General features: G+C 42.0%; 1 protein-coding gene across 4 annotated transcripts; it reads right to left on the minus strand.

Annotated features, from left to right (window-relative positions):
• Positions 1–15,037: 15,037 nt before the first annotated feature.
• On the minus strand, positions 15,038–101,963 carry APLP2 (amyloid beta precursor like protein 2). Of its 4 annotated transcripts, XM_019421418.2 has the most exons (18): positions 101,760–101,963; positions 52,868–53,041; positions 51,873–51,996; positions 39,724–39,836; positions 38,084–38,280; positions 37,478–37,686; positions 35,937–36,104; positions 32,794–32,924; positions 31,354–31,428; positions 29,974–30,132; positions 28,774–28,902; positions 26,046–26,145; positions 24,362–24,514; positions 22,760–22,795; positions 19,619–19,704; positions 18,372–18,446; positions 17,841–17,996; positions 15,038–16,550 (listed from the first exon to the last, which is right to left on the minus strand). In XM_019421418.2, the coding sequence occupies exons 1-18, from the start codon at positions 101,862–101,864 to the stop codon at positions 16,449–16,451; spliced, it is 2,292 nt and encodes a 763-aa protein (XP_019276963.1). In that variant the 5' UTR covers positions 101,865–101,963; the 3' UTR covers positions 15,038–16,448. The 4 variants fall into 4 exon arrangements, with proteins under 4 accessions (XP_019276963.1, XP_019276965.1, XP_019276964.1 ...); XM_019421420.2 differs by lacking the exon at positions 35,937–36,104; XM_019421419.2 differs by lacking the exon at positions 22,760–22,795.
• Between the last annotated feature and the right edge of the window lie 29,498 nt (positions 101,964–131,461).

Here is a 131,461-nt window from a genome sequence, read left to right on the forward strand (position 1 = left end):
AAACACCGGAACCGCCCCTTGACCCAGCCTCCCCTCCAGCAACTGCTCTCCTGCCCCGTGGCTTGTTGCTACCTGTCCCCCACTGCTAGGAGGCCCTTGCTGTCGTTCGTGTCCACCTTTCCCTGGGTGGGTGACCAAAGACTCCAGCTGCTCCACCAAACGCCATCTTACCTGTCCCCAGCATCCTGCACCTGTTTGCAGCAGCCAGTGCTGATTGATTCCATCCTCAAATGTTCACCTTCCCTGGTTCTACTTTCTGACCTCTAAATGTCAAGGTTCCCAAAGTAATCTCTTCAGCCTCCCCCCTTTTTTCTCTACACTTTCTTGACGACTCATCTCATCTTATGGCTTCAAATAGGTAAATCTGCCTTCCTCTTACTGACATCAGAAAGAGTCCCAATTCTGCATTAATAATTGCTGGGCGGGGGGTGGGGGAGTGGGCGCCTGGGCGGCTCAGTCCGTTAAGCATCTGACTTCAGCTCAGGTCATGATCTCACAGTGAGTTCAGAGCCCTACATCCGCCTCTGTGCTGATAGCCCAGAACCTGGAGCCTGCTTTGGATTCTGTGTCTCCCCCGCCCCCTCTCTTTGCCCCTCCCCTGCTTGTTCTCTCTCTCTCTCTCTCTCTCTCTCTCTCTCTCTCTCTCTGGAATAATAAATACATAAACTTAAAAAAAAAGACTTTAAACAGTAATAATTGCTTGAGAACTTCTCCATTTGTGCTCTACTGGTATTACATAATCAACAAATATTATCGAGCACATATTATATGCTAAGTACTGTTATACGTGCTGGGAAACAAAAGTAAAATAAAAATTCCCACTTTGCAAACAACAAGCCCCAAACTTCCTTTCCAGACTTGACCATCTTCCACTCTTTCTCTAGCTGTAACAGTGGTCTCCTAGGCTCAAAATCTTGGACTTATCTTTCACTGTCCACCCTCTTATACCTTGTATCTAATTAGTTCCAAATCCGGTGAAGTCTTTCTCTCAAGTTGCTTATATGTATAGCTCTTTTCTTTCCTACCCCTTTAGAAGACCCCTTGGAAGCAAACCTTTATCACCCTTTTCCTGGATTTACATAAGAGCAAATGGATCTCCTGTCTCCAGTTTGCCATCCTCTGATCCCTCCTGTAAGTTACTCTTCCTTTTTTAAGTTTAATTTATTTATTTTAAGAGAGAGAAAGAGCTGGGGAGAGGCAGAGAGAGAGAGAGAGAGAGTCCCAAGCAAGCTCCACATTGCCAGCACAGAGCCCAGTGCAGCACTTGAACCCATGAACCGTGAGATCATGACCTGAGCCAAAATCTAGAGTTGGACGCTTAACTGACTGAGCCACCCAGGAGCCCCTCAAGTTACTCTTCCGAAGCCACAGCTTCTGTAGAACGTTCAGTGTCTCCTGGATCAAATCCAGCCTCCTTAGCATGGCTTTCACAGTGTGACCTGTCTTCCTTTGCAAGCTTGCTTCCCAGCATTCCTGTTTGGACCCTGTCCCTGAAACCAGACTTTCTGACATGTGCAGCTTTCCTAAAGGCCCTTGTGCACTGACAAGCCCTTCTCCTTCACACTCGTCTCTGCACATTGGGACAAAGTCTCCCACGGTAGTCATGAGTGTGTTGTCGTTATTCACTGAGGGCTTTTAGCGTTCTGCCTTCTGGGCACAGGCGAGGATTGCACTCCTTCCACTTTGAAGTTAGGTGTGGTCATATGGCTCGCTGTGGACGAGGAAATGTTAAACAATAAACACCACTTCCAGGTAGGGGCCTAAGGAAGTAATACGCACTCCCAAGCTCTCTTCCCCAGTGAGGTACTTGTACAGACAAAACCTCCATCTCCCTGTGATCCTAAGGGGCTGCAGTGGGCGGAGACTCTTGCAGATGCCGTGAGCACTGGCTATGGAGCATGAGTGAGAAGTCAGCTTCTGGGACGTGAAGCCACCGAGAGTTCACGGTCATTCAACATTGCGGCAAACCTAGCCCATCCTGATATATTACCTCCTCCATGAGATCTTCTTTCCCTCTAAACCAGAAGTACGTCTGCTTGTACCTTTATCATGGGATTTGTCACCTTTTTTTTTTTTTTTTTTTGCATTTCTGCCAGTGTCTCACTCAACTTTGAGTCCTCAGAGCATAGAACACTAGCAAAATAATTCGTGTCAATTTAATAAAGGAAAATAAGTCTGCCGTTGCCTATAGAAAGCATTCCAAAGCTAAAGAGAAGCTATCAAAAATAATTTTCTGCACAGTAGGACAAAGTCACCGACAGTACATTGTAGGCACTACCATTACCAATGACATGATACCCTTCAGTTAGTGTGGGTGATTGAAAGTAAGCCAGATCCAAGGTAACAACAACGAGATAGGGCTCGTGGCACTAAAACATGCTGTTCTGCTGAAAAAGGAGTGTCTCCTATCGTCTTCTAGGTTCCTAGAGCATCATCTCTTATCCCACAGAGCTAATAAATGCCTTGCACACAGAAGGCACTTAGTGCTATTGGACGCAATACGTATGCAGGGCATTTACTGTGATTCCAGATTAAGAGGAAAAGATTCAGACGGAGACCATTCTCTACGATCACTGTGTCAGGCCCATTTACATTAAACCGATTTGGTTTAATCCTCATAAAATTGTATTATGTGAGATAAGTACTTTTATTCCTAAATTGTAAGTGAAGAAAGCCATGGGCATGCAGCCTAAAGGATGTAGCCAGGTTCTCACACTCTTAAGGGGTAAACCCAGACTCAAACCCACATTTCAGTGTGAGGCCCATGTCATTTCTTTGTGGCAAAGACCGACTCATGCAGCCTCCATCGTCCCCTGCTTGCTCCAAACACCCCCACTCCAAAGCTGTCAGCCATCTGAGGATAAGCCTTTCTCACCCTGACCCCAGGACTCTGTCTGCTGGGGAAGGCAGGGCTGTGTCACTGGGACCCCCTCCAAAGACCTCCCCAGTTAGCCCAATGCCCTTGGGGCCAGAGCCATGCAGAGCTTGTACAAGTATGGACCTGACTACAGGCCAAAAAACAGGCTTCAGCTGATGATAACATGGGAGAGAGGGGGGCCACTTTGGGTAGACCCAGCCCCAGTTTAAAATCCCAGAGCTCTGTCACTGTCCAAGATGGCGAGAACAGGGGGGTGGGTGGCAAACCCAGCTGAAGCAGATTGTGCCAGGCCAGCAGGCTAGTCTCACTTCTGCCAGGAGAAGTCTGACAAGAGGCGTGGGGTGTGGGGGAGGATTGGAATGAAGGGGTGGAGCAGAGTGAACGACTTACGGATACAGATGGATACATCTGTGAATGTATCCACACCTTCTGGAACAAAGGGGTTTATGGTGCTGGCACTAGCCCCACTTTTGCTTTTGTGCTGCTGCTGCTCTACCACTTCCCTGTCAAAGTAAAAATGCAAGGTATAAATATGAGTTGTTTGGTAGCCCCAAGGTGATTCAGCCTTCTCCCTGCCTGATTACTTCACCCTGCCCCACCTTTTCCCCTTGTCCTGCAGAAATCCAAATTAAGCTAAAATATCACCCAGTGGAACTTTCTCCAGGCATATTAACCTCAGTGCTCCCAGAAATTGGTATGCTCCTCAATCAGAGCTTACGTTACAGGGCATTTGATTGTGCTGATCCACATAAGAGCTGTTTAATGTTGTTGCAAGAGGGGCGCCTGGGTGGCTCAGCTGGTTAAGCATCTGACTCTTGATCTCATGGTTCATGAGAGTGAGCCCCACGTCAGGCTCTGCACAGACAGCATGAAGTCTGCTTGGGATTCTCTCTTTCCCTCTCTCTGTCTCTCCCCTCCCCTGCTCGCTCACTCTCTCCCTCTCAAAACAAATAAATAAACTTTAAAAAAAAGAAAAAAAAGTTGCAAGAAACGAGTGAGGACAGCCCATGAAGCTGATGAGAATATCAGTATATCATCCCCTGCTCAGGCTTCTGCTCTTGTGTTTCTCCATTTATAGTGTAGGAATAAAAGTATTTAGTTTATATATCCTAATTTTATGAGAAGGAAACCAAATGGGTTTAATGTAATGATGTATAGTTAATTTGCTCCTCTGTCACATTCAGCACTCAGGAAGTTGACGTGACACAGTGATCGATTGTAGAGAAGGGTCTTGGCCCACGTTTCTTCCTCTTGATCTGGAATTACATTAAATGCACTTCAGGTGTATTGCATTCAGAGAATAGCACTGAGTGCCTTCTGTGTGCAAGGCATTTCTTAGCTCCATAAGACCAGCAGTGATGCTCTAGGAACCCTTCTTTCCTAGCGGGACAGCAGGTTTTATTTTATTTTTGTAGGTGAGCTGTAGGCCCAGCATGGGGCTTGAACTCATGACCCTGAGATCAGGAGTCACATGCTCTACTGACTGAGCCAGGCACCTCCACCAGGCTTGAATACCATGAGTCCCATCTCACTTAGGTTACTATGGATCCAGCCATCTTAGCAAGTGGCTTCATCATCCACTTGGTCAAAACAGTTCAAAAGACTTCACTGACTTCTTTTCCCTTATCCTACTCACAAACAACAAGGAACAAACAAATCCCGTCTGGTATAGTCCGCTCCAGCTGGGTTTGCGCCCTGTTCTCAAGGTCTTGGACAGTTCCACCTCCAAAGTATATTTGAAATCTATCTATTCCTCTTTTCCAGTGCTGTGTCCTTCTTCCAAGCCACCATCATCTCTCATCTCCTCCCTGGACCGCACCCCAACCACCTCCTGAAGCCCTGCCTTCTTCCCCTCGGCTCCTCTCTGATCCGATCTGCTGTGATTACAGTGCAAGATCCCGGGCACTACATCACTGCCCTCTCAGAACACAAACTCCTGAAGGCAAGGAGCAGTGTCTGTTGATTTCTCCACCTCACAAAAAGTGTTTGTTAAAATATTTAAAACCTAAATGAATAAGTGAAAATGTAAGTAAATGTTTCTGGTTTTCTGTTAGCACTTAAACAGCATAAAACAAGTACACAGTTTACTGGATTATTCTACAGCAACACCCTAGTCATCGCCACTCGTGAGAGGAACCGGAACCTGTCAACACCAGCCCGCCCCCGGGCCCTCTGTGCGCCTGTCCCAGAAATAACCCCTGTCCCCCAACCCCCCACTAGGAGCGGCCACAATGTTAACATCTGAGGTGACTATTTTCTGATTTTTCTTTCTATGGCTTTATCATCCAGGCCTGAAGCACTACACACTTCAGTTTAGCTTTGGCCTGTTCCTTGTCTCTTTTATTTATTTATTTTTTTAAGTGTATTTATTTATTTTGAGTGAGAGAGGGAGAGAGAGTGCGCATGTGCAGGAGTGGGGGGGGGGCAGAAGGAGAGGGAGACAGAGAATCCCAAGCAGGCTCTGCACCGTCAGCATAGAGCTCAACTCAGGGCTCAATCCCACAAACCTCGAGATCATGACCTGAGCCGAAATCAAGAGTCACGTAACCTACTAAGCCACCAGGCACCCCTCTCTTTTGTTTTAAATGTGTCTTTTAGGTCCCTTAATCTAGTGCTTCCCACTTGTTGTTTTCTCCCTTTACAATTTGTTTACTGAAGAAATCCTATCATTTGTTCTGCAGACTTCCCACACCCGGGATTTTGCTGATTGTCGTCTCAAACTGTTGTCTAGTTAGTGAGTTCCCTTGCCCTTTGTATATCCTGGGAATTGTAGTAGCTAGAGGCTTAATCAGATAAGGGTTTGATTTTTTTTTTTTTTTCTTTCGTTAAGTAGGCTCCACACCCACCTTAGGGCTTGAACTCACGACCTCAAAATCAAGAGTCAAGAGTCGAATGCTCTATTGAATGAGCCAGTCAGGCAACGCTAAACATTGTCTTCTTTTTCTTTAAGTGTGATTTTTTGTGGAGGGAAGGGAAGGTAACTTCACATGTGGTGGTGTCTTCTTCAATATGAGGCACTGTCTGGCCATCTCTTCTATTTCCAGCTTCATGCTTAGGTTCTAAATTCAGGAAATGTGAACAGTAACTTTTCAGTTTATCATTCCTTGTTTATTTACTGGCTGAAATATCTCTATAAAGCAAAATTTCCCATCTATATCGTCAACCACTGGTAATGTTTGTATCGGAAAAGAAGGGTAAAGGCCTGAGTCTTTCCCTTTTTTACCAGTTTCAAAATAGTTAAATCTCTAACATCTTCCAAAAGAACCAAATGGAGCGTGTTTGCTTGTTTTTGTATTATTATGAATTCTTGGATTTTTAAACATATTTGCTATGTTTTGGTTCCTTGTCATTTTTATGCTTAGTGATGCTGAAATTGTCCCCTCTTTGACAGGTGGGAGCCTCTTCTAATTGGCTCTTACTTTTGATCCAGTTCTAATCATCTTTGATCATTGATTTGCTTTCTGGTAAGATGTTCCAGGTTCTTCTTATACATTTATTCCCTGCCCAGACATGCAACCAGCCATTTCTTGAGGACATCCTGTGTCTTTTTTAGTGAGAAATGGTATTTCAAGATAATCTCCTGGGTACCAGGGATATTTATTACTACTTAGTTGATCATTGCTTCTGGGACATTTGGTGGACAAAGCTAGGAATTTTTTAAAGAAATAAAATACCCAAGAAATTTATATTGATGTTTCCAATTCAAATTAAGGACCACAGGGAATTGACAGAACTTTATCTTGTATCTGTATTTTTTCCCCACACTGAGAGTCCTTGCTCTCATGTCACTTTTTTTTTTTTTTTTTGTCATATCTCCTTTGTTAAATGAAGGTCACAGGTACAGTTTTCTCATTAGAGTTCAGTGACTTTGATTTTAATGGAGTTTTTATCAACATGCCAGTTTACAAATAACAGAATTCTCTAGTTAATTTGAAGGGGGAAAAAGTTAAAAAGAAATTATTCAAAGATTCTTAGGAAGTTCATAGAATCTTTGGGAGGGCCAGAGAGGCAAGAGGGGAGGAAACACAGCCAGGAACACGGCCAGCCACAGTACAGGGCTGCTCAGGAAGTCCCTGCTGCTCCTGTCCAGCTCATCCCTGTGAGACTGACCCTGTTCCTCAAAGCTGCCTGCCTCTACTGTTACTCCAGCCAGAGACTGACCTGTGTCCTTTCTTTGTTCCCTCCTGAATGAGTCTCCTGTGAGTTCATCTCATTGGCAATCCTGAGTTAGGTCTGTGCCCTACCTACAAGCCAGTTGAGAAGTCGAGTTCTGTTTCCTGCCTTGGGTAGGCAGGACCCTTAATATGGAAATCTTCCAGATATAGGAGCGCTGCTCAAAAGGTACCCTCGTGTCTGTGAACTAGGCAACTGCAGGTGCTGAGCTGGTAGTCCGGAGGTGCTCTCAGAGCCTTTCTAGAAAGAATTTAATTTTCTTAACGTTTATTTTTTAGAGAGAGAGAGAGAGAGAGAGCATGAGCAGGGGAGGGGCAGAGAGAGAGACAGAGACACAGAATCTGAAGCAGGCTCCAGGCTCTGAGCTGTCAGCCCAGAGCTCAACGCCAGGCTCAAACTCTTGAACCACGAGATCATGACCTGAGCTGACTGAGCCACCAGGCATCCCCAAAAGGCATTTTATTTACCCCAAGCTACTACTTGATACTCTGTCTAGACAGCAGCACTGAGCACTTCCTTTTGTGAGACTTCCCCTCCCCTAACCCTATCACCCACACATCCAAGTTCACCCCTTTTTCCATCTGATATGTGTATGCCTCAGCCTACTCCCAGTCCCACAGTGCTACATGGGGCCTACGTGGGCTTTCTAAATAATCAGAGTACCCTGGAGCGCCTGGTTGCCTCAGTAAGTTAAGCATCTGACTTCAGATCAAGCCATGATCTCGTGGTTTGTGAGCCTGAGTCCCACATGGGGCTCTGCACTATTAGTGGGATTTTCTGTCTCCCTCTCTGCCCCTCTTCCTCTCTCAATCTCTCTCTCTTTCCAAATAAGTAAATAAACTTAAAAAAAAAAAAGTCAAAGTACCCTAACTCATTTGCTTACATTCTAAGTTCAGTGCTCATGTGCCTAGTTAAAAGAACTTAAGTTTTAATCAAATAACGTAATATACGTCTGTGTGGTTTTACAAGATTGTTGCAAAATATTATCTTCACTGCAATTAAGTAGATAATACCAGTACTTCAAGCACAGAACAAGAAAATGTCCACAATGACATTTATTTACTTATTTATTTATTTGAGTATAGAGTTGGAATTCAAACTCAGGTTTGCTTCAAAGCTTTGTATTTTTTTTTAAATTTTTTAATGTTTATTCATTTTTTGAGAAAGAGACATAGCACAAGCAGGAGAGGGGCAGAGAGAGAGGGAGACACAGAACCCAAAGCAGGCTCCAGGCTCTGAGCTGTCAGCACAGAGCCTGATGAGGAACTCAAACCCACGAACCACAAGATCATGACCTGAGCCAAAGTTGGCTGCTCAACCAGCTGAGCCACCCAGGAAACCCCCCCTTTTTTTAAATGTTTATTTTTGAGAGAGAGAGAGAGGGAGAGAGAGTGTGTGTGTGTGTGTGTGTGTGTAAGCAGGGGAGGGGCAGGGAGAGAGGGAGACAGGGGATCCAAAGCAGGCTCTGCGCTGACAGCCCCAATGAGGAGCTCAAACTCCTGATCCGTGAGATCATGACTTGAGCCAAAGTGGATGTTTAACCACTGAGCCATCTAGGCGCCCCCATAATGACATTTCTACTCCTAATACAAGCCTTCAATGGCCACAATATCAGGTTACAATAATTATCATCTGATCAAGAAGTTGGTTAAAAAATTCTAAATCATTGGGGTGCCTGGGTGGCTCAGTTGATTAAGTGTCCAACTCTTGATCTCAGGGTCAGGAGTTTTGAGCCCTGCATTGGGCCCCACATTGGGCATACAGCCTATTTAAAAAAAAAAAAAAAACCCTTATAAATCATCAAGACCAAAGTACTGTTCCTTTAGCAAGCCCTGTGTACTGGAAAAGATATGTTTTCAACAGTTTAAAATAATAATACCTGGGGCACCTGGCTGGCTCAGTCAAAAGAGCATGTGACTCTTGATCTTGGGGTCATGAGTTTGAGCCCCTACCTAGTAGGTAGCCAAATTAGGAAGAGCCAGCCAAGTTGGCTTCAAATTCCCACTTGTAACATTATAGCTGCCTCTTACATTTTATCTTATTTTATGGAAAAGAACGTATTGTGAAAAATTTCAGAAAACGTAATGTCATCGGATTGGCTGCTTTGGTAGAATAAGGAAATATTTCCAGATAAAGTTCTGGTGCTAGCCCACGTGGAAAACTTAAATGTACAATATGTTATGAAATGTCTTCAGTGTGGTTATTTTGATAAAAATCAGGAACACTTAAAATATGGTAGAATCTTTGCAATATTTTAAAATAAGATTGGAAGTGACCAAGAAAACATTTTGTTTCATGCAGATTCATATTGCGACAAAGTATTTAAAAAGTTGTTGAACTTAAAAGATGTTGCACTGTTTGTTAAGTTTTTTTTAAGCTAAAAACACCTGTTATAATTTGCTTTTTCTTTTTTTTAAGTAAGCCCTTGGCCCAACGTGGAGCTTGAACCCACGACCCCGAGACCAAGCCCTTACAAGCTCTTCCGACTGAGCCAGTCAGGAGCCCCTGATTTGCTTTTTCTTCCTCCTTTCCTCCCTCCCTCCCTCTCTCTCTCTTTCAATTTTTTAAATGTTTATTTATTTTTGAGACAGAGAGACAAAGCGCAAGCACAGGATAGGCAGAGAGTGGGAGACACAAGATATTAAGCAGGCTCCAGGCTCCAAGCTCTCAGCACAGAGCCTGATGTGGGGCTTGAACCCACAAACTATGAGATCATGACCTGAGCCAAAGCTGGACGCCCAACTGAGACACCCAGGCACCCCCTGATTTGCTTTCTCCGAAGAAGCTTATGCAATGGAGAAATTGGAAAACAAATGTGTGGAATGGTGTCCATTACTAGGTTATTTTGCTGTTAAAAGTGATGTCTCCCCTAAAAGCCCTGTTTGTGTACTTAAACTCAGAAACAGAATTGACTGATAGGATTGTGCTAGAACAGGCAGAGCCAATAACCCACTTCTCTCATCCAGCCTGTTTGTGCAAGTTGTCCCTCCCAGCTCTTTTTTTAATTTTTATTTTTTTTACATTTATTTATTTTTGAGAGACAGAGAGAGACAGAGCATGAACGGGGGAGGGTCAGAGAGAGAGGGCAGCACAGAATCGGAAGCAGGCTCCAGGCTCTGAGCTGTCAGCACAGAGCCTGACGCGGGGCTCGAACCCACAGACCGAGAGATCATGACCTGAGCCGAAGTCGGACGCTTAACGGACTGAGCCACCCGGGCGCCCCCCTCCCAGCCTTTTGTTTGTTTAACAACTTTGAGGTGTAACTGATACACAGTCAACTACACATACTAACAGTGTACAAGTTTAAATATACCCATCAAACCATCACTATGATCAAAACCTCGGCTTTGCTAGCCATTAAGTAATGAAACAAATAGATCTTGGGCCAGACTTTTAATTGCTCTAAGCCTTCAAACACAATTTAAAAATAATAAAATATGGAAGAGCATAGCATAACTCTCCACTCCTTCAGTGTGGAGGAGGGAGGAGGACTTGGTGAGAGTATCTTCCCAGGACAGACACTGCCAGACCCCACCTCAGGCAGGTGAGCAATGCCAGCAACAGGGATTAAGTCACAGTGACTTGATATGGTGTGATGAGCATGACACTGTATTCTTCCTCCCGAGTAACACAAAACCTCAGGGTCTTAGGAGACAAACATCAGACACATCCCAATAGAGGGGCATCCTACAAAATACCTGACCAGCAGTCCCCAGAACTGCCAAAATCATCAAAAACAAGGGAAGTCAGAGAAACAGTCATGGTCAGGAGGAGCTTACAAAGACACAACCAAGCGGTGCCTGGGTGGCTCAGTCGGTTGAACATCCACCTTCAGCTCAGGTCATGGTCTCGCAGTTCGTGGGTTCGAGCCCCGCGTCAGGCTCTGTGCTAACAAACAGCTCAGAGCCTGGAGCCTGCTTCAGATTCTGTGTCTCCCTCTCTCCCCCTCCCCTGCTCATGCTCTGCCTCTGTCTCTCAAAAATACATAAACTAAAAAAAAAAAAAAGACACAACTAAATACAAGGTGATATCCTGAGACAGAAAATGACGTCCAATAAAAACTAAGGAAACCTGAATCAGCTCTGGAATTGGTTGCGACAGAATGAAAGCAATCACTTTGCTTGCACTAAAGCTAGTAATATTTTACTGGACCCAAAAAGGCTCTATTAGATAACATTCAAAAAAGTAATTTCATCTTTTTTATACTTTCCAAGTCTCTCTTTATTATATACATATATATGTGTGTGTGTGTGTGTGTGTATATATATATATATATAACTTTCAAATAATTATACATATAGGGCACATATTAAAGATGTTTCCTTTTTTTTTAATGTTTATTTATTTTTGAGACACAGAGCATGAGAGGGGGAGGGGCAGAGAGAGAGGGAGATACAGAATCCAAAGCCGGCTCCAGGCTCTGAGCTGTCAGCACAGAGCCTAACGTGGGGCTCAAACCCACAGACCGCAAGATCATGATGCCCAACCGACAGAACCACCCAGGCACCCCTAAAAATGTTTTATTGATGGAGGTTGCTACTCTAGTCAGAGCCACTGACTTCAGTATCCGAAGTTTGATCAGAGCTAGTTAGGCTAACTTGGCCATGGAACTATTGAAGACTCCCAAGTAATGCCCCATCCATTTCAAGAATACAGAAATAAGTATCTGAATTCTGTCTCTTGTCCCATCCTCTGGACACCTAGGCTTCTCTACAGCGGTTTCATACTAACAGCCTGCAGTTAAGGAGTGTTAAGACAGAAGTACCCCCTACCCCATTTCACAGTAGGTAACAAAGGCAAGATAGTCTTATTTTAGAAGAACCACTTTACCGTTTGTCCCAGAAAAAAAAAGAACCTGTTGCACATACCACAGACTTTGGCTCTGCACTGATTGGCATGTGACCTTGTGGGCATGTTTCAACTGTGAAATGAGAGAAGCCATGAGGGCCCTTCTACTTCCTTCTCTTCATTTTCTGCATGCCCATCACTTCTAATAAGGTAAGACTGTACGTTCCTTTAGAGCAAACCCTTGGGATTCCTGCAAATCTGAGGGACTCGTGTCTCCTAGGGTAAGAGTATCAGTGTGACAGCAAGTGAAACCAGAGGAGATTGCCAGGACACCTGGGCTGGCTCAGACCTCAGCTGCTGGGCTCTGATTTGTAACTGAGAGCAGACAGGGAGGTAGGAGGGCCTCGCACCAAAGTCAGCTCGGAACTGCTGGCCCCTGCTGCTGATGACAAGGTGGGCAGGGCCACATTCCCCAGGAGGCAAAGCTGAGTCACCAAGGCAGAAACCAGGAGATGAGTAAGTTTCTCTCAGTCCCCAAAGAGGGGACGGTGCCACCAGGGAGCAGAGTGGAGCTGGTCTAGGGTGAGGCCTGCTGGGAAGTCCTTGCTGGACACACACTCATCGCTGTGGGCGTTTCCTTTCAAAATGAAAAAACATACTCTTTATAGGTATCATATCTGCGTATCTAGATCAATCCAGGGTGAGGGAGGCCTGTGAGCCTAGTTGCCAGCACATTCGAGTCTAATCCCAGCTGCTTCCGTACTGACCATGTATGGGTAACGGATGTGTAAGTGAAAACACTGCAATTTCACCAGCCCCAAACTCCTCTGGGGCCCATCGACTGGAATGTTGGTAATGGATAAAAGTCCTAATAGCCAACCAGATGGATGGGTCCTAGTTGACAGGCACCAGCTGTGGGATGACCCCCAGGACCTACTGTCCTCCAGGACAGAGGTACAGCGAACAAGGCAATTACTGGAACAGCTCTGAGCCTGGATCTCTGCTCCATCCCTTACCAATCGAAAGGCCTCCGCTTTCTCTAAGATAAGAACACCCATGCTGTAAAGGTTAAGACAATTAAATGAGACACTGCATGTAAAGCAGCTAGCAGATGGCAAGCACTAAAATAAATGAAGCTGGGCTGTTAGATTTGGAACCAGATAAGGAATGCTCAAACTACACTTCCCAGCCGATATTGCAGAAGGTCAAGTGACAACGCTTTTGAGACCACTCTGGCAGAAACTGCCTTTAAAAATTAAGTTTTTTTGTTTTTTTTCCCCCCATGGCTTTCCTGATAGTCATGTAAGTGGCCAACGCAGGAGGAAGAGGCAGATGGGGAAGTGCTGATGGTTATAAAGAACCAGCCTGTTCAACTGGTTTGTTCCATGGTGCTTCCTGGCCACAGGTTCGTAACATGCACATTCATTATATTCTAGAACCGTAAGCAAGATACATGCATTGTATGTGTACACATGTACATTTACAGACGCATATGCAATGTGACCTTAACTGCACCACGTATGTAAACTGGCATTACACTCAGCTGGGGTAAGAATGCTAAGATTAGCCCCTGAATTTACTCTTCTACATGGAGCTGGACATTAAAAAACACTTAAATCACCAGTGAAAACCACCCCCAGGGACAAAGAGCCGTAAGCAGACGGCAGGTAAACAAACCTCCTTCAATGAGAAAATAGCACCTCCTAGTGGTACATCATTAAACAGAAATCAGGGCTGGAAATACTCTGAAAGTCCAGACACAGGCCCCACTCATTGTTTCCAGTTCCAAAAAGAAAAGACTTGTATTAATAAATATCAATAGCTCAAATTAAATTTTGCTGGACAAAACTCTCAACTAACTTTCCCTCTTGTTACTTTTTTTACTACTACAAAGAGAGTGTGTACACACGCAACCGGGGGGAGAGAAGCAAAGGGACAGAGAGAGAATCTCAAGCAGGCTTCACACACAGTGCAGAGCACAACACAGGGCTCGATCCCACGACACCAGGATCATGATCTGAACCAAAATCAAGAGTCAGACGCTCAACTGACTGAGCCACACAGGTGCCCCACCCTTTCTTTTAACTGACCATTGATCAAATAAATGATTGCTACACATTTATAGGAAATGAATAGCTCAAAAGGAAAGATGTAATTTAAAGAAAACTTAAAATTCTGATACATAAAAACTCAGATTTGTCATCATGAAAAGGGATGTCAAAAGAAATAGTAAAGCAGCTCCTACGAAATTTTAAACTTACAAATTCACAAGAAAAGGCTACAAGATAAAACAATCACCCAGATTATAGACTAAAACTACATAAATAGAATTTTTTTTTTTTTTTTTAAAGAGGAAACAATCGGGGCACCTGGGTGGCTCAGCTGGTTGAACATCAGACTCTTGATTTTGGCTCAGGTCACAATCCCAGGGTCTTGGGATAAAGCCCTGCATTGGCCACCATGCTGTGTGGAGCCTGCTTACGACTCTCTCTCCCTCTGCCCCTCCCCCATCCTGTTCTCTTAAAAAATATAAATAAACAAACAGGAAGTAATCAAGAAGTCCAAGGTTTAACCAAATTAGCATTTTAGAAAACATAAAATATGGTGGAGGAAATCAAAGATACCTGCCTTCAGATTGAAGGCATTTTCCCTTAGTTTTTTTAAAAGATTTTATTTTTTTTAAGTAATCTCTACACCCAATGTAGGGCTCAAAGTTAAAACCCCAAGATCAAGAGCCACATGCTCCACTGACTGAGCCAGCAGGGCTCCCTTAGTTTTTATTTTATTTTTTTCAATATATGAAATTTATTGTCAAATTGGTTTCCATACAACACTCAGTGCTCATCCCAAAAGGTGCCCTCCTCAATACCCATCACCCACCCTCCCCTCCCTCCCACCCCCCAACAACCCTCAATTTGTTCTCAGTTTTTAAGAGTCTCTTATGCTTTGGCTGTCTCCCACTCTAACCTTTTTTTTTTCCTTCCCCTCCCCCATGGGTTTCTGCTAAGTTCCCTTAGTTTTTAAATGAAAAGTGGAATTAAAGCCTAAGAGCCTAACTCGCTGGATCGAACGAACCCCTGCCCCTGCGGTGTGGCTCGGCAGTCCCCTAGGGAAGGACGACACCCAGAGTCTGGAGGGCAGAAGGGTTAAAACCGTCACCACGGATTAACAGCGGGCCAATGACACAAGGAGTCTTGGTGGAAGTTAAAGTATTTATTGATGTGTTTAAACTGTACATTCTCCACAGATCAGATTAAGGAGTTTGTGGGTGAACTTTATCTGTGCATAGTGGGAAGACACATGGATAAGGTGAAGGGGAGGAAGAAGAAGACAGACAAAAAAAAAAAAAAAAAAAGTCACAGGAAAATAGAAAAAAATACACCACAGGTTACCAGAACCTTCAGAATTAAAAAAAAAAAGAGGGGGAGAGGGGAGGAGAAAAAAAAGGAAAGAAACAAAAACAGAAGAAAAAGAAAAAGCTGTGAGCATCATCCACTATACAAGCATCACAAAGACTCAGGTGAAGGAAACAATCTCCAAAATTTTCCACGGTGTCTACAGAGCGTTTCGCATAAAACATGGAACATCCTCCTTGCACGTCAAAGCAAGCCCCCCCACCTTCCCTCCCAGGCGCATGGCCACCTACCACTGTGGTCTTTGAACAGCAGAGAGGCTGGTGCCAGGCGAGGGTGGGCAGAGAAGTCAAGGTACAGTGGAGAGGGTTGAGGGCCAGTGCCTTCCGGGGGAAAATGTCCAAAGGGGAAAAGACAGCACATATGGACGTTACTTGGAAGGGAAGTGAGCAGTAAAAAGCTACGGTCAGTAACGGCAGACAGTGGAAGAACGTCATATACAAACTACAGGCTAATTTCTGTGGAAGAACTGGATTCAGAAGGAAAGCAGTAGTGGATGCCCTAACCTGTATACGTGAGGCTCTCACTAAAAGATGCCGGGGCTCAAATGCTTTTAACCTCCTTGGGACACCAAGGTACCCAGCACTGGGAACACCTGACTTCCAAAGAACTGGTCCTTTAAAATAATTTTGCAAGAGTATCATGAAGTGTTTGAACGGTCAATCACGGTTCCCCTTAACATTTAGTTTCTGGGCAACTTTCTGAAAGCTAGCTCATTTAACAAGGGAATACTGCCTTAGGTTTTTTATTTTTTATTTTTCCTAATAAAAACCAGGACAGTGAATGAGCCTAAAGGAGTGACGCATACAATACAGCTGGAACGGCCTGCATATACAGTCTATCACCAAAAACCAACATTTCCCATTTACAGAGCGCGTATGTAAGACAATACAATGGAAGTGGGATTTCTGATTAATTTAAAAAAAGAAAACTACATCAAATATCTGCAATAGATCATTTTTTCATTTAAGGTTTATATATCATATATTGTTATATTAACATTTTTCACCCATTTAAAAGAATGGAGATTGTGATTCTACAGTAGTACTTTAGAGTCCTAACAATCCAGAAGGTCTGCACATCAGATGAATCCTCTGGAAGCACTGCTGGTCCAGTAGTTGATCCAAAATGCTGGACCCCTTCTAGCCCACCTGCAGCACCTCCCCCAGCAGGCACTGCCACTTGCTTTCTCCCACTTAAATCTGCATCTGCTCCAGGTATTTGTAGGTCGGGTTTTCATAACCATGGTTCTGCATCTTGTTCAGGTGACGCTCTTCTGGGGTGAGCATTGGGTCAACCTGGAGGAACAGAGACGGAATATCACTGCACTGTACCACAAGAGAATTGCACAGGACGTCAGAAGACCTAAGGTGTTTGCTGTGCACTCCCCTGGGAAGCGAGGTCAACCGGGTGTCCCATTTCCACTGGGGACACCACACAAGAGCTGGTGGGGAGGACACAGGAGGAGGAGAAAGAAAAGAAGAGGGTCAGAGAGGCTTCTGAAAGTGCAAGTCCTGAAAGCTTGGTCCGAGTTAGAGAACAGAGTGAATTGAATTTACTAGCACCACGGTGACGACCATGTCTCGGTACTGCTACTTACTGTTTAGGACAGCACAGGGGAGCGTTCCCTAGAAAATAAGGACTGGGACCCCAAGATCCCTGGGGTCTTTTCCAGCTCTGAAATTCCACAATGAAGTCGGTGTCCAGCAGGAGGTGGACATACATCTGAACCAATTTTCCAGAGGGTATCATATTTTTTTTTTTGTTTGTTTGTTTGTTTATTTATTTTTGAGAGAGAGGGAGAGAGGGAGTGAGCAGGGGAGGGGCAGAGAGAGAGGGAGACACAGAATCCGAAACAGGCTCCAGGCTCTGAGCTGTCAGCACAGAGCCCGACGCGGGGCTCAAACTCACAAACCGTGAGATCATGACCTGAGCCGAAGTTGGACACTCAGCCGCCTGAGCCACCCAGGTGCCCCGTACCGTATTCTTTACTGTATTTGTTTTCTGGAACCAAGACACCCCGGCCATTCCCATCCCCCACCACAAAATGAGTGGTAAGCAGTTCTAATTATGAACCAGCAGAAGACGGAACAGAAAACAGCCTGCTCTGGCTCTAAATTTCCTGTTGCTTTTCTCCGCTGTTAAAAAAAATATTACTTCTATTTCATATTTTTAAGATTCATGATTGCCAGGGTTGCCTGATTGGTCGTATACCTGGTTTGCTCCTTAAAAAAACAAGTCAGTAACAAGAACAAAAATAAAAAAGAGTATCAACGGTCCTCATTCTCAAATATCTAACATACCTGAAAGAAGAAAACACTCAGGAAGTTTTCACCCTCTGCAGCATAAAACGCTCTTATGGTTTCCTCACATTCACCGTCGGAGCTGGCAACAGCCCTTTGTGATAGGACCAACATAATTCGGTTGGGACTGACTTCCAAAACATGATCTAATAATCCAGTGAGTAATTTAATTGAAGTGCAGCACCCACGAAGTTAAGATGTCTGAATTCCATAAGCCTCCCTGACTGCACAGAGCAAACCATCACCACCTCAAGGCCAAGTCACAAGAGAGCCCCTGCTACTCACCTCCACAATCCCATGGCTGATGGTGCCATACTGTCTCTTCCTCAGCATCACCAGGCTGATGACTATGACCGTGGCGATGGCCACTGCAATGACCAACAGCCCGATGAGGGCGCTGCTGCTCAGACTGAAGTCCTCCCGCAGTGGCCCCACGGATTCCTACGATAACAAAGTAGATGTGCGACAAGGTCTCAGCGACTCTTCGCACAATGTGAAAGATGGCGAGCGGGAGACCAGCAGCTCAAGGAGGGCCAGGCCCCTGTAGAGTCATGACTCCGACACTGAGGGAACTCTGAGATGCTGCTTTCCAAGGGACTATCCCTATGAGGAGAACTCCCACTTTTTCCAATCTCCATCGAGATCCTAATTTTAGCTTTCTTACCCAAAAGTATGGAAATTGGGGATGGGGGTCTTTGAGAGTTTGAGACACCGAGCGTCTCTCCGTTTTCCACTTGAAATGAGAAGACAAGAGAGAAGCACCCGAGACCCATGGGAAACCTGGCATTTAGGTTCCGGAGCTGAACACGTACGTACCGGCTCTGTCTCCAGGCCGCCAACCCTCTCGGCATTGAAAATCATTTCCTTAACATCCAGGGTCTCGTCGATGACCTGAAATGGTACAAAAATGTCAGCAACTGGGTGGAAGGGGACATTAAGCATAAACGGAGCTTCTTTTCTACTCCACTTATGATTTGGTGGAGGGAGGTGGATACTGAGGATACCCACTAACCAAGCAGTTCTGTCACGTCCTTCTAAATCCACTCACCAAACCCCTAAAGAAGCAAGTGTGGACACAAGTTACTGTATTGCAGCTAGTTCCCTAAGTGCTTCCACTTGCCTTTTCCTTTAGGTAACCACTATGGAGTGACATTACAGGATAAATTACCAACAATTCACGTTTAAATATCAAACTCAGGGGGCACCTGGGTGGCTCATTCAGTTAGGCGGCTGACTTCGGCTCAGGTCATGATCTCGCGATTTGTGGGGTCAAGCCTCCTGTCGGGCTCTCTGCTGACAGCTCAGAGCCTGGAGCCTGCTTCAGGTTCTCTGTCCCCCTCCCTGTCTGCCCCTCCCCTGCCCACAATTTATCTCTCTCTCAAAAATAAACAAATATTAAAAACAATTAAAAATAAATATTGGGGCGCCTGGGTGTCTCAGTCAGATAAGTGTCCGATTTTGATTCAGGTCATGATCTCACAGTTCGTGAGTTTGAGCCCCGCGTCGCGCTCTGTGCTGACAGCTCAGAGGCTACAGCCTGCTTCAGTTTCTGTGTCTCCCTCTCTCTGCCCCTCCCTGCTCACGTGCATGCTTGTGCTCTCTCTCTCAAAATTAAAAAAACAAAATGAAACAAAAAAAAAAAACTCAGTTGACAATAATCCAGAAATATCAGTGATAGAAAATGATAGAATAACTAATAGTGTGTATAAACCAAAGGCAATATAAGAACCAAACCCGACTCTATTCCATTTACAAGTTATTAAATCTCTATACTCACTTGAAAATGGCCTTTCATATTTTATTCGTATCTTTAGTTACAAATATATTTCCCCCACTGTATCGCAAGAGGAGAGCTACGGCTGAAAAGTAATTCTTTATTCCTTCTCATACCCAGATGCTAAAGAATACAGCAGATTTGTGGGACCAGTTGGAGTCCACCCATCTTGTACCATATGGAAAGTGAACACAGGGAGGTTCATTTGGAAAGCCTCTAAAACAATGCCACTCATTCTAATTAGTCTCAAAATTAAAACAGGGCAGGGCGGAGGGGAGAAATGGCTCACCATATTTTCGTCCACTTTATTCTTACTGTTAATCACTTTCTCCTCAGCACCGATCAGTCCTCCTTCCTGCTCTCCTACTCCAGATCCTGTGTGGAGAGAGATCACAGCTGAGCGTTTCCCAGGATGGGCTGATCTCATGCCAACCTCACAGAAGCAGGGGCCCTCACTGATCACCTCCCCCGCTGCGACATGATAGGCTACTTTGTTCCCATTTTTGAGGATGCACTGTGCTCTATAAGGATGAATGGTACAGGCATTTTCAGAGGACCGATGAGTTTAATGGAGGAGGAGAGAGTGCTTACTTAATATCCAACCTGGAAAAACGGAATGACAGCCTTCAGAAGAGAATGTTTATTGTAAGATAAACAGAAGTGGAGTTCAGAGGCATTCTAGCACAGAAAAACATGTAATACCCGTATGTGATACTACCGAGTGCCTATAAGCCCACAACCTGCTCCTTCAACACTCTGCGCTCGCTCCCTTTGGATGGAAGAACCATCACACCAGCAATGAATGTGCACATTTGTCTCAAGCATCTTATTTTATCCCACAGGCAATTCTTTCTGCCTGAAATACCCTCCCTGACCTCCAAACCTTCCTAGTTGTCCTTCAAGCTGCAGCTCCTCTTGGGAGACATTTCCAGCTTACAGCACTCGAAATCACTGTTTATCCTCATTTTCTTCTGTGTCTCCCTCTAGCCTGCAACCCTCTGAGGGCCTGGATCACAGATGTCACATCTTCAGTGGTCATTCAAGAATGAGCAGGAAGGAAGCATTCCACAGACAGGGAGAATTCAAACACGAGGGTGGAAGGTTCCTTTCTGTAAAGGGAGCAAGACTAGCCACACTCCTCTTGTCAAGGTCAGACATCACCTGAGCCGACATCACTTGTGTGTGGCACGCCAAATGACAGCATCCAAAGATGCGGCTCGACTGAACCCAGCACGAACCCAGGCAGAGGAAAAGTGAGGAGTGATCCTCCTTATTTTAGCTTCAGAAAGCATGTGATTTCTACCTACTCTATGAGTTTTTCATTAATAAGATACACAGTTCAATATAAACGTCCGCAATTTGAACCTCTTATAAACAGATCAACTGGATGGCACACTCCTCATTCTAAGGTGATCACCTGCATGTGAGTAGGACTCAAACATGAGTAAATGCCAAGCACTGCTGTCCCCGGGCGGACACTAGGCCCGGCCACAGCAAGGCCTTCCGGCTCACAACCAGGCTCGTTGTTGACACGGAACCACCAGTAACAGCTGCTGCAGGTGTGGAATGTGCAGGCTAGCTAATGCGTTCACCCATCAGAAGGCAGCCCAAAATAACACTGGTTTTTCCTAAAGTTTTCACCTTAAAGAGCAATTTCCCAACTTGATTCTAGGGTAAGTTAAATCAGGCCTGGCTTTTATCGTCTCAAAATGCCACTGAAACAGCAATAGTGCACTTCGACTGAGAAGGAAGAATCTAGAAAGGTGCTGTCTCAGCAAGGCTGTGGATGAACAAGCCTAGTAAATTCTAACCCTTCCATCACTTTCTCTCTCCTCCTCCGGATTTTAAAGGTCAGAGGGCAGAATCCTACATGAGAAATAACACGGCACTGAACCAACTAATTTAAAGTCCTATGACCAGTCTAGACTGTTCCGATATTCCTTTGGTGGTGAAACTCACGTGTTCTCTTAAACACTGACCCAAACCACCTTGGTTTTATAAAAGGCATAATCAAGTGATGTTAAGAAAACAAAAGTTAATGTTTAAATTATTCCAACTAACAACAACTGAAGTATGTGGGCGAAAGCCAGGTAAGCTTCCAGGAAATTCATCTTTATCTGTAAATACCTAGGATGCATGGTTCAGAGTCACCTCCAAGAAGAGGCATATCCAGGTAGAATAAAACCAAGCATTTAACACAGAAGTGATCTTTACAGGATTGAAATTGCACTCTTCTGAGAAAAAGCCGTGGCACAAACCACAACATCAAATTCTTAGAGAACACCGTGTGGTGCATCCACAGCTGGTCGAAGTCAGCAGGCTCATAAAACACACACTGAGAACATGAAGCATATGCACTTATTCACAATGACCCTGGGACTGTGGACCACCCAACAAGCTGGGGAAATGCAGCGGCCTTTTATGTGACAGAAACTGCATAGGCTCTGAAGACAAAGCAGCTGGGTTTGAGTTCGGATTCCTCCATTTCTTACAGTCAGGACTCTGAGCGAATCATGCAGTCTGAGGCTTCTCCAACCGCCTAATCTGTCAGAGAGAGCTAAAGCCCCGGCCAGTAGGTGTGCTCAGTGCATGAAGTGAGGCCACGTACGCGAGGCACTCGGCGTGGCGCTTACACAGTCCCAGCCTGTTCTGAAGCTTGGACACTCACTACCACACAGCAAGAGTCCACTTGTCACAACCCGTTCCATCCATCAGCTTCTAAGTGTTTTGAGTAATGCTAAAGTCAAGACGGAGACTAGTGGCGACAGACAGGTGGGCACAGACACAGGGCTGGGTACAGCTGAAAGGAAAGGGCAAGATGTAGTGGAGCAGTGAGGGGGATGGGCAGGGGGGAAGAGGTAAAAGGAACCGACTCTCCACCTGCCCCTAAATTAAGCATATTTTCAAATATACTAGCAATTCCACCCAACCTGTTTAAGTTGAATATACATTTAAAAATCTATCCGGATGAGGGGCGCCTGGGTGGTTCAGTCAGTTAAGTGTCTGACTCGTGGTTTCAGCTCAGGTCACGATCCCTTGGTTTGGGAGATGGGCGCAAAGCCTGCTTCATTCAGATTCTCGCTCTCTGCCCCTCCCCCACTCACGCTCTCTTGCTCTCTCAAAATAAATGAACTTAAAAAAAAAAAAAATCTACCCAGAAGAAATGTCTCATAAAAATATGTTTTGATTACTCTGTATTCTCTGGATATCCAGAAGGAAAGTTTAGGATGGGCACCTTGTAACCAGTACCACTGACACCAGATTCTAAGTGCTGGACCCAAGGCCACTCTGGCTCCCCTCACAGCCACATCTGGAGAAATGAGGTGGAAAAATCTCAGGTGATGGTATGAAACAGAAAATGAGCCTCCCGACACATGGGGGAAGTGCAAAGGAATGGAGGTCTTAAAGGGAACATCTTTGACAGACCAACCTTTTTTCATTGGATGGTACAACTCCGGCTGAGTGTCTAGCAGAAAGGAAAACAATAAAAAAAAAAAAAAAAAAAATAGCACAAAAAAGGAGATTAAGAAAGAAAATGGCTTCTTTCAAAATTGCTATCTTAGAATTTCTCTATAACGTAAATAAAAAGTATTCTTCCTTAAAAACACACCTGACACATCCCATAAACAAACCAGCAGTTAAGAGCTACAACATATGACTGGAAGGTAGGAGAGAAAGAAGTAGGTCTGTCTTGGGGGGAAATTTGGGGAGATTCCCAAATTATTTAGCTTAGCCCACAAAGTTATTTTTCTTAGAAAATAACAAAAATACAGTCAGTATCGATTGTGGTTTTCTAACAAGGAGACAAGGTCCTAGTGCGGATCTGTCCGAGATGCCCTCACCCCAAATGGGATACGTAAGCACGGCCACCCTACAAGCCCATGCAGGTATGGGATTTGTAAGTGCAGGTTTTAGGAACAAAGTGAGATCTCTTTACTTCTCTGGCTCCTTTCTCACATTCCATTTTACTATCGCAGGGTCAACCGTACGAGTTGGTACCTTTGGGGTAACTTGTTCAGAAGGCATTCTGTTTAAGTCTGAAGGCTGAGTTGGATGTACCCCATCCTCCCCATTCAGTACCTTCTTCAGGCCTCTGTCCCAGCACTGCTACATCTGGTCTGAGGTAGGCGACAGTACCCAGGACTGCAGGACCACATCAGCTTGGGTTCAAATCCTTACTCTCCACCCACAGGCTACGTGAGCCTGGACAGACACTTAACCTCTTTAAATCTTGGAATCCCCAAATGAGGACACTCACAGTACCTACCTAAGAGGGCTATTTTGAGGATTAAATGAGAGCATCCGTGCACAGCGCTTAGCTAAAGCTGGCATATGATAAGGGCTCTATAGCTGTGGCCACTATTTTTATCACCACCACCATCAGCAATAGCAGCAGACAAATAAATAGAAACTGATTCCACAGCCTAGTCTCAGGGCACCGAGCTGAGCAGCTTGTTTATTTCTGGTGCAGACCCACAGCTTTTAAAGATCCTTTTAAACATCAAGACCCAGCAAAGGAATAGAAGAAAGTGTGCCAGACAGAGTCAGAGGGACATGGCTTCTTATCACCCCCAACACTAGAGGTATCACCTTGAAAAGTCACCTCTGTCGTCTCTCCACTGCCTGCTCCCCAGCTTGTTATGAAAAGCTAATGACCTAATATAACGTGAAAGTGCTCTTTAAGCAGCAGAGTGACTTCCACATGCAAGGTGTCATACACTCTGAAGGCAGCTGACAGGACCAGAAAAAAAAAAAAGAGGATTTCAGCAAACCATCTCTCTAAAGTGGGAGAAATGTTACTAACCTCATGGTGATACTGAAGCCAAGGATCTGAAGGCACCCAGCATGGTGCCTGCACACAGTAGGTGCTAAATGAATCCAGTCTCCATCTCCCTGCCCAACTGTCACCAAGAAAATAGCCCCCCTAACACAACCCAGGTTCAAAATTCTACCTTCAACTTTCCAACCACAGGCCACCGGCCCATCCCCGCCCCCAGCGCCGCTGAGAAGCTGCGCTGTCAATCATACACACCTTCGTTCTCAGGTAAGGACGGGAAGGGATGGAAGGGGTGGAATGGTGGGATCTCATCACTCTCCTCGGAGCTCACCCGGACGTCCACGGGGGTTTCTGAGATAGAGGCCGTGAACTGGTCCATGTCTGCACGCTGTTCTTGAAGCAGCTCATCTGACAAAGAGAGGCATGGCAGGGAAGCGGCATTCAGAGGGACCACCAGTGTGAACAAGGCTAACTCATGGCATTACAGAACTTGGGATCTACTGAGGGGAGCATCTCGCCAGCTCGCAGTGGACAACTCCCTCCTGCCTGCACCCCCGACCCTGTAGCACCGCGGAACCCCAGCGCCCCAGAACTCCTCTTCTTTACCAACTCACTCTGGTTCAGTGGTTTCATCCGACGGCACAGTTTTAAATGCCATCCATAGGCCACGATCTGAAAATCTGTACCTCATATCTACTGCCCGACCTCCAGCTCACTGAACATCCCCCTTTACACCCCCACTTAATGTCCAACTTCTATTTTATCATGTATAAAGAGAACGCTTTTCCTCAGTCAAGTGCGGCATCACCATCCACTCAGCTGCTGACAATGGAAGGCTGGGCATTACCCTCGATGTCTTCCTGTCCCTCACCTCTGGCATCCAACCCAGCAGCACACTGTTCGCCCTTCGTCTGCAACGTGCCCGAAAGCCCCCACATCTGTTTATTTCCTCCATTACCATCTTAGTGCCCACGATCAGCATTTGTCGCCTGGATTTTTACAATTGCTTCCTGGCAGGTTTCTAATTTTAATAGCACATAGCAGCCAAGTAATTTTTTCTTTAGTTCATGTTCTTTTTTAAAGCATAATTCAGATCTGGTCACTCCCTAGTTTAAAGCTCTCTAACAGCTTTCCATTTATCCTAGAATAAAACCCAGACTCCTTGATTTTGCTAAAATCTCTGAACAAATTGGTCTCTGCCAACTTCTTTGGCCCCATTTCTCCCTCACTATGTTCTAGTCACACTGATCTACTCAAATGTGTCCACACTTGACTTAATCTTCAGGTCTCTGCAGTAGTCATTTCCTCTGCTAACAATGTTTTTCCCCTTGTAGTCTTTGCGTGGATGGCTCCTTCTTGTCATGTGGGTCCCAGGTGACTGCGCCCAAGACAAACCCCTTGACCACCCAGCCACTCTCCACCATTCCACCCTATTTGATGCCCCCACATGGCACTCCTTTTCTTGTTTTCCTGTCTGTCTCATACTATAACATGACTCCAGGATATACGGTCTACACCATTTTCCCTCTGTGACACACAGTAGACACAATAAATATTTGCCAAACAAACAAAAAAAAAAAAAAAAAAGAAGACCAGAAGAGAGAGAGGAAGTGAGAATGTGTGTAAAATAGGTGCCTTGAAATGCATCAGCAATTAAGGGGGAAAGGGCAACAGGAAACTCCCCGGTCCCTTGCAATTTCACACCCTCAATTTTTCTTCCGGTAACAGAGTAAAGGTTAAGAAACTCAAGGCTCTGTGGCTCACCGCCAGTACATCTGTCCCCAGGTTACTCCTTGACCTTACTTGCCACGTAAGCCCCAGTGAATTCCAGACCTAAATCCTGGAGTGCTAATGCCTAGCTTCCTGGCCCTTGTACTGCTGCCACCCTTGAGTCTTGGCCAAAGTCCCTCACAGACCTCAGTACAAACGCAGCACCCACCGATTTCCTCTTGGATTTCTTGGGCTACATAAGGTACTTTGTAGAGCAGTGAGAGGCTTTGGTTCCTTCTTTCTTCAATCACATGGAGATGTGTCATCACCTGGAAGTATAGTATGGTGGAGAGACCTCGTTACCAACAGAGCCAGGCCAGGACAAAGCTTGCAGACAGGACACATGCACACACTTCCGCAAAGATCAGCGGAAAAAGTATATTCTCTGCAGAGTCCAGCAAAGCAGCCAGGCAGAGGAAATCCATTAATCCCCATCCTTATTTACTGACCACTGAAATCTAACAGTCCCCCCTTATCTGTGGGTGGTACATTCCAAGACCTCCAATGGACGCCTGAAACTGCAGACCATACTGAGTCCCCTGTATACTGGGGTTTTTTTCCCTGTATGACAAAGCTCAACTTATAAATTAGGCATAGGTAAGAGATTAACAATGACATAATAAAGTGGAACAATTATAATAAAGGTTACTAATGGGGTCTCTGTTTCTCAAAATACCTTCTTATACTGTATTCACCCTTCTTCTTGTGATAATGTGAGATGATAAAATGCCCACGTGAAGCAAGATGAGTGACGTAGCACTGTGACATAAAGGTAGGCTACTACTAACCTCCTGATGATACATCAGGAGGATCATTCACTTCCGGGCCACGGCGGACCGCAGAGAGCGAAGCCTCCGATCACGGGGGACTGCTGTATAGGAGTATGTGCAGACTGTGTGTAATACCCCTTGGCAATCTGAGAATTTATCCAGAGAGTGTTCTGAGTTAAAAACAAAATTTAAAACCTTTCACTAGGCAGTTATTCATTTGATTTTTATATGAGGCACTTAACTAACTGTACTAATTGAGCTTAAAAGAAACCTAATCTTTTGTTTTTTTTTAACGTTTATTCATTTTAGGGGTGCCTGGGTGGCTCAGCCGGTTGAGCGTCTGACTTCAGCTCAGGTCATGATCTCGAGGCTCGTGAGTTCAAGCCCCGCATTAGTCTGTGCTGACGGCTCAGAGCCTGGAGCCTGCTTCGGATTCTGTGTCCCCCCCCCCCCCCCCTCTCTAAAATGAATAAACGTTAAAATTTCTTTATAAAAAAAATTTTTTTTAATGTTTATTTATTATTGAGAAACAGATGCTCAACCGACTGAGCCACCCAGGTGCCCCAAAAGAACCCTAATTTGTACAATGCGAGATACTCGGTAAGGTTTTGCTGAGTGAAAGAGGGAAAGAGTCCATTTTTACCACCAGTCAGATTAGATGGGGTAAAAAAAGGAATGAAATCACTGGCTAAAAGCAGACTGGCATGGAGAGGGGGCCATTCACGGATTTTGCTTAGTGAAGTAATTGCTTGAAATGATTATCATGGTGAATAACAGAACTACTTCATTCATATTTAACTAGATTAGTTATTCCTTCAAAACTTTACATTGAGGTATAAATAAACCTGACTTTAAGGAGTGATCAAGACTTATCTACCATCCCTGTTCCACAGTTCACTACCTTTTCTGAATGCAACAATTCCAGATTGTTCATACTTTTTAAAAAGGAAAAAAAAAGCCATCAAAACTGGTCATTTACTTGTGAAGGTTTTGGGGTGGAAATAAAAGGTGATGTGGGCTAACGTCCACCCCAAGGCCACAGTGAGGCATGTCAGGGGAGGTATGCCTGTCTGGTTACACTGGCACTTACCATGCTCGTCCTAAAGAGGGTGCTCTAAGCCAATGGATTAATTATGTGGGCTTGAAGCCATATAACATGGCCAAACGAAAAAAAATTAAATGGAAAGATGCTTTTATTGTAGATTGAGGTCTCTCTGACCTTTAAAAGCAGGGATGAAAGTAATTTAATTTTATATTTGCCATTCTTTCAATCAAGTAAATTGACGGGAAAGCACCAGAGTAATAAGTGCCTGAGAGAAAAAATGCAAATGGAAACTGAAAATGCACCACCCACAGTCTTGGCGTGTGTGGACATTGTCATATTTCAGATGAATTAAGGAGCCATTTGACTGAGGACGGTTCCTATGCCCACAGGAGAACAAGAACCACAGGGCAGGGTACTGGACATCAGTGTCCTCACGGTGAGCTGTTGAGCTCACATGAGGGGTAAGAACACCACCACACTCACATCCCAGACCAAATGCGCACATTACAATAGGCTGAACATATTCACCACTTCCCAGAGTGTAGATAACACCACAGGGAACATGCAGAAGTTCATGTAATTCAGCAGCCAAGCTTCACTGGAACTAAGGGCTTAGAGCACAGAGCGAATATCACACGGGACAGCTGGGGTTTCCCCCCGAGGTCTGCAAGGGAGAGAGTTCCACTTCCTGGGCCATCTGGTGTGGCACTATGATCTTGCTGGCACACAACTCATTCCCTAGTTGTTAATTTAATACACTGATCAAGGTCTCTCCTTTCCTTCTAGTCTCACTATATAAAAATGGCTGTTTTTCTGTAAAATACTACACGATAGATAGTCTAGTTTTTCCACTAAACTTTCAGAAACTCTTTACGGAGAAAGGACTTAATAGAACAAAGTATGGAAAAGAGATCTTAGAAACTGTATTTTTGCAAAAACCACCTCTTGTAATCTAATAATGTCTTTGGAAGCCATTTATCACTTTCCAAGCACAGCTATCAGTGTTGCCCAACCAACGGTCGAAGCGGCTTCTCCCCGCTAGAGACACTCTCCTGCGGCAATTTCGACTGTGTCTAGTGTACCTGGGATTTCATCTGGGCTGCCTTCTCTGGGTCAACTGCCAACACATGCTGGTAGTGACGGATGGTATGCAGACGGTCTTTGTTCTCAGCACGGACGTAACGCCGCAAGGCCTGGAGGACGCGATGAGGCTGCAAGAGAGAACAGCAGTTTGAATATCCAGGCACTAGAGAACTGAAAACAGGCAGGAAAGCAAGGCTTAAAAAACTCACCTAAGAATGTAAAAGCCAGCCGGGCACCAAGAAGGAAAGCTGTGCTTTTTAAAGCTTTTAAGCTTCTCAAGTAAGAAGAAACTACCTTTCTACACAATGTACCAAAAACTAAGTTCCAAAGTTATGTTGGCTCCTTAAGGAACAGTATTTTCCAGAATCTCTAGCCCTCTCAATCTGTCCTCTTTCCTAAGCTCAGTGTCCGACACCTTAAATTGCAAGGTAGGCAGTCCCTGTGTCACCCAGAAAAGGCTCTGCTTGCTCACCTAAGAAGGATACCAATACCATTCTTCCCAGTATTTCCATCCCCCAAAAGCAAGGTAGGTTAGAGCAGAGGGATAAAGAAGCACGAGACCACCAGCACCAGGGGCTTCGATGTAAGTCCCTTTACCCTTTTCTTCATAATCTTATTACAACAGCATGTTCAAAAGGCAAGTTTTTATTCTTTGAAAGTAAAGCTACTATAAGGGGCGCCTGGGTGGTTCAGTCGGTTAAGCGTCCGACTTTGGCTCAGGTCATGATCTCGTGGTTCGGGTTTGAGCCCCACGTCGGGCTCTGTGCTGACAGCTCGGAGCCTGGAGCCTGCTTCGGATTCTGTGTCTCCCTCTCTCTCTGCCCCTCCCCCACTCACAATCTGTCTTTCTCTCTCTCTCTCAAAAATAAGCATTAAAAAAAGCTACTATAAAAATTCAATAATTGAGTAACTACCAACCCATATCCTCAGATTATGCTTTTCCAGGGTAAGACACTTCCATATCACTGGTGGCATATGCAAGCATAAAGTGTAATGCTAAGGTGACGTAAGAACATACTAGAACATGACACCTTTTTTCCCTTCTTCTCTCCTTACCTCTCTTCCCTTGCCAGAACTCGTCATAAAAATGTAATTTTTTTGCTGACCCGTGTCAGGTCATCATACATGTTCTACACATACGCTGCTTTAGAGGAGGTGACCTCGAGTATACTGTTCTCTGGGCTCTGCACACCACTCACCCGTGGTGGGTCAGACTGCAAGGCAGCCAGGTAATTCTCCAGAGCCATGCGGCGGCGGTCATTCAGCATAGCTTCCACCCGAGCCAGGTGGGTTTCCACCAGCTGCTGCTTCTCGCTGGCTGCTTCCTTCTCTAGGGCTTTAACCATAGCTTGGAAGTGCTAAACCAAGAAGGCAGGAACAACGTGAAATTCATGGTACCTGGAGGAAGTCTAAGCAAACAGCGATACCCCAGGACTATGCCTCCTCACCTAGAGCCTGTGTAAGCCGGTAACAGGTCCAGAAGAGTTAAGCAAGGGTAAGACAGACGTAAATATACTCTGATTGTTGTCAGGAAAATTACTTCCTAATCTAATGAGAGCATGTTAAATCTGAGGGGCAGTGGACTTCTTAGCACTTTTGCTCCTGAAATCACTAGTGTGGCAAGCCCCTATGCGGGCTTTCGCAACGTGCCCTGTGCAAGAAGGAATGCTGCCCTTTCCACATTGTGGCAAAGGCACCCCAGATCCGAATCCTGAGACACAGACCAACAGGAACTATATTTTGAAATATATCCCAGTAATGTGGTAGGTTATGCTGAGTCATTCACACTGATGTCCTGAAGGGCAAGTTGTCTGTGGAAAACCTGGCCAGGCTGAAAGGTAAAGTTTAAGGCTGTGGAACTAAATTTTAAATTTCCCTGCACAGGATGCACTGGCTGCATAGAAATTAACTCTTAGATTTTCTAGATGATTGCTAAGAAAGAAAAGGTGTTCCAACAGAGTGTTAACCTCCTGAGAAGATTTCAGTTCATCATAAACACAAACTGATTTAAATGCAATCAGCTTTATGAAACCCAAACCAGTCTTATAAATTGCAATCCCTGTTCCTAACAACACTCTGTTCTATTGGGGGGGTGGGGGGTGGGGTGGGTGCTGCTGCTGATTCTAATGTTACATTCTTGCAAAGCCCGAGATGAACTGGCATCACTGTTTTATTGTCTGACTTTGACTTTTCAAGAAGTCAATAAATAAATAAATAAATAAATAAATAAATAAATAAATAAATAAATAAAATTCAATGCTGCTGAAAAACAAGTCACAGCCTAAGAATGAAGATGAATTGAGGATTTTTGCCAGGAGAGCAGAATTAACAAACACAGCCAGCTAAGGTTTGCTTCCTGGCATGAATTAGGTACACTGGTTGGTCCCCTGCTTTCCTTCTACCATTGGTGATCAATTCTAGAGAATGCTAGTTGGGAGGTGGGGGTGGGGAGGGGGAAGGCAGTTAAAACTTGCTGTAAGATAAGCTCTCAACTAAGCGAAAGGTGTCAAACGGTAATTTCCTGGGAATGTGGCTCTGACTGGACTTCAGAGATTATGTCCCTGGAAAACACATCTTACCTGAATGAGAGTCTGCCTTTCTGCTTTCGGGAGGTTCTTGGCCTGAAGCTCAGCCTCTTCCCATTCTTTCTTTACCTAGAAAAAGGTCAAAGCCAGTATCACCAGAGAGTCATCTCTAAAACAATCCCCCCATTTTCTAACAATACTGCCAGGCCCTGAAATCTAATGTAGGAAACTGTGCAAAAGGAAATCGCCTCATGTGATCCCTCACAAGCTCACAGCAGTTTTAGCTCCTTCACAGAATTACTGTCTCAGAAGGTCCTGGACTCCAACCATCAGCAAACGGAGCCTCAATTCCATAACCTCCCCATTCTATAACCCCGGGCAAGTTATTTAAAAGTCTCTGTGCCTTGGGGCGCCTGGGTGGCTCAGTCAGCTGGGCTTCTGACTTTGGCCCAGGTCATGATCTTGCTGGTCCCAAGTTCTAGCCCCACGTCAGGCTCTGTGCTGCCAGCTCAGAGCCTGGACCCTGTTTCAGATTCTGTGTCTCCCTTTCTCTCTCTGCTCCTCTCACACTCTGTCTCTCTCTCTCAAAAATAAATAAACGTTAAAAAAAAATTTTTTTTAAAGTCTCTGTGCCTTAGTCTCCTCACACACATAAAAAAGGGGGTGGGGGGTGCATTTAATACCTACTTCTCAGAACTGTTTGGATAAAGTAGAGTCAACAAACATTTCCAAAAGTACAAGCCTGGCACATGGTAATGTATGAGATTTTAGGTGGTATTCAGACCTAAGAAATTCTTTTCAATTTTCTTTCAGTCTTTCTCAGTAACTAGGAGAAAGCTGCACTGTGGTGCTCATGTTGCTCTAACACTTGTAACTTTTTTAAGAAAGCATCCCGAGGGGCGCCTGGCTGGCTCTGTCAGTGGAGCGTGTGACTCTTGATCTCGAGGTTGTAAATTCAAGCCCCACACCGGGTGTAGAGGTTACTTAAAAATAAAATCTTAAAAAAAAAAGAAAGAAAAAAGAAAGCATCTCAAGACTCAGAGCCTTCAGCAGACAACAGTATCTAAGCTAGAATATACTAATACAGGTTTGCTTTCATCTAATATATTTTTACATTTACCTAGTTCTAAATGGCAAATGATACTAGCTTTCTGTTTACAACAATGATATAAATTTTCCCTCCATAGAAGAAAAAAATTTTTAAAGCCAGTTAATAGCAAAGAAAAATAACAAGAACATAATGGTTACAGGAAGTACTCCGTAGTCTGAACCCAATAAAGCATTCAGAGGCTAATTGTATTATCATGGAGATGGAGATGGGGCAGAGGGGAGGGGCTAGTCACACCCAGAAGGGAGACCTGCTTATACTCTCACACTTCACCTGTCCTAACACAGAGTGACAATCTAGGACGGCGGTGACCCTTTTCTTCCACTATGAAAACCCTACTACCCAGTGCCGAACACCTGTAACAGAAGGGGAGTGCCACGGTTTACCCTGTCCATTCGGTTGCGGTGCCGTATTTCCAGCTGCTCCTTAGCCTTCTGGAAGCGGGCATGTTCGTTATCGTCTGCAGAGGTCTCGAAATACACATCAACATCATTGGTTGGCAGAGGAGTTGGGGGAACTGGAACAAAACAAGAGGGGGTTCCCTTTGGGGGCCAGGCCCAACATTGAAAGTGCACTGTGCCCTAGGAAAGAAATCAAACCCAGGACCTGCAGAACAGACTAGTTTATCTCGCACCACGCTCACGGTACAAGGTGCTCCTGTCTGCCAAGACTCCACTTGGTTAGGGCGCACTGCTCCCCTTTCCTTCTGTGACATTCAGCCACCAGGCCAGTCTGTGCCCCCTTGGTGTCCTTGGCATCTACTTAAGGCTTCAGGGGGAGAAAAGGAAATCACTTCTACATCTTCCCTCAGTTCCTGAAACCTTAGAACCTAAAAACGAATTACTTATTGCTGTCACTGATCGCTTCTGGCCAGAGACAAGGGCAGACATCAGGCCTGCAAAGGCAACTTCCACAAAAGCTCCATTTTGAAAGAAACTTCAGTGCTGCATGCTCTTTGCATATAGACTGGGTAGGCAAAGTCCAAACTGCTCTAGCTATAGTTTTTTTTAGTTTTCAATATGACTGAACAAGTCTTAGCCTTTCACATCAAGGATGAGGGACAACATTAAGTTGCTGTATTTGACAAGGATTCACCACAGAGTGTGAAGACACGCTGGGCTTGCTGGCCTTCCCAGGCCTTCACCCACTAGAGGGGAAACCCATTAGAATACCCTTTCCTCACTGCTCCTCAAGTGGAAGGTCTTACTGACCCCAGGCAAGTGGATATCTGCACAGGGAGCTTAACCTCACAAAGGAAAGGTTTGAGAGGACAAGTTTACCTGCTCAATCCCTAAAGAAATCCCTATGAAAAACTCTTATTAGCCCAGTTCACTCCCAATTTCCCAAGCCAGGGAGGACGGATAGAAAACTTACTTGTACAATTTTCTGTATCATAATATTAGAGCTCAGTGGACAGCAAATACCAAACCCAACAAATTTCAGTTCAGAGACAAAGAAGTTCACCTAATTTCCAGAACTGCATAACTGTAATATGACACTAAAACAACTAAGACAACTGTAGACCTGACAAATGTGACTACAAATCAGCCAGCCACTCCAAAGTTCTTCCGTCAAGGCATTTTTACTTAGCTCTAAACCTAAAAGCTATAACTAAAATCTTGTCAAGAATATTTGGCTCCTACATAAGCTAAAGAGGATCATCACAGCCAATTTTCAGATTAACTAAATTAGAATATACAGCTTCACAAACCACATTCCCCGATACTCAAAAGTTCAGCTGAGAGAATTTCAAAGCACTGAAGTCCATCAGTGCCAATGAGCACGTTGCCATCAGCAACGCACATCTGCGGCTTAAAGGCTTGTGTGTTGGAGACAGTCTTTGGTTCGTATCACTGGGCTAGGCAAAGATTATACAAAACCCAAGCTGCCTCCACCTCCGGGAAGAAAAAGGTAAAGGCATTGCAGCCCAAGAGGTCCGGCTCTGAAGATGCAAGGGCACCCACCCTTCTGTCCCTATGAAAACTGGCTCACAAAACCAGCACATCCGCCCACCTCAGACCCCTTCAGAGGGGAGCACAAACTTGGCCGGTGGCACAGTGATACTTCTGGGCTCTCAGAACACTCAAGCCAGGAACCCCACAAGTACATGAACACAATTTCTCTGTGGCAAGTCCTCCCAACTACACGCATCAGGAAACTACAATTTTGCAGACTGGAAAACCACTAACGCTCTGGGGAAGTGCCACCCCACAGCACCTTACGGCACTATCTATCTGACCCTTTACGGGAACAACTACCTCCCATATTCAGTGAGATCTTTAATGACCCCTGATTCCTCAGGCTTCACCCCCAAATAATGTCTTGTTGCCCCTTATTTTAAGTAATTTTATAAAATAGGAAATACCACAATAATTTCTGTCTCCACATCTTTCCTGAATAAAAGTTTCTGCCATCAAAGTTCCCTCAGGACTCATTCTGTTTCCACATTTCCAATGATTTCTAATAAAAACAGTCTCTCCACAGAGCAGCAGCTGGAGTGGAGGTGCTAAAGCACACCATATAATATTAAGATTTAAAAATCTTTTGGGCGGGGGAGAAAAAAGGAACAGGTTGGTATTTGAATGAAAATCCACCAGAAGCGACAGCCAAAAATCGTAAGAGCAAATACCGGGAACGACCAGCAATTCATTATTCTAACGAGTTCCAGAATCAGAACCAAGAAATGAGTGTCCAGCCTGAGGATCTTCCAAACCCATGGGCTAGCACTGCAAGATAAGAGAAAGAGGGCCTTAGAAAGGAAGGGGGGTAACCACGGAGAAAAGCAAAGCTTCTCCTACCCATGTCTAAGTAAACCCAACTCAGCTGAACCACTGAATTTCCTCCGTGACCAAAGGACACACGAACTAAAATTCTTTCACTTCCTAAAGCTCTGCATGATCCAACATTGCCAAACTATCGGAAAAACAGTTACCACCACTCAGCTGCAGAACTCTCCCCACAGAACGCAGACAGCAAGAGATTTCAGGACTCCGGACTCCCAGGAGTATTCCTGGTGTCCCTAGTGTGAAGAGCAGTGTCCCCCTCAGCCAACATGCACCATGGGGGTGGGCGACAGGGTAACTCAAGGACGAGAATGGGAGGAAAGAATGGAAACAAGAATGTGCAGAACTCATGGCTGATCTGCTCACCCCTGTGCCTTTCAACTAGACACAGCCAAGGGTAAGGCTGCTGTCCCAAGCAACACAGAAGCCCTCCAGGGGCCCACAGACACAAGGAAGGAAAAGAAAGAACAGGCCCCTGGGCTCTCTGCTGTGCCAGGGAGAGGACACGCCGCCACCACCACCACCAGACCCACGGTGAGCACGGACGTACAAAACTGGGCTCACGACTGCCAACAGGAAAGGAGAGCCTAGGTCTACAAAGCACAGAGATGAGAGGAAAACGACTGACAGCCAACACCTGAGTCGGCAAGGGAGCACGACACAGACGCGGTCACAGGGACGGCCGGGAGAGACAGAACGCCGGACAGGACAGAGCCGCTGCACGAAGCCAGCGTGCCAGGACTTACTCATCGCTTTACACACAGCCATACAATAATCCTCAGACTCAAAATTGTTCCTGTTGCCTCCGCAGCCGCCATATATAAAGCGCACGCACTTTCCCTTGGAGAGGTCGAAGTACCAACGAGGCATCACGGCCCGGCAGGGCCCCGTCATCGCCTCCTGGGAGCAGACAGCTGTGTGAAAACGGTCAGAGCGTCAGCGGGACAGAGGCAGCAGCTTTGATCACACTGCTACGGGTGGGAGGAGGACAGGCCAGGCCACATGCTCAACGACCCGCTGAATGTCAGCGGAGGCCAAGACTGGGCGGACCCCAAGTGCCCTGGTGGACCATCTCACCGACTCAAGCCTGGGCTTCCTGAGGACATAGTCGTTTTTCTGTCCTGATTGTAGTAAAGACACTTAGGAACTGAAAACAGTGTTTTTCACACTGTCTTGAGTCTAGACTGACGGAGAGGAATTCTGTGTCTCACAGCTCTGTGAGCCTCCCACTTCTGAGATATTTGCCTGATTTGTTGATTGTCGTATCAAGGATCAAAGGAGACCAATGTGGGTGAAGAGGCTGTTTTACTGGTGATAACCATAGGAAATGCTACTTAAGTGCCTGGATTGCATACATGTACATTTTCACTTTCTTCAAGATGACTCAGAAACTTCTAGACTGTCGGGGTGCCTGGGTGGCTCAGTTGTTTAAGCATCCAACTTCAGCTTAGGTCATGATCTCGCGGTCCGTTGAGTTCGAGCCCCTCGTTGGGCTCTGTGTTGACAGCTCAGAGCCTGGAGCCTGCTTTGGATTGTGTGTCTCCCTCTCTCTCTGTCCCTCCCCCACTCATGCTTTGTCTCTCTCTCTCTCTCTCAAAAATAAATAAATGTTAAAAAAAAAAAAAAAAAAAAAACATCTAGACTGTTAAGTGTTTCCCCTACAGGGAGTCCCAAATAATTCTTCAGATCTTAAATGGCATCAGATAGACACTCTCCAGGAGGCTGCATGTAAATGGCTCTAGATGGTCTTTTTTTTTTTTTTCAGTGACAGGATGAAAAAACTGCTAGGCCTGATCCCTCACCAGTAGGTCATTAAAGGCCACCCTCCCAGTCACAGGCATCTTTCTGGTGGACCAACAGGGCAGCATACGGATGGGAACACACACTCAAGAAAAGAACCAAGGAAGTTAATTTCATTGTAGAAGGTCAGGGCTTTAGAAGTACTGAGGAGGGGGCTTCCCCTTGGGGAGAGAATGTTGCAGGCTCCATGTGGAAGAATCCTGCCCAAGTGTAAACCATGTATCTTCTCCCTTATCCTCTGGGTCCCTGTTCTCTAGTTCAGTCCTTATAATGCCAACAACAGTTTCTGATTCAATCCTGGGTCCCTCCCTGACCGTGTCAGCAGCCTGGCCACCGAGCGCTAAGATGGCACCACCAGCGGGCTGGAGAGCGGATTTCACGCCAGCGTCCAGGAGTGCCGCCTCTCCCTGTGTGACTTACCTGTGATGAATGCAGTCTAAAATTGTAAGCAAATAATTACCAGATGAATTTTAATACATCAGGTTACCTTTAACGTCGTGAGTAATCTCCTTTTCTGAAACCGTCCCGTCGCTGCTGGGTTCGGTAGGGTTCTCTTCGTTGTAGTCATCGCCTTTAAAGGTGTCGTAGTAGTAATCACGGTCTTCCACCACCTCCTCCCCTTCTTCCTCATCCCCGTCATCCTCATCCACAGCTGCTTCTGTGAAGTCCTCCAAATCTGCTTCGGTAGGAAATTCACTAAAGGTCACAACAGAAAAGGAAGGTTAAGACCAATTCCTGTGTGCAAAGCACAACAATGATTCTCTTCCCTATGCTGAAACACAAAAACAGAGACAGGAAATAAGCTCAACTCACGTTTAGCTGTGCCACTACAGCCCTCAGCCCAGCTACAGCTGGGGAGGAGGAAGGGAGGAGTAAGTGGGCAGGCACTGCACTAGCCTGTAGAAAATACCGTGGCCACAGAATAGGAAGCTGAGAGCCACCGGCAGTCCTTCAATCAGCTAGGGCGACAATGAAAGGCCAGCTGGCTCAATGCCAACACGAACAAGGGAATGACCACTTTATCCAGAAGGGAGGGACCGGCAGCCCACCGCCACCAGCAAAACAATCGCACAGGTGTAGAAGAAGAATTTACCTTTTGTAAATATCATAGTCTTCCTCTTCATCCTCTTCCTCTTCTTCCTCCTCATCCTCCTCCTCTTCTTTTGACACAGTCGATTCAATAGTCTTTGTCTGAGGGCAGCACACATATTCAGTGCCATGAAACTGGTCTACCCCACACGGCAGCAGCATGCCATAGCGATATAAGGTCATCCCCTCAGTCAGACAGGCCTAAAAGAAACCCACAGATCCAACATCAGAACATTAATAAATTTGGTCAAATAGTCCCCCATCACTAGCTTCATCCAAAAGAAACCTCTATCGGCGCCTGGGTGGCTCAGTTGGTTGAGTGTCCAGCTTCAGCTCAGGTCATGATCTTGCTGTCCGTGGGCTCAAGCCTCACGTCAGGCTCTGTGCTGACAGCTCGGAGCCTGGAGCCTGCTTCGGATTCTGTGTCTCCCTCTGTCTCTGACCCTCCCCTGTTCATGTTCTGTCTCTGTCTCAAAAATAAAAATATTATAAAAAATAATAATAAAAAAACAAAAGAAACCCCTATCAAATCACTATGTAAAGCATTCTCTCACAGACACACAAATTTTCTGTCAACAAGTTGTGATGCTATTATTTTAAGAAGATTTACCAATTTTGTTTAACTTGCAATGGAGAATCATCATCTGGGCCAGAAACAACAAAAGCCCACAGTTAGAAAAAAATTAAGGAAAAGGGAGCTCTTCTAGTACTTATCAATGCCGGCTAAAGGCGGTCAGTGATAATTTACATTCCTCACTGTGAGGGCACTGTGTCAGAATCTGACCAAAGAAACTGACTAGAGATCCAACTTAACCACAGAAGACAAGCATAAGAAAGGGTACTTTTCCTCACTGGAAAAATGAAATGGCATCCAATCCTATGAGGATACATGTCAAGACATAGATTTTCTAGAATTGGCTATTTTTACCCTAAGGCCCTAAGGCTTGGGATGGCCTCCTTGGAAATCCCACGGACAGCATCCTTGCTTAACAATCTTTTCAACATCCTTAACTTTAGGAGCTGGATTGTCAACACTGTATTTCTCAATAAAAATATCCTCCCAAATATTTTTATTTAAAAAAATTTTTTTTTAATTTTAATGCGTATTTATTTTTGAGAGACAGAGACAGAGTGTGAGTGGGGGAGGTGCAGAGACAGAGGGAGACACAGAATCCAAAGCAGGGTCCAGGCTCTGAGCTGTCAGCAGGGGCTTGAACTCATGAACCACGAGATCATGACCTGAGCCGCAGTCAGACGCTTAACCAACTGAGCCACCCAGGCACCCCTAAAAAAATTTTTTTTAAGTTTGAGAGAGAGAGAGAGACAGCATGTGTGAGTCGGGGAGGGGCAGAGAGAGGGGGGAGAGAGAATCCCAAGCTGGCTCCACACTGTCCACGCAGAGCCTGAAGCGGGGCTTGAACTCATGAACCATGAGATCATGATCTGAGCCAAAACCAAAAGTCAAAGGCTTAACCATCTGAGCCACCCAGGTGCCCCCAAATATTTTTAACTTAGAAGGTACAAGTAACTGCAAACTTTGAAGAGGGAAAATAAAAGCAATTTAAAATCATGAGGAGGTTTGGAAGAAAATGTTACTTTCTTTCTCTCTTAACAAGGAAAACAACACATGATCCATTCTTTTACCTCTTTAACTACAGTGTGCCAATGCTGGTGATTCTCGCACACCTCCATCCGCTCTTTGTGGAAAAACTGGCACTTTTCTGGAACGAGTAGAACATCACTTACGAATTCACCCACTGGAAAAGAGAAAGCATTGTTATAAGCAAACCTGATCATGATTTGAGGTAGAAAGGACCCTCGCTGCAGATCAGGGCAGCTACATAGTCAGGTGTGCACAGGAGCAGTCTCTAATTTATGTAAGTTGATGTGCCTCTCTCATCTTCAAAGGTCAGCTGGATGTTACAGCTCCAGGTAAAGCAGCTACAAGAGCTCAACATCCTGTTCAGGTCATGATGCCTGGGACTTTCCTCACTCTTCCTGGACTCCAATCCCTTACAGTCCAATTGCAGGGCTATCAGAATACAGGAGGGGTGGAACAGGAATGGGAATTCCCCCCCACCCCCCAATTCCATGATCTCAAAAGCACACAGATACTCCCCACGACCTTTGAGTTCACATTAATATTCCTAGCCTCCTACATCCTTATTTCTGCCCACATTATTTCTAACAACAATATCCCCAAGAAACTAAGACCAGGTGTTCCTTTGAAGTACAGACGAATCTTACTTTGGTCCTTTTGTGTACCTAAAAACATGTAGCTCTAAGACAAAGCACCACTGATTCAGGGAAGACTCATCGATAGAAGGGAATGGGTGCCTTTGCGATCCAAAACTCTGGCAGACGCTACTTTAAGCGGGTGACCAGCTTAACATCACCAACAGTGACAAGCTGATATATGTGATGTCCTAAGAAGAAAATCTCACTGGGGCACCTGGGTGGCTCAGTCGGTGGAGTGTCCAACTCTTGACTTTGGCTCAGGTCGTTGTCTCACGGTTCTTGTGTTTGAGCCCCACATCAGGTCTGCACTGACAGTGCATACCCTGCTTGGGATTCTCGGTCTCCCCCCCTTCTCTGTCCTTCCCTTGCTCACGTTCTCTCTCTCTCTCTCTCTCTCTCTCTCTCAAAAATAAACAAACATTGGGGCGCCTGGGTGGCGCAGTCGGTTAAGCGTCCGACTTCAGCCAGGTCACGATCTCGCGGTCCGTGAGTTCGAGCCCCGCGTCGGGCTCTGGGCTGATGGCTCGGAGCCTGGAGCCTGTTTCCGATTCTGTGTCTCCCTCTCTCTCTGCCCCTCCCCTGTTCATGCTCTGTCTCTCTCTGTCCCAAAAATAAATAAAAAACGTTGAAAAAAAAAAAATTTAAAATAAAAAAAAAAAAATAAACAAACATTAAAAAAAAAGAAAATATCACTACACAGTCTTTCTGCCAAAAATATGTTATTTGAATCTAATCATGATAAAACAGTAAGACAAATTCAAATTCAGGGATATATTTAAACAAATGGCCTAAACTAAAAAAATACCATTGTTGTGAAAGATTTAAAAAAAAAAGTTGATTGGGAAACTGTTGCAGACCAAATGTAATAGTTCAATCCTTTTTAAAGGAAAGCTATAAAGGACACTATTTGGATAGTTAGAGAGAAATTGCCCAAAGTGTGATTACTGTATCGTAGTTATGTTAGAGAATGTCCTTGCTCTTAGGAGAAACAAGCTGAATATTTAGAAGTAAATTTTCACAATGTCCCAACTTACTTTCAAAGGGTGTAATAACAACAATAAAAGATACGTAAGATGCACACACACACACAGAGTGAGAGAAGACAAAAGCAGAGAACCCAGGTAAAGAGTACAGAAGTATTCATGGTTACATTTTTTTTCTATAGGTCTAAAACTTTTCAAAAATAAAAAGCTGTGAGGAAAATATACATAGTTGTTTAAAAAACAGATGATCTTTTAGAAATACACACTGAAATATTTACAGGAAAAAAAAATATTATCTGTGATGTGTTTCCAAATAATCAAGAGTAGGTGGGTGGGATTGTCCACAGACAACGTAAAAGGGGCTCATGAACTAATGATTGCTGCATAGCTGGCCAATGGGTACATAAGGGTTAACAGTATTATTTTTCTCTTTTGGGCATGTTTGTACATTCCATAATAAAAAGTTAAAAATTCATGTATCTCTGGGGCGCCTGGCTGGCTTAGTCAGTAGAGCATGTGATGACTCTTGATTTCAAGGTCGTGAGTTCAAGCCCCACGTGGGGCATAGAGCTAAAATTAAAAAAAAAAAAAATTCATATATCACGGGAGCATCACCCAGAGATTCTGATTCAGTAGGTCTAAGGTAGGATTCAGTAATTTTCATTGAACAAGCATTCCAGGAGATTCTGATGCATCACCAATATGCTCCATACAGGGTCTAAGTGGAGGAAAACAAAGAGAGGGAGAGAGGTGTGTGCTTAGTTCAGGAAGAGATGTAGTAAGTGGAGGCAAGGGAAAGGAAGCAGGCAGGCTAACCTCTGAGATTCTCTTTTCTTTTTTCTTTTTTTAAAGAAGGAAGCATAGAATATGAAAGTAATCTGGCCTGAGAAAGGTCGTAGGCTTTGACCTTAATGCAAAGTCTGTGTAGACCCACCCCAAGCTCATCATCATGGCCTGGTTCTCCAGGACCCCTCAGCCTCGGGCCTCAGTCTATGGGCACTGTACAAGTCAATCCTTCCGTGACCCATGTGACAAGTGGAAGGAGTCCTTAATCTACTTTAAGGGGGAAGATGTGCTGTGACATTACGCTGGGGCAGTAAAAACAGCCTCCCCACTTCAGAACTTTACACAGGGTAGTGACGTTTCACACCACTATTAGTACAGGGAATTTGGAAGCCAATTTCCTCATGCAGGAACACAAAGTAAGTTAGACATAGTGTTGCCTTGAGGCCCTAAAGGCTCTAGGGAGCTAGAACATGTACACTTTTTCCATCAACTAGACACAATGCTTAAAAAATCCCAAATCCTCATGATAAATGAGGATGTGCCTCTACTAGAAGAAACAATCCTGATATTCAACCAAGTAGAAATTACTTAAACCCTGACACCCAACCACCAACTCATATTGTATTAATGTGATTATGCTGTATTGACTAGGCAATTTTATACTTAGTTTATGACAAAAAGCAACAAAAGAGTGTATTAATGAACAGTGTGTATAGGGTTAAATGCCAGGGTTCTATTTCAGCACCATCATTATCAGCAGAATGGTTTTAGGCATAAAGAAGGTTAACTTACTTATTAACCTTTCCGTGCCTCGATTTCCTTATCCTGTGTGATGATAAATGACATAATATAATACAACACCTGAAAAGCTTAGAGCTGATTCTGGTACACAGTAAGCACTAAGCAGTATGCAAGTGTGCTATTTCTAATTACTGATGGTAATGTTGGTGAGTCTTGAGCTGAGTAACTAGTTTTATATAAAGCAAACTATATATACAACCACAGTTATCATACAGAAATCTACAATTTGTTAAAACATCAATTTTATGTTTACAATTGCAACATCAGAAAAACATTTAAAACAGCAATTTTAGAGGCACCTAGGTGGCTCAGTCAATTAAGGGCCAAACTCTTGATTTGGCTCAGGGCATGATTCACAGTTCATGGGTTCAAGCCCCATGTCCGGCTCTGTGCTGAGAGCGTGCAGTCTGCCTGGGACTCTCTCTCGCTCTCTCTTCTCTCTTTCCCCCTGCCCCTTATCCTCAGCTCGTGCTCTTTCTCTCTCTCAAAATAAGTATTTTTTTTTAAACCCAGCAATTTTATTACTATATATCTAGTCTACAGAGGTAATAAACAAACCGGGTTTTTAAAAAATACAGTGGGGGGCACCTGGGTGGCTCAGTGGGTTGAGCATCAATCTTTGTCATGACCTCATGGTTCGTAGGCCTGAGTCCCACATCAGGCTCACTGCTGTCAGCCTGTCAGCACAAAGCCCACTTTGGATCCTCTGTCCCTCTCTCTCTGCCCCTCCCCCGCTGGCACTCCCCTAAAAATAAATAAATATTTTAAAAATCAATAAAAAACAGTGGAAAAAATACTAACAGAAATAAACATACAGTGGAATACTATATATTGAGTTAAAATGAATGAAATCTACTTGGATCACACATTAGATACACCCCAAAATGATGTAAAGTAAAAGCAAGTTGTAAAAGTGATGTCAGGTACAGAATGATACCATTTATGTAAGCTTAAAAACACAAAAACAAATGGTTTATAGAAACATCTGTATACAGCAAAAGTATAAAAACATGTGTGAGACAGAGGGAAGCCGGGGATGGGTGGGTGGGTGAAACAGGGGATGGGGATTAACAGCACACTTATCATGATGAGCACTGAGTCAGGTACAGAAGTGCTGAGTCACTACACTGTACACCTGAAACCAATATAACATTGCATGTTACCTACACTGGAATTAAAATTTAAAAATTAATGAGAAAGAAAAGTAGCTACTGAAACTTGGGTTCTTTCCCCCAAAAACAAAAGCATGCGTGAGAATAATACATGCCAACAAGTGGATAGTGGCCACCTTGAGAACAAGGGAGGGAGTGAGGGAGGGCAAGAGGGAGGAAAAGGGAAGAAAGGATGGGGCTTTGAAACATTTACTCCCTCTATGACAAAATAAGGTGCGGATGAAGCAGACCTGGCAAGCTGTTGAAGAACTTAAATCAGGATGATGAGTACTGAGTCACCATCATATTTTACCTTTTCAGTATCCTTCAAACGCTGTATTTCAGAAAGAAGTTTAAAATCAAAACTTTTAAAATGTCAGTAATTCAATAATTAACTCCATGCTACACAGTAAAATTAAATGCTACCAACCCTTAGCTATCCCATGACTGACTCGATCTGTCTGACCTCTGAAAACCAGAAGAGAATTAACACCACTGAAATTGGACCAGGAACTAAAACGTAAAAATAAAACAAAACAAAAGAATACTCTTTAACAACTGCAATTCCAACAACACACTCTAAGGAAATAATTAAGCAAGTAAAACAAAGATATTCATTGCTGTGTTGCTAATATCAAACACTGAAACTAACTTAGATGCCCATCAATCAGGAATTAAATGATGGTAGTTACATACAACGGAATACCATCAGGTCACAGGAAATATGGTTTACGTTTATATTTAACATGGAAAAACTTCCATAGTGGTTAAATAATTTTAAAAAGAAAGAAAGAAAGAAACATACTCCATATCCCTAACATTCCTCCTTCACCCTGGTTAACTCCTTAAGGGTAAGTCTATACAAATATAGGCAAAGAACCATACAGATATGTTGATATATCTCCATAAGAACAGCACATAATAGATGTTTAAATCTAAATATTAAAAAAAAAATTCAAAAAACAAGGCAGCATATGTAGTATGACCTCTTTTAGGAAGAAAAAATTGCATTTAAAAATACACATATTTCTGTATGTGTCCAAAGAAAAAAGTCTTGTCTATATACACCAAAATGTTAATCATGGTGTAGAAACTGGAAATTATTTTTGCTTCCCCCACGTTCTTTTATTGGAAAATAAACTTATTAAGCATGTAAACTAAAGAGGAACACATTTCGATCCCAACATTTGTTTTCTGGCATTTTCACTATTACTTTTTTTTTGCCTTTGCTACATTTATCAGAAGCTTCTAAGAAAAAAAAAAAAAAAAACTGACTTAGGCAGATCAATATTACTGTTTTATAGACAAACACTGAAAATGGTTTGGTCTCAGTTTAGAATTTTACTGAAGTTTGTTAACAATCTTCAATTTAGTCAGTTAGGTTGTAATAGATAATGGCCACAATTTCGCAAGTCACGGGACACAGAAGGTTATAGAGTTTTCGCTATTTAAAAAGCTGAGGAATGAATATGGCAATTTAACAAAACCTAAACCTACAGGATTTCACTTAAGCTGCATTTATGATCCATCTTCAACCCCCATCCATTCCCTAGGATTGTTTCTTTTCCATATCACGTCCATCCATCAAGGCCATGATAGCCATCAGGTTTTAGAGCTCTTCCAGAGTTACTGAAATTCCTTTCAAAAATAACAAAGGTTGTTATTCCCTACTTGGGGAAGCCCTCAGCAGCACCAACACTCACACACAGTTTTTAAAAACCTACTGCGAAAGTACTCTACAGCTGCGAACAGCTGGAAGACCGTTTCAGTTATGGGGCTCATGGAAGTGGTAACCAGGTGGGAGAAGATAGCCTTCTGTCATGAGAGGGAGCCCAGAGAATCAACCTGACCACCCACTGCAATTTCCCGTGAGGTATAGCAGCCATCCCTAGATGTCCCTGAGGTCAATAGGGCTCTGATATTAAAGACCCAAGATAATTCTCGCAAGCGAAAACACACAAGGGTCCATGCTGGGAACAGGGCAAACGTGAATTCAAAGGTAGAAGCTGCCTTGCAAGCAGACACCTGCAATGGGCAAGTGAGAGACCATGGTGCACCATTGCTGAAGATGGCCCCCAAAGCCTCTGAGAATGAGAACTGTCTTTGGCAGTGCTCACATCACAGTAACGCTCTGTCCAGATCTCCATCCAAAAATAACCCAAAACAAAAACAGTCACGGGCTTACAAAGCCCTCTTCTTTTGGTGTAGAAGCCAGCCTACAGATAAATGTCAGAGATGACTAACACCTTCCCCCAAAATACCAGCAGTTTCACTTCTTCACACATCACCAACTCTGTCCTACTTGGAACATCCTATCTACGTACCTACCTACCTACCCACCCACCTAAAATATTAGAGATAAACAGGAGTCGATTAGTAGTAACCTATGATATAAGGTCATTTTGAAGAGAGAGAAGACTGAACTGACACAGCAGGTTCAAAGTCACACTGATGGGTGGTTAAGTATCAGAAGAGGGCAGAGCTGAGTGACATGAACACAGACGCGGGTGGGCAGTGCGACACCAGGTGATGCAACCACTACTTAGCAACCTGAATTCATTCTCAAGCTGCTTTCCAAGCATGGTAATCAGGACACATCCCTCTTCCCTCAACCGAGCAAAAACAATGACAGACAAAACTGGTGCCTGAGGACACAGGTAAGGACGATAGAATATCCAAGCCAATTAACACAGGCAACCCAACCACTATAGACAAATCCTGTTCCCAGTTTCCATTTCCACACCTTCTGGTCTATCTACCTGCGATTTAGGTTTACTAGGCAGTACTATGTTGTTTTTCTTAAGTAAGCTCTGTGCCCAATGTGGGGCTTGAGCCCACAACTCTGAGGTCAACAGTTGCATGCTCCACTGATGGAGCCGACCAGGCGCCCCATTAGGCAATATTATCTTAAAGCGGGGGTCCTAGGGCTGAGGCTAACCATACTACTACATCACTTTACTCCAACATGTGGTATTCATCTTAACACATACAAAGGCAGCTACTGTAGTTACTTCTGGTGAATAAAATGCACAGAACTCTTACTTTTAACTGTATCCATTTTTAGTACAGTTTGTACGTTAAAAGAATTGTGTGTGGTTGTATAACTCACTGAATATACTATAAATCATTAAACTGTATACTTTTAAATGGGTGAATTACACAGAGTATGAATTATATCTCAACAAACTCGTTCAAAAAAAAAAAAAAAAAGTACGGGCACTTGGGTGGCTCAGTCAGTTAAACACCCAGCTCTTGGTTTCAACTCAGGTTATACTCTCCCAGTTTGTGTGATAAGCCCCAAGTTGGGCTTCATGCTGACAGTGCACAGCCTGCTTGGGATTCTCTGTCTCTCTCCCTCTCAAATAAACTTTAAAGGCTTAAAAAGTTAAACTTAAATTACAAAAGCAGAGGTTGGGGCACCTGAGTGACACAGTTGCTTGAGCGTCTGACTCTTGATTTTGGCTCAGGTCATGATCTTAGGGTCAAGGGATCAGGCCCCGTGTTGGGCTCTGCACTCAGCATGAAGCCTGCTTGAGATTTTCTCTCTTCCTCTTCCCATTTGCTCCTCTCTCCCACTCTCTCTTTCTCCCTCTCTAAAATAAAAAAAATTTAGGGGTGCCTGGGTGGCTCAGTCGGTTGAGCGTCTGACTTCGTTCAGCTCAGGTCATGATCTCGCGGTGAGTTCGAGCCCCACGTCGGGCTCTGTGCTGACAGCTCAGAGCCTGGAGCCTGCTTCAGATTCTGTGTCTCCCTCTCTCTCTCTGCCCCTCCCCCACTCATACTCTGCCTCTCTCTCTGTCAAAAATAAATGAACGTTACAAAAATTTAAATAAATTTAAAAAGTGGAGACTGATCATTTACAGAAGATACTAAGTAAATATAGTGAGGATAATGGAACTGAAGACATCAGTATGAGCTAATGTTTTTAATATACACATGTAGCTATAGAAATATATGTTTATGTGTGCATGTACTCATATATACATGCATGTATTTTTTTAAGTTTTATTTATTTGAGAGAGACACAGACAGTGCAAGTGGGAGAAGGACAGGGCGGGCGTGGGGGAGGGAGAAAGAGAATACCAAGAAGACTTTGAGCTCAAACTGTGACCTGAGCCAAAACCAAGAGTCGGATGCTTAACTGACTGAACCACCTAGGCACCCCAACGTGTGTTTCTTGGCTCTGTCCGAGTGGGCCTAGAAGCAACAACATCCCAGACCAGTAAGTACACATAATGCCCAGACTTGGTTTCTAAACACCATTCTCCACTGAAAGAAACCAGGGCTTCCTGGAGAAATGGCAGATTCCAGGGGTAGAGTCAGGAAAACACAGGATCAGCCTAGAGCATCTTTTTGTCAAATCTGGACAAGTGCTTAAGGAACTAAGTGAATGCCAACACCATCTTAGCCAGGGGATAAATGTTATCATGGGTAATGGAACTGACATCGTGCAACTCCTAATGTTATGCTGCAAGAAGAATACATGTACGGTAGTCCCCTCAAAAATGTGTAAATCAAAAGGTCATAAGACAAACCCGAATTGCAAGGCATTTCCACAAAGTAATTTGTACTCTTTAAAAAAGTCAAGGTCACGAAAGACGAGAAGAGACTAAATACAATGTGTGATCTTGAATCAGATCCCGGTATTATTGGAACAAAAGGTGAAATCTGAACAGGGTCTACAGATTAGATTTGGATCAATAATAGTTTCCCAATTTTGATGATGTGATCATATAGAAGAATGTCCTTGTTTCTAAAAAATCTATATTGAAGTACTAAGGGATAAAAAGACACCAACTTATGGGGCGCCTAGGTGGCTCAGTCGGTTAAGCGTCCGACTTCAGCTCAGGTCACGATCTCACACTCCGTGGGTTCGAGCCCCGCGTCGGGCTCTGCGCGGATGGCTCAGAGCCCGGAGCCTGCTTCCAATTCTGTGTCTCCCTCTCTCTCTGCCCGCCCCCCCCCCCCCCCATTCATGCTCTGTCTCTCTCTGTCTCAAAAATAAATAAACGTTAGAAAAAAAAAAAAAAAGACACCAACTTAAATGATTGAAAACACAAAAACTCAGTAATGGGGGGGGGTAAGGGTTGGGGGTACTGTGGGAGTGAATAAGGTTAATTTTACCATATTAGTCAAATGGTACAGGTGGAAAATCTGAAATCTGAGGAAAGAGTGTACAGGAACTCTTTGTACTATTTTTCTAACCATTTTGTAAACTTAAAACTATTTTAAAACTACCTTTTTTTTGTTTATTTTTTTGAGAGAAGGGGGGTGAGGCAGGGAGCATGGTCTCTGTGTGGACAGCAGACAGCCCGATGTGGGGCTTGAGCTGTGAGATCACGGCCTGAGCTGAAGTTAGACACTTAACCACTTGAGCGACCCAGGTGCCCCTAAATTATTTTTAATTTTAAAAGGCAAAAGCAACTCTAAAAGACTATCACCAAAATGCTTTCTAAGGAGTCTATGGAAGGGCGCATGGGTGGCTCAGTCGGTTAAGCATCTGATTCTTGATTTTGGCTCAGGTCATGATTTCACGGTTTTGTGGGTTTGAACCCCACATTGGGCTCTGTGCTGGCAGCAGGAAGCCTGCTTGGGATTCTCTGTGTCCCTTGCTCTCTACCCCTCCCCCACTCATGCTCTCTTCCTCTCCCTTTCTTTCTCAAAAACAAACTTTTTTTTTTTTTAAAGTGCATCCTATGTTCTAGACATTGTCACGGTACTGGAGGACAGAGAAGACTAAATAAAGCAGGGTCCGTGGTTTCACTGTGCTTACAGCGAAGTTGGAGAAAGATACAGAAACAGATCGTCACTGGACAGGGTGATGGATGCAACGGCAACACTGGGAGAATTTCAGAAATCTGCATGTCTGGAGAGAAAACATAACCATGAGGAAAAGATTTCTTTAAGGGAAGCAGCCTCTGAAATAAGTCTTGAAGGAAGAACTCCCCTAGCAGGGGAAGTAGAGGAAAGGCATTCCAACAATGAGACCCGGACGGTGGGTGGCCAGGAGCTGCAAGATGTCAATGTTGTTGGGTGGCTCACAGAGCAGACAAGAGGGAAGGCCAAAGCAAGAGCCACATTATGGAGTTTTTACGCTAAGCAGGGCAGCTTAATGAAACCTTAGTTTTTACGTGAGGAAGAGCTACTACGGGCTTTGATGTGCGGGAAAGACAACTCGATCTTCATTTTAGGTCAGAGGGCAGCAGACCAGACAACAGAACTGAGAAGCATACGAGGCTGTTGTCCCAGTCCAGGCGGCAAAGGATGAACGGCTGAACTAGCACAGCAGGAATCAGAAGGAAGAAAAGGATTATAAGCTAGATGTGTCCCGACCTTCAAGTAGCAGCACCCCGAGTGTCTCAGTAATATTTTCACAGCACTTCAAGGCCAAAAGAATACCCAAAGCTAGGTAGCTGGGTCCAACAACATAGTAAGTCCTCGTGTCCTAACCCCTTAGCGCATGCCGGACGCTGCACGACTCTTCCAATGTTACAATCGACTGGACACCATCACCCTCGTCTCTTCTTCCCAGGTTATTCTGCTGTGATGCTGGCTCTTTAACACAGGAACCCCTGAGACAACGCTCTATAAAGATAGGAGGTCACTGAAAGGAATGGACTGACAGGATGTTGATACTGTAAATACCTCCAGTTCATGGGATGTCTGAAAGAGGTCTCCTTTGAAAAACCAAAACTATCCCACAATGCTCCACACTGTGTGAGTCTGCTGCAACGCCCTGGGGTGCCTCAGTGCACAGTTTGGGAACCACAGACTGAAGTCATATTGAAGGGGTAAGAATGAGGCTTGGAAAACTGACTGGATGTAGGGAGATAAAGGTCTCCCAGGTCTCAACTCAGAGTTCTGGGTAAGGACTGGAGCCAGCAAGTCATAAAGACACGTAGCAAGGGGAAGACCAGGCTGCAAAGTCTTCAGGGGTAATGGTGCAAAAGGAAGAAACAAATGCAAGTACTGCCTACCTACTGACTACAAATATTCAAAACTACACTCTTGCTTCATTTAGTTCCAGGGTTTGACAGGCAGCGAATGAAACCTCATACCCAGAGATCTCGGGGCCAAATGGATTGGAAGAACATCTCTCAGCTACACCACGCACAAGGCTTCCAGGCCTCACCCCACTGCATGACGCTGCACTGTAAAGTAAATGGTGTCCAGCACCCGCAATGCCCCCCCTTTCTCCCTACTGGATACTTGACAACAGTAATTGCTGCATAAACACGGTCACGAAGGTGCCAACTCCTCCTTTGGTTGATTTGGATACATGTGAGAATGTATCAACACCAACACTAAGTCAGAAACACCTGTAGCAGTCATGGCCCTTCAGAAAGGCAGGGGTGCATAGACAGCTAGGGGTCGCGTCTCTCAGAGACTACCACAAGTCCGGCCTGCCTAGCAATACAGGATCTTAGGACCTTGCAAAATATGTACAGGATGAAGTGAGAGGAACAGAAGATTCCATCCCTTGGGCTGTTCAGTACCACTCACTGCTATGATTACACAGCAGGAGTTTCAAGCACTCACTGCAAGGCAAAGCTGGGAGGCCCTGAGGGCAGCACTCTCAGTGCCATGCAAAAGGCTCATCCTTAAAAGACTGAGGGTGCCCATGGTGAGGGAGGTAATAACCATCAAAGACAAGTCAACCATCAACACTAGAAGGCAATAAATATTCAAAAAAGAAGTCCCCCAATACATTCCTGTAGCCCTCAGCTTCTTAACAGGTGTAGCTATTTCACTGTGAGGCAAGAGAAAATCAAATTTAAAAATGAGCAACCTCTACTTCCCAAGAAGCAACCACGATCATCTAAAGGACACTCACCAAGACACTTGAAAGGTATCACGATGTGACTCTTGCACTGCTTTTTGTCCCTCCGGCACCAATTGTCAACACTGACCGGCTCATTTGCTTCCATCACATTTGTGATCTGTAGCTCTGGATACATCTGCAAGGGAAAAGAAAACACACACAATAAATTCACTTTATCCATAATAAATGGACATTCATTTGCAAGTAAGGGTGTCTGCTACTCAGCGTCATCATTATCCTGTATAAATCTAAGCCTCCACTCCTGCTGCCCCTGGTTCTAACTGAAGAACTCAGCAAGTCAAAAGATACTGTAACTATTAGTTTTCTTTTGATAGGTAGATTTCTGATCACTTCTAATGCATTCTCTTTAAAAAAAAAAAAAAAAAGTCATCTTTATTTAAGGACATACAAAAGCAGCAAGCTTTCAAGCCCAAAATAAATCGATGAGGTATCAAGCCCATTTGTAGGACGCATGTAAAGAGCTGAGAAGAAAAACATTTAAAGGGCAAGTCCATGGAAAGGTCTGTTGATGAGATTATAGAGTAATACTTCAATGCTGGCCCTCTGTGCTAGTCCTGGCAAGAAGTTAAAGCATCTCATAGCCCCTTCTAGGTCAAGTTCTGACTCAAGTCAGACCTGAGATTATCATTTACAATACTGGTGGCTTTCTATGAGCAAGTGGAGAGCACAAGATACACACATTTGACTTCACGTCCTCCCACACTGCAAGTGAGAAGCAAGAGAGCCGGGCTTTACTTGTACGGGACCTGCCCAGCTTCTGCACTGTTCCCTCCTCAAGGAACCAAGAGCTCACAGCGCACACAGGCAGAGCCTCTGACAAGCCTCAGTCGTGTCGTATATATTCAGAAAGAAAACGCCTGGTGTTCCATCATTGGCAATGTGATCTTAGGTCAAAAAGCAGAATGACAGAGTATCTATTTCTAAGGTAAGCAGTTTCAAGCATGACCCAGAAAAGAGCAGTTTTCACATTCTGGCACCACTCTTACCTCCTGACAGTACTGAAGAACTTCTTCTTTTGTTCCAAAGCAGCTCTTGGTGCCTGTTGGGTCAGGTTCCCATTTCCCAGTCTGAATGTTCACATGCATATTTAACTTCCCACAAAACATTGCAATCTGAGGCTCGGCGACAGCAAATCCTGTTCCGGCGTTGGCTGCAAGAGCCTGCCAAAAGGGAAAACATCCAGGTTTACTCCAAAACAGCTGACACAAAGGTAGAGTCATCCCATGGTTTGTGACAGTAGAACTGATCTTTTAAAACTTCATTATTTACTATTTTTATCTTCATAAACAAAGCCCTTCCCCAGGAGTTAGGCCAGAAAAAACAATCATTGTTGGACTTACATGATCAAAGCAAAATGTCAATGGAAAAAAATCTAACCCTCACTCCCCATCTGAGTACTTCGGAACTTGGGAACCTATAATCCAGCTGAAGACTGCTCTAATAGAAGCACACGTCTCACTTTTCATCCCTTAACAGATTAAACCACTATAGTAAAGGCTAAAGTTCCAGTAATTCACTCACACAACAAAATTTTGTTGAGCAGCTACTATCTTGCAAAGCAACGTGCTAAATGCCTAGGACACAAGAGTGAGCAAAAACTTATGGTCCCTGCTCTCATGGGACTTACAGTTTAGTGCAAGAGTCCATACTCACACATACAAAAGTGTGATCACACTCCTAGATGTTGCACCAAGGGAAAGAACACAGTGCCAAACAGCATACAGAAAGGGAATTTAACTGAGGCTTGGGTATGGAGGTGGTCAGGGAAGTCTCCTGAAGACGGCAGCACTTCAGAGCATCATGTGGTGGGAACATAGACTGGAGGCAGACAGCAGTGAGAGAAGGGAGGAGAGGCATAAGGAGGCAAGGCTAGACAGTGTACACACCAAGAAAGGACTTCCATCTTTATCCTGAGGTGCTGAGAGTTTTTGTTTTGGTTTTTTTTGCTTTCTTTCTTTTTCTTTTTCTTTTTTTTTTTAATTTTTTAGCATTTATTTACAGTTGAGAGACAGAGACAGAGCATGAGCATGGGAGAGACCGAGAGACAGAGAGACACAGAATCTGAAGCAGCTCCAGGCTCTGAGCTGTCAACACAGAGCCCGATGCGGGGCGCAAACTCACAAACCGAGAGATCATGACCTGAGCTGAAGTCGGACACTTAACCAACTGAGCCAACCAGGTGCCCCTGCTTTCTTTATTTTGAGAGAGAGAGAGCAGGAGTGACCATGAGCAGGGATTAGACACAGAGAGAGGGAGACAGAGAATCCCAAGCGGGCTCTGCGCTGTTAGCACAGAGCTTGATGTGAGGCTCTAAATCATAAACCATGAGATCGTGACCCGAGCCAAAACCCGAGAGTTGGATGCTTAACCGACTGAGCCATCCAGGTGCCCCGAGATGCTGAGATGTTTCAAGCACAAAGTTAATACCGTCAGAACGGAGCTGTGATACTTTTTCCGGCTGCAGGATGGCAAAGAAATTTGGAGAAAGAGAGGGAGGGAGATTGGTACCTTGGGCTAAGGCAGTGCAGTGGAGAAACAGATTCAAGGTATCAGACAGCCCGACTGGTAAGCCTTGGTGACAGATTAGCTAGGGAGTCGAGGAAGACGATGTTAGGCATGGCTTCATTACTCAACGAGGGAATGGCGTCATTCACAGAAACAGAACACTAAAAGGGATTTCATGAACAATTTTATCTTATATTAGATAAAACAATCAATGACTCTACAGTCTTCCTTTGTCTTGTATCCTCTTTGTGAAAACATCACAGCCATTAACAACAGCTCACAAATTACAGGTGAGAAATAACTTTAGGCATGATGACAGTTAAGGCTTCTACTAAGTCTCCTGGTGCAGGAAAACCCCAGGGATCCTGGCATCTAGAAATATGCTAATATTGATGGTTGTATCCACAATGGAGTTTTGTGGTCTCCCCTAATGTAAAAGTACTTCCAAAATTTAAAAGAAAAAAAAAATTTTTTTAAGTGTTAAAACTTGGCGGATAGGGTTAAGATTGTATGGTCTATCATGTTGCTCTTTTTAAAAAGAGCAATTAACATAAAATGGTTTTCCTATTAACAGAAAGGGTAGCTTTGCCTTTCATAATATATGGAAAATGTGTGCTTTCTAAGCAACTCTCATTTATTTGTGCTGATGGACTACAAAGACATTAATGGCCCTTCCAATCAGGAGACTACATTTGATTTTCAAATACATCATGACCTTTCTCCAGGAAAAGTTTACCATCCTCCATATATTTTGCTTACAAGCTTATTAAAATAAGCCCACTTTCTACCAGTACAGGAGAATGAAACACAAACACTTGTTGGATAGCTAGGAGAACACTAATTTGGGATGAAAATATTGCCAACATCAATCAGAGTTGAAAAAAACACCTCAAATCCAATGAAGAGAACAATTAGCAACTTTATTAAACAGAATTGATTATAGCCCTACTGTGACAAATAATCATTTATTAAAGTACAAGGCAGATCTATATATACCTGCCACATAACTGCATACGAAACTACAGGCTAAGAAGAAGAAAGAATATTTCAGGATAGCTGTGGAAAGGAACACACACTTGTTTATAGGCAATACTCCAATGGTATTTTAATTCAAACCAATCACTAAAAGGTGTAAGGATGTATAAGACCAATGTGTTTATTTCTCACAGTGAGTTCAATATGTGTACCAAAATGCCTCTTCTATGGGCCATTCTTCTTTTGAGAGCCATATCTAAGGATTAAGGCTAGAATTTTCGATCATGATATGGAAGAAAATGGGTATGTACACATATAAAAGGGTTAATACAGAGACAAAGGCAAAGAAACCCCAGGGACACTTTTATCTCCCCAAACCAGAGTTTCCCTAAGTTCTTTTCTTCCTACTTCAAAGCCCAGACAGAAAGAAAATTGAGGAAGAATGATAAATATATAAGCAAGAAAGCCAAATCAATAGGTCAAAAGGAAAGTGTTTCCTAAACCTGCTATAACTGAACCACCACAGCTAAATCTAAAAAATGTTGAGCAAGAATTCATAAATTCTCTTTGGCTTTGCGTAATTTTTTTTTTAAGATTTTATTTTTAAGTAATCTCTGCACCCAGCATGGGGCTCGAACCCACAACCCCAAGGATCAAGAGTCTCCCGCACCGCTGACTGACCCCGCCAGGAGCCCCTGGCCTTGTATATTTTAACATTAAAAGCAGCTATTAAACAAACAGGATTTCGGGTGCCATAGAAGTACTGGGGGCAGAGGGCGGGGCATTAACCTCTTAAATTGCACACATGAATTCAGGTAAGAAAGTGTCGATTAGTTACGTGAACTCACCCAAGCCACAGACATGGATTGGTCAAAACTGTGCAGGCAGCCATTTATCAGCACCAAAGATTATGTTCCACATGTTACTCATTATGGTTGTTGGCTAAAAGACCACAAGAGTTCCAACTGTATAAATGTTCAGTTTATGGGTCAACCACTAAGGTCAATACATCAGTGATGAGTGCATTTGATCTTTGTGCTGAGATGGTCAGCACTGCCTTCCCTAAAGAGAATCTAAAATACCAGAGGTTAAAGCAACAGGAAGAGGCCTAAGCAGCAGCAGCCCCTCACATCAGTTACCACCAAGAAAAAGGAGAGTAACTGGAATCATTCCAGACAACTAATATGCTGCAGTGATTCACTTTTGAGTTCAGAAAGATTAATCCTTGTGGTCATAAGAGACTCTCAAGAAGGTATCATCTGAAATATAAAAAGCCTCTGTGGACCATGTCTAGGAATCAACTAATCAAACATACCCCAACCTTACCTAGGGCATAATAGGATCGGGGTTTTTTCTGTGATGTTTCTACTTCTTTCCTTTGAAAATGCTCTTATTTAATGCACTTCCATTTTCTTAAGCACACACTGTGCCTGGATCCATTACATCAATGTATAAATCAATCTGTTTCCTAATCTAACATGTTACAAATGGGATTTCACTGCCAAGTCAGCACTTCTGATATCCTGTGAACCTGGAATCTTTGACGAAAGAAAATTAATGCCCCACGCTCTGGCACTTAAGCCGGTCTTTGTGATCGGTGCACATTGCAGCACTTTTAAGGCTTTGAAAACAAATTGCATCAAATGTTTCCCTAGCCCAGTGCTTCCATTTTACTTAATAATTCATTCTTAATAAGAAGTTCCATTTTATTAATTTGGCTCAGGGAAAAGAGTTTAGCTATCCAAGGACAGAAATTCAACTTGGTAAAAAGTGCTTCTAGTAACTTGGTTGAAAATCTGAAATGGCTTAAAGCAATAATATAAGTACATCTAAATCTGAGCCTAACTTCACTGAGGGCCTTTAATCATCATCTCAAAGATACAACTCCTGGGCCCACCTAAGCCCCACCTCCCTTCAACAAAGGGGCTCAGGACCAATGCAGCACCCAGTCCAAAGTGAAATCTAAACCCATTATTTCCTTCCTCACTGAAACTCTTGCCCCAGAATCTAATTTGGCTCCAGGGTTTGGGAAAGCGCCTGCTGTGGAGGGAGCATCATCTAAAGATGACAGTTTTATCCTCTTACTGAGTGAATCATGTTTCCCTGGATAGGAAGGTGCTGCGTTACAGCCAGGCAAGCGTTCCAGCCCCACCCCGGGAAGGCAAGGTAACCCAGTTCTACCCTAGTGCTCATCAATACTCAACAGAGCACACCTTCGTAGCATCCAGTTACCACCTGCATGTTACAGACATCAAAAGGCACATCACTCATAATCAAAGACATTCCATTTGTAAAGAGAGAGTCAGTAAAACGACAATCTCTTCATGGATGCCAAGACCCTATATAACATATTCATTCTTGTCCAAGTCTGCATGGCATTTCATGATTCATAAATTAAAATGACAAATCTGGGGGCATCTGGGTGGCCTCAATCAGTTAAGCCTCCGACTTCAGCTCAGGTCATGATCTCACGGTTCATGGGTTTGAGCCCCATGTCGGGCTCTGGCTGACAGCTCAGAGCCTGCTTCGGATTCTGTGTCTCCCTCTCTCTCTGCCCCTCCCCTGCTCATGCTCTGTCTCTGCCTCTCTCTCAAAATAAATATACATTAAAAAAATTTTTAAATGACAAATCTGTGTCCACAAATCTGCACCTAAGATTTACTTAACTGCACAAAGTATAAAAAATCCATAGTTTCAAGGTACCTCTCCAATGTAGTTATTAACTATGAAAGGGAAGACAAATTACTGCACAGTGGACACACTGACACTACCCTCACCAGCAGTAAGCCACGTAAGAGAAGCCACAAGGAAAGGTAAGTAAGGCTGAGGGACTCTTAACATTTTAAAAGACTAAGGAGAAATGACAAGTAAATGCAGCATGGGAGCCAAGACAGAATCCTGGGGCAGGAAAAGAATATTAGTGAGAAAAGTGGAGCAAATATTTGAATAAGGTCTGAGTCAGTTAATAATTGTGTACCAACGTTAATCTCCCAGTTTTGACAACTGCACCACGGTTATGTCAGATGTTAAGATTAAAGGAAGTCCAGAAAGAGTATAGGGGAACTCTGTAGTATTTTTGCAACTTTTTATTTTATTAAAAAAAATTTTTTTTTTAATTTTTGAGAGAGGCGGAGTGTGAGTGGGGGAGGGGCAGAGAGAGGAGGAGACACAGAATCAGAAGCAGGCTCCAGGCTGTCAGCACCGAGCCCAACACAGGGCTCGAACTCACGAACTGCAAGAGCATGACATGAGCCTAAATCAGACACTTAGCCGACTGAGCCACCCAGGCACCCCCACAACTTTTTAAAAACCCACTAAAGTAGGTTGAAAATAAACTGAGCCTGGGTGGCTCAGTCGGTTAAGCATCTGACTCTTGATTTTGGTTCAGGTCATGATCTCACAGTCATGACATGGAGCCCCCGCCCCACTGCTTAAGATTCTCTCTCTGTCTCTCTGTCTGTCTCTCTCCTTCTCCCTCTGCCCTTCCCCTGCTCGCACATACACATGCACTCTCTCCCAATCAATCAATCATTAAAGGGTTTGGGTTTTTAAAATCCTGTTCACCACTAGCCTGAATTTTGATTGTGATTGTATGATTTCAATTGGTCACAAAGAGAAGACACATTTTTAGGTAGGGTTACTAGTAAGTATAATCAGAGCAGGCCCAATACCTGAAAAACAAACCATTCTGAACACACAAGTAGAAAATGTAGAAAACACTAATGTAGAAAAACACTATGTGTACAGATACTAAATTCTCTCCAATGGGAGGACTACTACGATTCTGCCCAGAGCCTAACAAGTAAAAGAGTCCACTTTTGTTACTGTCAAAAGGGTGACTGGAGTTTGAAGCCATTAAGGTACCTTCATCAGCAGTAAAAAAGTGAAGGTTTCAATTTTAAAAACGCCAAGCTTCAAACATTTCAACCCACTATTTAATAAAATAGCAGGAAAAAATATAGCAGGATTCTTGTTAAGCATTTTCCAGTTTTAGCAGCAAACTGAGAAAACCTGTTCTTAAAAGTGACAGTTTGTATTACACCAACTGAAAATCCTTGGCCTTTTTTTTTTTTTTTTTAAACATTTGAACTTAATTCTGATTAGAAACTGGTGAATTAGGTTTAGGGGGAAAACGCCAAATGCGAAGAGCCATTATTCCTCCACTGTCATATGCCAACTGTTAGGTATTATTTCCACAGGCAGTAATTTATACAAATAATCTCTGCTTTATTAGAGCTCTAAATATTAAAGTAAAAATGAAGTATCATTTCCAAGATTAAAAATGGTTTAGACTGTCTCCAAGGCTTTTTATAGGAACACAGTAATTTGTTCATCTGGATTACACTGGTAAGGATCCAAGTCCCAAGATTTAAGAGAGGTCTATCTGTTATTTGTCTCCGAGATGAGAGCCAAGAGTCTTCTATAAAGGAAGTTATTGAAAAATACATAAATACATAATAATTTTATGTAAATGAAAAAAAAAAAAGCGGAATAGTGTTTTTGGATCCAAAATTCTCAAGTGGACAGGTTCTTTACTGGTTCCTGTGTTTCTTTTCAATTGCCCGTAATAGCAACTCCAAGAAACTGACTTTAGCAGGTATGGAGACCTGCCGTGATCAACCATTAGTCCTCTGCTCATTCCACTCCTGACCTCAGAGGAAGTGTGAGATGGTGGCCAAGAAGCAAGGACTCTAAGACAACAGATCGTGACAGAGTTCCAGTCCCATCACTGACTAGCTATGCTGCCTTTGGCAAGTCAACTAGCCTCTCTGGACCTCAGTTTCCTCATCTATAAAATGATGATAATAGTAACTACATTACCATAGTGTTGTCTTGAGGTTTAAAGGAGTTAACCTGTGTAAAGTGCTTTGAGATAGGCTTGTTCTATAGAAAAGAGTTCCTCAAATGCTGATGGTCATTGTTATCAGGCTTTAAATTTTTTTTTTTTTGTAAAACAGAGCTCCTAACATACCTCTGCCTCCGGGGCTTGTTGTGGGGATTCACACAGAAGCACAAAGCACAGCGCCTGCCACAGAGCAGCACTCACATGTTAGCAGCACTGTCACTGGCATATTCATTCTCTCTGGCTTCAATCACAGAACTGGGGCCTAAATTATGAGTGCGCAGGGAAGAACCCATGAAGTCTCCATGGGACTAGTCATCCTCCCAGATCCAGGATGGCAGGAAATGGGCTTAAAAGACCACATGTTCCTTCTTTACCTATTATATCTGGACATACTTCAAGTCGGCTGCGTTAATACTCCACATTTTCTTTTGTGGGAATTCAGTCACCACAGGCTTACATGAACAATTTAATACCGCCCTACCATGTAAAAGAAAATCACCGGGAGTTGCTGGCTTCCTGGCCCCAGGCCAGCTTCCGGCTGGCACGGAAGCTAGGTCAAGATGAATCTGCAGTTACTACTCAGTCACTACTGCAGTGATCAAAAGCACTATGTAAGTCATTTCTCTAGATGTGTTTTCTGGAGGGAAGGATATTCCCTCAACTTACTAGCTATGCAACCTTATGGAATAATCTCTCTTGACATTAGTTTTCACTTTTGTGCAACATAAATATGGCGCTACCCAAATTTTAGGTATTCTAATAAACGACACCCACAATATTAACTTTGGACTTTGGTTTACAGTTCACACTACAACAGGCAGAACTCTACTTTCTGCCAACTCCTGATGCCTAAGGAACAAGGCTTCAAAACAAAGACTGCTTCCTCACTGAATCGGAATCTGCAGGATTCGGAAGCCAGGCAGCAATCTGTCATACTCTGAAGGCATGCTAACTGCAGAGGCCAGAAAGCCAGGAGGCTTGAGTATTAATGTAAGATGATCTAAATGGTGTGAACTTGAGCTTAACCTTTGAACTCACTGACCAGTACTACTTAGCTATTTATTGAGTGTGCTACATAAATAGTGGATGCAGGGTTAGGGGGAATGTATAGGAATGTATTTCCTAAACCTAAAGAGTGAAATAATTTCAAGTAACAGATGCCCAAAGTAATGCTGATTAAATATTAATAATTAATATGTGCAAGGGGAACCTGGGTGACTCAGTCGGTTAAGCGTCCAACTTCAGCTCAGGTCATGATCTTGCGGTTTGTGACTTTCAGCCCTACGTCAGGCTGTGTGCTAACAGCTCAGAGCCTGGAGCCTACTTTGGATTCTGTGTTTCTCTCTCTCTCTGCCCCTCCCCAGCTCGCACTCTGTCTCTCTCAAAAAATAAACATTAAAAAAATAATAATAATATGGGGTGACTGGGTGGCTCAGTTAGTTAAGTGGCTGACTTCAGTCGTCAGGTCATGATCTCGCGGTTTGTGGGTTCGAGACCCACGTCAGGTTCTGTGCTGACAGCTTGGAGCCTGGAGCCTGCTTCTCTCTCTCTCTCTCTCTCAAAAATAAACATTAACAATAATATGTTCATGCTAAATCACTCTTACCCTTTCACAGATGATAGAAATAATACAAAAATAAACAAAGAAAAAATACAAATGATTGGAGTAAGGAGTATTCTGTGGGGTATCCAAGCACAAAGCTGACAATTTTCTCAGAAACAATAAGCATGCTCCTTGCTTCTGGCTGATCAGATAATATTCTGGCTCTATAATATTTTGTTTATTTCAAGTGCATCAGGTCATAATCATTAAAAATTAGGCACTATTTCGACATTTTTTCAAATGTCTCATGTCCTTAATGTAATAAACTGAATGTAATAAACTGAATATTGTATTATTCAGATAGGTTCTATTTCACTAAAATATATACACAACTTAATGGTTTTACCAAGGTAAAGTTGGGAAACTATCCACATGCCAGCTTTAGCTGAAACATGACTTTCAGATGTTACAACTGCAAACATGAAGAGCTAATGCAGAGATCTGAAACTGATTCCATCATCTCTTTTCCTTTCGTATACCCAGGAAAAGAAAATAAATCCATGCAGCTGAAAACATTCATGTTCTAATACACAGAATGGTTTTTACTAGCGTTTTTAAAATAGGGGTTCCCTAACACTCATTGGGGGAGGTTAATGAGGTCTAATGCAGGTTTTCAGTGGTCTGAAGAATAAGACGGGTCTGGTGTGTGTGCACATGAATGTATAAAGGTATGGAATTGCTAACTGTGCTCTCTTGAGGAACGAGTGCTCTGAATTCTCAGATTATCTTTTTATCTTTTGCTTTAAAATGTTTTTCATAAAATGATACCAATAGTAAATTTATAGTCTGGTTTTTTAAATATTCATTCTGTAATATTAAGAATTGATGGCCTTATCTAAAAATGTCTTAGTTTTTTTTTTTTTTTTTTTACTTTTCAATGAAAACCAAAGGCTTGGTTCTTTATTTCTGAGATTGTGATGTTCAAAGTCAAGAAAAGGCAGAAATTCTTAGGTGAATAACTCATACCTGTTTATAACTAGAAAAGTGGACAATATGCCATAATGACTTTTACAGGGCAGAGAGAGAGGAAATTCACATTTCAAAATACAAACAGCAGTTTCTATATGCTATTCTGCTAAAGATTTTACTACGTTTGCTAGGTGCAAGCAATAGTCAGATACCAATCATGATCTAGCAAATTACTTTAATTTCTAATGTTCATTAAAACAACTCTGAAAATAACAAAAATATGGAAAATCTCCACCCTCCCCAAGTTCAAAGCAAGTCAAAAAGACATCTTTCCTATGATTTATGTAGCATTTAAATTTAAAAGTAAATACAGACTGTATTATCAGCTCACACCAGATCTGCTTGCAGACAATGATTCTTCCTGTCTGGGACCCGTGCCCATGTGCATTATTGTAATTATCAGCAATTTGAAAAAAATAAAGTAATAAAGCTAGTATGAGCTGTTAGTCGGTATGTTTGCTGCTTGCTGCCTCAACCATTAATTAGCCTTCCTGGGTTCGAGCCACGGAACTACTAAATAAATGCATAAAGGAGAAAGGAAATGCCACACACAACTAAAAAGAATGAATAAAAAGGATGTAAATGTGGACGTGAACACACATGAGCACGAACGCACCCCTACAATGGAAGTATGATGTCACTTTGTGCTGTGGTGGGCCTCTGGGGAGCTGTGTCCATGCCTGCCCTCCCTGGTCCGCTTTCCCCACAGCATTCTGCATCATCTCAGGTCAGAACACACCAATCACTCCTCTGTTCCAGGAGACTCCAACTCTCCCATACAACCTCCACCTCACTCCATCGCCCAGCCTCAGGCTCAGCACCACCCTTCCTGTCTGTGTGTCTGTACACAAGCCAGGGTCTTTCCAGCCTCAGTCCTCCACCTAGTACTCCCTCCCCGTTCTTCCCTGAGCAGGAGCATTCTCAACGGTCAAGACCCCCCTCACATGTGCATCTTCTGTGGGTCCTTCCTGAGGACAATCCCCAACTGGTGTTTTATTTCCCCCTCAAGCAATCTGAAGCTACTTTGCTGGTTCACCTACATGGTCCACCTCTTTCCGTTAGAACAGGAGTTTCTCAAAAGGAGAGGCCTCTCACATGGCTTTCTAACCACTGATCTGGAAGCAGGACCTGGAAGGCAGTAAGTAGTCATTTACAGCCAAGTGAGTGAATGTCTGACTCTAAAGTCTGTACTTTTGGTTTTTTCTAAGACATTTAAACTAATATTAATTAGCAGATATCATTCAGCAATTCCTAAATGATTAACACTATACAAGTCTCAAGGTACCTGGGTGGCTCAGTCAGCTGAACATCAGGATTTCAGCTCAGGCCATGATTTCACAGTTCATGAGTTCGAGCCCCACATCGGGCTCACCGCTGTCAGCGCAGAGCCCACTTCAGATCCTCTGCTCCCCACCTCTCTCTGCCCCTCCCCCACTCGTGCTCACATGTCTCTCTCAAAAAGAGAAATGAAACATTTTTTAAAAAACACTGTACAGGGGTGCCTGGGTGGCTCAGTCAGTTAAGCGTCCGACTTCAGCTCAGGTCACGATCTCGCGGTCCGTGAGTTCCAGCCCCGCGTCGGGCTCTGGGCTGATGGCTCAGGGCCTGGAGCCTGCTTCCGATTCTGTGTCTCCCTCTCTCTCTGCCCCTCCCCCGTTCATGCTCTGTCTCTGTCTCAAAAATAAACGTTAAAAAAAATTAAAAAAAAAAAAAGTTTCAATGAAGCAGATCTATAACGAATGACAAATAAAAAGAAAAAAAAAAAGAAACTTATGCAGTATAACAAGTTTCATTTTTCCCCCCCAAAGTAAGTTCTATGTGCAATGTGGGGCTTGAATTTGTAACCCTGAGATCAGGATTCCTATGCTCTACTGACTAAGCCAGCCAGGCACCCCAACAAGTTTCCGTTTTTAAAAAAATGTTTGCCAAGTGCGAGTGCGTCCATGTACACAGTGTAACAAGCCACACAACACAGGCTTGTACTAGAACAGCAGTGCCTCCGCCCCGACGAGCCCAGGCTGCTGAGAGGCAACGCTTCTAGCCTTTTCTCTGCTATTTACCTCCACGCTGCTGAACAGCATAGTTTATTTATTTCTGTATCCTTTTCAGTCCAGACATGATCTAGTAACTCCCTAGGAAAAAAGTTTCACTCAGAAACCACCATACCCTATGTTCATCCACTCACTTCCCCTTGCCCTGTTGGTCAAATCAATACTCCCATTTACATTATTATACTGTTAAAATGTACTCTGATTACAACTTCTTTGTTAAGCATCTATTTTCCCCCTTAGAGTTAGGGACTGCATCTTTCCTTTTACTGGTGTGGTTTCACATGTACTGACCACTCACTCTCTGAGATTGTCAAAAAGGTCTGCAAAGCTCCCTCAGTACAGCCTGATGCACGAGGTAATCCAATAGTTTCGATTTCTTTTTTTTTTTTTTTAATTTTAAAAGTTTATTTGTTTTTGAGAGAGAGAGTGAACCTGCACACACACAAGTAGGAGAGGGGCAGAGAGGGGCAGAGAGGGAGAGGGAGAGAGAAAACCAAGCATGCTCTGCATGACCAGTGCAGAGCCTGATGCAGGGCTTGAACCAACGAACCATGAGATCATGACTCACTTAATCTCATGTGAGTAAGTCACTTGATGGACCTAGCCACCCAGGCTCCCCTCGATTCTTTCTTTTCTTTCTTTCTTCCTTCCTTCCTTTTCTTTCTTTCTTTTAGTGTTTGATTTTGAAAGAGAGAGACAGAGAAGAGAGACAGAGCATGGGTGGGAGATTGGCAGAGAGAGAGGGAGACACAGAATGCAAAGCAGGCTCCAGGATACACAACAGAGCCCAGCACAGGGCTTGAACTCATGAGTCATGAGATCATGACCTGAGCGGAAATCGGACTCTCAACTGAGCCACCCAGGCACCCCTCAATTCCTTCTTTCTTGAAGACAGGACTCCCTCAGGCCTGCCATTTCTCCCGCTTCATCTACAGGGACTATTCTCTAGACCTGGACACAGCAGACACAGCTGCCACTCCTGGGACTTTGATCACAAATTCCTTCCACCTTCCTCCTATTCCCTGACTCAGTACTTTCCTCTGTCTTGACCTACTGCCTACTTTAGTTTAGACAGCTTCCCAAGAAAGGGTATGTACACATGTTATCACTGATTTGGATGAGACCTAAAATGTAAGCTGGACACAATTTTTCCTTAGAATTTATGGTGTGGAGCTACTGTCTTCTAGCTTCCAGCATTGCTGCTGATAAATATAAGACAAATTTGATTCCTAATCTTTTGTGCAGGTCTGCTTCTTTCTATATGAAAGTTCTAAGACTCCTCCCAATTTTTGGTATTGTGACATTTAAACATAATGTGCCTTGGTGTGGGTTTCTGTCCCTGAACTGAGGTTTTGATGGGCCAGGTCAACCTGGACACACTGAGTCCTACGTGTCTCCTCATTCACTTTCTGAAATTCTTATTACTTGCATCTTTGACCTTCTATATTAATCCCCTGCTTTCCCTATTGTTTCCTTTCCAGTTTCTTATTCTTCCTCTGAAAGATTCCTAATCAATTTTTTTTAGTGTTTACTTTTGAGAAACAGTGTGAGCAGGGGAGGGGCAGAAAGAGAAGAAGACAGAAAATCCAAAGAAGGCTCAGCTGTCAGCGCAAAGCCTGATGTGGGGCTCAAACCCATGAACTGTGAGCTTGTGACCTGAGCTGAAGTTGGACACTCAACTGCACAGCCACCCAGGTACACCATGATTAGATTTCTGGTATCACATTTCTCATCTTCGAGAACTCTTCCTTGTTCTCTGCCTTATTTTACTGAAAACTATTATGTCATAGATGCAATACCCTCCCCTCTTTGAAGTAAATATCAAGAACTTACCTATCTGAAGTTATTTGTTCCCTGCAATGTCTTCAAGTTCTTTTCCCTCATCTATTTTTGTTCTTGATCATGTTCAAGGCATTCCTGAAATCTTTGGTGTTTCTCAGCCATCTAATTCAATATTTGAGAAGGGGGCACTACAGGGAAGGAGTTAAGATGTCAGAGGAGCACAGAAACCCTGAGCTTGTCTTCTATCTGATATGCAGTCAGATCAGCCCCAAACCATTTTGAACACCTAGGAAATTGATCTGAGAATTAACACAACAATCTGCATAACCTGAGTCACAGAGTTGGGCAGAAAGAGAAAATTTTATTTTTATTTTTATATATTTTTACTTAAAAAATTTTTTATTCTATTTCACTTTATTTCATTTTATTCTATTTTATTATATAAAATTTTTTTCAATTTTTAAATTTTTCCTTACCTTTTTTCTCTTCTTTCCCTATGTTGTCTATTCTATCAAGCTTCTTTCAACAAGCAGACCAAAACACACCTAATATATAGCTTCCTTTATTTGATTTTTTGGTTTGCTTTTAATTTTTAATTTCTTACTGTATTTTTTTTTCCTCCAAAATGACAAAACAAAGGAATTCACCCCAAAAGAAAGAAAAGGAAAAACAACAGCCAGGGGCTTAATCAACACAGATATAAGCAAGATGTCTGAACTAGTATTTAGAAACAAGATAATAAGAATATCAGATGGGGTTAAAAAAAAAAAAAAGCACAGAATTCCTTTCTGAGGAGATAAAAGAAGTAAAATCTAGTCAAGACGGAATTAAAAGTGCTATAATCGAGATCCAATGTCAAATGGATGCCACAGCAGCAAGGATGGATTAAGCAGAGCAGCAAATCAGCAATTTGGAACGTAAATATGTGGAGAATAAAGAAGCAGAAAAAAAAGAGAGAAACAAAGGCAAAATATCATGATTGAAGACTTAGAGAACTCAGTTACTTATTAAAAAGGAATAATATCCAAAACATAGAAGTCACACAAGATGAAGAGAGAGAAAAAGGGGCAGAAGGTTTATGTGAGCAAATTATAGGAGAAAACTAATCTAGGGAAGGACACAGACATCAAAATCCAAGAAGCACAGAGAACTCCCATTAGATTCAACAAAAACCAACCATCACCAAGGCATAGCATAGTCTAATTCGCAAACTACACAGGCAAGGAAAGAATTATGAAAGCAGCAAGGGAAAAGTCCTTAACCTGTAAGAAAAGACAGAGCAGGTTCACAGCAGACCTATCCACAGAAACTTGGCAGGCCAGAAAGGAGTGGCAAGATATATTCAATGTGCTGAATCACAAAAATATGCAGCCAAGAATTCTTTATGCAGCACAGCTGTTATTCAAAATAGGACAGATAAAGAGTCTCCCAAAAACCAAAGGAGTTCATGACCACTAAGCAGCTCTGCAAGAAATTTTAAGGAAGACCTTTGAGTGATGAAAAGACAAAAAACATCCAAAACAACAAAGACAAGAAAGCGCCAGAGAACATAACCAGAAACACCAACTCAAAAGGCAATGCAATGGCGCTAAATTCTTATCTTTCAGTATCACTCTAAATGTCAATGGACTAACCGCTCCAATCAAAAGACAGGGTATCAGGGGCACCTGGGTGACTCAGTCAGTTAAGCGTCCCACTTCAGCTCAGATCATGATCTCACAGTCCATGGGTTCCAGCCCCACATCGGGCTCTGTGCTGACAGCTCAGAGCCTGGAGCCTGATTCAAATTCTGTGTCTCCCTCTCTCTCTGCCCCTCCCCTGGTCATACTCTGTCTCTCTCTCAAAAATAAACAAACATTAAAAATATTCTTTAAAAAAAGGCATAGGGTATCAGAACAGATAAGAAAACAAGACCCATCTATATGTTGCTTAGAAGACTCATTTTAGACCTAAAGACACCTGCAGATTGAAAGTAAGGGGATGGAGAATGATCTATCATGCTAATGGCCATCAAAAGAAAACTGGAATAACCATACTTTATCAGACATACTAGATTTTAAAATAAAGACTGTAATAAGAAATGAAGAAAGGCATTCTATTATAATTAAGGGGTCTACCCACCAAGGAGATCTAACAATTGTAACATTTATACCCCCAATATGGAAGAACCCAAATATGTAAATCAATTAATCACAAACATAAAGAAATTCATTGATAATAATACCATAATAGTAGGGGACTTTAATACCCCTTACAACAATGGACAGATCATCTCAGCAGAAAATCAACAGGAAACAATGACTGAATGACACACTGGAAAGAATGGACTTAACAGATATATTCAGAACATTTCATCCTAAAGCAGCAGAATACACGTTCCTCTTGAGTGCACATGGAACATTCTTCAGAATAGATCACATACTGGCTCACAAATCAACCCTCAACAAGTACAAAAGGATTGAGATCGTACCTTACATATTTTCAGACCACAACACTATGAAACTCGAAATCAACCACAGGGAAAAATTTGGAAAAACCACGAATACCTGGAGATTTAAAAACATCCTACTAAAGAATGAATGGGCTCACCAAGAAATTAAAAGAGAAAAATAAAAAGTACATGAAAGCCAATGAGAAAACACAACATCCCAAAACCTCTGGGATGCAGCAAAGGTGGTCATAAGAGGGAAATATATAGCAATCCAGGCCTTCCTAAAAAAGAAAGAAAGGTCTCAAATACACAACCTAACCTTACACCTTAAAAAGCTGGAAAAAAAACAGCAAATAAAGCCCAAAACCAGCAGAAGAAGGGAAATAATAAAGATTAGAGCAGAAATCAATGATATCAAAATCAAAAAAACAGTAGAACAGATCAATGAAACCACGAGCTGGTTCTTTGAAAGAATTAACAAAACTAATAAAACCCTAGCCAGATTGATCAAAAATAAAAATGAAAGGTCCCAAATAAATAAAATCACAAATGAAAGAGGAGAAATCAAAACCAACACCACAGAAATACAAACAACAATAAGAGAATATTAGGAGCAATTATATGCCAATAAATTGGGCAACCTGGAAGAAATGGACAAATTCCTAGAAACATACAAACTACCAAAACAGAAACAGGAAGAAATAGAAAATTTGAACAGACCCATAACCAGTAAAGAAATTGAATCAGCAATCAAAAATTTCCAACAAATATTTGGCTTTCCAAGGGGACCTGATGGCTTTCCAGGGGAATTCTACCAAACATTTAAAGAAGAGTTAACACCTATTCTTTTGAAGCTGTTCCAAAAAACAGAAATGGAGGAAAACCCAAACTCATTCTACAAGGTCAGCATTACCTGGATTCCAAAACCAAAGATCCCACTAAAAAGGAGAACTACAGACCAATTTCCCTGATGAACATGGTGGCAAAAATTCTCTTGGGGTGCCTGGGTGGCTCAGTTGGTTAAGTGTCCAACTTTGGCTCAGGTCATGATCTCATGGCTCGTGAGTTTGAGCCCCACAAGAGCCTGGAGGCTGTTTCAGATTCTGTCTCCCTCTTTCTCTGTCCCCTCCCTTGCTTGCGCTCAGTCTCTCTCTCTCTCAAATATAAACATTAAAAAAAAATTTTTTTTTAATTCTGAACAAGATACTAGCAAACCGGATCCAACAACACATTAAAAGAATTATTCACCGGGGCGCCTGGGTGGCTCAGTCGGTTAGGTGTCCGACTTTGGCTCAGGTCACGATCTCGCGGTCTGTGAGTTCAAGCCCCGCATCGGGCTCTGGGCTGATGGCTCAGAGCCTGGAGCCTGCTTCCGATTCTGTGTCTCTCTCTCTCTCTGCCCCTCCCCCGTTCATGCTCTGTCTCTGTCCCAAAAATAAATAAACGTTAAAAAAAATTAAAAAAAAAAAAAAAGAATTATTCGCCATGATCAAGTGGGATTTATTCCTAGGATGCAGGGCTGGTTCAATATCTGCAAATCAATGTGATATATCACATTAATAAAAGAAAGGCTTTAAGAACCACAGGATCCTCTCAATAGATGTTGAAAAAGCACCTGACAAAATACAGCATACTTTCTTGTTAAAAACCCTCCAGAAAGTAGGGAAAGAAGGATCATACCTCAAGATCATAAATGCCATATACAAAAGACCCATCACAAATATCATCCTCAATGGGGAAAAACTGAGAGCTTTCTCCCTAAGGTCAGGAACACAAGGATGTCCACTCTCACAACTGTTAAATTCAACATAGTGTTGGAAGTCCTAGCCTTAGCAATCAGACAGCAAAAAGAAATAAAAGGCATCCAAATTGGCAAAGAGGAAGTCAAACTTTCACTCTTGGCAGACATGATATTCTTTGCGGAAAACCCAAAAGACTCCACCAAAAAAGCTGCTAGAACTGATCCATGAATTCAGCAAAGTCACAGGATACAAAAATCAATGTAGAGAAATTGGTTGCATTTCTACACACCAATAACGAAGCAGCAGAAAGATAAAGCAAGGAATCGATCCCATTTACAACTGCATCAAAAACCATAAAATACCTAGGAATAAAACTAACCAAAGGGGTGAAAAATCTATACACTGAAAATCTACAGAAAGTTTATGAAAAAAATTGAAACACACACACACACACACACACACACACACACACACACACACACAAAAGAAAAACATTCCATGCTCATGGATTGGAAGAACAAATACTGTTAAAATGTCAATACTACCTAGAACAATCTACATATTCAATGAAATCCCTATCAAAATAACACCAGCATTCTTCACAGAGCTAGAACAAACAATCCTAAAATTTGTATGGAACCAGAAAAGACTCTGAATAGCCAAAGCAATACTGAAAAGAAACACCAAAGCTGGAAGCATCACAACTCTGGACTTCAAGTTATACATTACAAAGCTGTAATCATCAAGACAGTATGGTACTGGCACAAGAACAGACACATTGATAAATGGAACAGAATAGAGAACCCAAAAATGGATGCACAAAATATGGCCGACTATCTTTGACAAAGCAGGAAAGAATATCCAATGGAAAAAAGTCTCTTCAGCAAATGGTGTTGGGAAAACTGGACAGCGACATGCAGAATGAACCTGGACCACTTATACACAAAAATAAACTCAAAATGGATGAAAGACTTAAAAGCAAGACAGGAAGTCATCAAAATCCTATAGAAGAAAACAGGCAACAACCTCTTTGACCTCAGCCACAGCATCTTCTTACTTGACACGTCTCCAGAGGCATGGGAAACAAAAGCAAAAATGAACTATTGGGACCACATTAAGATAAAAATCTTCTGCATAGCATAAGAAACAATAAGCAAAACTAAAAGGCAACCAACAGAATGGGAGAAGATATTTCCAAATGACATATCTAATAAAGGGTTAGTATCCAAAATCTGTAAAGAACTTATCAAACTCAACGCCCACGAAACAATCCAGTGAAGAAATGGGCAAAGGACATGAATAGACACTTTTCTAAAGAAGATGTCCAGATGGCTAACAGACACATGAAAAGATGCTCAACATCACTCCTCATCAGGGAAATGCAAATCAAAATCACAATGAGATACCACCTCACACCTGTCAGAATGGCTAAAATTAACAACTCAGGCAACAACAGATATTGGTGAGGATGAGGACAAAGAGGATCTCTTTTGCATTGTTGGTGGGAATGCAAGCTGGTGCAGCCTCTTGGACAACAGTATGGAGGTTCTTCAAAAAATTAAAAATAGAACCAACCTAGAACCCAGCAATTACACTACTAGGTATTTTATTCAAAGGATACAGGAGTGCTGATTCAAAGGGGCACATGCACCCCAAGGTTTATAGCAGCACTATCGATAATAGCCAAAGTATGGAAAGAGCCCAAATGTCCACTGACTGATGAATGGGTAAAGAAGATGTGTGTGTATGTATGTATGTATGTATGTATGTATGTATGTATGTATATGTATACACACACACACACACACACACACACACACACAGGAGTATTACTCGGTGATCAAAAAGAATGAAATCTTGCCATTTGCAATAATATGGATGGAACAAGAGGGTATTATGCTAAGTGAAATAAGTCAGCCAGAGAAAGACAAATATATGATTTCACTCACATGTGGAATTTAAGACATAAAACAGATAAACATAAGGCAAGGGAAGCAAAAATAATATAAAAACAGAGAGGGAGACAAACCATAAGAGACTCTTAAATACAGAAAACAAACTGAGGGTTGATGGTGGGATGTTGGGTGGGGGGAAAGGCTAAGTGGGGAAGGGGAATTAAGGAGGACACTTGTTGGGATGAGCACTAGGTATTATATGTAAGTGAGGAATCACTAAAGCCTATTCCTAAAATTGTTATTACAGTACATACATGTTAACTAACTTGGATTTAAGTTGATAATCATCATCATCATAGAAAAAGAAGAAGGGAGTACTACAGAGATGGTTAGTTTTCTGCATGTGGATAGAACCAGTCAATAAGTGACCTCTCTGGAGAGGAATGCCACAAGTCCCCTGTCTGGGGCCCACCAGCTTGGCTGTGTTAAGGAAACTGCCACCTCTTAGCCCCTCATCTATTGCTGGGCCTGCTGCCCCCAGCTAAACCAGGAAAACTCTTTTCCTGGGGTGTACAGTTCTCATTCCTCAGTCAAATCCTGCTCTGCAAATCAGTTTGCTTTTAGCTGGCCTCTCCCCTTGCATTTAGGTTTCAGTTTCCTCTGGCCTGGTAATAACTCAGCTACTCAGGCCCATTTGCTTTCCATTTTCAAGATTCTGTGGACATCTCTCCTTCTCTCCAGTCCTTTGTCCCTGTTGGCCTATTCATGTATTAAATATATCAAAAGATTAGCTGCATTCTCTTATCAGGACAGAGTCAGAGTCAGAATAGCTAGAATCATCCACCTGAATCTTCTGAGATGCAACAATTCAAAAGCTACTAAATATAGTTGAAAAGAAGAGATAGGAAAGTATTAACAAGATCATAAGCTTTTGTTTTTGATTATTTAAACATAATGCACATTGATAGGGTGCCTGAGTAGCTCCGCTGGTTGGGTGTCCAACTTCAGCTCGGGTCTTGATCTCATGGTTTGTTAGTTCGATCCCCGTGTCGGGCTCTGTGCTGACAGCTCAGAGCCTGGAGCCTGCTTTGGATTCTGTGTTTCATTCTGTCTCTGCCCCTCCCCAACTTGTGCTATGTCTCTCAAAAATAGATAAATGTAAAAGAAAAAAACTTAAACATAATGCCCATTGAGAAAATAAAAGTCTAATTCTTTACTCACATTATTTCATTTGATCACTTTACAAGTATGTTACAGTCAACATACTATTGGTTGAACTACATCCCCCCCCAAAACTCAATACGTGCGGTCTTAACCCCACTACCTTCAAATGTGATGTTACTTGGAAATAAGGTCACTGCAGATGTAATTAAGATGAGGTCATGCTGGATTAGGGTGGGCCCCTAATCCAATATGCCTGATGCCTTTATAAGAAAGGAAATATACAGGCTCCAGCCAGGGGGGGCTCAGTCAGTTAAGCATCCAACTCTTGATTCCGGCTCAGGTCATGATCTTATGGTTTGTGGGATCCAGCCCCACATCAGGTTCAGTGTTGACAGCACAGAGCCTGCTTGGGATTCTTTGTCTCCCACTCTCTCTCTCTCTGCCCCGCCGCCCCCCCAATCTCTCTCTAAATAAATAGACTTTTAAAAAGGGGAATGCAGGGGCACTTGGGTGGCTCAGCTGGTTAAGTGTCTGACTTCAGCTCAGGTCATGATCTCACAGTTCGTGGGTTCAAGCCCCATGTCGTGCTCTATGCAGACAGCTCAGAGCCTAAAGCCCGATTCAGATTCTATGTCTCCCTCTCTCTCTGCCCCTCCTCTGCTCACGCTCTCCCTCTCTCACTCAAAAATAAACATTAAAAAAATAAATAAAAAGGGGAATGTAAAGAAAGACACACACACACACACACACACACACACACACACACACACACACACACACACACGGAGAATGTCATGGAGCCTAAGCTGCCAAAAGCCAAGACCTGCCAGAAACTAGGAGAAAGGTCTGGAACAGATCCTGCTAATAGCACTTTCAGAGGGAGCATAGCCCTACCCTACTGACAACCTGGGTCTTGGACTTCTAGCCTCCAGAACAGTCCAACAATACATTTCTCTTCCTTAAGCCACTCAGTTCATGGTACTTTGTTAGAGAAGTCCTAGCAAATGAACACACTAGATAAACTCGTAAGACTCAGTGTATGTATTCGGGGAGCTAACAGTCTTAGCAACCAGATCCAGGCAGAGAGAAAGCCAGAACTACAGTAGAACACGTACATTATGAATGAGAGGTGAGGAAGAGGAAACGTGAATGCAATGTAACCTGAGAAGAGCCATAACAGAGACAGGCACAGGGCTGAGCACAGAAGAGGAACAGCTGGAGGGGCGGGCAAGTCTTCAGAACCTCTCCTCCAGAAAAACTGGGCTTGGGCTCTCTTCCAGCTCAAGTAGGACTTGCTAGGCATACTTTAGAAGGTGGAAGGGTATGATTTGGGAAGATTAGATGGAGAAAGGAGGCCAGTTAGGAAGCCACTGCATTCATCCAGGAAAAAGGGTGATGAACAAACACTGGAGCAGCATTAAGCAGAAAGGGACAGCCTGGAGAAGTGTGGATAGGATTTGCACAAAAGATACGAAAGAAGTGTGAACAATTCCAACCTTCTAATTCTGGCAACTAGGGGAGCAATGTCGCTAATAAGCAAAGGAACTGCAGGGGGTGGAAGGAGGGGACTAGAGATGGACAAACATCAAATTGGGATGCACTATCTTCAACATACTCCAAAGTCACCCACGCGGCAAAACTGTATTTACCAGACAAAAAATACAGGTCAGGACCTCCAGAGGGTAACGTGGGCTGGAATTGTGAATTTGCTATTTAACAACAGGCAGAAAGAATTTTAAGCCCAGAGAATAGGTAGGATCATCTAGAGAGACTGCATTTGAAAAGGACGGAACCGTAAGAAATACCAACATTTAATGGGCACACACAGAAGGAAAGTCTGTGACGGAGGTGGAAGAACCAGGAAAGAATGTCAACGAAGCCGTATCTCAAGAGATGAAGCAGCAGATTCGAATGTTCACGTGAGAAATGGGTGGTTATGAGACCACGAGTCATTTCAATGTGGTGGTAATGCTAGAAACAAGGTCACATGAATCCCCATGACAAATGAGAAGTGAGCAAACAGCCTATGTGTACAGACTCAGGATCTCCAAGGTGGGTGTGCCAGGTCACCCCCCTAGAGAAACACTACGACCTGTGTCAACCTCATACTGCACACTGGAAGACCTCGAGAAGGTACAAAGTTTACAATACCTGGAAGTTGGAGGAGGGATAACCATGGAAATGTACTGTACCACCCAAAAGTTCATCTCTTGGTCACCTTGTGGTGAAGTACTTATGAGAGTCATCAATTGAAAAATAATATTTTTCCTTAATAAATGTTCTAAACTCGAGATGGCAAGTGTATAACAGTACCAGACACCTAGCAGACAATTTTGAAAAATATCTTAATTTCTGTTTTCAAAGTAAATACAACATTCTAAAATTTTTTTTTTTTTTAACATTTATTTTTGGGACAGAGAGAGACAGAGCATGAACGGGGGAGGGGCAGAGAGAGAGGGAGACACAGAATCGGAAGCAGGCTCCAGGCTCTGAGCCATCAGCCCAGAGCCCGACGCGGGGCTCGAACTCACGGGTGGTGAGATCGTGACCTGAACTGAAGTCGGACGCTCAACCGACTGAGCCACCCAGGCGCCCCTACAACATTCTAAACAGTAAGTCATAAAGGGATTGCTTCTTTTGTTTTTCAGGAATTGCTTTTTAAAAGTTAACTCATGGCTATGGAGAAAGCATTTTGAAAATTGGTATTTTCACGGAAAATTGTCTCTTGTTATTTTACTCTCTAAATGGTAAATAAATGGGTCACCTATAGCCCTACCACCTAGGTACACCTGAACTGAAATCTATTTTCCAAACTAATTTTAAATCTTCCAAAATGAAGATTTTACTGTGTTGTGGCTGTGTATCCATTTGTTAAAAATATCAAAGTGGGGCGACCGGGTAGCTCAGTCAGTTAAGCATCCAACTTCGGCTAAGGTCATGTCTCACCATTTCATGGGTTCAAGCCCCATGTCAGGCTCTGTGCTGACAGCTCAGAGCTGGGAACCTGCTTCAGATTCTGTTGTTTCCCTCTCTTTCTGCCCCTCCCTCCTCCTCCCCCTCCCCTGCCCCGAGCACATGTGCGCGCTTTCTCTCTCACTCTCTCTCTCAAAAATAAACATTAAAAAAATTGTTTTGTGGGGGCGCCTGGGTGGCTCAGTCTGTTACATGTCTGACTTCAGCTCAGGTCATGATCTCACTGTTCTGGAGTTTGAGCCCCACATCGGGCTCTGCACTGACAGCTCAGAGCCTGGAGGCTACTTCAGTTTCTGTGTCTCGCTCTCTCTCTGCCCTTTCCCCACTCTCACTCTCTCTCGCTCTCACTCTCAAAAATAAACATTAAATTTTTTTTTTAATTTTAGTATAAAATGCAACATTTTCAACTGGCTTGTAAGGATACTGATTAGTAACAAGGAAGAGGAAGTTTACTAGTGAAATTTCAACCATATTTCCGTAATTAATGGTAAGACTGAAAAATGAATGTGATAACTGCAGCAAAATGCTACCACCTTAGATCTTCTTTAGATGTATGCATCTATGTAAGGTTTCACCTTTAAAAGGCATTAACACTAAGAATCAAAGTACACTGAACTTAGATTGAGATCTTGAAATAGCTATTTCACAAAAGTTAAGGTGTGGGTTTTAAAAGAATAAGGAAGCATCTCATCACTGACTGCCAACCCCCTTCTTATGTTGAAGCCCTACCCCCAATGCGACTGTATTAGGAGACAGGGCCTTCAGGAGGTAACCAAGGTTACATGAAGTCATAAGGGAGGGGCCCTAATCCAACAGGACTGCTGTTCTTATAAGAGGAAGAGACATCAGAGATCCATCTCTCTCTCTCTCCCTCTCTCCCCCTCTCTCTCCCTCCCTCCCTCCCTCCCTCCTGCACAAAGGGGAAAGCCCAGGTGAGGACGCAGCCAAGAAGGCAGCCACCTACCAGACAAGGAGGGAGGACCCACCAGAAACCAACCCCGCTGGCACCTTGATCTTGGACTTCCAGCCTCTAGAAATGTGAGAAAATACATTTCTGTTGTTTAAGCCACCCAGTCTGTGGTATTTTGTTACAGTAGCCCTAGCAAACCTAATACAGTCACATCACTATCACCCTGCATATGAATACAATGTTCAAAGGAAAGGAAAGTTTGTGCCTTTGCTATATAACCACAAAAAATTGTTATGTCGAAATTAAAACTTTTTATACAAATAATTTACTCATTTTATAATATGAATATACAGAAGATTTTAATTAAAAGCATAGTGTGATGTGCACTGGTTACAAAAACTACAAGAGAAATCTGAAGAATGTCTGCTGACACTGATTATTAATTTCGGGGTGCTTTCACTTTATGCGATGCTCCTTTGAATTGATATGAATAGTACTGAGTTCATACAAGAGTTAGTGGATTTACTTAAATGACAGTTTTGAGTGTACATACTTTTGTTTCAAGGTGAAACTGATTCTAAAAAACATGAGCCAGTTATGTCAACATGCATGCAAATATCAAAGGAACATGATTTTTTTTTTTTATTTCATTCAATTATTAGAAAATGTTTTGTTTGGAGCTTGAGAACGTTAGTCTACTTTGCCACCTGTAAACTTCATGCAATCTAAATAAAGATCAAATATTTCCAATGAAGATTACCATCCAAGTTGAGATGTGGCTATAAATGTAAAATATATGCAGAACTTCAAAGACTTAATATGTAAATTTTTTTTAAATTTTTTTTTAACGTTTATTTATTTTTGAGACAGAGAGAGAGCATGAATGGGGGAGAGTCACAGAGAGAGGGAGACACAGAATCTGAAACAGGCTCCAGGCTCTGAGCTGTCAGCACAGAGCCCGACGCAGGGCTCGAACCCACGGACCGTGAGATCATGACCTGAGCCGAAGTCGGACGCTTAACCGACTGAGCCACCCAGGCGCCCCTAATATGTAAATTTTTTAAATGCAAAATATCTCAACTTTACTACATGCTGATTTCATAACATGGTTATACATACTGAAATGATTATATCTCAAATATATTGGGTTAAATAAAATATAAAGTTCAAACTAATTTCACCTATTTTTTGCAAGCAGGCTCCACATCCAACATGGGGCTTGAACTCATGACCCCCAAGATCAAGACTCACATCCTCTACGGACCGAGCCAACCAAAGCTATTTTTTGCTTTTTAAAAAAATGTCAACTAGAACTATTTTAATTACATGTATGTGGCTTGTATTTATTTCTGTGGGACAGTGCTGTGTTCAATGTTCAGTCAATACTGTGCTAGGAAGGCATGACCCGAATGCCTTTTTTTCATTCACCTTTATATTCCATATATATATATATATATATATATATATATATATATATATGCATTTTCCCTTCTTTCATCATGAAGACTAAGGCTAGCAGGAGTTTCCAGTGATTGGAAGAATGGGGTAGGAACTCAGATTGTTCCTAGACTAAGGCTAGCAGGAGTTTCCAGTGATTGGAAGAATGGGGTAGGAACTCAGATTGTTCCTTGATAAATCTTCCAGTTGCCAAGAGTTAAATGGGTTAAAAGCCATAAAACTTCAGTGAAGAGGCTAGGCTAGTTCAAAAAAGACAAGTGAAGTAAAATAATGAACAGGAATTAGACAGGAAAAAAGACCTTGAGACATTTCTTCTTACAAGAGATTCAGTACTGAGGTGCCTGGGGACTCAGTTAAGTCTTTTGACTTGATTTTGGCTCAGGTCATGATCTCACAGTTCATGGGATCAAGCCCTGTGTGAGGCTCTGCAGAGACAGCTTGAAGCCTGCTTGGGATTCTCTCTTCCTCTCTCTGCTCCTCCCCTGAGCGCACACACTCTCTCTCAAAACAAACACACATTAAAAAAAGAGAGATTCAGTATTTAAAAAGGGGTGGGGGGAGAGGATTCAGTATGGGTTATGGAAGTGGGTTAAGTGCCAAGAGCCAAAGTTCTTATTTTATCCAACTGCTGGGAGGTGGGGCGGGGGGGGGGGGGGGTGGGGGTGGACAGTCTCCCTCCATTCCTCAAACTTCTCAGATCCACATATATGAAAGGAACCATCACTGAGACATAAACAAAAAAAAAAAAAACAAAACCCTCTTCTTCCAGGCTTCTGACAACCACATAACAAAATCCAAGGGTCATCCAAAAACAATAAAAATAACCAGAACAGATAGAGCATATATGATATGATGTTCAAATCACATAGAAATTGTTGATTCAATTATTTTTAAGTCAGTAAACATTTTAAGACCTTACAAGAGTAGGCTCTAAAGACAACAAAATGAATGAGTCACAAGTCCTCATGTGCATGAAGGCTTGGCCTGGTAGAAGAGACAAAATAATCCTAATTAAGAAGGAAAGATTCTAAGGGAGCCCGGGTGGCTCAGTTGGTTGAGTGTCCAACTTCAGCTCAGGTCATGGACTCATGGTTCATGGGTTCAAACCCCAAGTCAGGCTCTGTGCTGACAGCTCAGAGCCTGGGTCCTGCTTCAGATTCTGTGTCTCCCTCTCTCTCTGCCCCTCTCCTGCTTGCACTCTTTCTCTCTCTCAAAAATAAATGAAGATTAAAAAAAAAAAAAAAAGGAAAGATTCTTAAACTCTGCCATAGAGGACAGCCCAACTTCTATCTGATTGGTTCCTAAACAATAGCTAAAAGCTAAGCCAAAATAAAAGGTGCAGTGATGGTACCCCTGGTTTCTATGGGTGTAATATAAAAATTAGGACTCTATTCCTGAATATGAAAATCAGGAGAAAAAAGAATACACATAAATGTTGTTATAAACTTAAGTATCTCCACCATAAAAGTTCTTTTAGACTGTTTCCTTCACGAGCTATAGTGGCTAAGCCTTCTTAAAATATTTAAATCTAATGAAGTATAGGGAGATGACATCATCTTTTCCTGGAAAACTCCTCTGGAGCAAGTGTGAATACCCTTTGTGGCTCCAAGACCCTTATTATCTCCTTCAAATTTACATGCCTGGATGAGTCCATTGCCAATTCATTATACACGAATGCATCAATCACATCAAGGAAGGAGTCAGGCATTTTTCCAAAGATATATAGTGATCTCTTACTCCCAAATTCAGCTAACTTTTCTGGAAAACTCTGTGGTGTTTCCATTCCAGTATTTGTAGCTTTCCCCTGAATGCTGGTTTCCTAAAAATCCACCTAATCATTTTTTTTTTTTTTTTCCTGGAGCAATCAAACCATCCTTTCCTTGGGCTAAAAACTTCCTTCCTTTGAGGCAAACCACAAGAGACTCTTAAATACTGAGAATAAATTGAGGGTTGATGGGGGGTGGGGGGGAGGGGAAAGTGGGTGATGGGCATTGAGGAGGGTATTTGTTGGGATGAGCACTGGGTGTTGTATGGAAACCAATATGACAATAAATTTCATATAAAAAAAAAAAAAGAAAAACCTCCTTCCTTTGAAGATTTACAGACAATGCTCAGACCAAGTTGAATCACTTACTCTTGATAATCACATGGCATTTTTAAAGCACTTTTTTTTTAATGTTTATTTATTTTTGAGGAGAAAGAGAGACAACACACACGAGCAGGGGAGGGACAGAGAGAGGAGACAGAGGATCTGAATCAGGCTCTGCACTATCAACAGAGAGCCTGATATGGGGCTCAGACTCACAAACCTCGAGATCATGACCTGAGCCAGAAGTCGGATGCTTAACTAAGACACACAGGTGCCCCCCTATTTTAATTTGAATTCAAACACGTCATAAAAGCAAATCAGTAAAAGGCAGACGACAGCCTGGCAACCATCAGCAAATTCCAAACTACTGTATTTTGGATGAAAAACTGACAACCACCTTGCTGACCTGATGTTATATATTCCCAAATTGTTAAAAAGTCCCAGACAGTTAAACGCCTTTATTCTTTAATATATCACTACAACCCACAACCATACATGTATGCATGTTTTACATACACACACACATATATATGTATGTAGACACAAATTCAACTCTTAAAAATTCACCCCATGAAAACTGAGTATGGTTTGAGAGCACCAACAATCACACCAGTTTATGAAACAGTAACTCTACTACAAACAGTGTTTATATGTCCTTAGTAGTAGTTAGTTACATTAGCTTCTAAATGATGTCAACCCAAACACTGCAAGAAATTATTTCTGCCTACACAGTATCCTTCCTGCCTCTGCCCCAAAAAAAGGCTCCTCAGCATTTAGGCATAGAGGTCATCTTCAGCACATATGAGAACTTGTGTAGCAAACATGCTTTTCTATAGAAATCTCTTGTTTTTCTTCTAAATATCTTACAAAGTCATCAGAGCTAGTTCACCTTAAATCCTTTAAAGACTGGGAGGTCAAATAGCTACTTAGGCATAGTACTTACTATCTGGTAACTTAGTACCTCAGCCAAATTTGAGCGATCCAGGTTGGCCTGTATTAGAATGACTCTCCTTCACCCTCCACATCTCTTGGGAACTAGTAAGTAGCTCAACGGAAAAATTTTTGCAACTCATTTCTAATACTTAATGCTGGCCTGTACATGAGTGTCCATATTATGTTAAAGTGGCTTCTTGAGCCTTATGAAAAAACTGGTTTCAAACACCTCCAGAAGTATGTAAGACTAATAGTTGCCTACAGAACATCACAGAAGCCCTATGTTAATCTCAGTAATACTTAACATAGTATTTTATTTGGCCAACAATGAATTCTACCTGTGGTCGTATGAAATAATGTAACCTTACCCGTATTTACATAGGACACTCTTGACCTGATCACTTGTCTCTTTGCTTTCCTCTAAACCACTGGCCCCATAAAACCCCAAATGTCCCAAATACCAATATGGCACTGACAGGATATCCAAAAGAAATGTATCTTCACAAATTATGAAGTAAAAAGAGTGTTAAAAATAGACTTATAACACTTTCTTCTTAATGTGTACTCAAGCTACTATCATTACCTCCAACCCGACTTGAAGTTTATGTTCTCTTCTATTTCCTATAGCTTCTTGAAGACAGATATAATATCATAATATCAGATCACCATAGGGATAGTTTAATGAAGATTTATTCATCCACTGGAAACTAGCACCAGATCTACAATATGCCTTCACTTCCATTATTCTGTGACAAGTTCAACTTCTTCACTCACTCTACATACACACATAAAACCACACGTAATGGCTCAGCTTGGCTGGGAGCTTATCAGGTTTTGCATTTAATCTTTTAAAATCAATACTTAAAACATTTTAATCTGATTTTAATCTCCCCTGATTACTATTTCCATTGTTTAAAAAACATTAACCAATCTTCAGTCTCAATGACTTGTATCAGTTCGCAAGATTAATCTTTCATAATACAGCCCAGCAGGATATTTTATTAATGTAGATTCTGAGGAATCTAATCAAGCCTCATTTTTTTTTAAGAGCTGCTACAAGGAGGGGTGCCTAGCTGGCTCCATTAGTAGAGTGACTCTTGATTTCAGGGTTGTGACTTTGACCCCCAGGTTGTGTGCAGAGATTACTTAAAAAAAAAAAAAAAAAAAAAAAGTTGGGGCACCTGGGTGTCTCAGTCCCTTAAGTGTCTGACTTTGGCTCATGTCATGATCTTGTGGGGTTCAGGTTATAATCTGGCAGTTTGTGACTTCAAGTCCCACATCGGGCCCTGTGCTGACAGCTCAGAGCCTGGAGTTTGCTTCACATTCTGTGTCTCCCTCTCCTTCTGCCCCTCTCCTGCTCACACTCTGTCTCTCTCATTCAAAAATAAATAAACATTAAAAAAAATTTTTTTCAATTAAAAAAAGGGGGGGGGGCGCCTGGGTGGCGCAGTCGGTTAAGCGTCCGACTTCAGCCAGGTCACGATCTCGCGGTCCATGAGTTCGAGCCCCGCGTCAGGCTCTGGGCTGATGGCTCGGAGCCTGGAGCCTGTTTCCGATTCTGTGTCTCCCTCTCTCTCTGCCCCTCCCCCGTTCATGCTCTGTCTCTCTCTGTCCCAAAAATAAATAAAAAAAACGTTGAAAAAAAAAGAAGAAAAAAAAAAAATCAATTAAAAAAAGGGGGGAGGGAGCAGGGCAGAGGCCAACCAGTCAAAGAAGACTCTGTTATGAAAGATGGTTTTTAGTTCCCTTGAAATATGCCATGAGTAATAAACATTTATTGCAAGAGATAACTCAATCCAACTTTCTCTCTTTTCAACAGGGTTGAAAACTTTCTGCCTGTGGATAACAGAGAGGTAACAGAAGCAGACAGGAGTATAAGACAAAAATGGCAACCCACATTCAACTCCCTCATGGTAATCAGAGTCCCCCTCTCATCTAAAGTGGGCCCAGTGCTACCTGAGCATTGCTGCCAGGACTTCCAGTTGTTTTTAAACTGGAAAGGAATTTTCACATAAAATATCCACATTATTTGGAAATGGCAATGCTTGTTTTTATTTTATTTTTTTGAGAGAGAGAGAAAGTGCAAGCGGGGGAGGGGGCAGGGGGGTGGGGGAGAAACTTAAGCAGGTTTCCATGCTCAGTGTACAGCTTGAGGCAGGGCTCAATCCCATGACGAGGGAATCATAACCTGAGCTGAAATCAAGAGTCGCATGCCCAATCGACTGAGCCAGCCAGGTGCCCCTTTATTTAAGATTTTATTTTTAAGCAATCTCTGCATCCAATACGGGGCTCAAACTCATAACCCTGAGATCAAGACCTGCACAATCTTCCATCTGAGCCTGCCCAACATTCTGGAAATGGTGATGTTTAATTTGAATTTAAAAATACAATGAAGCCTGGGGTGCCTGGGTGGCTCAGTCAGTTAAGCATCTGACTCTGGATTTTGGCTCAGGTAATGAAACACACAGTTCCTGGGTTTGAGCCTTTGCATCGGGCTCCATGCTCTCAGCTTGGGGTGCTCTCTCTCTCAAAATAAATAGATAAATTTAAAAAAAGAGAGAAAGAGAAATTGCAATGAAGCCCAACATGGTGAAGAGTCAAATAAAAGAGAAGAACAGGCCACATTCTGTGTGCAGGCGGCAGGCTTCCCATCTCTACTCTCAGGTAATGCACCAGGAATCAGTTAGTAGGGATGGCAGTTAATTTAAAAAGCATAAATTTCATCAACATCTAACACCCAGAAGTCATAGTATAAACTAAAATCAATCATATTATGTCAATTAAAAAAAATTTTATTACAAAAATTTATGTTGAAGACCTAAAGATTTAAGATTAACAATTACTCAAAGCAATCTACTAATTCAGTGCAATCCCCATCAAAATCCCAAGTGTTTTCTGCATAAATTTCTTTAGAAATCTTAAAAATTCATATGGAAATATGCTCTTGAAAAAGAACAAAGTTCAAAGACTTACACTTCCTGACTTCAAAACTTACCACAAAGCTACCTATGGTGATCAAAACAATGTGGTACTGGCATAAAGACAGATATATAGAATAGAGACCTCAAAAATAAACTCTCGCATATATAATCAAATGATTTTTGACAAGGGTGCCAAGACCATTCAATAGGGAAAGAACAGGTTTTTCAACAAATATTGCTGGGACAATTGGACAGTCACCTGCAAAAGAATGAAGTTGGCCACTTACCTTAAACCACAAACAAACATTAACTCAAAATGGATCAAAGACTTAAACACAAGAGCTAAAAAGATAAAACTTTTAAAAGAAAACAGAAGGGCAAATCTTCACATTTTATTTGGCAATGGTTCCTTAGATAATGATACCATTAGTAAAGATACACACACAAAATAGCTAAATTGGACTTTATCAAAATTAAAAACTTCTGCACAAAGGGCACTCTCAAAACAATGAAGACAACCCAAAGAATGGGAGAAAATATCTGCAAGTCACGTATTTGGTAAGAGATGAATATTTAGAATATATAAAGATCTCCTACATCTCAACAACAAAAACCCAATTCAAAAATGGGCAAAAGACGTGAATAGACATTTCTCCAAAAAAGGTATATACATGGCCAACATGAAAAGATGCTCTACATCACTAATCATTAGGGAAATCAAATGAAAACTACAATGAGATACCGTTTCACACCCATTAGGATGGCTCTTATCAAAAAATAATAGAAACAACTGTTGGGGAGGATGTGGAGAAATTCGAACCCTTGTGGGAATGGTGGGAATGTAAAATGGTACAGCCACTATGCAGAAGAGTTTGGCAGTTCCCAAAAAGTTACATGAAGAATTACCATATGGGGGCGCCTGGGTGGCTCAGTCAGGAAGTGTTGGAATCTTGATTTTGAGTCAGGATCTCATAGATGTAAGGTCAAAACCCGCATCCGGTTCTGTGCTGACGGGCAGAGCCTGCTTGGGATTCTCTCTCTCTGCCCCTCCCCTGCTCATGTGCTCTCTCTCAAAATAAACTTTAGGTAAATAAATAAACAAATTAGAATGACATTCTGATACATTTACTTTGAAAACATTATGTTTTATTAGAACATTTACAATAACAGACAAATTCATAAGAGAGGTTTCCAGGAGCTTGGGGTGGGGCAGAGACAGGGAGTTTATGTGTAATGGGTACAGAGTCTCTGTTTGAATGATGAAAAGTTCTGGAAACAGTGCTGGTGGTTTCAGAATACTCTGAATGTACTTAATGCTGCTGAACTATAAACTTCAAATTGACCATTTTAACCATTTTTATGTTACACATATTTCACCAAAAAAAAATTTATCAGATTTCATTTGTACAATTTAGAGAAAATTTTATATCTTTAGGCTGAAATGTGTAAAATATCTGGAAGTAAACCCAACAAATATGTTTTTTTTAAATATATATATATATATATATATATATATATATATATATATACACTCTATTAAAATAATCTATTTTAAAATACTGGAAACATGTTGACTATCATTTCTCCAACAACATAAAGATTTCTTTCATCTGTCATCTTAGTAACTACATGCTGCCTTTAGCTGTGGTGTTCTCTGTACTGTCACAGAGTCACAGTGCCCTGCACATAGCAATTTAATAAATATGGGCTAATAATGACAACTATGAAGGTCTTCAAATTAACCAATTACCATGAAAAGTCTTCAACTTAAGAACAAGTTATATCCAAAGCTTCTTTTAAATGTTAATTTGAGATACAGCTAAAGTGGTTTAAAAAAAAAAAAAGAGCAATATCTATTGTATATTGTTTAGAGAAAAATTAGAAACATAAATATCCAATTATAAAGGAATGAATTAAATACAACACAGAATAGAGATATCCTTGCTTTGTATCTAATATATTCTCTTTTTTTTTAATGTTTATTTATTTATTTTTGAGAGACAGAGCGCAAGCAGGGGAGGGGTAGAGAGAGAGGAAACAGAGATGGAACCAAAGCAGGCTCCATCCGGGCTCTGAACTGTCAATGCAGAGCCTGACACTGGGCTCAAACCCATGAACTGGGAGATCATGACCTGAGCCAAAGCCAGATGCTTAACCAACTGAGCCACCCAGGCACCCCAACGGGCAAGTTCAAAGACACGCATGTTATTTTGGGGTTCTGCTACGGGAAGTATTTATACAAATGTCAATTACTCCCAGTGTTTCAGGGAAAAAAATACCCTTGGAAACTTAACTCCAGCATCTAAAAAACATTCCCTCATAGGAAGGCCTCTCTGGCTCAGTCAGTAGAGCATGTGACTCCCAATCTCAGGGTCATGAGTTCAAGTGCCATGTTGGGCCTGGAGCCTACTTAAAATAAAAAAGGAGTAATAATAAACTAAATAAAAACATTCCTTCTCTTTTCCTACATAATTGTAGGAACACTGAGTATTCACCTAAGTTCACAGACTCTCCAGAAAGCACCAAGTACCAACACATCAATACAATAAACACTTTGTTTCCCATTTCCTCATTCTTATAAAATAAGGGCAAAATGCAACCAAATATTCAAATTACAATTCCAATACTGCTGCAAATACCCAACCTCTGGCTGGTAAACAGCCTTTTTCTGGGGTAACTGGAAACGTCTGTGCATCAACTTAAGTACTCCATATTCAGGGTTAGGATTATGGAAAGGCAACTGAGGGGGCAAATGTTACACATTTTAAAAAGCAGGGAGGGTGACTCCTGGATCGCTCCCCCCTGGGTTTCACCTGCCTGCAAGCACACGACGGCCAGGCCCCTGTCCACCACGCTGCTCCTGCCGGGCTCTCCAGCCCTGGCCCGGAGCCCCAGGACCAGCAGGAGACACACCAAGTCTCCAATAATGGGTGCCCGGTGGGACTCTGTCAACAGCGAGCTTCACCCTCAGGGAGGACGAGGCCAGCAACGACAGGTGCCACGGCTACACACTGCCCGTGCTGCTCACCGGCAAGCAGGTTGTGGCTGGGATGAGCTACTTCTTGGACAGGGAGACTGGGCCGAACCAGATTACCAAGTCCCCACCCAACCTGGACAGCTACACGTGATGAGGAGAACAGTCTGCTCTTGCAGGTATACACTGGCCCCTGGCTGGGCAAGACCTCCATGGTGAATTATCAGACACAAACAAATGATATTTACCACGTTCAGAGGCACAGACGACAAAAATTGAGAATTTCAACGTGATCGAGAAACAATTTCTAAAAAATTTTAACTACAAAACTGAAACTGCAATAACTGAAATTAAGAACTCAATGGATGAACTTCACAGATCAGATATAGCTGAAAAAACTGTTAGTAGACAGAAAGATGGGCCAGAAGAAAATTTATCAAATGAGGCACAGCGAGAGACACAGGATACAGTGACAACATCTAGGATGTTTGTTTTTGGAGTCCCACAGGAGAGGAGAGAATTACGCAGAAGCAACATTTAAATATTTAGAAAGAAAATGGCTGGGAATTTCCTAAAACTGATGAAAGGCATCAAATCACGGATTCAAGAAGCTCTGCAAGGAGAATACATTTAAAAAAAAAAAATGAAAACAAAACAAAACAAAAAAAGAAACCTATACCTAAGTATGTAATAGCAAAATTGCTGAAAACCAGATTCAAAGGGAAAAGCTTAAAGGCAGACAGAGACTTAGGGACATATTACCTTCAAAGAAGGGTAATTATGCTGACAGCAAATTCCAGTAAGTTGTTGATAACATTCAACATCAGGATACTGGTAACATAAAATATCAGGAATGGAGTAAGAGCTTTAAGATGATGAGAAAAATTCTATTCCCAATGAAACTATCTTTCAAGAAAGACAGTGAAAAAGATATTCAGTGAAAGAATATGTCACCAGCCAACCTATCCTTAAGAAAATTCTAAAATGTTTTGGAAGACAAAAAATTATCCCGGAAAAGTCAGAAACGAAAGAGGCATAATAAATATCAAAGAAAGGGGTGTCTGCGTGGCTCAGTTGGTTAAGCGTTTGTGGCTCAGGCCATGATCTCATGGTTTGTGAGTTCCAGCCCCATATCGGGCTCTCCGCTGTCAGCGCAGAACCCACTTCGGATCCTTGGTCTCCCTCTCTTTCTGCCCCGAAAATATTAACGCATGACCCCCTCTGTCAAGAGATCCTGATGTAATTTGGCAGAATTGGAGCCAGGCACCACTGTGCGTCCAGAGTCAATAACTACTGACCTAAATTTATTTGGCTATATAGAACACGGTTTGTATAACTTCTTCTCAGGTTTAAAATCAAATTAACATAGGGGCTCCTGAGTAGCTCAGTCAGTTAAGTGTCCAACTTTAGCTCAGGGCACGATCTCACAGTTTGTGAGTTCGAGCCCCGCATCGGGCTCTGTGCTGACAGCATGGAGCCTGAAGCCCACTTTGGATTCTGTGTCTCCCTCTCTCTCTGCCCTTACCCCACCCATGGTCTGTCTGTCTGTCTCTCTCTCTCTCAAATATAAATAAACATTAAAATAAAATTAAAAATAAAATAACATACATAACAACAATGGCAAAAAAGACAAGAAAGGGTTAAATGGAGTTGAAGTATTCTAAGGTCCTTCTATAGTCCAGGAAGAGGATAAAAGTACCAAATAATGTAAGGCACTAATATGTGAAAGATGAAATTTCTAAAGTAATCACTAAAGCAATAATAAACGACTGCATGTTCCAAAGTAATAAGAGGGAGAAGTAAAACAGTAACAAATTCCAAAGAAGGAAAAAAAAGAAACACCGAACCGGCAGAACAAACAAAAAGCACCAAATAAGAAGGTAGATGAGAACCCAAGCATTTCAGCAGCCCCATTAAATGTATATGTACTAAATATTCCAGTAAAAGGCAAGTACCAGGTTAACAGATAATAACAACAACAACCATAACACATCTAAAACACATAAAAATATTAGACAAAGTATTAGTACAGGTAAAAAACATTACTGGAGATAAAAAGGCAAACCATAACTATGAGAGACTCTTTAGGAAGGGATAAGAATCCTAAACCTGTATGCATCTAAGAACAAAATAATAGAGAACAAAATAATCAGAGCAAAAATTGTCAAAACTATGAGGAGAAAAAAAAAATATTCAAAATCACAGTTGGAGATTTTTAACATACTTTTCTCACTAACGGGAAAAAAAAGATTACAAAAATCATTATGGATAAAAATCTGGACAACATGAAAACAACATGATCAGCACGTACGATAAAACACCAGAAGTAACAAATGAAGAATACATAGTCTCTTCACGCACACAATGAAAATTTTACCATTAACCAATCACAAAACAAATCTCAACAAATTTCAAAGGACTGAAATCATACAGACTGGTTCTCTGACCACAGTGCAGTTAAGCTAGAAATAAATAACAAAAGACAACCAGAAAAATCCCCATACATTTAGAAATTAACAAATGTACTTCTAAATAGAAAAAAATTGAATTACAAAGGAAAACAAATTTTTTTACTGAATGATAATGAAAATATTATTATCAAAACTTATATGCTGTTTAAGGGTACAAACTTACATCTAAAACTTATTTATCTACTAGTTGCAACACACAACATAGTGATTATCATCAATAATACTGTATTATAGGGGTGCCTGGGTGGCTCAAGTCAGTTAAGTATGTGACTCTTGGCTTAGGTCATGATCTCACAGTTCATGAGATCGAGCCCCACATTGGATTCTCTCTCTCTGCTCTCTTCCCCTCCCCCACTCTCTCTCTCTCAAAATAAGTAAACTTAAAAAAAAAATACCGTATTATAAACTTCAATGTTGCTAACAGACTAGATCTTAATTGTTCTCACTACAAAAAAGACATTACGTGAATTATATATAATATGGTGGTATTAGCTAACATGACAGTGGTAATCATACTGCAATACATAAACCAACACACTGCACACCTCAAACTTATACATTATAGGTCAATTACACCTCAACTTTTAAAAATATATTAAATAGGGACACCTCACAGTTCATAAGATCAAGCTCTGGGTTGACAGCATGGAGCTTGATTGGGATTCTCTCTCTCCCTTTCTCTCTGCCCCTCCCCTGCTCACTCGTGCTCTCTCCCTCTCTCTCTCAAATTAAATAAACTTAAACATATACACACACACACACACGTGTGTGTGTGTGTGTGTGTATAATAGAAAACTAAAACTAAAACAAACCCTTGTGAGGTGCAGCTAAAGCCCTTTCCAGAGGAAAATTTATAGCTTTAAATTAATAGAAAAGCAGAAAGCCTGGAAAAAAATTTTAAGTAGTCACATCAAATTGTTAGAAAAAGAATAAATTAAATCCCTGGAAGTAAAAAGAAGAAAATAATAATGAGCAGAAATAAATCAAATGGAGGCTGGCCAGTCAATACAGCATGCAACTCTTGATCTCAGGGTTGTGTGTTCAAGCTCCGCATTGGGTATAGCGATTACTTAAAAGTAAAATCTTAGGAAGGAGGGAAGGGAAGGGAAGGGAGAAAGAAAGAAAAGCAAAATAAACATACAACAGAGAGGATCAACAAAAATCTACCAAAGTAGATTATTTAAAAAGACTTATTAACACCAGGCAAGACTGACTTAAAAAAAAAAAAAAAAAAAAGACAAAAATAACCAAAGTCAGGAATGAAAAAAGGGGACATCACTGCAGATTCTATTTATATTACAAAGACCATTAAGAATATATTATAAACAACTTCAATCAAATAATATCAATTTAAAGGTCCAATGTTAATAGATTACTAGAGAAGCATAACCAAACTCACACAAGGTATGACTAACCCTACAATTAGTAAATAAATTGGACCCATAATTGGAAATGTTACCACAAAGAAAAGTCCAGATGGCTTCACTGGTAAATTTTTTCCAAATGCTTAAAGAAAAAATAATGTCAATCTTAAGTAAAATACTCCAGAGAATAGAAAAAGAGGAAATAGCCTCTCTAAGTCATTTTGAAGCCATAAAACTTTGACATTGAAATCTGATAAATACATTATAAAAGAGAAAAATTACAGGTTCAACACACTTTTGAGCACAAAGGCAAAAATCCTGAACAAAACTTTACCAACCAAATCCAGAAAATACGTTTGGCTCATTTCAGGAATGCAAAAGTTGCTTACATATTTTAAAAAGTCAATTAATATACTTCATACTATCAAAACTAAAGAGAAAAATCATATGGCCATCTTACTAACTGAAAAAAAAAAAAGTGAAAAACATTCAATGTTCATTCATGACAGCAATCTTTAGCAAATGTAGAATGAAAGAGCTCTTCCTTAATCTAATAATGGGCATGGTATCTACAAAGAAACCTACAAATATTATATAAATGTTGAAATAGTTTCCCTCTTGAGATCAGGAGTTGGGACAGAGATATCAGTTATCACCACTTCTCTTAAGCATTTTACTAGAGTCTTAGCCAGTGCAATAAAGAAAAAGAAAGAAAAGCTATGGGGCACCTGGGTGGCTCAGTCAGTTAAGCGTCCGACTTCAGCTCAGGTCATGATCTCACAGCTTGTGAGTTCAAGCTCCTCGACGGGCTCTGTGATGACAGCTCAGAGCCTGGAGCCTGCTTCAGATTCTGTGTGTGTGTGTGTGTGTGTGTGTGTGTGTGTGTGTGTGTGTGTGTCTCTCTGCCCCTCCCCCACTCATGCTCTGTCTCTCAAAAATAAACAAACATTAAAAAAAAATTTTTTAAAGAAAAGCTGTACGAATAGGAAGGAAAGAAATAAAACTGTCATAATTCACAGAATATATTCAGAAATTTTCAAAATCACAAATTATTAGAATTAGTACACTAGTTTAGCAAGTCTCCTGGATACATGGTCAATTTGGAAGTATCAACTGCATTTCCACGATGCAGGACAACAAAAAGGACAAAAAAAATTACAACAGCATTAAAAATAATCAAATACCTATGAATAAATCCAACACAAGATGGTACAACATTTCTATGCAGAAACCTATACAAAAGACTGAGAGTAATGAGAAGACCTAAATAAAGGTATATGCCATGTTTCTAGATTGTAAGATTATTTATAAAAGTCAATTTTCCCCAATTAACCACAGACTCCATGCAATCCCAATCAAAATTCTACCCAGTGTTTGTTTTTGATGAAATGTATATGGAAAGAAAAGAATTGTGAAATAGTCAAAACACTAGTAAAGACAACCAAGGTAAAAGGGCATGCTCTGGTAGATATAAGTATAGGTATTGAGAGACACAGGCTTGGTGCAAGGATACACATGGACATCAGTGATTAAGGGAGTCGAGAAACAGACTCGCCCATACAGAGATATTAATTAGCAATGAAAGCACCATGGGAGAACAGAAGGGAAAGGATGACCTTGACAATAAATGGTGCAAGCTGGATAGCCATATGGTATGGGCCACATACCCATATGGAAAAGATAAAAATAAAAAGACCCATACTTCTTATTACACAAAAAAATCAGTTCCAGGTAAATTGTAGCTCTAACTGTGCCAGGCAAAATAAAAAGCTCCTAATCTAGGAGACTAACTTTGCCCTCACAGTACAAAAAGACCTCTCAAATAGTACACAAAAAGCACCTATAATAATAATAATAAACAGATAAAGTATACATCAAAATTAAGAACTTCTCCCAAAGACATCATTAAGACAAATAAAAATATAAGCCACAGAGAACAGCAGTATCCCAACAACCTCAAACTGGAAACATCCCAAACATCCATCAGCAGAACTATACAGCTACACTCAACAATACAAATGACAAAAACATGGTTGGTAAGGGGCACCCTGATGGCTCAGTCGGTTGAGTGTCTGAATCCTGACCTCAGGGTTGTGAGTTCAAGCCCTGTGTTGGGCTCTGCACTAGGCGTGAAGCAAAAACAAAAACAAAATAAAACACCACATGGTTAGTGAAAGAAGGGTGCCTGGCTGGCTCAGTCAGAAGAGCACGTGGCTCTTGATCTCGGGGTTGTCAATCTGAGCCCTTGTATTGGGTGCAGAGATTACTCAAAACAAAACAAAACAAAACAAAACAAAACAAGGCTTCTGAAAGAGCCCAGGTACTTAAGAATACATACAGAAGGAAGGGTTCCATTTATATAAATCTAGAAAACAGGATAAACTACAGTGCTTTAGGATAAAGCTTGGATGGTAAAACTATAAAGAGTAAGTAATGACCCTAAAGGTCAGGATAATAATACCTGGGGAGGTAAAGGGGGTTGGGGTGGGAATGTTCTATTTTTTGACCTTGGCAGTGGTTACACAAGTACGTGTTTTATGAAAACACACACTGAGCTATAAATTTTTAAAAGCTCAAAAATACTCAGGGGCTTTTGACGGAGGGAGGGTTGCAATGGTGCCACGCATGCTTGGCACCTTTGAGTACGGGGTTAGCTTTACTTTCCAAGTATCTCAGCTTTTAAATCATAGTATGTTCAAACAATGAATACTTCCACACTGATAACAAACATTTATTACAACTCTAAGAGGCTGAGCAAACTTCTGTGGAATCCAGAAAGAAAGGGGTGTCTGTCAACATGAAAACATGAAGGGGAATGCTAAATTCCCAACTCAAGATAAAAGTTACTTCTGGAAAGGTAGGTTAATGGGATTAGAAAACGTTCAAAGGAGGCCTTTCTATTGTAATGTTTTCTTTCTGTATCGATAATGTTTTAGTACTGGGGGGAAAAAGGCTAAAGCAAATATGGGAAGTGTTAACATTTGACAAAACTGGGTGGTGTATCTAGGAGTATCTTGTATTTTTGCTGTACTATGTTGGAAATAGTCCTAATTAAAGGGAGTAAAACAAAAGAATATCCTACACTCTTCTCAGCCTGTTTCTCCACATAAAAACTCTGCTTCAGTATTTGCAACTCATCTGTTTAGCCTTCCAGAGACAAACTACAAAATATTCTAAAATACTTAACGTTCTTCACCACCACCACTAACCCACATTTTCTTCTTCTCCAGGCTCAATAGCTCCCTTACAGTTCATCCCCGTTCCAGGTCTTCACCACTCCAGCCGTTCCGTCCTAGATGGCAACATCCCTCAAAATGAAGTGCCAAGATCCTAATCAACGCACTGTGTGAGGTTCCTCCAATTTCTCCCTTTTGCCAGCAAATGTTTAATTCACAGATCATTTAGATAAGAATAAATTCGTTCTTTTTCCCTCCAGCCAGCCCAGCTATTATATAAGCTCCCAAATGGAGCATGCCCTTGTAGCAGACATCAGGTTATCTACCCAACATCCACAGCCCTCTTTTCCAACAGAACCCAACTGGCAGCACCATTCCTGCCAGTTTGGGAACTGGTTTGGCCAGAAGCATCTGATGTAATTCTGTCTGGTAAGACTTGCGGATACTGTGCTGGTGGGCTTTGAGAAAGACTTCTTCACCCTAAGGGGAGATACACAAGAAGAGACAGCCCCTTCCTCCCCTAGACCTTATACCAGAGCACGTCCTCTGGAACTACAACACCCAATCTGCAACCACAAGAGGCATTCGGCTGAGAAAGGGCCAGTGGACAGGTTGGGCTGAGCTGCTCAAGTAACCAATCTCACAGGTGCCCCACTTCAAATGCTGATTAACTTTTCTCTGGACCGGTCTTATTCCAGTCATTGTGGTTATAGTGTCACCCTCTTCTTATGGTTTGTCTATCCAGTAGGCTAGTGACGGTAAATCTGGTGGGGATAGTCTTTTCTCTTCCAAATAATCCCATACCCTGATTTTGAAAAGATTCCCCCCGCTCCACAGGCGGTCTTTTAAATTTCCTTTCCTTAAATTTTGCAGAACACAAAGATGAAACATGCTTACTATTTAAAGAGAGAGGGAGGGAACTGGCACATTATGTTAAAAGGCATTAGAAGTGTTTAAAAATCCATGGAAAATGTGAAAAGGCAAAGTCCCCTGTAATTACATCCTTCAAAGATAACCACTATTATACTTCAGTATATATTGATTCATGATATATTGGAACTTCTGGGAAATCAGGGTTTTCTTTAATGTTTATTTTTGAGACAGACAGAAAGCGAGTGGGGGAGGGGCAGAGAGTGCCGGAGACAGAATCTGAAGCAGGCTCTAGGCTCTGAGCTGTCAGCCAGAGCCCGATGAGGGGCTCAAACTCAAAGCAGTGAGATCATGACCTGAGCCGAAGTAGGAACGCTTACCTGACTGAGCCACCCAGGCGCCCCTAAATTAGTTTCTCTTAAAGCAAATATTTAGGTAGTGGGGAAAAGAGAAGAAGAAATCTACAACGACACACGAGAAATATTATGAAACACCATGACACAGAGAAAAGAAAAGTGCAACAGACTTAGAAGACGATGGATAGATTGATACCATGGCCCTGCTGCATGGCCTTAAACCTTCGGCCTCTACCGACTCCCTTTTTAGGTGCGGATAACAATACCTACATTTCAGCAGACTGTTTGGAGACAGCAGATAAGGTACCCAAATGAGTTCTGTTAGGGTTTTTTTGTTTCCTGGAGTTTTGTTTTTCTCGGCTTGCACTCAAGAATCACCTGGGGAGCATTTAAAACTGAGAATCCCAGATGCACTCAATGAGAACCTCTGAGGATGGGGCCTACAAATCACATGCATGTGCACTTTGTAGAGTAAAAAAGCGCTATGTGTATTTGTTTTTACTATGTAGCATTTAGCATCTAACACAGAACCTCACAACAGTGATTCAATAAACACTAGCAGGATACACAATAAACGAAAAGTCTTATTTTAAAAGCATATTTTAGTTATGTTTCAAGAAATTTCATTTAAAAAAACCTTCAAGATGATTATGTAAGAAAAATTCTCTTAGCAAAAGTAATGAATTGTAGCTGATACAAAGGATGGGAATCCATTTCTATTTGAATGGGCCTACATGGTTCACTTTCCATCTTAGGCTATAGATCAAGGTACACGACACTAAATTTAATTAAGCATCAAGGTAATCTATTTTATCTCACTAAAACACAACTCATGAAAACTGAATTATAGACAATTTCAAATTCTCTCCCTAATGGCCCCCTCCATAGAAGCTATGATTACTGGACAAAGGTTTATCCCTACCTTTTGTCACACAGAAAACTTGATTTTCTTTCAGTAGTTTGTTTTAGGACAATTCAAAATAGTAAGTGTTAGGTACCAGCTCCAATATGCACTATACCAGTTTTATGAGATATATGTACTTGATATATCTGCAAAAATATATATCCCCAAAATGTTTACAGTGACGTTTTCCTGGAAAATATGAGATTATTTTTTCAGCTTTTTATTTATCTGTAGTTTTTTAGTTTTTACAATGAATGTGCACAACCTATATAACCTTTCTTCTGTTATTTTATTTTTTTTTTAATTTTTTTTTTAACATTTATTTATTTTTGAGACAGAGAGAGACAGAGCATGAACAGGGGAGGGGCAGAGAGAGAGGGAGACACAGAATCTGAAACAGGATCCAGGCTCTGAGCTGTCAGCACAGAGCCCGGCGTGGGGCTCGAACTCACGGACCGCGAGATCATGACCTGAGCCGAAGTCGGAGGCTTAACTGACCAAGCTACCCAGGCGCCCCTCTTCTGTTATTTTAAAAAGAAAATGCAGAATAGGGTGCCTGGCTGGCTCAGTCAGTAGAGCATGCTACTCTTGATCTCAGGGTTATACATATGAGCCCCACACGTTCGGTGTACAGATTAAAAATAAAATCTCTAAAAAAAAAAAAAAAAAAGTGCATAAGCCCAAGATTTCATTAAGGGTGAACGACATAATTCAAGAATCTTGAACAGTGTTTAAGTTTTGGTCTTCCAAAGTCAAAGCAACATCAGAGAAGTTAAAAATCTGCTTTTTATATTTGGAAAACATTAATAGCCCTTCACATGTTTCTGCCAAGACTTTTAAAGCTCTTTAGCTTTAAAAATAACTATGCTTTCGAATGCTATAAAAAACATTATTGGATCAACTGACAAACTGGAAAACAGGAGACTTGATTAAAGTATTTTATCAACGTTAAATTTCCTTAAATTGATAACTGTACTAAGGTATGTTTTAAGAGTTACATGTTACAACAATGTCCTTGGTTCTTAGGAAATACACAATGAAGGGGTTAAGGGGCACGACTATGCAACTCACAAACTATTCAGCAAAAAATGCATAATAATAGAATGAAAGATAAAGCAAATGCTGAATAGGGAAAGCATTAACAACTGGTGAATCTGGATATGAGAGCCATTTGTACAATTTTCGCTATTTTTGTAAGCTTAAATTATCTCTAAATAACATTTTTAATTGAAAAAAAGTAACCAAAAGGTAACATTTAAAATTGCCATAAAAAAACAAGATCATGCCGGACCGACTGCAAGCAAGACATTAAATTAGCACCCTCCAGAAGAAATATAAGCTCTATGGGTTGTATTTTCAGGTGGTCACATTAAAATTAAAAGAAACAGGTGAAACTAATTTTAACATATTTTACTTAGCCAATGATTAAAGTATCATTTCAATGTAATCAATATAAAAATTATTAGTGAGATATTTTACAATTTTTTTCACATTAAGTCTTCAAAATCTGGTGTGCATTTTAGAGTACATCTCAATTCAGATGCTAAATTTTCATAGGAAATTCCTGATGCGTTCAGATTTCATTAAGTATACAGGTGAAAAAGTAGACCCACATAACCAAGTTGTTTAAAATACAACAATTAAAAGTTTTCCAGTCACTGAACTTTCAGCTTTAAATGCCCACTTAAGTTAATTAAAATTAAATAAAGTGGAAAACTCATTTCTTAATCATACTAGCCACACTGCATGCTCAGGAGCCACATGTGGCTACACTGTAAAAGAGCCCAGATTTAGATGATGAAACCAATACCCTCTATGAAAGAAGGACCTGATTGCTAAGCCTTAGTTTATCATATTCACCAAAAGATTTTTAGCAGTTATCATAAAATGACTGATAATCCTGCCAGAAGCCTTAACGTCTCCCCAAGTCACAATCAGACATTCCCTAAACCACCACTCAGAAATACCAACACAAAGCCTTCTTTATCTTCTAAATCAATTGTCATACCTTGTATTTGAGCTTCCTGAAAACTGCCTATCAAATAAATGCCCCTCTTTTAAATGTTAGCAGAATGAACCAGAGTTCTGGCTCTCAGAAGCGTCCATGTCCATTGTTAAAGAGTGCAGAGTTTCAGCATAAATACGGTCTGAGAATCCCAAATGGGAGGGAGCATGCACACAACAGAACATATCCTGGATTTAAAACCAATGACCTGAGTACCGAGGTGGGTTTTTCTTTTTAAACAGGTGTAAGAGATTAATTCCGTCAACAGCAAGCAACCCTAACGATTTGCCAATCAATAATTCTGCGCCAAGCAACTTGATCAGGGATTTGGCTAGAATCCCTTTGGCTAATCTCAATAAAGACCTTCCCAAAGACATCCTGATTTAGGCCATTCTCATCTAAATCAAGGTTTAGGCAGTCCTTTGCCTGAAAGCAAATAAATGAAATGCAATGAAATGAAATTATATATATATATATATATATATATGAATAAAATTTTGCCTGCTTGACAAAAGGAAAAACGACCTGAAAGATAATTTAGTGTGGGCAAAAATATAGTTTCAAAGACGGAAATTAGCATAAAACAGCATTTAAAAACCATTTTAGGGAAATGTCTAATTAATACCTTGTGTCTAGCCAGACTTTTCAATTGAACAATGTTGTGGGTAACAACTGAATTTAATCCACGACAACTAATTCTGACACTGCTAGTTTTTCTTTCTCTGCAGGCATCCATACAGGTGTTAATATTCTGCTTAAACTTAAAAGAAGATGTTCTTTAAAACCAATGACTCCTTTATGATGAATCTACGAGTGCCTAAAATTACACATTCCCCTGGCAAGTGAGGTAAAAGAGGGTGCAAAACCGTTTTTGACACCCTGACCTAAAAGTTCTATGTTCCACGCAAAATTCTTTTTTTCCCCTTCCTCTGCCATCCACTGATCTACCTCTCCCAACATCGGGATCACAGATACAAATCTTACCACTGTGTGGAAACTAAAATAATCCTCATCTGAAAGCACGGATGTAGAAACATTAACTATTCCTACTTAAAACATAACTTCCTTCCCCCACCTTCCTCCAAAGAATCATAAAGCGTAAAGCAGGATGAACACAAATATTTTAAGCCGTTCCATGGGAGGGGTGTTCTTGATTAGATTTACTTGACCCTGGAAATGTTTAAACATTCTGTAGAAGACCACATTCTAACTTGAGGGTTTTGCTAGAAACTTCGCAGTCAATGCCTATGTAATCCAATCCAGTCTCACTTCTCTCTGAAATTAGCTAAATACGCAGAAATCTATTGTAATTTTAAAAACAGTGAAGAGGGAAAAGACATAAACTACACCCGAAGCACATTCCAATCCGACAGTTCAAACACTATATCCAGAAGGCAAGTAAAAATAAAGTCCCACGTCTCCCTCAGGAACAGAAAGGTTTTCACGAACGGCAAGGGCCAGACCACGCTGTTCGAACCCTCACCGACCCCAGCAACCCTGCCCATTCCCGCGGCCTGAACTCCAGCGAATCACCCGAGAACCCAGGCTACTTAACCACCTCGCCGCACAAAGATGTTGATGGGGTCGTCAGATGCAGAACAGCTACTTAAATTCTGACGCCAAAAAAAAGTAGGATTAAACAAGTTTCTGCACCGTCTTCATCGGTACCTTTCCTCCTCGCTGGAACCCACTGAAAAGGGGAGCAGCGCAAACACCAAAGAGGGGTTTCCCGTTGTTTACTAGACTTAGACAAACAGCTATATTTAACGATTCCTCCCAAAGGCCTGATGCCAGAGCAGTGGATCTTTTGAGAGGAAGGCACACAGGAAGCCGAAGGCACACCCGCTGCTTGGTGCAGGAGCATTCTCCCGGTGCAGCCAAAGCGGCGCTCGCCCCAGCACCTCGACACTTTCCAAGGGCCAGCCCAGGAAGCCTGCATCCCCACAGGCAAAGCCCACGCTGCCAACAAAGGCTGCATCTCCTGCTTCCAGGGGGGATGCCCCACCATCGGACGCGGGGAGCGCGCTGCCCGCCGCAGCCCGGGAGCTGGGGTCTGTGCGGAGCCGCCCCCGGAGGGAGCCGCGCCGCACCGAGGTCCGGAGCGGAGGACCGCCGGCCGCGGCCTCGGGGCGCAGAGGCTCGCGGAATCCCGGGGGAGAACGGGTTGAGCTTCTGAACCGCGCAGGGTCCCCAGAGGATGTGGCGGCGCCGCGGGCGGTATGGGGGCTGGGGCGGCCGAGGCGGCCCGCCGCCCCCCGCAGCCCCGATGCCTTTCATTTGGCCTCTGCGGCGGCGGAGGCAGCTCGACCTCCAGCGCTAAGCACTGCGCCAAGCAGGGGCGGGCGGGGGAGGCGCCGCCAGACCCGCCGCAGCGCCGGACCACCCCCACTCCCCGCTCTCCACGCCGCGCCCCCAGCCCGGCCCGGACCCCGCGGCCCACCGGTCCGCTGGCAGGCCGCGCTCCCACGGCGGCCGAAGGAGACTGCGCTCGGGCGCTCGCCCGGTCCCCACCTCGATGTAGCCAGCCAGTGCCGCGGCAGGCGCCGTGAGCCCGAGCAGCAGCAGGACCAGGAGCTTGCCGGTGGCCGTGGCGACCGCGGTCCCGGTGGCCGCCATCCCTCGCCGGGTCGCTCTAAGCGCTCGACTAATGCAGCTCACACACAAGAACTTGGGAGCTTTACCCACCGCGACCCAGAAGCATCTGAAGCCCGTTCGCCGCCGCCCCGGGGGTTTTACCCCAACCGGAACTGACTTCACAAAACCACGCCCTCCTTCTCCGACGCCCAATGCCGGCCCGTAGAGCCGCCCCAAGGCACCGCCCCCTGTTCGGCCCAGACCCAATCAGGGAACAAAAGATCCCGCACCTCCCTCCCGCCCCAGGCGCGAGCCCGGCAGGCCCCGCCTCCTGCCTGTGACGGCCCCGCCCCCGCTTGGGACCCTGCGGCCGCGTAGCTAGGGGGTGTGCGCGGGGTGCGTTGGAGGTCGCGGCTCCGCTGCGGGTGGGGGATTGCTCTGGCCTCCTGCACCGTGAAAGGTTATCTGGCCGCGCAGCGCTTGTGCGACCGCCTGCAACCTCCTGATTCGGGGCACGCCCCGCTCCCCTAGCCTTGCGGGGTATTTTTCAGATTCCTTTGGCTACCGCCCTCTTTGAGGTTCTGAAAAACGTTTTATTAAAAACAAAATTTTAAAAAATTTTTGTTAAACAGAATTGTTCCGCGCCCAGGCAGGTTTACTGAAGGTCCTCCCCCCGACGCTGGGGACGGCCTAAAACCAGGGATCTTCCCCCTTCTGCCTACCCCTGCGCTAGGCGTGCCGGTCTCCAGCGAGCTGCTTGCCCAGAGCAGGGTTTGCCCTTTCCCCGTGACTATGCTGGGCGGTGTTTCCACGCTTTTGACCTCCGTTCCTCAGGCCTCATCCTTAATCCTCCTTCCCAGCGGCCGCTCGAGCCAGGGATACCTGCCTCCCACTGGAAACCAGTGGTGCAAAGACTACGTTGACCTTAAAGCCCAGGTCCCCGTGTGTGTTTTAGGAAAAGATCGTTTTTTTCTTCCTTCTTCAGTTTAAGATCACTGCCAAGAAACCAGCTTCTCTGCTTTCTTGCTCCACTGCATTTCCACTTCAACTGGGAAAACGTTCTCCTGCCCCATTTCACCACTGGCACGGTCGCGCCGCAGCGAGTGCTCTGCTGGCTTTTTTTCAATAGCCGTGTGATTTATACACCACCCTTTGTAGAGTCTTTGCTAGTCGCTGCAGAATCAACCTAATAAATAGAGAACAAGGTCTCTTCCCTAGGAAACAGACGGTAAAAAAAAACAGTGTCCACAGAGCAAACAGTAGGGTCATGAGAAGAACTCTGGATTTTCCAGCCTTATTGCGTGATGTGCCTAGTTCTTGGTGGTTAAACAAGCTCTGCCCTATTTCCCAAACACAACTCACTCCTTTCCATAATAGAGCCCTTTCCATGCCTATAATGTCTTCTCTCCAATCCCTACCTTTTGAAAATATTTTCATTCTTCCTCTGTCCCCTGGATGTAATGTCATCCCCTTCGAATGCTGTTTCCCATTATGGCACTTTCTCCCTTGGTTATTTCTATACTTCTGTTATTGCCACTGATAAGACTTGGGGTATGGGTCTCTCACAGTGGAGACCTCAACACATTTTCATGCAGCCACACTGAAACCAATTATGCTGGGTTCTGGTCTTAGTTCTGGAACAGCTGCTATCACTGATTTGTGTCCTTCCCCACGTTCATGCATGTTGAAGCCCTAACCCCCAGTGTGATGCTATTAGGAGGTGGGGACTTTGGGAGTTATATAGGGTTAGATGTGGTCATGAAGGTGGGGACCTCATGATGGGATTAGTGCCCTTATAAGAAGAGATGGGAGAGCTACCCATGTGAGGACACAGTAGGAGGCCAGGAGAGAGCCCTTCTCAGGGAACCAAATCAGCAGGCACCATGATCTTGGACTTAACAGCCTCAAAAAAAAAAAAAAAAAAAAAAAAAAAAAAAAAAAAAAAAAAAAAAAATTCTGTTGTTTAAGCCACCCAGTGTCTCCCTTTTCTTCTCAGTCATGAGTGAATGTTATAAACCTGACTCATTCACCAATTTGTGTGATTCGGTGGAAAGAGAATGTACAGAAGTGAAAAGCAGGAAGAGACTTAACTCTACAGAGTAACAGGAGCTTGAACATGTTACCAAATGCAAGTGTCTGTGAAAGTATGTATGGAAACAGTATCAAGTGACTGTGTAAGTTCCAAAACTGTTGGGGAGACAAAGGTGAGCCGTTTAGTCCTTTTGGGGCCTGTTTCCTTGCCCACAAAATCAGGGACTTGAACTCAGGGATCTTTAAATTTCTGTGAATTTGAGTGTTGAGAGAAAAGCAAGTGAAATTACCTGAGTTCAGAGCAGTGGCTTGATATTCATGCACTTGGGAATGTATATTCAAGGCTGGGCTCTAATACCATGTGATGGGACAAGGAAATATAGAAAAATGATTTAGGGGGTTTTCAATCCAAAATTAGTCAGGTCCTGGAAGAAGTTTATTTGCCTTTTCAGGTCACTGAAATATCGTTAATAAGAGTTTATCGCCCCATTCATCAATATTCTTGACTTTAAAATGTTACCCTCTTTTTATTAAATGACACTTGAAAGGAGAATAACTAATCTTGCAATTCCCAAACAATAATTTTTCATCCTACATCTGCCCATGTCAGTGACCAAGTCCTTTGAAGAGTTTTATATTTTCCTTTTATTACCCTTAGTGCACAAAAGTAAAAGGCCCTAAAATCACCTCCTATCTTGTCTCTCTTCCTAAGTGTCAGGCTTTCTCCTGAAAGAGGGATCTTCCATGTACACTTAAGATATGTGCATTTCATTTTTGGGGGGGGAAAGTAAAGTATACACACCCTAAGTGTATAGACCCACATTCATTTGACACTTATTCATCCAACTCCTGCTCAGGGGGAGGGAAGCCAGGCTAGAATACATGGTCTTAAGCAAGATGCTTTCAAAATCATCTAAGAAGATTTATAAAAAGGCAAACTCCTAAACTCCTTCTTCAGAAATTCTGAATTAGTAAGGCAAAGTGGCATAAGGGAATCAGTCCTTTTTCTTTTCTTTTTTTTCTTGAAGCTCTCCAGGAAATTCTAATCCACTAATACCTTTGAGAGCTCAACTCTTGAATGTGTTCGGGACTAGTAAAAAAGAAAACAAAAATTACAGCAGCTCATTTAAAATTACCAGTGTTGGGGCTTCTGCGGGGCTCAGATGGTTGATTTTCTGACTTTTGATTTCGGCTCAGGTCATGATCACAGGGTTGTGGGAGCGAGTTGGGTTCCACACTGAACATGGAGACTGGTTAAGATTCTCTCTCTCTTTCCCTCTGCCCCTCCACCCCTCTCCCCTGCTTGCTCTCTCAATCTCTCTCTCTAAAATTAAATAAATAAATAAACAAAAATAACATTGCTAGTGTTGGGGTGGCTGGCTGGCTCAGTTGGTAGAGTGTGTGACTCTTGATCTCGGGGCTATGGGTTCATGCCCCACATTGGGTGTATAGGTTACACAGAAATAAAGTCTTTAAAATAAATAAAAAATAAAATTACAGTGTTTTAGTTTTCCAAATAAAACATTAAATTAAGATATAACTGTGTATTATCTATAAACACTAATTCAAAAAGATATATGTACCCCTATGTTTATTGCAGCGTTATTTACAATAGGCAAAATATGGAAGCAACCCAAGTGTCTATCAATAGATAAATGGATAAAGATATGGTATATGTGTGTATGTACACACACACACAATGGATTAATCAGTCATAAAAAATAATGAAATCTTTCCAGTTGCAACAACATGGATGGATCTAGAAGATATTATGCTAAGTGAAACAAGTCACAGAAAGAAAAATACCTTATGACTTCACGCATATGTGGGATTGAAGAAACAAAACAAACCAAGAAAAAAGAGACAAAACAAACAAACAAACAATCAAACAGACTCTTAAGTTTAGAGAACATATTGGTGGTTACCAGAGAGGAAATGGGTAGGGAGGTGGGTCAAATAGGTAAAGGGGGTAAAGAGCCCACTTACCATGATGAGCACTGAGTAATGTATAGAATTGTTAAATCACTATATTGTACACCTGAATCTAATATAACACTGTGTGTTAATTATACTGGAATTAAAAAAAAACAAATTAAAAAAAAACCACAGATATGGGCACCTGGCTTGCTCAGTTGGATGACTTTTGATCTCAGGGTTGTGAGTTCAAGCCGCACATTGGGTATAGAGATGACTTAAAAAAATAAAATCTTAAAAAAATAATAAAAATTTTTGAAAAATTAAAAAAACAGATACAATTGTGTATTATCAACACTGTTTCCTTAAGAAAATAACATTTAGGGGCGCCTGGGTGGCTCAATCCATTAAGTGTCAGACTCTTGATGTCAACTCAGGTTATGATCTCATGGTCATAAGTTCAAGTCCCAAATCAGGCTCAGCCTGGAGCATGGCACCTGCTTTGGATTCTGTCTCTTTCCCTCCCTCTCTCCCCCTCTCCCACTCATGATCTCTCTCTCTCTCTCAGTCTCTCAAAATAAAAAAACTTTTTTTAAAAAGAACATTTAACATCAGAAAAATAAGAATGGTCATGATTTTAAAATTTTAAACTTAGATACAATATAACTTTTGACAACTCACTACATTGCCTTTGTTTTTATCATTACAAATCCGAATGGTGAACATGTTATAATGGAACAGTCCTTCCCTTCCCTTCCCTAACATAGGTTGGGACATTACAGTATTGGAAGTAAATATGAACCAGTAATGTGCCTTGTCCTTGGCCTGTAACTGGTACCCTTTAAGTATGCCACACCCGGAATACATTCCCTCCCCACCCCATCCATGACTGACTCAGTATTTAAGACTTGGCTCAAATATCATCTGCTTGTGGAAGTTTTCTGCTCTTTCCCTTCTTCTCCAAGGCTGTTTGTGCACCTCCTTTGTGCTCCCCAGAACATTCTGGATGCACCTCTGACACACTGCTTATAAACCAAATATTAACCATTTGTTTTCTTTACTGTCATCTTCATTACATCATGAATCCTTAGAGGGGAGGAATCATGTTTTCCTCATTTCTGTACCTCCACAATTTAACTTGGGGCTTGACCCTCTATTAATAGACATTCAAAAAACATTTGCTGAATGAACACATAACTAAATGAGCTTTAAAATCTGACAGAGGATAGAATATGCACGTGTAAGTAGAGTACTAGGTAGAAACTCATAAATGACCTAAGAGGAGAACAGCCTGTCTTTTATATAGAATGAAGAGGAGGAGGAAGTTGGTTATATCTTACTAAGGACATCAGACAAGGATCACAGAGGAGACAAGGATCACTGAGATTTCTTGGAAATACACACAGGATGTGCATATAGAGGGTGAGGAGAGAACAAGAAGCACAGAAGGAGCAATGTGCGTGAAGGTGTGGCACTGGAAAAGCTTGAGGCATGTAAGGAATATGTGAGTATTTCACTTAGTTGGAGAGCAGAGTTTGTAATAAATGGCAATGGTAGGATGCGTTTACCTAAAAGATACTGAGAACTCATGGAAACCTCTGGACCAAGTAGAGTAGATAAGTAGATGGATAAGTAGAGTTGGCTCTTAGGCAAATTGAGTATGATGACCATGCAAGGAATAAGCTAGAGCTTAGAGGCAAGGAGGCCAAGTAGGAGCCTATTGTGAACTGTAAATATGGGCACAGCCAAAAGAAATGCAGCAGGATTGGAAAGGAGACAGGTGCAAAAGTCAGCAGAAGAGAAAGAGAGGAGGAATAAAAAGAACCTCAGGTGGCCAAACATGGTGCCTGGGAGAATATGATGATGACAATGCCATTGGCAAAAAAAGGAAAACATGAGAAGATTATGGGGATGGGAGGAGGCTGGAGATGATAGATGCCAGCAAAATCTCCAGCATTCAATGTATGCTGGAAATGCATTAGAAAGTAAGCATAGAGATGAGCTGGAACTAGAATTAGCATTGGGAAATTACCCACCCAGAAATGCATTAGTTATATCCACGAGATAGCCCAGTGGGCAGGGAGACAGAGAAGGAAAGGCAGAAAGAAACCCAGAAGGATATATTATTTTTCTATTTAACTAGTGTTTATCATCACAGTATAGAGTCTCATACTAGAAAAGGCCAAGTAGGATGAGGACTAAGAAAGGACCACTACACTGGGAGACATTGAACATGGTCATTGATCATTTAAGGATAAAAGTCACTTGTAGGAAGGATAAAAGTCACTTGTAGGAAGTAAAGGTTTAAGTGGCTCCTGAAGGCAAACTAACGAGTACAATCAACTCTGCCAAGATGTTACCTGTCGAAAGACTGAACTAGTAGAGAAACTCCCTTTGGGCTGGGTGAAGAGTTGTGTTGTCATGGCTGTTTGTCACTGATTGAAGGTACTGTGGGAAGGGGAGAAACTGAAACTCAAGAGAGACCACTGAGATTTGTAAGATGAGCATTATGCGTAATTACAGATGAGGAAACTGAAGCTCAAAAGGGTGAAGTAACTGGGGGAACCTGGGTGGCTTAGTCGGATGGGCATTCAACTCCTGATTTCAGCTCAGGTCATGATCTCAGCGTTTTTCAGATCAAGCCCTTCATCCAGCTCTATGTTGACAGCACAGAATCCCTGCTTGGGATTCTCTCTCTCTCTCCCTCTCTCTCTGCCCCTCCCTGCTCACCAGCTCTCTCTCTCTCTTTCAAAATAAATAAATACAATTAAAAAAAAAAAAAGCAAAATAATTTGCCCACAGCCAAAACCCAGTAAGTAGCAGAGAAGGAAATTAAACCTTGGTTTAGGTGATTCAAAGACTTAGGGTCTGGGGCACCTGGTTTGCTCAGTCAGTAGACCATGGGACTCTTCATCTTGGGGTTGTAAGTTTGAGTCCCATGTTTTATGTTGGGCACAGAGATTACTAAAAAAAAAAACAAAAACAAAACAAAAAAAAACACTTCAGGTCTTCTGCTCACATCATACTAACACCAACTCTCTACCAGATATCAGAAAATATTAGTTTAATAAATCTCCTAATAGATACATTAAAAATACATCAATGGCTGGCCATTATTTTTGCTTGTATTTTAATGTAATTTTGTGATATTCTCTAAAACTACACTTGTGTTAATAAACACAGGAGTCACTCTATAAAAATGTGACTCAAGAAGAGTTAGAAAGTTTATCTAGCTGAACCGTATTTCTCTCCTTAGAAGGCTTCTGTGTTCTACCACTGATGTTGAACAGGTGGAATCACTTCTCAGAGGGATGTTAGGCTTGAAGCAGAACAAGTTTAACCTTACATGATTTACACCTTTACCACATAACTAGGTAATTAAGATTTAAACATCTTAATTTGTAAAGGGTTTCTCCTACCTCCTGCTATAAAAGAAGAATTCTAAAAGAAGAATCTGGTTTGCAAACAATTCAAGTAGACAAAACGATCAAATACTTAAAATCAATACAGAGTGGGGCGCCTGAGTGGGTCAGTTGATTAAGTGACTTGCTATTGATCTCGGCTCAGGTCATGATCTCACGGCTTGTGGGATCAAACCCTGCCCCTGGCTCTGCCCTGACAGTGTGGAGCCTGCTTGGGATTCTCTGTCTCCCTCTCTAACTCTTCCCCTACCTGGCTCATGTGCTCTCTTTCTCTCTCAAAATAAATAAACATTTTTTAATTATTAAAAAAAAATCTGTACAGAGCACCCAAATTCGAGAATGGCAAAGCAGGGTCTAGACATGGAAAGGAATCTGGCCCTAGAATATACATGTAAAAAATCTTTTTGTTTTCAAAGACAATATTGACTTAACTGATTACAATCTCGGTATGTAGGTGTGTCTGAAATAAAATGCCCGAAAAACAATTTTAAACACATTACGCATATACTAAATTTTGTTTTGCTGGTAAACTAGTTTACAGGCTTGAGCAAGCAAGGTTTGTAATGCCTAAATAGTCTTGGGTACCCTTGTAAAGGCAATGTAAGATAGTTAGGGTTCCTGCCAGGACCTTGGAGGAGACGGACAAAAGGGTGTCCCTGAAGCTTACTATGTATTAGGTCTGCAGAAAAGCTGCCTCTGGTTGCAGATCACTTTTGGAGGCATTGTTATCATGTGGTCCTGCCTTGTTTACCATCCATCATTTGTTGTGTTCCCCGAGTTTTGATTTGAAAGAAGCCACTTCATTTCTTGCACTTGGTATGTTCTGCCTCTATGCTCTGGTTATTTTCTCAGCTGCCTATAATGATGCCACATTTTTTTAGGGCTCGTGCTCGGTGCTTCATTGAATGATTTCTTCTGCCTTCAGTGCGGAAAATATAAAATGATGATAAAAACCTCAGTGCTGGGAACTGCTTACACTAAAAGTTCTTATTGTTGGTGATTTCCACACGGTACTTGCTTTTCAGAAAAGCTGATGTGAAATTACACAGCTTGAGAAGCCCCCAATCAAAGGGTTTGAAGCTATTTGGGTGATCTTTCCACCCTGAGCACAAGTTCTTTCTAAGATATCCATAATGGAAAGATGGAGAAATTCACAGCTCTACGGTTAGAAATTCTGTCTTTTTATTGAGATAATCTTCATCACATAATTGAAGATGACTGTCATACCCCATTCTGCCCTCCCCATTCTCAAAGACTTTTCTTTAGTGTAAACAGACTCATTTCTGTAACCATTATACCTGTGAACGTTTCCAGACCTTGTTACTGTGTATTACATACATCTATATACATTCCAGTTGGCCAACCAGCCTCCAAAACTGTGGTCTCCAAAACTGAACACAGTACTTCACATGCCATACAGAGTATAGTGGCCTTTTCCTGGACAGTGTGTATTTTATTGATACAGTCTAACACTTCCCAGGGTGCCTGTGTGGCTCAGCTGGTTAAATGTCCGACTTCTGCTCAGGTCAGGATCTCGTGGCTTGTGGGTTCGAGCCCGTGTCAGGTCCTATGCTGACAGCTCAGAGCCTGGAGCCTGTTTCAGGTTCTGTGTCTCTGTCTTTCTCTGCCCCTCCCCTGCTCACACTCTGTCTCTCTCTCTCTCAAAAATAAATAAACACTAAAATAAAACAAAACAAAACAAAACCTAACACTTGCTGATAAGACATCAATACCAAAGTCACATAATAATTCATTCACCAGGTATTTGTTTAGTTCCTATGGTGTGCCAAGTACTTTACTTGGGATATAAAGTGAAATATGATATGCTTCTTGTTGTCAATTTGCTTACTCAATAAAGGCAATTTGTCCAGTGTTAAAAAGTGTTATGATAAAGGAAAAACTTCCCAAAGTAGAAAATGCTTTAACTGAGTTTGAAAAGATAGGAGTCATCTGAACAAAGGTGTCTATGGCTGGCAGGTGTCAGCCAAGCCAAGGCATTGGTCTATGTATTGACAGGGCAGCATGAAGTGACAGGACATCATACAGGTACAACAGAGGAAAGAGAGATCATGAAGAAGAGTGCTCAGCTAAAGATTTTGAACTCTATCTTGATAGCTATTGGGAAAAACTAAATGATGGTCAGACTTGCATTTTAGGAAGATCACTCTGTCAGCAGGACGGATTGGGGATTGTCCAGGCCAGGAGACTACTGAAATAATCCAGGAAGATGTGATGAGAGCCTGAACCAGAGCGAAGAAAGTAGAAATGCAGAGGAGGGTCACCACAGGGGTTAGAAACTGCCCCACCTGAAGACTAAGAAATAGAGAAGAAATGCACACTGGGGAAAAGGCAGGGCACTGTAGCAGATAACACAATGGTTAAAGCAAGGACTTTAGATTGAGATGAATCTGGGCGTTCGGATTCCTGCTCTTCTGACTGTGTGGCCTTAAATGAGTTAATTTCATTGAAGCTCAGTATTCTCTTAGCAAAATAGGATAATATCTCCTTTTTGATCAGGGATCTTAAAGAGACTGAATGGAGTAATGGAAAAAGTGTTTACCTGTTGTGCCCAATACATAGCATGTAAGTGCTTGACAGGGGACAGTAGGTAATCGTGCCTGGTTATTCATGGTGTAGTGACCATGCTGGTGAAATTCAGCAAAATAGAAAATTCAGGAGGAAGAGCAAGTTTGGGGAAGTGATAATGATATTAAGATAGTAGCTCATATTTGTACAGCGCATTACAGTTTTCAAATTTCTTTTGTGTCCATTATCCCATTCAATGTTCAAAAGAACCCTGTAAGTCTACTTATTTCATTTCTAGGACTCCATCCTAGGAAAAGTATCCAAAATGAGAATAAATCATGAAAAAATGCTTATGAGAGAAGGTAAATTTTTAAAAAGCAAAATGAAAAATCGTATATATAGGATAATTTTAATTACACATTTAAAGTAGACTGGAAGAAAATAAACCAACATACTAGTTTTTTCTAGATAGTGGTATTGTAGAAGATTCTTTTATTTTTCTTGATGTATTGCTGCATTTTTCAAATTTTTTATAATGGATACATATTAGGGCGCCTGGGTAACACAGTTGTTTGAGTGTCTGACTCAATTTCAGCTCAGGTCACGAGCCCAGGGTCGTGGGACTGAGCCCCAAATTGAACTCCACACTGAGCACAGAGTTTGGGATTCTCTCTCTGCCCCTCTCCCCTGCTCATGCTCTCTCTCTCTAAAATAAAAAAATAATGGGGCGCCTGGGTGGCTCAGTTGGTTGAGTGTCCGACTTTGGCTCAGGTCATGATCTCACGGCTTGTGAGTTTGAGCCCTGCGTCAGGCTCTGTGCTGACGGCTCAGAGCCTGGAGCCTCTTCAGATTCTGTGTCTTTCTGTCTCTCTCTCTCTCTCTCTCTCTACCCCCCCCCGCCCCACTCACACCACTCTGTCTCTCAAAAATAAATAAACATTTTAAAAAATTAAATAAAAAAATAATAATTTTTAAAAATAATGGATATGTATTATTTTGGTAATGGACGAAGAAATGATTCACTTCTGTTTTGTTTTTCTTTGTCTTATTAACAATGACCTGTTGGGGTGCCCGGGTGGCTCAGTCCGTTAAGCATCTGACTCTTGATTTTGGCTCAGGTCATGATCTCACGGTTCGTGAATTCTAGCCCCATGTCGGGTTCTACGCTGACAGTGCAGAGCCTGCTTGGGATTCTCTGTCTACCTCTCTCTCTGCCCCTCCCCGACTCACTCTATATCTCTCTCAAAATAAATAAATAAACATTTAAAAAAAAACCAATGACCTGTTAAGAAGATTGGCTAGTCATTATTATCATCTCTACTTTATAATACTAATACTGCTATTGATAATGACTGTAACTAACACATATAGCACTTACGACATGCCAGGCATAGTCCTAAGCAACCTAATGGATATTAAGTTTAGATACGAGTTTAGAATTTATTAGAATTGTAACATTTTTATGTTTTGGGCTGTAAATAATAGAAATGTCTATTCAAACTGGCTTAAACAAAAATAATATTTGTTGGCTTATATAACTGGAAAAATCTAGAGGTAAAGGGGTAGAGATCAGGCATGGTTCCAATCAGGACTTCAGCTCACATCTCTGTGATTCTCCTGGTCCTCCTCATGAGGCAAGCTTCATTCACAGGCTAACAATGAGTCATTTGTAAAAATTTTGGATCCTATGTTATACCAACACAAGAAATTATCCAGAAGTAGAGACAGCTTCTACCTCAGCCTTCTAAACAAGAGCCCTGAAATTCTCAGGTTGAACAACTTAGGTCACATACCTTCTCGTGAATCAATAACCAAGACATGGGGTGGGAGTAGAAGCAAAAATGAAATGTGCTGAGTGTCTTAAGTAAACCAGGACCTCCAGGAATTGAAGGTGGGGGCAGCATGGAAGAGGGGTGATAATTGAATGAATATCAAACATGAAGGGAGAATTGGGAAAAGGATACTAGGTAGGAAATAGACAGTATCAATGATCCTATTTCTCAACAATTTAGTTTGGATCTTACTGCTAGGTAAACCACAAATTTCATCTTTCCTCTGTCCCAAATGTCCTTCCTGGGGTCCTGATTTTAGTTCTTTATTTGGTGTTCTGTGTATCATTGAATACATGTTGATTAAGTAGTCTATGAAACTCCTCAGCTTTTTTTTTTTTAATGTTTATTTTTGAGAGGGAGGGGAGGGGCAGAGAGGGAGACACAGAATCCAAAGCAGGCTCCAGGCTCTGAGCTGTCAGCACAGAGCCCAACACGGGGCTCAAACCCATGAACCCGGAGATCATGACCTGAGCTGAAGTCGGTTGCTCAACGACTGAGCTGCCCAGGTGCCCCGAAACCCCTCAGCTTTAAAATTACTTGATCTGGAAAAAAGTATGGAGGTTCCTCAAAAAACTAAAAATAGAACTACCCTATCACTCAGCAATTACACTACTAGGCATTTATCCAAGGGATACAGGTGTGATGTTTTGAAGGGACACATGCACCCCCATGGTTATAGCAGCACTATCAACAATAGCCAAAGTATGGAAAGAGCCCAAATGTCCATTGATGGATGAATGGATAAAGAAGATGTGATATAGATATAGATATAGATATAGATATAGATATAGATATAGATATATATAGATATATATATATACACACACAATGGAGTATTACTCAGCAATCAAAAAGAATGAAATCTTGCCATTTGCAACTACATGGATGGAACTGGAGGGTATTATGCTAAGTGAAATAAGTCACAGAAAGACAAATATTATATGACTTCACTCATATGAGGACTTTAAGAGACAAAACAGATGAACATAAGGGAAGGGAAACAAAAATAATATAAAAACAGGGAGGAGGACAAAACAAAAGAGACTCATAAATATGGAGAACAAACTGAGGGTTACTGGAGGGGTTGTGGGAGGGGGGATGGGCTAAATGGGTAAGGGACACTAGGGAATCTACTCCTGAAATCATTGTTGCACTATATGCTAACTAATTTGGATGTAAATTTTTAAAAAATTAAAATTAAAAATTAAATAAATAAATAAAATAAAATTACTTGAAAACTGGGGCCCCTGGGTTGCTCAGTCGGTTGACGGTCCAACTTTGGCTCAGGGCTTGAACTCACGAGCCGTGATCATGATCTCATGGCTTGTGAGTTCAAGCCCCACATCGGGCTTAGACTGCTCAGAATCTAGAGGCTGCTTCCCATTCTGTGTCTCCCTCTCTTTCTGCCCCTCCTCTGCTCATGCTCTGTCTCTGTCTCTGTCTCTGTCTCTGCCTCTCTTAAGAACAAAATAAACATTTAGAAATAAAATGAAATAAAATAAAATAAAATAAAATAAAATAACTTGAAAACCTTTGAGTTGAAGGTAAGATGTAGGACAAGCTAATATGACATCTTCTTCTTTGGCTTATTTGGTTGTTTGTTGTTTCAATTAAGAAATGTCAGAGAGAGGGAACCCAGCTGATTTCTCAGGCAGAGCCTCACAGAATAAGAGTGTCAAGAAGCAGACTCCAAAGCCTATTCTTGGTTTTTTGTTTGCTGTTTTGTCCTGTTATTTTTTTTTTTTTTTTGTATAACAGCTTTACTGAGATGTAATTCACCTACCATACAAGTCAGCCATTTACAGTGTACAATTCAATGGTTTTTTAGTATATTTATAGATTTGTGCAGCTATTACCACAATTTTAGAACATTTTTATTACACCAAAAAGAAATACTGAACCCATTAGTGTTCACTCTTTTTCCCCCCCAGAATCCCTTCCCCCAGCCTTAGGCAACCACTAATCTACTTTCGATACCTATAGATTTGTCTTTTTAAGACATTTTATACACATGGAATCTTTTCTTTTTTAATTCTCTTAAATGTTTATTTATTTTTGAGAACGAGAGAGACAGAGCATGAGTGGGGGAGGAGCAGAGAGAGAGGGAGACACAGAATCCAAAGCAGGCTCCAGGCTCTGAGTTGTCAGCACAGAGCCTGATGTGGATCTCGAATCCACGAACCATGAATCATGACCTGAGCCGAAGTCAGACAGTTAACTGATTGAGCCACCCAGGTGCCCCTCACATACATGGAATCTTAAAACATGTGGTCTTTAAAAAAAAAAAATGTGGTCTTTTGTGTCTGGTTTCAAGGTCAACCATGTTGCAGCCTGTATTATACCTCATTCCTTTTTATTGCCAAATAATATTCCATTATACATGTATACTACTTATCCATTAATCAGTTGATGGATATTAGATTGTTTCCAGATTTTGGTTATTATGAATAATGCTTTTATGAACATTTGTGTACAAGTTTTTGGGTGGATATGTGTTTTTCTCTTGGGCATATACCTAAAAGTAGAATTTCTGGGTCATACGGTAGTTCTCTGTTCTGTAGATCAGAAATTTGATCTTTTCTGAACCCTTAAAGTACTATCTTAAGATAACCAAATCCAAGAGATTGCTTTTTGTAGATCTAAGAGATAGTACATTAATTGACAATGGGGTTCAGATTTTAAGGAGACTAGACTACTGAATACTATTTGAGAACATTCTTTCCAAATATCAAGGTATATGAAAAATTGACAATCACTTCATTTAATTTTTAATTTAATACAACAACTCTCTGCGGCTTAAGAAGACTGGAAAATTTGTTCCAAGTTACATTGAGAATAGGTAGAAACAACAGGGTTTGAACCGAGGTCTCCCTCTTTCCAGAACTCTTTCTTAAGGACTAGACTAGACAGAGATTGCTTAAACAACACCAAATATTTTACTGTTCATTTGTTGGAAGTGAGTTTTTCCCATCTTTTCACCCACAACACTATTCAAGCGGATGGCTGCTTAGTATGGAAACGCTGACTTTCAGTAGCTTTCTCTGCAAGAGGTACCGTGGTATCCAAATTCTGGAGGCGCCTTAACGTGGCTCTGTGTCTACTGACTTTTTATGAGAAGTGGTTCCTGATCACATTTTCTGGCACACCTCCTTAAAAGCACAGTCAGCAGCATTCAAAGCAGCTCCTGGATGCCTGCCCTACAGGGACTTTTGATGATGTGTGTACTATTTTGAGATAAAAAGGGTTCTGCATCCAGCAGTCCAGAAACGTATTCTAAATCAGCCTTTAAATCCCTCGTTACATTTTACATGATGGAGGCTGCTGAGGACTTGAGTTGTGTCCAGATATGCCATAGCAAACTGGGTTTCACCCCTCTTTGGGATGGGTCACAGACCAGACAGGGAGCTAATCACCATGTAGAGAGTAAAGCTACTGTCATGCCTTCAGATGTTTCTAATCTTGGAACGACCAGATTTGTTCCAGATCTTTTCAGAAAACCAGGGTTGTACCACCTGTACTTTGATGGTAGGTACACACTAAATTATACAGCCGTGATAAACTATTATGAAATGAAGATTCATCTTGAGGAGTTTTGTTACATTTGTTAGATGCAAAAATAGTATTGTGGTGTCGTGAGAAAAATACTTTTTCTCCCTTGTAACGCATACCAAAGAGTATCCAGGGGTGAACCTGAAGAGCAAGAGGGTGCCCCTAAAGGAAGAGCTTGTGAAAAGCAGACAGGACTGAATAGCTGATACAAATAATTTAAAAATGCTTTAGAACTGCTACTTGAAACATTGAGATTTGACTCTGTACGCAGTCTTTCAGATCTGATAGAAATTATGCAGGGGCACCTGCGTGGTGCAGTCGGTTGAGTGTGCAACTCTTGGTTTTGGCTCAGGTTCATGGGTTTGAGCCCCGAATTGGGCTCTGCATTGACAGTGTGGAGCCTGCTTGGGCTTCTCTCTCTCCCTCTCTCTGCCCCTCCCCTGCTCGTGCTCTCTCTCTTTGTCTCTCTTTCTCTCCGTCTCTCTCTCAAAATAAATAAATAAACTTTAAAAAAGAATTAAAGAAAAAATTATTTACACTGAAGTGCATAGAGAGGTAAAGTATAAAGCAAATGTATCAACTGACCTATTTGATGTGCGTAAGTGGTACTTGGGTACCACAAAATCAAGTTAACATCACCAAATAAAAAGACTGTAACTGTTTCAAGTTGTAAAGCCTGATGTATGCGGCAATAACCCATCCTTGCAAGGGAAGTTTTTCTTGTAGTGGTTGTTTTTAATCTTTTGCTCTTGGCTGCTGCCCTAGATAGATTAAGGTTGAAGTTTTCAGGATCTATGAGGTTGAAATTACAGTAACAAAGGGTGCAGATAGGTCTGCGCATTCTTACTTTCAAGAATAAGTCAATAGTGGCTTTCTATCTACTTCTTCGTCATACCATTTGCTTAGTTCTTTGTAAAAATTTTTGGGCTGTATAATTCTAAATTCTGTTTTTTTTATCATTCAGCTATGTTATAAGCCAATTCTCATTTGAGTTCAGAGGTATCTGATGAAAGTCAAAGTCAGTTCTCAGCCATCCATCTACTTTATGTGTTATTCATGACTTCTTAGTTTCTCAAACTGCTAACTCTCTTTTCAGCCATTCCTTTGAGGAATACAAGGAGATATATATATATATATATATATATATATATATATATATATATAGATATATTTTTTTTTTTTTTTTTAAGTTCTAAGCCCAATGTAGGGCCTGAACTCACGACCTCAATATCAAGAGTCACATGCTCTACCAATTGAGCCAGACAGGCTAGCCAGACACCCCAAGGATGGATAGATAGATAGATAGATAGATAGATATAGATAGATGCTGCTTTTTTCTTTTAAGAAATAGCCCCTTTATTTTTTTGAACTTTTTATTTATTAAGTAATTTCTATGCCCAGTGTGGGGCTCAAAGTCATGATCCTGAAAACAAGAGTCTCATGCTCTACCAAGTGAGTCAGTCAGGCACCCTCTAAGGATTTTTTTTTTAAGTTTATTTATTTATTTTAAGAGAGGGAGAAGAGCAGAGAGAAAGGGAGAGACAGAGAACCTCAAGCAGGATCCACACTCTCAGTGCAGAGCTTGATGCGGGGCTTGAACTCATGAACCATGAGATATGACTTGAGCCGAAGTCAGTTGCTTAACTGACTGAGCCACCTGGGTGCCCCAGAATATGTTTTTTTTTTTTAAGTCAATTTTACCCCTGTTTGAGAAATCCTGGCAAAAGGAAATTGAGGCATGAGGAAAAGAAAGAGATAGATAAGATAGAGAAAATCATGGTGAGACAATCAGTTAAAGCAAACTTTGGGGGGGTTGCCTAGGTGGCTCAGTCAGTTAAGTGCCCAACTCTTGATTTCGGCTCAGGTCATGATCTCATGGTCTGTGGGTTGGAGCCCCAAGTTGGGCTCTGCGCTGACATCGTGGAGCCTGCTTAGAATTCTCTCTCTTCCTCTTTCTCTGCCCCTCTCCTGTTCATGCTCTCTCTCTCTCTCTCTCTCTCTCTCTCTCCCCACCTCCCACCCACTCATGCCCTCTCTCTCAAAAAATAAACACTTTAAAAATAAAAAATAAAGAGTAAGGTGAGTTAAAAAAATAAAGAGGAAAAAAATAAAGTGAATTTTGGGGATTGTCTGTGGCTTTCCATTATTTAAACTCCATTTCTTATCAAAAACTAATGCAGTAAGACTGGCCTTGTGCATGCTGAATAAATACCTCAAAATTTCCCGAGTTAGTAGCTATTTTTGTCTGCCACTAAGTCACTTTGAATCGCTGAGCATTAATCAACATTAAGGAAAATTGGAAACTCTCAAGCAATTGCTGGCACTTTAAACATGAATAGGCTATAGCTACCCAATTCCTGAGCCAAAGGTATTTTATATTTCTGTAGTGATTATATTTTCTAAAGGTAAAATTGAGATGTACGATCAGATAATGAGATGAAATATTTTAAGTCAGACCATACCTACTTGACAGTTAAAATACTATTTTCCCATTCTACCCCTTGTTCATAATTGCTTTCATTATTGCAGATTGGGCAAACCTGACCTTAATCAAAGCAGCAAAATAACCAGAAATCACATTGCTTAGATAGTGAATATTCCTCAACAATGTCAGGTCATTTTTTTAAATTTTTATTTATTTATTTTGAGAGAGAGAGTGCAAGCAGGGGAAGGGCAGACAGAGAGGGAGACAGAATCCCAAGCAGGCTCTATGCTGTCAACATAGAGCCCAACTCAGGGCTCCAAGCCATGAACCATGAGATCATGACCTGAGCCGGAATCAAGAGTGGGACTCAACCGACTGAGCCACCCAGGCACCCCCATTTTCTTAATTTTTCTTTCTTTTTATTTTTTATTTTTGAGAGAGCATGAAGGAGGGAGGGGCAGAGAGAGGGAGACAGGATCCAAAGTGGGCTACTCACTGTCAGCACAAAGCCGGACGTGGGGATCCAAACATGAATAGTGAGATCTCGACCTGAGCCGAAGTCAGACGCTCAAGTGACTGACCCACCTGGGTACCCCACCCCTCTTTTTAATAAAAATAAACTAGTTTTTAGAACCGTTGTTGGGCCATTTAAGAAAAATGGGTTTAAGGGCAGCTGGGTGGCTCAGTTGGTTAAACCTCCAACTTCAGCTCAGGCCATGATCTCACAGCTTATGTATTTGAGCCCCGTGTGGGGCTCTGTGCTGAAAGCCCAGAGGCTGAAAGCCCTCTCTGTCCCTCCCCCGCTCGTGCTCTGTCTCTCAAAAAATGAATAAACATTAAAGTTTATTAATAAATAAATAAATAGGTTTACAATTCTGACAGATCTGATTTGCAAAAACAAAAGAGAGAAAAGGCAATCCTGCTATGTTCAGCATCAGGAAGATTATTCTTAGAGTATTGTGCACAATTTTGTTTTCCCTAATTGAAGAAAGATGTGCACAACTTGGGTATAGTCCCAAAAAAATCAACCGAAACATTCATAGGCTAGAGAGTAAGCCATATGGAATTTGTCATCCAGATATACTCACACAAATGGGAAATAGTAAATGTTCAAGTTTATTCATTACAGCATTATTCATAATGACAAAAGATTGGGGTGCCCAGGTGGCTCAGTCAGTTGAGCATTGGACTCTTAATTTCAGCTCAGATCATGATCTTGCAGTTCATGGGATCAAGCCCCACATCTGGCTCCGTACTGAAGGCATGGAGCCTGCTAGGATTCTCTCTCTCTCTCTCTCTCTCTCTCTCTCTCTCTCCCCCTCTCTCTCTGCCCCTCCCTCACTCTCTCTCATTCTCTCTCTCAAAATAAATAAATAAGCTTTAATTATAAATAAACTTTATATATATATATATATATACACACACACACATATATATATATATATATATACACACATACACACACACACACACACACACACAGTGACAAAAGATTGGAATCCACCTATAAGTTCATCAATGTGAGACTGGTTTGATGAATTATAGCACAACTATACAATTGTATTTATTGTAGCTGTAAAAAAGATTGAGAAAATTCTTCATATTGTATTATGGAAGGAGCTCTAAGACATATGTTAAGTGAAACAAGCAAGTGCTGAACAGTGTATGAATAATGCTGCTATCATGTTAAAAAGTAAAAGGAAGGGCATCTGGGTGGCTCAGTCGATTAAGCATCCAACTTTGGCTTAGGTCACGATCTCACAGTTCATGAGTTTAAGCCCCACATCCAGCTCTGTGCTGACAGCTCAGAGCCTGGGGCCTGCTTTGGATTCTGTGTCTCCTTCTCTCTCTGCCCCTCCCCTGCTCATTCTCTCTCTCTCTCTTTCAAAAATAAATAAACCTTAATTTTTTTTTCTTAATTTTTTATAGTAAAAGGAGATGGGGTGCCTGGCTGGCTTAGTAGGTGGGGCATGCAACTCTTGATCTCAGGATTATGAGTTCGAGTCCCATGTTGCATGTAGAGATTACTCAAAAATAAAATCTTTAAAGAGGCTCCTGGGTGGCATAGTCAGTTAAGCGTCCAACTCTTGATATCTCTCTCTCTTTCTGTCTCTCTCTCTCTCTCAAATTTTAAAAAATCTTTAAAAAGAAGGAATAGGAGGGATGATATATTTATATCATATATATATGACAGCTATATTTATATCTATTTGTGTATGCATAAAGACAATCTCTGGAAGTAGACACAAGAAATCAATGATAGTGATTACTCACAAAGAGTAGGTGGGAATTAGATGAATGGGAGATCAAGAGATAAAGAGACTTTTTATATTATAGATTTATATACCTTTTGAATTTTATTCTTGCAAATATGGTACCTTTTAATAAACCAAATAGATCATTCAAGTGGACAGCAAAAAAGAAAAGAAACAAAATGAAGAATGGTAAAGGGGATGAAGATTTAAATTTTGTCTACATCTATGATGAGCCGCAAGTAACACATCTTATCTGAGTATCTCCATAAGCGGTGTAAATTACCTTATGGTTAACTCACTTGCAAAGACAAACAATGAATGAATTGATTGTGACATAATATAGTTCACTCATGATTCAAAGATATAACCCTAATTTGCAAAAGAGAAGATTGAATTAGTATTGCATTTTTCCAAAATGACAAGGAATTGGTCAATAAAAGAATAATATAGTTCACCATTCCCTCAACTTAATAATGTTTGTAAAGCACTTTATAATTTGAAAACTGCTTTGACATATTTTATCTCATTGGGCACATCTTTACAAAAACATTATGTGGTATATAAGACAGAAATTTCTGTTTCTCATTTTGCAAATTGAGAAATGGAAATAAAGAGAAGACAGATACTTGTGGGTAGACTCGACCAATAGAACAGGATACATGAGACCAGAATTAGCTTGCAAAATGAGACACCTATGATCACTAAGGTATTGCCAAGTCATTGGACTCTTTAGATGTACTTACAGCTTTAGAGTTTTTCTACTTAGGCTCTTTGCCTAGAGTTATTTCTCAATTATTAATTTTCCTTTGTTCTGGTTGAGAGATTTAGCTGAATTTCTGACTCATGTTGTTTCTTCATAGTGAAATGCAGAGAAACTCTTTATCTCCCATCCTTTCAATCTTAAATTTTAACGCAAGAATCATGGAAGATGCAGATTCAAATGCAGATTCTTAGCACCTCTCCCCAAAGATTCTGAGTCACTGAGTATCAGGTGGAGCCTAGGAATATGCTTCTTTTATAAGCATGTGGCTATACTTGTCCAAGTGGTCTGAGCATTGCCCTAAATAATATGCTCAAAAAGAAGTGCAATCATTTGTAACTAAAAACTCTGTGTGGCTGATTAAAATTAAAAAAGCTTCTCAAATCCTCTTTGCAAGCTCATTATTGTTACTGAAAGAGGCAAAGGCGAGGAGCTGGGAGTGATGATTAGCCTCTAGTGAATTGAAGAAAAGTCAATGGTGGCAATACACCTTGCTAATATTTGCATAGCATTCCAGGGAAGATGCGCAAAATTAAATTGAAACTCATCAGATTTATTTCCTTTACCTCGGAAACTCTGAAAGTATGAAATTGAATTCATCGTGGAGGGTTTTAACAAGCTGCCTATTTGCTTCTAAGAAGAATTTTAAGTGTTGACCGTGTCTATTAAAGACCTAAGTGGTTTGAGACTTGGTTACCCTAGTGACTGCCTCTTTCCCTCTGTAGGGCTGCAGCAGTCTGAGATCTGGCAGGGCACATCCACAGACACGTCCCAAATTCCATCCAGGAAAGAGGGAACGGAAAACCACAGAGGCCTCATCATGGAGGACCCTTGTTTATATAGCTTCCTTCCCACTCCAATCTGGGTAAAGCCCCTCATCTGGCTTCCTTCAGAGTTTGGACCAACATTTATCTTTCTTCAGCTGGCTTCTCCATAAGGGAGTATTTTGTGAAAACTGCTTTAAAATAATTTAAAATGGTTGAATGCTCAAAGTGCACCTTTATCATCAGTTGAAGGCTTTTATGGTTTTACATAACTTTCTGAGTGTTTTTAACTTTGTACTCATGGCCCAAGGCAATTATCGCAAAGGACATACTTTTATTAATTGAAATAATAAATACTTTATAAGTGTTCTAATAAAATGTGGTGATTTAAAGTTTAAATGGTATATTGAGTCATTCAAGAATAGCCATGGAGCACCCTTCTGTGAAAGCCAAATGGAAAAATACAGAGGGAGAACAAACTCAATGAAAGGTTAAATCATGCTGCACCAGGTGAACTCACAGAAACAATGGAAAGAATTGTAAGAAAAATCTTCTCATGAATTTTCAAAAGAAACATTCACCCGAACTTTCATTTGCTAACTATTTCTCTTGGGTTCAAAGATTAGCGGATGCAAATTTATCTTGCTACCCTGTCAATAGGGCATGTCCTCTACAGAAATAAGAGTCACCTGAGTTGTACCCACTTATGGGCCTTACGGAGTTATTGAAAACATATTGGCCAATTTCCTATTCTCCATACTCTGCCTCTATTAGTTAGTTGATCATTAATCTGCTTTCTAAGAAAGAGATAGATACAGCGACTAGAAGTTTGTCCAAGGGCAAAACCGGGTTACCTATTACATTTGTCTCCAATCCTTAAACTCTCTTTCACAAAAAAACATAAAAAGGAGCCTTACCTGGATGGGTTTCTTCTGTTTCTTGGTAAGATCTTTATTTGAAAATCTTATGGGGCACCTGGGTGGCTCAATTGTTAAGCATCTGACTTCAGTTCAGGTCATGATGTCATGGTTCGTGAGTTCAAGCCCCACATCGGGTGAGCTTGAGCCCTGCTTCTCACTTCCCGTAAAAACACAAGCCCCGCTTAGGGGGAGCCCTGCTTCTCTCTCCTTTCTCCCTCTTCCTCTCCTGGGATTCTCTCTCTCTCTCTGCCCCTCCCTCACTTGCGCCCTCTCTCTCTCTCTCTCAAAAAAAAAAAAAAAAAAAAAAAAAGGAAAGAAAGAAAAAGAACCTCTCAGAGATGCAGGACAGAAAGCCTAAGCGGCTTCCCAAAAATAGCAGTCTCCAGGGAAGAGCGGCAAGGGCTCTAATTAGCTAGCTCTGCCTTTGTCATTCATGTACTATCCAGTTTCCTCACCCAGAGTTGCACATGCAGAAGATTTTTGAAACCAGGAAGATGGAAGTGGGAAACTGGAAAGTGCAGGAAATGACCACAGCTGCAACGTAATTCCAGACCAGCTCTGTCCAACGGCTCTTTCTGAGGTATGGACGTGTTCTGTATACGTGCCGTCCAACACAGAAGCCACTAGCCACATGTGACTGTTGAGCACATGAAAACCTGCCTAGTGTGACTGAGGAACAGAAATGAAAATTTTTGTTTAGTTTTTCTAAACTTAAATAGGCACATGTAGCTAGTAGCTGGTAGCTGCTATAGTGGACAGAATTACTGTACTATTCACATATACAATCCTAAACCAAGTAGATAAAAAAGAAAAATGTAGTTGATCACTTGAACATGTGGTATCTATACAACACCAAAACCCTATTTTGCTTTTTTTCCCCCTCTGAACTGAATGGAGTGAATTGGCAGATGAATTTGGCATTATGTAACACGGTGAAATATAAATGAAATACACCCAGCAAGCCTGAGTGGATGTGGATTACATTAAATATTTACACACTACACAACAGATCTTTTGTAAAGGGCAATGGTATAAACCAGAAGCTTCAATAATAAAGGGGTGGTAGGGAGGGTTTTATTTATATAAGACCTGTTGTTTGACACCTAGGCCAAAGGCAGTCCAACCCAGCTGCCAGCAGGTGACTTAGGTATCACAAAATAAAATGATCCAATTGGACTTAAACTGCATTTGTATGATGAATAAAAAAGATGGGAGATATATAAACCAATCAATATTGGCAGTGGTTATTTTAGCTAGGTTTTTGCTATTGTTATTGCCTTTATCCTTTTGTTTTCTCCAGATTTTCAGCATTGAGCTATAACATTTTTTTAAGAAAAGAAATTTTTTCTTCAAAAGAGAAAAGCACAGGGGCGCCTGGATGGCTCAGTCGGTTAAGTGTCCGACTTCGGCTCAGGTCATGATCTCACAGTTCGTGAGTTCGAGCCCCACGTCGGGCTCAGTGCTGACAGCTCAGAGCCTGGAGCCTGCTTCACATTCTGTGTCTCCCTCTCTCTCTGCCCCTTCCCTGCTCGTGCTCTGTCTCTCTCTGTCTCTAAAATAAATAAACATTAAAAAAAAACAAAACAAAAGAGAAAGGCCCAGAGAATAATATCATAAACATTCATGTGCCTACCATCCAGTTGAACAGTTGTTCACAATTTGGTGTATTTGATTTGAATATTTCTTTCTTTTAAAAATAAAATAAAATACAGGACACGTGGGTGGCTCAGTAGTAGGTTAAGCGTTCAACTTCGGCTCAGGTCACGATCTCGGGGTTTGTGATTTCCAGCCTCCTGTTGAGTTCTGTGCTGACAGCTCGGAGCCTGGAGCCTGCTTCAGATTCTGTGTCTCCTTCTCTCTCTGTCCCTCTCCCACACTCTCTCTCAAAAATAAAATAAGACATTTAAAAAATAAATAAAATAAAACACTATAGCTACAGGTAAAGTCCCCCGAGTCCCCTTCCCCAGTCCCACTTCCTCTTTCTCCCGAGAAGAACCATAAGTAGGAGTATAATATGTTTCCCCACATATTTGAAGTACTTTTTCTATATATGTATATATTCATGAACAACATATAGCACTGTTTTCTGTGTTTTAAAATTCACAATGTTCTTCAAAGAAGACATATAGAATGTCCAAGAGGTACATGAAAAGATGCTCAACATCATTCATCACCTGGGAAATGCAAATCAAAACCACACTGAGATATCACCTCATACTTGTTACAATAGTTATCATCAAAAAGATAAGAGATAACAAATGTTGTCCAGGACGTGGAGAAAAGGGAATCCTATTGGTGGGAATGTAAAATGGTGCAGTCCCTGTGGAAAACAGTACAGAGGTTCCTCAAAAAATTAAAAACAGAACTACCATATCTGGATCCAGCAATCCCACTTCTGAGTACATGTCTAAAGGAAATGAAATCACTACTCAAAAAGAGATCTATACCACCCCCATGTTCATTGCAGCATTATTCTCTATAGCCAAGACATGGAAACAACCTAAGAGCCTATCTACAGATCAATAGATCAAGAAAATGTGGTAATTAAATGTAATGGAATATGATTCAGTCCTTAAGAAGAAGAAAATCCTGTCTTTTGTGACACTACGTATACACCTTGAAGACATTATCTTAAGTAAAATAAATCAGACAGAGAAAGAAAAATACTGCATGGTCTTACCTATGTATGGAACCTAAAAAAGTCATACTTAAAAAATAATAAAATTAAATTGAAAAGTCATAACTTTTAAAAACAGAATGCTGAGGGGCACCTGGGTGGCTCAGTCAGTTGAGCATCCGACTTTGGCTCAGGTCATGATCTCGCCGTCCGTGAGTTTGAGCCCCGCGTCAGGCTCTTTGCTGACAGCTCAGAACCTGGAGCCTGTCTCAGATTCTGTGTCTCCCTCTCTCTCTGACCCTCCCCCCTTCATGCTCTGTCTCTCTCTGTCTCAAAAATAAAAAAAGTTAAAAAAAATAAAAAAAAAAAAACCAGAATGCTGATTGCCAGGGTTTGGGGAAGAGGGGGGAAGTGGGGAAATGTTGGTCAAAAGATACAAGCTTCCAGTTATAAGGTTAATAAGTTCATGGTGACTGTTAACAATAGTTAAAAATATTGTAGGGGCGCCTGGATGGCTCAGTCATTTAAGTGTCTTACTTCAGCTCAGGTCATGATCTCATAGTTCTTGCGTTTGAGCCCCCTATCAGGCTCTGTGCTGACAACTCAGAACCTGGAGCCTGCTTCAGATTCTGTGTCTCCCTCTCTGTCTGCCCCTCCCCTGCTCGCACTCTGTCTCTCTCTCTCTCCAAAATAAATAAACATTAAAAAAATTTTTTTTAAACACTGTATTGTATACTTGAAAGTTGTTAAGAGAATAGGTCCTAAATGTACTTATCACAAAAAAGAAATGGTGATTGCGAGGTGAAGTGAGGAATGTGTTAACCAACCCTATTGTGGTAATCATTTCACCACATATAAGTGTATCAAATCATAAGACTCTACACTTTACACTTACATAGTGTTACACGTCCATTGTATTTCAATAAAACTAGAGAAATAAAATTTACAATGAATTACATTGCATATGTTTCTACAAATCACTCTTTTCATTCACTTTTATGTTTCCAAGAGATGTTGAAATATACATGCCTTCCTTAATTAGATAAATTATTTTTTTTTAGTGCTCCATTAAAAGCCACCACGATTGGGCACCTGGGTGGCTCAGTTGGGTAAGTGTCAGACTTCAGCTCAGGTCGTGATCTCATGATTTGTGGGTTCGAGCCCTGCATCAGATTCTGTGCTGACAGCTCAAAGCCTGGAGCCTGATTTAGATTCTGTGCCTCCCTCTCTCTGCCCCTCTCCCTCTCACACTCTGTCTCTCTCTCTCCCTCAAAACTAAATAAACAGTAAAACCCACCACAACAGACTGCTGGGTGGCTCAGTCAGTTAAGCATCTGACTCTTGATTTTGGCTCAGGTCATGATTTCATGGTTCCTGAGCCCAAGCCCCACGTGGACACAGACTGACTCAAGCTCAGAACCTGCTTGAGATTCTCTTTCTCTCTGCCCATCCCCCGCTGGCGCACATGCTCTCTCTCTCTAAATAGATACACTTTAAAAAATAAAAAATAAATATAAAAACCACCACCACAGTAATGAAAAGTAACATTTTTTAGCAATTGGAAGGTGTAAGCTCCAAGTTCCTTCATCTGAGTTTCAAAACAAGCTGGGAAGGAAATGTTACTATTAAGCCCATTTAACAAATAAAGCAACGTAATTCAAGAAGTTCAGGTACTTGTCCAAGGCTAAATAGGTAACAAAAGGAAGAACCTGCCCTCACACCCTGGCTTTTGCAGCCAGGAGTTTTGGAGAATAATTTGCCTGCTGTAGATTCTTGGGTTTTTTTTTTTAACGTTTATTTATTTTTGAGAGACAGGCAGAGTACAAGCTGGGAGGGACAGAGAGAGAGGGAGACATAGAATCTGAAGCAGGCTCCAGGCTCTGAGCTGTCAGCACAGAGCCCAACGCGGGGCTCGAACCCACAAACCAAGAGATCATGACCCAAGCTGAAGTCAGACACTCAACCAACGGAGCTACCCAGATGCCCCTGTAGTTTCTTGGGAAGCTAGAATCCTGGGTTTTCAGTTAGCCCCAAGAACCACCAGGTAGGGTAAAAAATGCTGGGCAGAATTCTCCCTTACTGACTAAAGAATGGTGAGAGCTGAGAAGTCACTAAGAGGGAAGAAAATTAGAGCAATTGAGAAAAACAGAATGGGGGATGGGGGTGAAGAGAAAAATAATCATTTTGGTCAGGTATGTCGTGTTCCCAAATTTTGCCCCAGATGTCCATAGCTCGGAAAGGATAGGCCAAGGTTTAGGAAGATTGAGAGACGTGGCTTAGATATTCTTCCACATTTTCAGCGTCCCAGTGGGCGACCCTAGGGCTATTGGGTGGGACAGAAGGTAACACTGCATTTCCCTAGAGCAGTGTTTTCCCAAATATAGGAAGTACCAACATTTTTAAAATTTTATTTCATTTTTAAATGTTTATTTATTTTTGAGAGAGAGAGTAAGAGCAGGTGCATGAGTGGGGAAGGGGCAGAGAGAAAATCCCAAGCAGACTCCACACTGTCAGCACAGAGCCCAACGTGGGACTCAAACTCACGAACCATGAAATCATGACCTGAGCCGAAATCAAGAGTCAGATGCATAACTGTTTGAGCCACCCAGGTGCCCTACAAAGATAATTAAAAAAAAAAATTTTTTAATGTTTATTTATTTTTGAGAGAGAGAGAGAGAGAGAGAGATTGAGAGTGCAAGCAGGGGAGGGGCAGAGAGAGAGGGAGACACAGAATCTGAAGGAGCCTCCAGGCTCTGAGCTGTCAGCACAGAGCCCAACTAGGGGCTCAAACTCACGAACCGTGAGATCATGACCCAAGCTGAAGTAACCGACTGAGTCACCCAGGTGCGACATATACTTTTAGATGTTACAGTATGGGTGTTAGTTGAATGGCAGAGTCTTAAAGTGAGGTCTTTTTCAGTTGTTTGAATTCCTCTCTACTCAGTTTATTGAACAGTCTGAATCAAGTGGAGAACAAACATGAAATGTTTTATTTTTCCCCTTCTGCCATGCTCAACCGAATCTCTTTTCCCATTATTTTGCGAAAGAAAGAAGAGGGGAGAAATGTATCTCCCTTAAATGATGTCTGACCTTCTGGCTGCCTTGCCTCTCTGGCTAAAACTTACTGGTTACGGATGCCCCTTTGTTCCAGTATCCAAATTCTGGTTCTCACATTAGCGTGAGGATGAGCGCTTCAGTGCGGCCTGCATCGTTCCTGGACATCAGAGGCTCACTCGGCCTGAACCACTTCAACCGTCCCCCATCTCCCATTCCCAAGGGTCTCAACTAGGGTCGTGTACACATCCAGCTCCAGGAGGGTCCACCCAGCCTCCTCCAAGGCCTCTGTCTCCACACCCCGTGCTGGCATAGCAGCTCAGGCCAGGGAGACTGATTCCAACCTCAGTGAGGAGGGGAGATACCCACTCCTTTCTTCCTCTTCCGTGGTTTCTGTGACTGATTCTCTCAAGACCCTCACTGCCTCAAGGCAGTAGCATTCCTGAACTGCCTAGTCATCATACGTCATACCTGACCATGCCTGAGAAGTCAGGACTGATTTCCTCCAGCCCCTCTCTCCAGGCATCTGCTTTTATGGACATATAGGGACATAATGATAAAGTAGCAGAAGCAGGCTCAGGGGCCTCCTGATAAGCCCTGAGAAGGTATCTGGACTTTATTGTTTTCAACTCTGTACAGAAGGTTGGGGCACAAAAAACCTCCTTTGTTCTCAGCCTGGGATCCCAGTCGCAGGTTCTGATTACATCAAGGAGAAATTCTCTGTTGGTGTTAGTATGTCAAAGTCACCTCTCTACATTTTCAGGCTCCTTTTCCAAGCAGAGAGAGCAAGGCTTCTTTAGGCAACATCTGTCTGCAAACTAAGGCCATTTGGCTTTTCTTGTGTTTATTCTCACAGAATTTTTTATTTATGACAAGTGATAATGGATTTTCCACTCGCCATAGCAAGAGAATGTTTTATTTTTAGATGACCTTATATAAGGTTTTCAAAAAGTAATTTGTTTAAAGAAAAATATTTGGTTGATAATTATGCAGATGTAAGTGGACATGGAAAAATAGTGAAAGTGGTATTTGAAACAGTGAAAGTTTGTGAAACTTACAAATGTGCCTTGGGGCTCATATATATATGAGCCTGGGTGGCTCAGTCAGTTAAGTGTCCAACTCTTGATTTCAGCTCAGGTCGTGATCTCACCTCAGGTTATGATCTCATGGTTCGTGGGTTCGAGCCCCAAGTCAGACACTGTGCTGGCAGTGCAGAGCCTGCTTGGGATTCTCTTTCTCTCTCTCCGTCCCTCCCCAACTCACATGCTCTGTTTCTCTCTCTCAAAATAAATAAATACCCTTAAAATAAAAATAAAAATAAATGTGACTTAGAAATAAGAGTTGGGGTCCCTGGGTGGCTCAGTTGGTTAAGTGTCCAATTCTTGGTTTCAGCTCAGGTCATGATCTTATGGTTCATGAGGATGAGGCCCATATCAGGCTCTGTGCTGGTAGAGACAGCTTGGGATCAGAGACAGCTGGCAGAGACATCCCTGCTTGGGATTCTTGCTGTGCTCCTCCCCTGCTTGCTCTCTCTCTCTCTCTCTCTCAAAATAAATAATAAACATTAAAA

Source organism: Panthera pardus, unplaced genomic scaffold (genome assembly GCF_024362965.1).
Source record: "Panthera pardus isolate Hobbes unplaced genomic scaffold, ASM2436296v1 HiC_scaffold_12, whole genome shotgun sequence".
In the NCBI taxonomy this organism is placed as follows: Eukaryota; Metazoa; Chordata; class Mammalia; order Carnivora; family Felidae; genus Panthera; species Panthera pardus.

What these genes read in the sequence shown, in the direction of transcription:
- APLP2 (XM_019421418.2), bottom strand. Translation starts at nt 101,864, where the DNA reads ATGGCGGCCACCGGGACCGCGGTCGCCACGGCCACCGGCAAGCTCCTG. An exon ending in GATACCTTTCAAGTGTCTTG is followed by an intron (nt 39,837 to 51,872) that starts GTGAGTGTCCTT and finishes TCTCTTTTCCAG; the next exon opens with TGGGTGAATTCGTAAGTGAT. An exon ending in TGCAGTCTGACCCACCACGG is followed by an intron (nt 28,903 to 29,973) that starts GTGAGTGGTGTG and finishes TCTCTCTTGCAG; the next exon opens with CCTCATCGCGTCCTCCAGGC.